Source organism: Pristis pectinata, chromosome 11, assembly GCF_009764475.1.
Source record: "Pristis pectinata isolate sPriPec2 chromosome 11, sPriPec2.1.pri, whole genome shotgun sequence".
Taxonomy (NCBI): Eukaryota; Metazoa; Chordata; class Chondrichthyes; order Rhinopristiformes; family Pristidae; genus Pristis; species Pristis pectinata.
The window spans coordinates 16,982,126-17,126,304 of NC_067415.1; the positions used below are offsets into that span (position 1 = coordinate 16,982,126).

The 144,179-nt window shown below is 41.9% G+C and overlaps 2 protein-coding genes across 2 annotated transcripts in view; both read right to left on the reverse strand.

Moving 5' to 3' along the window:
• Positions 1 to 13,331, reverse strand: part of LOC127576266 (capping protein-inhibiting regulator of actin dynamics-like) — a 13,472-nt gene extending 141 nt beyond the window's left edge. Inside the window, exons 1-3 of the mRNA XM_052026754.1 lie at positions 13,149 to 13,331; positions 5,729 to 5,876; positions 1 to 4,167 (exon numbers count right to left, since the gene is read on the reverse strand). The exon at positions 1 to 4,167 is cut by the window's left edge and continues 141 nt beyond it. Coding sequence (XP_051882714.1) covers positions 4,004 to 4,167; positions 5,729 to 5,876; positions 13,149 to 13,256 — 420 coding nt within the window. The 5' untranslated portion in view covers positions 13,257 to 13,331 and the 3' untranslated portion in view covers positions 1 to 4,003. The remainder of the gene's footprint in view (positions 4,168 to 5,728; positions 5,877 to 13,148) is intronic.
• A 16,674-nt stretch (positions 13,332 to 30,005) lies between these two features.
• LOC127576265 (uncharacterized) lies at positions 30,006 to 88,940 on the reverse strand. Its single transcript, XM_052026753.1, has 8 exons — positions 88,921 to 88,940; positions 61,369 to 61,445; positions 56,815 to 56,983; positions 50,432 to 50,570; positions 45,009 to 45,170; positions 41,393 to 41,461; positions 36,872 to 37,120; positions 30,006 to 31,545 (listed from the first exon to the last, which is right to left on the reverse strand). Exons 2-8 carry the CDS (start codon positions 61,430 to 61,432, stop codon positions 30,010 to 30,012), a joined length of 2,388 nt encoding a protein of 795 aa, XP_051882713.1. The 5' UTR covers positions 61,433 to 61,445; positions 88,921 to 88,940; the 3' UTR covers positions 30,006 to 30,009.
• Between the last annotated feature and the right edge of the window lie 55,239 nt (positions 88,941 to 144,179).

Below are 144,179 nucleotides of genomic sequence, written 5' to 3' on the forward strand. Positions count from 1 at the left end.
CACAGCACTAACTCCTATCAAGGCATTGATTCACAGATCTCACAGCATTTCCCAGGTTTGTTATTACAGGATTTTAGAACAAATACAGTGGGACACCACTGAATAAACCATAATTTCCAAATGGATTAACTCGTATAAAATGCACTGTACAACTAAGCACAAGTTGGAACTACATGCAGGAGTTCGTAACTAACAGCACCATTAGAATGCCTCAGAGTGAATGATTCATTTTGTTCTGAGTAACCTTTTCTCAGATATTTGGCGATCTAACAGGGAAATTGCTGTTTTTGAGCCTAAGTACATAGAGGGGGTACAACTGTCATACTGGAAATGTCAACCTCTGTTTTGAATGGGTTAAATCCTTTGTTAAGTTAGCAGGCAGGGAAACATCATGTGAGATCGAGGGTATTGTTAGATCTCTGACAAGGTCACAGCTTGTCCATAATTGTCCAATTCACCGTCTGCTATGTGTGTGTACTCCATTAAGGAAGAGTCTTTTCAAAGACATTCAGGTCTAGAAGCTCAGACTTGTTTTAACTGTGTGGGAATTGATTTCTTTCCACAGTGGAACACGATAACATCAATTCCAGGTCAACTCACCTCACTCTGGAAATTTGACCAAGCACCAGTCATGAATCACACTTGTGTGTGAATGTGTTTTTGTTATCAGAAGCACACCTAATAAAATCATTCCCCTTTTCAGCATTCCCCAGGAAACTCATGGATCCACATAGTTCAAAGCTAGACGCATCTTCAGGCCAAGTAGATTTAATAGGACAGCTTGATCTGCAGCAGCACCATTTAATGGGGAATTCCACCCCCCCCCCCCCAAGAAGATCCCCTGTGGTGCTGAGAACCTACCCAATGGAAATTCTCTTCAATTCCTTTCTACACTACTCTCACCCCTCCCAGTTCAGCACCCAAGCTTGACCCCACTCACCAATCTCCAACCTCTTCCCATTCACTCTTTTCTTAAACCCCATTGACCCCCAATCCATGCACCATAACTTCCCGATCACATGCTCAGGACCCAATCCACTGATCTGACCTTCTCCCCACTACCAGACTCTTCTTCCTAACTCCCCCCACTCCTCCCAACCCTCTAACCCAGACACACCTGTAAATACTAGTTATTTTCCACTATGTGCTCTACAATGGCACAGCATGCAAAGTCAAATGCATAAGGCCATTCACTAGTCATCCCTGGATCAATAGCACTGCTGAACTTTACATGGGAGGCCTGTAACCAAAATGGCTTTCAGCTACCTATGTAGTACACCTATGAATGCCAATTAATATGTAGGGCACTATTTTTAAATAGGAAAACCCTCCCTATTGTTTTCCCCAATATCACTTCCCTGGTCTCCCTCTGGGTCATGCAACAAATGCAGCTCAGGGTTCAGAGGACGCTTCTACACTGAGCCTCTCTGGATTGGTCACTTTAGATTATGGAAGACCAGTTTCAGGAGGAGTCCATTGTTTCCTGCTCTTTCAGGAGTATTTAGCTTCAACCCACCTCTAACCTATAGCAGTGGGAGAATCAAATCTCCATTCTAAACCAATGCAATGCAGTTCCACAACCGACCCACCACTTCTAAGCTAGCCAAGTCTCATGAGACAATGGTAAAGTGGGAGTATTGCAGGTAATTTTTTTTAAGCATTAGGACCAGTCAAATAGCCTTTATCAATTTTGTAACTTTTATCCAACATAAAAAGGCTATTGAAACTTTTAACATTGTCTCCTCTCCAGTAAAATAGTGAGGGAAAGGCTGGTATTTTTCACACTGTAACCTCTTTACTCGTATTATTCACTCTGGAAGAATCATGGTTCTTCATTTAAAAGTGAGTAAGCAGTAGGGAAACACATTCCTAGAGTGCAGTGAGTATTTACATTTCTCAACAGCAATTAATCATACAGATAGCTGACCAACACAACTCAAACGCTCATTGTGCTTGAAATACGAGTTACATGGCATGAAAATGAATTCACAAACTGTGCATGATGCTACACACAGTACTCTAAAAATATATATACACACACAGGTACATACATACAAATATGTATTCAGACATAAATAATTACATCACCAATAACATGCAGATGGCAAGAGCAAATGCAAGTTTGTAGAGATATTGAGAGAATGAAAGTTAGTACACTGAATAACCTATAATCATCAACAAAACAGAAGTTTCACTGCTTTTTGCATTGTTACCATGTAAACAATTTAACATTGTGTTTTAAGTGGTGGTGCATATTCAGTAAAGACTACTGTTAGTACATGCAAGGTCTGAATCTATTAACTAAAGATACAAGGTTTTAGCACTTTTTTTGAATTGCAAGTCCTCTATGATTTGTCCAAAAAATTTAAGTTGTTGTACCAAACATAATTGTATCACAGTGAGAGATAACTTCTGGCAATTTAGCAAAATAGTTTGGCAGGTATATATTTACATACCAAGGTTCTCACTCCCTATGTATATGGTAAGTAATTAGAAGGACAAGACTTATAGTGCAATTGCATTCCTACAAATATTTAAATACAGGCTGGGGCAATATAATTTCCATGCTATGAGACAAGATTCTTGAAAATATTTTAAACATTTTCCCCCATGTAAATGGATATACTTCTGTGCATCCATTGTGGTTAATATTTTTAGATATATGTGAACACTCTCTTTTAGCCAGGGAGTAACACTGTACTTCAGCTGCAGGTGCACATGATAAGAACTTCAGTAGACAGGTTAAATGGATGCTTTATCAGCAGCATGACACGTGGTAAATGCAGCATGAATGGGCGAATAGTCCTTTGGACCTAATGCTCTCAAAGCTTTCTACACCCAGGGCTTTATTCTCATGTCATGTCTGGGTCCATCATGGACCAAGTGGTTGCAATCCAGTCAATGACTCCAATATTAGTGAAAGGATGGGGTAGATGGTGACCTAGGTTGATCCTGGGTCTTGTATTGTTCACTAATTCTCCTGTTCCTAGCTATTGATATTCCAGCTGATTCATGCAGCCAAAATATTTGCCCCTTACCCACTTTGGCTGGGAGAGACATTAAAATCACCTGATTTGTCGGTTATAGAGAAAAGCAACACTTTCATTCCATGCCAATCAGAATCCTAGGCTTGGAGCACACCACAGGTTAATCTGTACATGCTGAAGTAAAAATGATAACAACTAGTAAAACAAAATATGTAATGCTAAGAAAACCCAAGTAACAAATACAGTTACAGCCACCACTAACCAGATAAAATAAAATATATACACACATTTCCCACATTTTGCGTCATTGGATAGTTTTGTTTTAAAGGAGTGGAACTATAATACAGAATGATAAATCATTACAAAAAAATTAGCAAAACTTAAAAAGCATAGAAATATATTTTGTTTTTACACACCCGATTCAAAACACTCATCCTTTTAAATGCTAGAGAACTCTTTAGAAGACATCAAAACATTTGTGGATCACGTGAATTTAGAATTAGTTTAAAAGTGTTTTTGATAAATGAGGCTGCTCTACATCTTTCTCTCCCATCCCATTTTGTTCATCATACAACAACTCTTGTACATCAAACAAATGCAGCAAGTAAATAACAAAAACAATGCTCTAAGTATAATGGCCAACCAGGAGGTACAAAGAAAACCCACACATGCTTCTTTCACAGTCACATCCAAAAGGATCCTACACAAGATAGGAGATCGGTATATGGTCTCAAGATCATCCCTTCAGGAATGTGTAGTGCACACTTAGTCAAATCCAACAGACCTCCATATCTCTACCCTTAAAAGAATCCAGTGTTGTAGTACGCTAGATGTAGAAGACTAATGAAAACTTAGTTTTGTTCTTAAAAAGAAGTCAGAACGTTAAGTACCACCTACAGTTTGTCAACATGGGATTCTACCTTTTCATCAATTAACATTGCAGACAAAATAATGCACATCCAATAGCTAGTAGCTAATAGGTTTCCAGGTATAACTCAGAGGTTCCACATGGGAGGCTACTTGATTATCTGTGGCATGTCACTCCAAGCTTTTGCTTTTTTCTTGGCCAGTTCCATCCACGATGGTTGATTAGAGGAAGGGGAAATTTTATCTTTGCTGTGTTGATCTTTTCCATCCTTGTCACTAGTGTTCTGTGTCATTGCTGATGAATGCTTATTTACTGTAGGAAAAAGAAGAACTTTTAAAAATACTTCCATGCATGTAGGGAAAGATAGAATTCATATATTACACTTATTAAACCAGACTTGCAATTTTACAGTGCCTTGTCTCATCAGTTGGAAAAATTTCAAAACACCTCACAAAAAGTAAATTGCTTTGACATGCAGGGATGTTTGTCATGTGGGGTATAAATATGAACAGAAAATTATGTAAATAATGTTATTTAAAATATCATTCAAAATAATTAATAACCAAAAATAAATTCCCTTGCTGTGTATAAATTGTTATATTTAGGCTATTAAAGAAATTTTATAATTAGCAATTAATAATCATAATGAAAATATGCATTGAACTATGATTTCCATTATCAAAACATTGCTCAATTGAATTTTTTTCTACTCTGAATACAGCATCCCTTTAATTAAGCTGTCACAGTCCCTCTTAATTAGTTCTGCATTTACGTTCCAGTGCTACTGGCTACAGACTCAAGTGGGTCTGTTTATTGCAAAGTCGATCTCTATTCATCTACTCAATAAATTGTGCTGAAGTTGGGGAGAGAATCTGAAAATTAATGCTAGAAGCCCCAAGCTATTTTTGGGGCAGGGCATTTGAATGCTGGCCACTTCAAACTGCTGCACTACCACATAATGTCAGTTGTACAAAGTAACAGATTAACTGGTCCTTATCTTGAACCAGTAGGTAATTCAGGCTCGAGAGTAGGGAGGGGACTATGCACTTGCCAGTAGTGGGTTGCAGTTTTCACAGGGGAGTCAGTAAGTTATAAAATTTCTACAATTTGGTGCCCTAACCATTGGATCGGCACAAGTCCCACGTCTGCCTACTAGTGAGGTAGAGCGGTCTGCAATTGGTGTGTGGGCTGCAGGAGGTGAAAACTAAGATATCTGAGCTAGTCCCATTTGCCTACAACAAACAAAATCCCTGATCCACAACAGATAAGATTTAACCTTTGATAGGGTAGACAGCCGGTATCTTTTTCCAAGGTCAACCTGTCTAATACTAGAGAGCATGCATTTAAGGTGGGGTGGGGAGTTCAAAGGAGTTGTGCTGGGCAAGCTCACTCCCCCCCCGCCCCCCCCACACACAGAGTGGTGAGTGCCTGGAGTGCAGAGGTAGATGATGAGAGTGGAGGCAAAAGCAATAGAGGAGCTTAAAAGGCTCCCAGATGGGCACAAGTGTGCAAAGAATGGAGGGATATGGCCATTGTGTAGGCAGATGTCATTAGTTTAGTCAGGGGTTTAATAACTAGTTTAATTAGTTTGGCACAACATTTTAGGCCAAAGAGCCTGCTCCTGTGCTGTACTCTAGGTTCTATGTTCTAGTCCTCACTTTGTTGGGGCAGAATTTTCTGCTGTTTGGGTCCTATTCCTTCCCTAATGTCCCTCCTCTAAAAACCCAAAGGACAATCTCTTTAATCAAACTTTTGTTTATCCTTCCTTCTCATTTCCTATCTCATCTACCTCTGCATGTTGAAGAAGTTCCTTGATGGAAATTTCTATATTTAATGTATTAAAAAAAATGAAAGTTGTTGTCTTCAGTCTTACCTGTCACAGGACTGGTTTTGGGAGAAGCTTTCTTCTGAGGTTCTGCCACAGATGGCTTTAGTTCCAGTCTATAGTCTTGGGTAGGTTTGCCAGAGGTCGATGTCTTAGGGTGAGTACTTTTAGATTCAATTGGTGCATTTGTGGCATCCTGAGAAGAAAAAGAATGAGTGTAACTTGCAAATGCAGTTTACAATTTTTGCAAGGCAACAGGGAAGGGTTAGATAGATCTTAGAGCAGGATAAAATGTCGCCACAATATTGTGGGCCGTAGGGCCTGTACTGTGTTGTAGTGTTCTATGTTCTAACATTACATGCTTAGCATAAAAGCAGAAATACATTCAGTATAAAGTCAACCAGAGCAAGACTACTAATGTATCATAATAAAAATCTCAAGATTAAAGCAAACAAACACCATGGAGTTAGCATTTATGATTTTTGCTGTAATATATTGTTGGAAATTACTAATTTTGTGGCTTAACACCATCTTCAAATCAAAGAAATGCTAAAGAAGGGAATCAAATGTTTGTTTGCCAATACGATTTTGATTCTTTGCATTGGATTACTGTGCAAAGATTTTTTTTCTCTTCATCATTTGTTGTAAAACTGGGAGAACATACCACACTTCTTTATGCACAGGATTTCAGTAACGGGAGATTTTACAACACAGGAAAATAAGAGCAGGAGTCGGCCTCCAGACCCCTCAAGCCTGCCCCGCCATTCAACGTGATCATGGCTGATCGATGCTGGCCTCAACTCCTCTTCTTAGGCACAAGGAAAGGCTGCTTATTGGAATACTAATTAATACCAATTGGCCATCTTCCCAATAGACCATTCCTGTGAACAACAAGGGCAGCAAAGACTCCTGGCATTACTTACAGATAATAGGAATGGTTTGGAAATAAACTGCAAAGACTTGGAGATAAGAGGAGAGCCTACACAATCCAAAGAACAACTACAAGACTGTGTGACAATGGTGGATGTGGAGGAAATTAAGACACTGCATAACCACTGCATTTGGAGTTGCTAGCATACTGACAGCTTGGTGGGCCAGTTAATATCTAGATGATAAAGGTCAGAGCTTCATACGTGCAGCCCATGAGTATAAAGAATAAGAAATCCCCTTTCCAAAAGTAAATTGGTTTATTATTGCCACATGTACTGAGGTACACTGAAAAACTGTTTTGCATGCCATCCATAAAGATCATTTCACACAGCAGTACATCGAGGTAGTACGAGGGAAAAGCAATAACAGAATGCAGAATATAGTGTTACAGTTACAGAGAAAATGCAGTGCAGGCAGATAATAAGGTCCAAGGCCAAGATGAGGTAGATTGTGAGGTCAAGAGTCCATCTTGACCTCACAAGGTTATAAGTTCAATAGTCTTATAACAGCGGGATAGAAGCTGTCCATGAGCCTGGTGGTACGTGCTTTCAGGCTTTTGTATCTTCTGTCTGATGGAAGGGGGGAAGAAGAGAGAATGTCCTGGGCAAGAGAGGTCTTTGATGTTGGCTGCTTTACCGAGATAGCAAGAAGTGTAGACAGAGTCCATGGAGGGGAGGCTGGCTTTCGTGATGTGCTGAGCTGTGTCCACAACTCTTTTTCTTGCGGTCTTGGACAGAGTAGTTGCAATACTAAGCTGTGATGCATCCGGATAGGATGCTTTCTATGGTACATCCACAAAAATTGGTGAGGGTCAACAGGGACATGCCGAATTTCTTTAGCCTCCTGAGGAACACCATAGCACACCAGAAGCTTAATTATGAAGATTAAGCGTAAACAATTTCAAGACCTGGTTGAACCTATTGAATACAGTATTATAGAACAATCGTATAAGAAAAATACTCTTAATAATCGATATCTGAAAGTATTGTTTAAAGCTATTGTCATTAGCAAGAACTAACAACCTTGCATTGAGATAGCAAGCATGTGAAAGAATCTGCTTATCCCTTGATCTTGGATAAGCTTAGTCTCTTCTTCAATCACTCCCTCCCTCCCTGGACTTCACGGCAGGTGAATGGTAATCTGAATCCATAATTTACAATTTTCCCAATTATAAATTCTGTTTGTCGTGCATACCTTGTTGAAGCAATCTAAAGTAGACCTGTATATTTCAATTAGCTACAAACATGGGGCCACATTCGATGAGGCGAATGGCCAACTTCTGCTCCTTTGTCTTATGGTCAAATTCCAATGAAGGCAATGCTCAGGAAGGAAACTTACCTTAAAATGTTGAAACATTTGAGAACCAATCTTACTCTCCTCATTGTAATATACTGTAGCACTTAGAGATTGATGTGTGCTCCTGGAAATCAGGAGCATTTACACCTTCTCAGGCTGTCACTTACAAGAAGCTTCTGTCATTCAGGAGTGAAAATCAAATCACAAAATTGTACTGCTTATAAAATCAGCATGTCGGACACTGTCATACATTAATAATTCTTCTTGTATTTGAAAGGAACTCCTGCATGTAGAGGGGTCCAATTTGCTCCTTTTTGACAGCAGTGTTTGTTTTACTCTCTTTCTCACTAAAGCATATCTTTGCTGCAAAACTGCAGAAATCAACAGTCATTATAGAAGAGGCATCACCTCCAATTTACAGCAACGGCAAAAGTGAAATCAATGCAGTCAAATCAAATTAACAGAAAGCAACGTTCTGGTCAAATTGTCTCTCGTTCCTACAGTCAGGGTTTGTGTGTTTAGTTCAGGTTTAATCGTCACTGGCAGATGTCAGAAAAGCAACTAACATCTGAGGGCCAACTCCAAGTGGTACAGCTGTAAATGATGTACAGGTGTAGCTAATCAGGTGTGGAACTGCACCAACAACAACTTCCATTTACATAGCAAAATACCACAAGGTGCTTTGCTGGAATGCTACTGCAGAGAGAATAAAGCGATCCCAACACATGCAGGTGATACATCACGGGCACATCCATCCCCACGATCAAAAGTACTTTATTTGAGGTACTGCCTGAAGACGACACCATCTATCATCAAAGACCTACCGGGCAGGAGATACAGAAGATGAAGTCCCACACTGCCAGGGCTGCAACAGAACCATGCTGGGACCAGGGTCCTGGCAAATTGCATAACTAGGGCTGTAGCTAAGGCTTTAAACTAAATAGTAGGGGGGTGGGTTCAACATATTGGAAAAGTACGGACAAAGTAAAAGGAGAGTGCAGGAGAGGTTACTGAAGTCTCCAGAATAAAGAATAAAACAAAGTTTAGAAAGGGATAAGAATTTAACTTCAGGCAACATGGAGACAAATTTGAGAAGGGAGGTGAATACAGGACTGAAGGTGTTATATTTGAATGCACACAGTATATGAAGTAAGGTGGATGAGCTCATAGCACAGCTAGAAGTTGGCAGGTATGATATTGTGGGCATCACAGAGTCATGGTTGAAAGAAGATCACAGCTGGGAGCTAAACATCCAAGGATACACATCCTATTGAAAATTCAGGCAGGTAGGCAGAGGGGGTGGGGTGGCTCTGTTGGTTAAAAAAAATGAAATCAAATCCTTAGAAAGTGATAAAAGATCAGAAGATGCAGAATCCTTGTGGGTGGAGTTAAGAAAGTGCAAGGGTAAAAAGATGCCGTTGGGAGTTATATACAGGCCTCTGAAAAGTAGGCAGGATGTGGGGTACAAATTGCAACAGGAGATAGAAAAGGCATGTAAAAAAGGCAATGTTACTGTGGTCATGGGGATTTCAAGATTGGGAAAATCGGGTTGGTACTGGATCCAAAGAGAAGGAATTTGTAGAATGCCTATGAGATGGCTTTTTAAGAGCAGCTTGTGGTTGAGTCCACTAGGGAAAAAGCAATTCTGGATTTGATGTTGTGCAATGAATCATATTTCATTGCACAACATCAACTTTGGTAGAAGGAATAAAAGCACAGATTATTTTCTAAACAGAGAATGATTTCAGAAATCGGAGGTGCAAAGGGACTTGGGAGCCCTAGTTCAGGATTCCCTCACTTGCAGGTTGAGTCAGTAATAAGGAAAGCAATTGCAATGTTAGCATTCATTTCGAGAGGACTAGAATATAAAAGCAAGTATGTAATCTTAAGGCTTTATAAGGTGTTGGTCAGACCACATTTAGAGTATTGTGGGCAGTTTTGGGCCCTATATCTCAGGGAGGATGTGCTGGTGTTGGAGAGGGTCCACAGGAGGTTTACTAGAATGATCCCGAGAATGAAAGAGTTAATGTATGAGGAGTGTTTAATTGCTCTGGCTCGTACTCGCTGCCGTTTAGAAGGATGGGGGGGGGGGGGGGGCGGAATATCATTGAAACCTCCCAAATATTGAAAGGCCTGGATAGAGTGGATGTGGAGAGGATGTTTCCAGGAGTGGGAGAGTCTAGGACCAGAGGACACAGCCTCAGAATAAAAAGTCATTCCTTTAGAACAGAGATGAGGAGGAATTTCTTTAGCCAGGAGGATGGTGAATCTGTGAATTCATTGTCACAGATGGCTGTGGAGGCCAAGTCATTGGGTATATTTAAAGCGGAGGTTGATAGGTTCTTGTTTAATAAGGGCATCAGAGGTTACAGGGAGAAGGCAGAAGAATGGTGTTGAGAGGGAAGAATAAATCAACTATGTTCGAATGGCGGAGCAGAATTAATGGGCTGAATGGCCTAATTCTGCTCCTATGTCTTATGGTCTAGGTTCAAGAACAGCTACTTCCCTTCAACCATTTGGTTCTTGAACCAACCTGCACAATCCCAATCACTACCTCAGTAAAGAAACACCATGACCACTTTGCACTATAATGGACTGGTTTTTTTGGTTCTAATTGTGTTCTTTCTTGTCTAATTTTGTATAATGTATGTTTAATTTATGTTTTTCTTGTGAATGTTGCACCTCTAATACTACGTGCCTGTGATGCTGCTTTTTGCATATACTTATGCACATGACAATAAACTCGATTTTGACATTAAAAAGGTGACCGAAAGTTTAAGCAGAGAGGTTTTATGGAGCTTTTTTAGTGGGTGGAGAGTAGGAGATGCTTAGGGAAGGAATTCTAGACCTTAGGACCTTGTTAGCAGAATGTAGGGACACCAATGGTGGAGCAATTAAACTGAATTGGAGGAAAGGGGAAAGATTTTTTTTTTGCTTATATTGTTTGGTTTCTGCATTCAATTGTTCGGCTTCAGCAATCAATGTAGAAAATGGATGGAACCATTCCAAATCTGCTGCAACGGTGTCTACCTCTTGCAAAAGACAAACCAATTTACCATTTCCTCCAGCAGTTTATTATTGTCACGTACCAAGGTACAGTGAAAACCTTGTCTTGCACACCATTCATACAGATCGATTTATCACAACAGTGCATTGAGGTAAAACAATAACAGAGCAGAATAAGGTGTTACAGTTACAGAGAAAGTGCAGTGCAGGTGGACAATAAGATGCAAGGCCATAACAAGGTAGATCGTGAGGTCAGGAGTCCATTTTATCGTACTAGGGAACATTTCAACCGTCTTATAACAGCAAGGTAGAAGCTGTCCTTGAGCCCAGTGGTACATGCTTTCAGGCTTTTGTATTTTCTGCCCAATGGGAGAGGGGGAGAAGAGAGAATGTCATGGATGGGTGGGGTCTTTGACTATGTTGGCTGCTTTATCGAGGCAGCAAGAAGTATAGACAGAGTCCATGGAGGGGAGGCTGGTTTCCATGATGTACTGTGCTGCGCCCACAACGCTCTGAAGTTTCTTGCGGGAGGTATTGAATCCCAGGTCTAGGAGTTTGGAGATGAATTACAGTACTAAAGGCAGAGCTGTAGTCAATAAACAATAGCCTAACATAGATGTTTTTACTGTCCAGATGCTCCAGAGATGAGTGTAGGGCCAGGGAGATGGCGTCTGCCGTAGACCTGTTTCAGCAGTAGGCGAATTGCAGCGGGTCGAGGTTGTCTGGGAAGCTGGAGTTAATGCGTGCCATGACCAGCCTCTCGAAGCACTGCACGATGTAGATGCCACCAGGCAGTAGTCATTAAGACCTATTTTTCTTAGGTACCGGGATGGTGGTGGTCTTCTTAAAGTAGGTGGGAATCTCAGATTGAAGCAGGGAGAGGTTAAGAATGTCTGTAAATACCCCCGCCAGCTGATCTGTGCAGGATCCAAGGACACGGCCAGGGTCACTATCCAGGCCAGATGTTTTCTGCGGGTTCACTCTCCGGAAGACTGATCTTATGTCTGCAACGGTGACTGTGGGTTAACTTAGTGTTATTTTGTTTGTTGCTCCAGATTCCAGCATCTGCAGTCTCTTGTGTCTCCATATCTACCCCTTCCCCAGTCTCTGCCATTCTAGGATTGTTATGATGACAACTGTTGTTTAGCCATAGGAATTGCCTTCCAAGTAAGTGCTGGGGTTGAGAAATCTCACTTGCTTTTTAACATGGATGAAAATTCCTTTCCTTTAGCTGGGTGACTAATCACACGAACATATAAAGGAGAATCAGAAGCAGGCCACGTGGCTCCTTGTAAATGTAGGATATCATTCTGAAATTTTTTTGGGTGCAAAGAGATCATAAACACCAGGGTCCATAATGTGCCCAAAAACAGATTCTACATTAACTGTGGTTCATACAGCCATTGGCTAAAGACCATACTTTGGAGTTATGCTTCACTGGGATAGTTCATACAAAACCTTTTCTGAGTGATAGATTCAAATAGAGTCAACTGTTGGCCACCAATGATCTCCAAATTAATCACTTTAAACATTTAAAATGTTTTTTGTATTTAAGCTACAATTACAATGAATGATTCATTATTCACATTGGAATGGAAATCTATTGAAGACGCTATTGTAACATTCAAGCAGACCATAGCTTTACACTTATAAAATCATCATTTTTAAATCCCCTGAACTTCTGCTATCAAATTCTGGGATCTCGCACAATCTTGATTTGCATCCATCCACCACTTTGGCTGTATATACAACTGCAACAGCCCTAAGGTGCGAAACTCCCGCCCTAAGGTGCGAAACTCCCTCCCTAAACCTCTGTCTCTCCATCTCCTTCTTTACAATGTCCTTAGAACCCAGCTTCTTTAACCAAGTTTTTGATCATCTTTCCTAATAGTTCTTCTGTAGCTCAGGCTCATTTTTTTTAAGCACAACATTCTTTTAACAACCTTGGGATATTTAGTTGCATTAAAAGGTGCAATCTAAACCCAAGCTGCTGTTGATTTTTTTTTTAAAAATGTGAAAGGTATTTTTCCCAAAACCCAAACTCTCAATATCTTACAGATATATCATAAATTCAATGTTAAGATTACAGGTCACTTATTCAATGAGTACCAGGTATATTGAAGGAAAGAGAGGACAATTTGGAAAACAGTGGCATTTTCAAAATGTACTTATGGTCAACATGTAACACAGCATATAAAAGAGGACTGAGCAAGAAGACAGCATGGTACAATGTTACCTTGTCAATCTCTTGCCTCTCAGTAATAGCTTTGACTTCCTTGGCTGGTGTTTTAGCTTCTTTGCCAATATATTGTTCTTGGTAACCCTTCTGCTTCTGTCTTGCCATAGTCACCCAAGCTGGCAAAGTGGAGTCCTCAACAGATGATCCATTATCTTGGGTACTTTTGGTGAAAGGTTGCCCTTTGTCTGGTGAAAGAAGATGATAAAATCAATATTTTCAACCCTCAACTTGCATAGATTCCCAATGCATTATTCTCTCCTGAACCAAAGGAAATGCTGCTGACAACATCACATTAGATAAAGAGAAGATTAATTATAAAGATTTTTGGGATATTAATTTCAAAATGAGTTTGATTGTTTAATTAATTTATTTCAATGCTTCTTTGTTCACTAGGTTGATTCCTGGGAAAAAGACTTCCATGCAACTTTTGAGCAGGTTGGATCCAAACACACTGGAGCTTAGCAAAGTGAGAGGTAACCTTATTGAAACAGACCAGACCCTGTCAGATATTGACAGGACCAGATGCTGAGAGGATGTTTCTCATCGTCTAGAACTAGATATCATTAACTTCAGAATACAAAACCATTCACTTAAGGTGAGTAGTTGTTCCTACCCTAAGTGTCATTTTGAATTCTCTAGCCCAGAGTGTGTAGAGACTAAATCACTGAGTGAGTACAAGGCTGGGATAAACAGAACAAGAGTTAAGGGGAACAGATAGGAAAGTAGAGATCAAGGTCAGATCAGCCACGAGCTTATTGAATGACTTGAAAATATAATCTGCTAAGCTTTATATTGCACATCTTAGATAATGGGAATTTCCTTGGACTTTAGATATAATGTAGATTAAAATTTGTATTGCCTTAGAGAAGCACCAGAAGTATATGTTGCTGTCTCCTCTGCAGAGGGTTTGAAAAATGGGCCCAAAATTTTGATAGGAACCTCAAAACATAAGATTCAGGAGCAGGAGTAGCTATTCAATATCATGGCATGTGCTAAGCTTGAAGGATATTTCATTGATAATTCAATATATCCTCTCATATTTCCTTATGACAAAGAAAGGGGCCATTTTCAGCTCACCATGTCCACACTGGCTCACAGAGCAATCTCAATCCCCCACTAATTTTCCCCGTAACCTACTCTCCCTGCATTCCTACATGCACACCACTGGCAATTTACAGCAGCCAATTAACCTATCAATCCACGCATCGTTGGGATGTGGGAAGAAACCAGAGAATCCAGAGAAAACTCACACAGTCATAAAGAGAACATGCAAACTCCACATAGACGGGACCAGGGGTCAGGAATGAACCCAGGTCGCTGGAGCTGAGAGGCTGCAGCTCTGCTACCTGTGCCACTCTACTGCCCAAGAGATGTACCCAGGTTTTGAAGATGCCTACCAGCTTTTAAAATATTTGAGGGCTAGGTAATAGTTTCCAAATTCTGGAGCAAAGTTAGAGCTAGGATATTTGAGTTTAAACTGGCATTTCAGCAGAAGCAATTTTAAACGGTAATCAGGTAATCTGCATAATGTTTTAGTCTTGAGTCACACCACCTTGTGGTAATTAACAGAAAGGTTATGCAACAAGTTCATTTGAAACACCAAACAGTGGCAAATTTCACTTCCAGCTCTTAGCTGCATTAATATGCATCATTTTAGGACAATATTGTATGCCTCATCAGGATTGCCACTGAGGTCTCATACAATGGGCCAAATGGCCCTCTTCAATGCCATAATGATTCTGTGATTCTATTCATTATATCTTGTGGATTCTAATAAGTTGAGTGTGGCTACTATAGTTGGTACTTCAGAGAGAGCCAGCTGGCTCCACTTGTTTGTCTCCCCCAAATACACCCGTCCCTCTCCCCTTCCTTAACCGCGCTCCATCTGCCCGTCATCCTTCACCCCTATTTGGCCCATCAAGTGTTTTTCTTCCCTAACCTCAGCCACCTAGTCTTAACCCACAATTTCACGCATTCCACATATCCTTTAATAAACCACTTTCCCCAGAAACAACCCAGTTCCTTCCAAGAATATTTTAACAGTGGTTTACTGCAGAGAATCCCACTTCCTAATCGCGCTCTGTATCACAGAATCAGCTTTTGTCATGGACTAAACTCAGTTCCCTGAATGATTTGTTCAATTTTTGTGCAATAATCATTATTACTTATGCTAAAGTTATCTGCCTCTAAAGCAATTTATGTTATTTTTTTTTCCACATGGCTTCTCAAAAATAACAAACTTAAATGTGGTAGAAGACGACCAGAATTGAGGAAATCAGGCTCCTTGTGGAATGGTGTGCTTTGACAGGAATTCACACATGCGGAAACATGAATCACTATAAGAATTGGTTCATGAAAAAGAATGATTAAACAGTGATTTATTCTGAAGTGTTGATTATACCAGCTGATTATGTAGATTTTCATTAGTGATCTTAGATTCCAATTTTTGTTTCAACATCCCCAAAAATAAATTAATTGCAAATCTGACCAGAAATTAACCAGAAAGTTAACATTCCCAAATTACTACCTTCTTCACAATATCCAGCTTGCAAAACTTCAACAGATTTCTCTGGAAGAAAGGAAATCAGTTTACCTCCTGAATAATTAAAATAATGGCATTGTTAAAATTTGTACTCATTCAATGAACCTTATCAATTGAACCACAGGTGCACATGTCATTTTCACTGTCTAGTGGGCAAGGAGTCCACTGTGGATATTCCACTCAATAAAACCTGAAAGAAGGAAACCAGTACAAGTGTAGAGAACTTACAGATCTGGGACAGGCCATTCAGTCCAACTGCTCCAAACTGCATTTCCACAAACCTCCCCCTACCATTTTTTCATTGGAAAATATCACCATTTCCTTCTATTCCTTTCTCCCTCATCTGGCTTCCCCTTCAATGCATCCGGATCACTCATCTTAACCACTTTGCAAGCAATGAAATCCACTCCTCCATTCCTCCCCACCCCCAATGCCAAAGCTGCATGATCACAACCCCCTCCCCACACCCCCAATCCCAGAGACAGTGAGCTGTACCAGGAGGATCAATTCTCACCCCAGGGATACATGTACCTGAAATGGACTGGGCTTCCTGTTAGTTCTCCTGGACAGGGTATTGCTTCACTCAACTAGTCAGCCATCCAATAGTTAAAAACTAGCCCTTCACATCTATAGTAATGCAATACTATTTTTGTCGATTGACACATGGGTGGCAAGAACTAATCAGATCCAAGAAAGCAGTTCACAGTAAGCACATAATGGGGTAGATCTTCAATTCAATCACCACACCCTTAACCCCAAGTTAAACCAGATCAAGCTCTCATGGGTTATGGCAACTGCCTGATTTTCCATTTCCATTGAAAACTCACAGCATATTGCCAACACATTGGTATAAAGGACAGCTAAAACCCTCCAACTTGTGGAAGAGAGAGGAAAACAAACCCCAAGGATCATTCAGACCCTCACAAAAACTTGCAAGATCCACATCTGCAATTTTGAACCTCTTCAATGAATTAGCTGGCGGTTCAGTGAAGAAAATAAAAATTGCTTTATTTTCTTCTTAGGCAGCCTCCCAGGATTGAGATCACTTGTTTGCAGTCAGGTTTTGGAATTGGAATCGGCTTATTATTGTCACACGCACCGAGATACAGTGAAAAACTTAGTTTTGCGTGCCATCCATACAGATCATTTCAAAACATAAGTACATTGAGGTACTACATGGGATAACCAATAATAAAATGCAGAAGAGTGTTACAGTTACAGAGAAAGTGCAATTCAAGTAGTCAATAAGGTGCAAGGGCCATAACGAGATACATTGCGAGGTCAAGAGTTCATCATTAACTACAAGAGGTCCGTTCAAGAATCTTATAACAGTGGGATAGAAGCTGTCCTTGAACCTGGTGGTGCATTTTCTCAAGATATGTATCTTCTGCCCAATGGAATTGGTGGTGTGGGGGAGGGGGGGAGTGGTAGAGAAAGAAGGGAGAATGTCTGAGGTGGGAGAGGTCTTTGATTTTGTGTGCTCTAAGGTGATTGATTAGGCCAATGTAGGGACTGCAGAATGATGGGGTAGGCAAGTGGGTACTTTGTGAGATGTTGTATTCCTTCTGCTATTTACACTGGGCTTCTGTGTGTTGCTGATGCACAGACTCAAGGTTCTCAATACCATCCAAATGCTGCTTCTCCACTTCAAGCGGTCATGGCCTAGGCATTCCCAGAAGTCAGTAAGATTGTTTTTCCAGACAGGACTTGAACATAAGCTTGAATCTTTTTCTCTGTCTACTTGGTAATCTCTTCCCATGACAGAGTTCAGAATAGAGAGTCTGATTTGGGAGTCTGGAGCTGAACATGCGAACGACATTGGCCTGCCCAACGTCAGACTCAATGTTGGCCACGGAAAGGAAATTAATATTGCTTCACTTATCCTTCCAGTGGGGTTTAAGGATTTTGCGCATTGTATTTCCAGCTGAACCAACAACTTTACATTTTGAAATGTTGGTTACGGAAGAATAAATGGAAAATATCTGTGTCCAGCAATCAAGCCACAAGAAATGCAGAAATATAGGAATCAGCTGGAGGGAGGAAATGGAAAAGTCTTGGATGTCTCTGGAATAAACCAGTAGGCAGTAGGAATAAAATAGGAGGCAGCAGGAATAGGCTTCCAATAACAGCAGAATATCGATCAGATGGAAAGTTAGGCAGGGAACTAGCAGATGGGACTCAATCCCGACAAGTTTGAGGTGATGCATTTTGGAAAGTCAAATGGGAGTAGGACATATACAGTAAATAGTAGGGCACTAAGGAATGTAGGTGAACAGAGAGACCTGAGGGTCCAAGCCCATAGTTCCCTGAAAGTGGCAACACAGGTTGATAGGGTAATGAGAAAAAGCAAAAAGCATGCTTGCCTTCATAGGTCAGGGCATAGAATATAAGAGCTGGGATTTTACGTTGCAACTTTACAAAACACTGGTTAGGCTGCACTTGGAGGATTGTGTGTAGTTCTGGTTGGCACACTATAGAAAGGATGTGATTGTGCTGGGGAGTATCAGCGGAGATTCACCAGGATGATGCCTGGATTGGAGAACTTTAGTTATGGGGACAGATTGGAATAGGTTGGGCCTGTTTTCCCTGGAGTGAAGGAGGCTGAGGAGTGACCCGATAGAAGTATACAAGATTTAGAGGCATAGACAGTGTAGAGAGTTAATTTTTTCTCCCCGTGGTTGGGGTATCAAAAATAAGAGGGCACAGGTTTAAACAGAGAGAAAGGAGTTTTGAAGGGGTTCTGAGGAGTAAGATTTTTATTTTATTTTGGTTGAATGCGCTGTCAGAGGAGGTGATGGAATCACATACAATTACTATTTTTAAGGGGCATTTAAATAGACTCTTAACTAGGATCTAATCCCATTGGCAGCATTAAGACTAGTGTAGACGGGCAAAAAGGTTGGCAAGGACATGACGGGCTGAAGGGCCCATTTCTGTGCTGTACAACTCTAGGACTCCATGAGTAACATTTAGTAATGTCCACCAACAGTAGCAGGAACAACTAAAATCAAAATCCGACAGCAACCTCCCAGGAGATCAACAAATATAGATTATTTCCACTCTCATTGATCAAAATGTCAATAAACTGAATGAAATGATTTTGAAAGTCAGAATCAGTAATCTGTTTGGGAAGTCAGGAGGTGTCTGCTTAGCTCCACCATGTAGAACTGAAAAACATGTTTGTTGCAATGTAGCCAAGTGGGAGATCCTCGCATATGATGGTATAAAGAGAAATAGTTCTTTGTTCATTCACTGCTGGCACTAACTCTCTGTAAGAAAGATATCCTATGTTCAAATATATATTCCTTTCTACAGTACCAATAGGTTTAAAAAGCTCCAGAGCTGCTCAAGGTTTGGGTCTTAGTTCTTCCCAGTGCTGGAGGTGAACACTCTTCAATGGAAGCTATTTATTCTCTCCTCAGTACAAAATGACAAGGCAAAAGACATTCTAAATATTACCATTATTGGTAATCAATATACTTGTAGGTTGACCACAGACAGAAAATTAACATGGCCATCCATGTAAATACTGTGACCACAAGAGATAATCAGAAGATAATCCTGTGGCAGTTACCCACCTCCTTATAAATCCAAAGCCTTTCACCCATCCACAAGTCAGGAATGTGGTGGAATACATCTCACTTGATGAGTGCAGTTCCAACCACATAAGCAACTTAGCACCATCCAGGACAAAACAAATTGCTTAATTGGTACCCCATCCTTCACCCTAAATATTTCTTCCTTTCACCATTGGTGCATTGTGTTCCCTCTCCAAATAACACTGCAATTGCTTGCTTAAGCTGCTTTGAGGGGACATTCCAAATATGATCTCTCCTGCCAAAAAGGACAAAGGCAGAGGCACATGGGAACACCACTACTTGCATGCTACCTTTCCAAGTCGCACATCATTCCAAACTGATAGTATATTGCAGCTCCTTCACTGTTGCTGGGACTTGGAACTCCTTACAAAAATCCCTGAGGGCATCTTCACCAGAAAGGCCACAGCAGTTCAGAAAGATGGCGCTAAAGCATTTTTGTATGGGAAGTCATGTAGGTCTTCAGGATTCTCTAACGAATGGAGACATTTTCCTAGGTTGCTCAAACATAAATACTAATGACAACCAGGTTTTCAAGTTACGGAGTTCTCTACTTCTATATTCCTATTTTCAGGAGAACCATACAGTATAGGTGAGGCACTTTTCTTGAGGATTAGATGGGCAAGGCAGCAGCAGTGCATCTAGTGGAGCAGCTCCCTCACTATGCCACAGACACAGATTCAATACTGACCTCTGGTGCCATCTGCATAGAGTTTGCACATTCTCCTTATGAATGCAAGGGTTTTCTCTGGCTGCTCCAGATTCCTCCCACATCTCAAAGATGTGTGGGCTGGTGGTTAACTGGCCACTATAAGTTGACCCAAGTGGTCAGTGGTAGAATCTAGAGAACGTGGAGAGAATTTTTAAAAGTGGGATTAATATAGGATTGTTGTAAATGGGTGGTTGATGATTGACATGGACTTAACGGGCTGAAGGGCCTGTTGCTGTGCTGTATGACTCTGTGGGATTAAACAATGAGTCAATCCAGGTTATTTGTTGACATTCCCCAATGATCAGTTAACTGTGACCCTTTCTATGGGCAGCTCATCATGCAGCATACTTATGACAGAAGGGATAAAAAAAAAATCACATAACAGGTCATGCAGGGAACTAAAGCTTGTTTAAAAAAATCTCATTAATTTTGTTAATCTATATTTCTATAACAACTTCCCAAACCCCTCGATCTATAATGGGGTGGAGGAGTATGGGGAGAGAGCAGGGAAGAGATGTTGAGGCCAACATTGGATCACCCATGATCTCATTGAATAAGGTCATGAGCAGCTCAAAGGGGGCTAATTCTTGTTCTTAATTAAAAGCTTTATAAGTGTCATCAACTTTGCTACCAGAGTAGCAAATGTGAGTAATCAAGAAAGGCCAACAGAAAGTAATAATGTTCTTTTTACAACTGATGTCTGCAACGTTTACAAATAAAAAAGCAATTTTTTTTTTAGATAATTGAAGGCCTTGCTTGGAATACCATTGCAGAATTTCACAGGATAGGATTAAACACAGAAGTTGAGTTCAATATTCCTTTATATGTAGGAGTTAGTTGTAGAATCATTGAATCTTAACGTGCCAGGAGGAGGCTACTTGCCCCATTGTGCCCGTGACATCTCTGTGAAAGAGCTATTCAATTAATTCCAGTCCTTTGCTCCTTCTGCATAGTCCTGCTAATTTTTCTTTTCTTTGTTTATATCCAGTTCCCTTTGTAAACTTGTATAAATCTTCTTTCCAATTCCATTTCAAGCATAGATGCAAGATCAGAGCACACAGCCTAATAAAAGGTCCTCTTCTCACTCTCTAGCTCTTAAATCCATCTTCTTTAGTTGTTGATCCTGGTATCAGCTGAAACCATTTTTCTTTATTTATTTAATCAAGACCCTTCAATTTTGAACATGCCTTTTAAATCTCCTGTTGATCGATCCTGTTTTCAGAATGCTATCAAATTCTCCGATCTCTCAAGCAAACTGAAGTTCTTCATCCTTTGTATTTTTCTAATAAATCTACATCCCCTGGAAGTTCTTGCACAAAGGTGGAGTGAATGTTTTAATTTTTAATACAGGGCTGAGCATATCTATCATGGATTGCTGGAGAAACAGTGTACAAGTAAAGCCAGTTTCTCCACAAAGGTGTTGCTATCTGGTCAATGATGACCTGCAGGGACAGTAAACAGTTCAGAATACATAGCCTATCACAATGTAAATCAGTATGGACCTCGGCTGCTAAGCCAATGGGTTCTTCCAGGTACCCAGAGCAGACACGATCTGTGTTAGCTGCTATGCTGTCCACATAACAAACAAGAAGCTGGGGGATCTCAGCAGATCAGGCAGCATCTGTGGAAGGAAAGGGGCAGTGGACGTTTCAGAAGTGTGGTCAACCTAAAACGTCAACATTTTCCTCCACAGATGCTACCTGACCCACTGAGCTCCTCTAACATCTTGTTTGTTGCTCTGGATTCCAGCAACTGCAGTCTTTTGTCTCTCCATTTTGCTATGCTGTCCATCACTGCTTTAAGTAGATAACTGAAGCTCTGTTTTCCCACAGGCACAGCTACAGTCAATTTAGTAGAGGCTAAATGCCCCAAGACAGGTAATTTTAATCCAACCCATGCTACATACACTACAAGGTATGACTGACTGCATGTAGCCATTCCTATATCGATAATTATGTTCAATAACCAACTCTCTATTCATGCTCCTACATCTCCTCTTATACCACATGCCCAAACTTTGAAAATTCCAGAAGTAGAAATTTGTATTTGGTTCTCAGCACCAAACCTGGAAGTGTTTCAGCGGTCTGAGAATAATGGTGCAGATTGACCAATGCAACTTTAAAAAGCTGGGTGCCATTCAGAAAAACCTTTTTTTTACATTTCTGACCAAACCACGCATATTGAGGTGCTAGAAGTGTCCTATGCTCTGTTGCTGGGGCCTCAGTGATTTCTAAACTGGTGGCTGGGTGACTGTAGCCACTTGTACAGGGTGGTACTTTCTCCTCATCATGAAGGCAAAGTGCTCTTATCAACTCTACCAAGTAATGTCTCTGTGCCCAAAGATGCAATAGACTCTCCATTCTTTGTCAGAATCTCAATGCTGACATTATTTGTGCTTGTGCTGTGCCTCAGTTGGTAGCACACTCGCCTGAGTCACAAGCTTTGGGTTCAAGTCCCACCCCAGAGGCACCAGCACCAAAATTGAGAAAGAGAACTGCATTAGTGGAGGTAATAAAAACATTAAACTAAGCCTTGTCTGCTTCCTCACAAAGGATCTCATCGTACTATTTTCACAGATGAGCAGGGATTGATGTCCCAGATAATATTATTTCTTGACCAATGCCTAAAGACACATAATGTGTGCTGTATTGGTCTGTAGGAGCTTGTTGTGTGAAAATTTGCTGTCACAGAATGTCTAAACTTTAAAATATCATTATGCCATTACGCTGTTTGTTAACTGATGCAAAAACCAATGAACGAGTACAACAGAAAATAAAACTGAAGTAAAAACAGCCATCTATTTTGGGAAATTAAATTGGTCATATCAGGACAACTTCAAAAATCTCTCACATGCCAATTTCATGAGAGGTGCTCTATAATTTCATCTCTCTCCATTAAAGCACACACACATTATATGAGTAGTGTGCTTTTATTGCATGAACTGATAAGTACTTAAGTCTGCAAGCATTTAGGTTACACATGATGAAAACAGGCAGATTATAGCAAATGCATTAGTTACCAGGTGGTGCATGTTCCTCCTAAAAACAGCCTCACTCTCTACCCTTTCAATGCTCTGTCTTTTTTTGTTCAGGTAGTTAAAAGCTGCCACTTCAAGTCCCAACTGAATTGTAGTCACTGTGGTTACAAAGGAAATGCAGTAGACAATTTTGTGTTCAGCAAGGTTCCACAAAATAGCAACACGAGAATGAGCAAGTAGTCTGTTACACTGACATTATTTGAGGGACAAATGTTGGTCAACAAATCAGGGAGAGCCCACATGCTCTTTCAGAATAACATACGTCCAGCTTTTATGTCCACAGAAAGGACAAAAGGGCGCCTGATTCAAAGCCCCTTCTGAAAGACACCAGCAAATTCAGCACTCGCTCATTACTGCACTAAAATTCCAACCATGGGGTGACGTCTTGAAGTGAAATTCAGATTGGACGGAGCATAGTTTAGATGGGGTAACTCATTAATGGGGGGCTGGAACTCAAATTTAAAGTGTTGGGTAAAAGATACAAGTGGAATATCAGAAAAACTTATTTAAAAAAGACAGAGGAACTGTACTTTCTCTTTAAACATCGTTGACATTCTTCTTGTTTCTGCTCCATTTTATTTAATGTCTGATTTGTTCATTGGTACCTGCATGAATTATATTTATTAACAAACAGTAGGATAAGCTTAATGCCCTTTTGTAAATTGAGACTACTGCAATGACTCAGTAGCAGAACTGAAGCAAAAAACTGCAGACACTGAAAATCTGAAATAAAACAGAGCGATGGAAATACTCAGCGGGTCAGGCAGCACCTGTGGAGAGAGAAACAGAACTGATGTTTCAAGTTGAAGACTTGAGTATTCGCTGCATGTCAGACTGGTAGAAATACAGTCAATAGGTTTTCCAAAAGGAAACTGGATATGCACTTGAGCAAAAGTAAATTGCAGAGCTAAGGCGAGAAAGCCAGGGCAAAGGGACGAACGGGGTTGCTCTTGAAGTAGTTAGCGCTGACTCAATGGGCCAAAAGGCCTCCTACTATGCCATGTTGATTCAATAATTCTATCATTCATCTGGCTCCAAGGCAAACAAAAGCTATTGAAATTGAAAACAGAAATTACCAGAAATGCTCAGCAGATCAGGTCTGCAGAAAGAGAAGCAGAGTTTATGTATCAGGTCGATGTCCTTCCAAATAAAAAGTTCATCAACCCGAGACACTTCTCTCTCCATAGATGCTGCCCAAGCCACTGATTATTTCCAATATTTTCTGATTTTATTTCAGATTTCTAGCATCTACAGAATTTTGCTTTCGATCTGTTCCTCTGAACCCACAAATATCACTTTGCTGCCATACCATTTGTTAATAAATCCAAATGATACAAACATTAATGAGCAAGTAAAACACAAAATAGCATGGAGACAAATAATCTCAGGAAAAAAAAGGCAATCATCTAGTCTAGTAAATTAAATCAGGAAGAATGTCAACAATTGTTTAAAGAGAAAATGCAATTACATCCATACTGACATTAGTGTAGGCTTTATGATCACTGATTGACTCTATAATATAACTGAAATCCCCTCACATAAAGCAATTCTAATTCTAATTTGGAAAACACCATTCAGAGGAAATTATAATGCTGTGCTCTTGCAGTATGAGGTACTCTGTCGCTGATGTGTGTTAAATTCAGTTCATGCTATTGTTCCAGTTTCTATGGTGAAGATCATTTTCACTCAGCATGAAAAAGTATTGCCAATTGTTGGCAAATGGCCAGTGTGGACTCAAGCCACACAGGCCGGGAAGCTGCCAGTTTCAATTGCTCATCTCTGTTGAGTAGATTAATTTCAACAGATCACAAATGACATTGTCATGTGCAATATAATGTCGTGCATCTTTCATTATCACTGCTCTCTCCATTCCTCTCATTTCTTCCAATTTTTCTTTTAGTTTTTCATTTCTTCATTTCCATTCCATCCCATTCTGCTCATGGTCAGAAGTAAACATTATAAATTCTGTCAATTTACCATTGGTAACAAAAATTGTGTACCTTTGGGGAATGAGGTCAAGGATGCTTAGTGTTGACTATGATGGCAAGAGGAATTAGCTTTAAAGAGAAAGGCAAACAAATATCCCAGCCTATTTAGATAAGGAAAGTGCATAATTAACTTGTATTTTCTTATAGCTAATTACAGGTGAATCATTACAAGGAAGTCAAAATTAGTTCAAAGTATCCTTCCAAGTAACTCTCAGCATAATCATTTAGATTATGAATGATTTTTGAACTCTCATCAAATTGCATGATTTGCTGATCTAGTTCTCAGAAGGGATCATACAGTACACTTGTGGAGTGCCTCCAATCATTTACTCCAGCTGGTCTGGGCTTTGGACTAGAGTGATTATCACAGCAAACAATGTTGGATGGCAATTTGCATGTGTGCAGTCTCCTGTCTGTTTTTACAAAGATACAACACGCAGCCAATTATAAAGCAGAGCTAAACTTGCATCATAAGGATTTTGTCCCCCAAAGGGACAGCAGAGCTGCAGCGCCCCATCCCAACCAACACTGCGCCTGAACCCCTCTGATTTTCAATGCTAATCAACAGTTTAGAGGTGAGAAATGGGTTGAAAATCAATCCTCCTAAGATATGAAAGTAATTAAACTTGCTGCCAAATATTAGCATGTTTTTTGTTCTACGAATCATTTTGTCCATCTGTTGATGATATTTACTTTCATTTGAACTTGCAGGATTTACAAACCATGATTATGTTTAATCAGTGAATGCTTAGCACTTGAAACTGCCAAAAGCAAAAAGAGAGCTCGATCCAACATGGTGCAATTTTATCAGTGCACTGCAAGGGTTCCAATATCATTAAGGGCTTAAATCCAAATACATTTCCCTCCTCATCTCTGCAATATTGGTCACATTGTTTGATAAAACTTTGTTAAACACAAGTATTATTGATTAAGATATGTGTAACAAAAATGTTACTCTTATTTTACATAACGTTGAAGCTGCCATTCTGCCCATTAAGTCAATACTGGCTATCCAAAGCATTCCATTAATCCCATCCCCCCACTTATTTCCCTGCAACCTGTTCTCTCTCACGTGCCTAAGAACTCCCCTCCAAGTCTCATAACACTTAGGGTGATTTACAGTAATCAATTAACCAAGCAGTTTATCTTCGGAATATGGGAGGAATCCAGAGCACCTAGGGAAACCCACAAAGTTATAGGGAGAACATGCAAGCTCCACACAGAGAGCATCGGAGGTCAGGTCTGAACCTGGGTTACTGGAGCTGTGAGACTGCAGCTATACTAGCTTTACCACTGTGCCACCATCAAGGATGCAAGTAATAAGTAATTTTTGAGTAAACAATGCAATCACTTCATCACATTCTTTAACCTTTTGAATAATCACATATTATGGTACAAGGCAAGTGTATTCAACCCATCAAGTCTATACCAGAGCAATCTACTTAGTGCGATTCCTCCGATTTTCTCCCTTGACCCTACAAATTATCTTCTCACAAGTGCATATCCCATTCCCTCTTGAAAGCCTTGATTGATTCCATTTCCAATTACCTTACTGGCAGCAAGCTCCTGAACATGAACATTTTTTTTTGTTATAAAGCTTTTTCTTCCGTTCTCCTTGTACTTTTTGCCCCAAATTTTAAATCTGTGCTCATCAATCCTCGAGTTATCTGCCTAGGGGAACAACTTCCCTTTATTTAGTATATGTAAACCAGTCATGATCTCCAGTCAAGTTCCTCTGAACCTTCTTTGCTGCATTTAATAGTCTTTGAGTATTAGTCAGGAAACCAAGGGATTCCAAATTAGGCACCATATATATTGTCCTTAATCAGTTCATTCTACACATAAAACGAATAATGGTATTGTCTGTGCATCATGGTATTAACTAGTCCTGAGATAGATTGCTTAATCTTATTTTATTCTCTTAAAGAGGAATCAGAGCTAATAGAGCCATAGGCTAGAAATCCATTGTTGAACTGCGATTTACTTTTAAGGTCGATATACAGTGGTGTCAATCAACGTGCAACACATGTTTAGTAAGCTGCTGCAACACAAGACCAGAGACACGTGATTCGGAAACAGCATAGATCATGGTCTGAAATGAAGGCTCCAACAGAAGGGAACAGTCCCAGTGTAAAGGAAATGCTCCTTGAAAGGACAAACCTAGCCACCATCGCTGCTGGGGATCCTTTTGTAGAAGACAATGGATTTGGTTCTGACACAATAATTGACCAATTTCTGAGGCCTAATCTTTTGGTGCAGGACACCCTTGCCCCATGCCAACACCCTCCCCAGATGTCCACTCCTGCCACCACCACACAATCCAGCATGATAGAAGCGTTCTGGCACTTGTCAGGCCCCTCCAAGCCATCCTTCAACAGCTGAGAACCAGTGCTCTCAGAGCTGAAAGGACATCCCACAGGTTACAAACAAAATTACCTTGTGCAAATGTAAACATAAAAGGCCTGTGAATCATACCAAGTATGCTCACAATATCTTTTACATTGTGCTGCTCCAAATGAAAATTCTGGAGGTATTTTAGTTCACATTTTCATGCAACGTACAATTTCTATCACATGAAGTTTAGAACATAGAATGCTGAATAGTAGAGCCCAGGATAAGACCCTTCAGCCCATCACGTCTGTGCCAACAATGATGCCAAATTAAACTAAACCTATCTGCCTGCACATGATCCATATCCCTCCATTTTCTGTTCAAGTAGCTGTCTAAATGCCTCTTAAATGCCACCATCATGTCTGCTTCCCCCACTATCCCTGGCAGTGCATTCCAGGCACCTGCTGTGTAAAAAGAACTTGTCCCACACATCTCCTTTAAACTTTCCCCCTTTCACCTTAAAGTTCTAGTATTTAATATTTCTACCCTGGTTAGACGCCATGGCTGTCAGATGACAGTGACAACACTACTGACTCCCATGGTCAGATGATAGCATTGCCCATCGGGTCGGAAGCTACACCACTGTCAATCAAGGGTTCGACTCCACCCCACCCATTAAGAGCACACTTAAGGATTGGCTTGGTAACACACCTTTGTTCTTGACCGAGTCACTGGCTTGTTTGAACTACCTGAGCGGGCTCCACCCAGTTCCAGCCCTATAAAAGATGGTACACGTGGGCAGCTCTTCCTCTTTTCCAATTACTGCCGGGGTAGAGACCACAGGTGAGAGGGTGCACTTCCACAGGGGTCTAGGAGCATCCTAAGTAGATTCCCAGTAGTGTAGAGCCGTTGTTTGTCCAGATTCAGAGGGTTCAGATAACGTATTTGTTCATTCCCTGACCATTTGTGCTAGTTCGTTGCGTGTGTGTGTGTGTGTGTGTGTGTGTGTGTGTGGGGGCATGAGTGAACTTCACTCCTGTTGCGACTCCCCCCACGTTTCGCGATCACCCGAGTGCGAGTGTGCATTTGTTCCTTCTCATTCTGTTCCCGCATCTGTCTTTGTAAATACAATTCTCCTTTTTAAAGTACAAAGACTGTGTGTATAGATACCTCTATCTTTGAGATCCAAAAGAACCTTTCTCATAACACCTGGAAAAAAGACCCTGATTAAGTACCCTATCTATGCCTCTCATACTTTTATAAGCCCCTATCAGGTCTCCCCTCAGCCTCCAATGATCCTAAGAAAACAACCCAAGTTTGTCCAACCTCTCCTTGTAGCTAATACTCTCCAGTCTACGCAGCATTCTTGAGAACCTCTTCTGCACCCTCTCCAAAGCCTCCACATTCTTCCTGTAATGGGGCGACCAGAACTTCACACAATACTCCAAATGCTGCTGGATCGAAGTTTTATACAGCTGCAGCATGACTTCTTGATTCTTATACTCAATGCCCCAACCAATGAAGGCAAACATGCCATATGCCTTCTTTACCACCCTATCTACTTGTGTTGCCACTTTCAAGGAGCTATGGACTTGGACCCCAAGATCCCTTGTACATCAATGCAGGTAAGGGGTCCTGATGTTTACTGAATACTTTCCTCTTACATTTGACCTTCCAATATGCAACACCTCATCCTTGCCTGGATTAAACGCCATCCATCATTCCTCCACCCCTATCTGCAACTGATCTACATTCTGCTGTGTCCTTTGACAACTTTCTTCACTATCCACAACTAGACCAATTTTTGTATCATCTGCAAATTTACCAATCAGCCCATCGACATTTTCATCCAAGTCATTTACATACATCACAAACAAACAAGTTTGACTAAAACCCTATTCGACCTCACTGAGGTAATAAACAGATTCCAAAATGATGACAATTAATAAATGACACTAATTCAAAAACAAATTTCAATCCTAACTATTTGTAGGTATTGGGGGAAAAACAGCAGTGTTTGAAATATTCTAGTTAAAGGAAAAAAAAACCAAGGGCATAAATTGTCTTGGGCAGCGTGACTGCAAATCACCATCTGATTTGACTCTCAATTTAAACTTCTTTATCAGTGGTTGCAATGGAAGTCTAAATCAACAGGGCGGCCTTTGCCCAGACTCGGTGGATGTATTTTAGGTGATTAAAAAGAACAACAGAAACATAAATTACGTACAACAGAAGGCAAATCAAAGGTTGTAATCTCACAATAAGTGCCACAATAGAAAATGTTTCTTCATGCAGGTGGTATGGGAGTGAAGAATGCTTTACAACAGCTCGTAATCAACTCTAAATCATCAGAGCATTGACGAAAAATGTACAGAAGACTATGGGAGTTAGAGAGAGAAAATTAGGATTAGATCAAGGAGAAAATTGGAAAATTGGGCTGTGGTAAATAAACATTCTAAAATTCTAAATTCCATACAGATAAAGACCACATGGACTCTTTGTTAATCTTTTAATTAATTATTGCATATATTAGCCCCCAATACATTTTCTTACCAGAGTTTTTACAGACATTCATTTTCTTCTCTGCGTCTTTCAATCTTTCCTGTGTGGATTTGACCGTCTTGGGTTTGTCCACGGCTGTTGAGGGAGTGTTTAAGTTTTGCGGAACAGGTTTTTCGGTAAGGGTGGCCTTGCAGCAAGATTCTCTGAAGATCTAGTTTTCAGTTTCTCATCATCGATTGATCCTCCTGGTGGCTTTTTGACTTCTGTCTTGTCAGTAGTAGGTTGTGATGGACACCCACTCGAATCCAAAGAGGCCTCAGCATTGTGAAATTTGGCTGTCTCTTTGTGCTCAGTGTGAGAAACATCTTTGTATTTTAAGCAATAAGTAGTACTGCGAAGTTTAACACCAAATGCACCTCTTCCCTCTTCATCCTCATCAGTCTTCTCCCGTCCACGTGCATCAATTTTAGTTGCAGAAGGTTCAGGGAGGGACATTCCTTCATCCTTATTCTCTTTTCCAGGTAACGAGCTGGGTTTCTGGGGGGCTGTTTTATATGAAACATCTGGATCTGCAGCTGGATCACCATTCTGTTTCATACCGTTGTGCCTGGACCAATTCCAAGCTGAGGAAATTTTGAACTTAAAGGAGCCCTGGTTATTTTTCTTAAATGAACCCTGTTGGCTTATTGTTTTTTCTTCTGATATTTTAATGTTGGCTTTCTTAAATACTGCAATATCCCTATTTTCCAAGCTGTTACCATCAGCAGTTTCTGAAACAGATGATTCCTTCGATGTTTCAGAAGAATCAGCAGATTGGGAATACATGTCAGACATCTGAGTCAATGCAATACTGCTGAAGTTTTCAGGCACTTTATCAATGGCGTCTTCATGATTTGGGAGTTCTTTTGCCACTTGCTTGTTTGAACAAGCAAAAAGCTCCTCTGATGTTAGTTCCATTTTTGCTTCTTTACAGTACGCACATGGATCTTCTTGCAGAGATTCTCCTTCACTGTTTTCTGTTCCCTCAGGGGCACTTGAAGACGGTTTGTCATAGTCTATCAATAATATGTCTGTGTGAATCAGAGTCTGTGTTGGACATGCAGTCTCTTCGCCTAAGGATGTATTGACAGGAATTGCATGCGTGTCAATTGCTGTGGAATTCACAGCAGCTTCCCAAAGATTTACATTTTTCTCTTGCGTTAATGGATCAATGATATCAAGTGAAGTGGAATCATCAGAAATTACAACTGTAGATCCCATCTGCCTGGTGCCTGGTAACACAGAAATATGGGCAGCACTCACTCCCAGTGTATCCAACTCCATTGGTGTGACATCTCCTGCAATTTCTGATGGAACCACAGGTACAGGGCACATTGTTAGACGTTCAGTGTCATCCAATATACTATGTGGTGCAGCAGTGCCTTGCTGACCAGTGACATCCACAAGGGGAAGCTCGTCAGATCTTTGTTCTATAGTGTTCACAGCTTCTGACATTACTACAGAAGGCTCAGTCTGTGCCAGAGATTGTCCCTGAGGGAGAACCGTTGTTGGATATTCTGCTTGTTGTTCCAAATTCATTTCAGAGTTGGCAAATTCTGCATTGTTCTTGACGATATCTTGTTCATTTTCCTCCTTTAGCTCAGGCACATTGTACATCGACTCACTCAGTCCATCAGCAAGTAACCGCTGTAACAATAGTAACAAGGATTCACAATCAACTGCCAGCTTGTTTTTTTAGTTAGCAGCCCTTACTTTAACTTAATGATTGGACCGGAAAAAGTAACAGCTGTCACATTATTTCAATGGCATGTTTGAGAATGAGCAAAATGGAAAAAGGCAAGTGACTCAGCTCCAGCAGCCCACTCGATTGGCACCCCATCAACCACCCTAAACACGCAAAACACAAGCAGCTGCAGAGAGTAGTGGGCTCAGCCCAATGCATCACTAATACATCTCTCCCCACCGTCGAATGTTACCTATGAGGCGCTGCGTCAAGGAGGCAGCATCAATCATCAAAGATCCCCACCATCCGGGCCACACCATCTTCTCACAGCTACCACTGGGCAGGAGGTACAGAAACCTGAAGTCCCACACCACCAGGTTCAAGAACAGCTACTTCCCTTCAACCATTCTGTTCGTAAACCAATCTGCACAACCCTCATCACTACCTCAGTAAAGCAACACCATGACTACTTTGCACTACAATGGACTGTTTTTTTGTTCTTTGTATTATTTTTGTATAATTTATGTTTATCTTGTGAATGTTGTATATGTGATGTGATTTATCTGTGATGCTGCTGCTGCAAGTTTTTCATTGCAACTGTTCATACATGTACTCGTGCATATGACAATAAACTTGACTTTGATATGCATTCCCCCCACCAGTGGTACACAGTGGTTGCAGTGTGCACTATCAACAAATAGCACTGTATTTACTCTGAAGCCACCTCCCAAACCCTCAATCTCCACCAGTGGGTCTATGGGAACACCATCATCTGCTGATTCCCTTCGATAAGAACACCATCCTGACCTGGAAATTCATCACTGTTCCTTCTAGTCACTGAGCCTAAATCCAGGACCTTCCTACCCAACAGTACTGTGAGAATACCTTCACTACACATGGAATGTGTAGATACCTTCACTTCACTAAACACACATGGAAAGCAGTGTTTGACAAATATTTGAGAGGTTTTTGTTTGAAGAGTAACCAAAAGGGTAGATGAGGGGAGGGTGGTGGTTGTTGTCTATTTGGACTTTAGCAAGGCCTTCGACAAGGTCCCGCATGGTTGGCTGGTCTGGAAAATTACGTCCCTCAAGGGACAGCTAGTTAGGTGGATTCAAAATTGGCTCAGAGGTAGAAAGAAGAGGGTGGTGGTTGAAGGTTGGTTCTCGGAATGGAGGCCAGTGACTAGTGGTGTGCTGCAGGGGTTGGTGTTGGGACCCTTGTTATTTATATAAATGATTTGGATGCCAAAGCACAAGGCTTGATCAGTAAATTTGCAGATGTCACAAAATTAGGTGTTGCTGATAGTGAAGAAGGTTATCATAGATTACAGGGAATCTTGATCAGTTCAGGAAGTGGGCTGAGGAGTGGCAAATGGATTTCAATACAGGTAAGTGTGAGGTAATGCATTTTGGAAAGTCAAACCAGCATGGGACTTATACTGTGAATGGTAGGGCACTAGGGAGTGTAATGGAACAGAGGGACCTATGAATACAAGTGCATAGTTCGTTGGAAGCAGTGTCACAGGTAGACAGGGTGGCGGAAAAGGTGTTTAGCACGCTGGCCTTCATCAGTCAGGGCATTGAGTATAGGAGTTGAGACGTTATGTTGCAGTTGTACAAGTGCAACATAAGTGGTGAGGCCACACTTGGAGTACTGTGTATAGTTTTGGTTACCCTGTTATAGAAAAGACATGGTTAAACTGGAAAGAGTGGTGCAGAAACTATTTACGAGGATGTTGCCAGGACTAGAGGGCCTGGGTCATAGGGAGAGGTTGGCCCGACTAGGCTTTTATAGGCCTGCAGCAGTTCAAGGAAACTCATAAGCATTTTCTCAAGGGTAATTCAGATTGGGCAATCCAGTGATACCCAGATCCTGAAAAATGATTAATTAAAAAAAAGGCTTGGTTTAGAGTTCTTGTTTCCTTGGTGAAAAGGTCACGAGAGCATAGAACAGTACAGCACAGGAATAGGCCCCAAGGCCCACTGACACCTAATCCCTTCTGCCTGCACATGGTCCATATCCCTGTATATTCATGTGCTTATCTAAGACCCTCTTAAACACCTTTATCATATCTGCCTCCACCACCAGTCCTGGCAGCACATTCTAGGCACCCGCCACTCTCTGTGTACAAAGAAAACTTGCCTCGCACATCTCCTTTGAACTTTTCTCCCTCTCACCTTAAAAGCATACCCTCTAGTATTAGGCATTTAGACCCTGGAAAAACATACCAGCTGTCTATCTATGCCTCTCATAGTTTTATAAACTTCTATCAGGTCTCCGCCCAGCAACAGAAATATTTTCTCCTTCAAATTTCCTCTCAAGGACAACTGTAAGCTAGTAGTATCAAAGTACTGCAATATGGAGAAGTCAACTGCAGTGCACCACAAATTAGTAGTTTTCTGAGTGTCCTATTATGGAAGGGGTGTTGCAAGGCTGAGAAAAGATGCATTGAAAATCAAGTAAAATAAAATCTGGGATTTCAGGTTATAGTAACAAAGACACAAAACATTGAAAGGAAGGTCTCGGTACAATAGAAGCTTGTGTTTTCTTTGAAAGGGCAAGGACGTAGAAGAATCACATGAACAAGTGGAGCAATTAAAAGCAAGTTTTCCCACATAGAGCATTATTAAAAGTTCATGGCCTAGAAATCTGTTTGTACCATTCTTCCTGCCTTAAAACTGTCTTAGCAATCCCCTTTGTGGGTGAAATTTGATCGTTCCAGTTCCAAATCAGTCCCAGTGGGCTTTCAGGAATAGCAAGTGTTAGAAGTTGAACTTCCCACGTCAGTAGGTTCTTTGCTTGCAGATCTGACCTCAGGATATAAATCCTAAAGGGCCATGCCACAATGTGGCCAGTACACTTAGCTGACGAGTACATGCCACCCTATTCATCATGGCGGCAAAGTCCTTCTGGGGTGGTGGGAGGGAGGGGCAGTGAAACCTGCACACATTTCTGAAGAACAGTGCATGCAGGAGGGATCTTCCTTGTGCACAATTGCCACTGTAAGGATTTAAAGCACTGAATACCTGCACTGTGGGAGCCCTGGATACAATCTAATCACCTTCTCAGGTGCGAATGAAAAAGTTGTATTTATATAAAAAAAACAAGAGTTCTCACTGCTGGTAAAGCACTTCTGGACTCAAGTAAAGCAGCAGTGAGCAGTGCCCTCTTGTCAGATGCCTTTCCCCAGTTTTTGTTATTCAATTTTGAACTGGTGGACACAGAGCTACTCCTCTCTCAGCAGGATTTCTTCAGCCATGTCTGGGCACTTAATTTTGAGGGGGAGCCTGGTGAAAACCACCCAGAGATGTGGTAACTGGGATCCCAGTTTGGGTTGGTCTGCTTGTAGGTTATTTATACAGCACTCTTCCTACAACTGCAGGAGAGATGTGCCTGGCCTTTAAATAACATTTGAGCCTTCAATGCTACTAAAAGCTGGTTCTTCCGTGAGTGAACAGCACAGTTGTTATTCAGAACTCTGAAATTCAAAAAAACAAACTACAGCTAGCTGGAAATTTGAAACAAAAAGAAAAAGAGTTCCGAAAACATTCAGCAGGTCAGGCAGCAACTGTGGAAAAATAGCATTAATATTTCAGTTCAGTTCTGACGGAAACACAAGAGACTGCAGATGCTGGAACATGGAGCAACACACAAAGCGCTGGAGGAACTCAACAGGTCAGGCAGCATCCGTGGAGGGAAGTGGACAGTCGACGTTTTGGGTTGAGACCCTTCATCTGAATCCGGCTAGTCCAGATGAAGGGTCTCGACCTGAAATGTCAACTGTCCACTTCCCTCCATAGCTGCTGCCTGACCCACTGAGTTCTTCCCGCGCTTTGTGTGTTAGATCAGTTCTGATGAAGAGTCTTCAACCCGAAATGTTAACTCTGTTTCTCATTCCACAGATGCTTCCTGACCTGCTGAGTTTTTCATCATTTTCTTTCATTCCGCTTGAGAAGGTAGTGGTGAGCTGCCTTCTTGAGTTGCTGCAGCCCTTGAGGTGTGCGTCTACCCACAATGCTGTTGAGGACAGAGAGTTCCAGGATTTTCACCCAGTGATGGTGAAGGACCAGCGATATATTTCCAAGTCAGAATGGGGTGGGCTTGGAGGGCAACTTACTCAAAAACTTAAAAATTGAATCAACACCAATTTTCGTCAGTTTTGTCATCCACATTATATTACTGTGTAGCAACTGTACTGGAGACTGTAACTTTATTTAAGAAAGAAATGAGTAAGAACTTGAAAAAGGGATAGTTCCAAGGAAATAGGATTAATTAGTTCCAGTTAAGGAACCAACATTGGTGCAGGTCAATAGTCAAAGGGCTTCCTGTGCTGCCATTTCTATGATGTATAAGACAGAGAAAGTTAGAGGCTGTCATAAGCGCTATTATTCAAAACTTAAAAGAGGTGTTGAAGCCCTTTTACATATTTAATTAAGAGACCCATATTAGCCATCATGATTCTGGGCAAAGGAAGTGAGAAGCCAGCTTCCTACATCATTATGGCTGGTTCCAACTGGTAGCTGGAGGTGGGTTTATCTATGGGAACTGCCCACTCTACCTCTGCACCAATACCCTGCTGGCATTCTCTCAATTCACACTCATCAGCAAGCCAGTAGGAGGCTTGTAATTGAAATCCAGAGGGAGCTACCACCTTTTAGTAGAGACGAAAATTTGAAAATTTAGACCACACTTATATTGTGTTCAGTTCTGGTCACTTCATTATAGGGAGGATGTGGAAACTTTAGAAAGGGTGCAGAGGAGATTTGCCAGGATGCTGCCTGGATTGGAGAGCATGTCTTATGAGGATAGGTTGAGTGAGCTAGGGCTTTTCTCTTTGGAGAGGAGGATAAGAAGTGACTTGATAGAGGTGTACAAGATGATAAGAGGCATAGATTGAGTGGACAGTCAGAGATTTTTCCCCCAGGGCAAAAACAGCTAACATAAGGGGGCATAATTTTAAGGTGATTGGAGGAAGGTACAAGGGGGAGGTCAGAGGTAAACTTTTTTTCTCCCCCCCCCCCCCCCCAACATAGAGTGGTGGGTGCGTAGAAAGCACTGCTTACAGAGGTTGTGGGGGCAGATACATTAGGGACACTTAAGAGATTCTTAGATAGCCACATGAATGATAGAAAGATGGAGAGCTATGTGGGAGGGAAGGGTTAGATAGATCTTAGAGCAGGATAAAATGTTGGCACAACATCATGGGCGAAGGGCCTGAACTGTGCTATAATGTTCAGTGTTCTATGAAAACCAAGAAAGCTTTCTGCATAAAGTCATAATACTCACTGAAGAGGACCTCCGTTTGGTGTGGGACCGCTGGTTCCGTGGTTTCACTGAGAGTCTGTGTCTCGCTGCTGAATTATCCAAGCAGATGGATAACACAGGTGGAGAGTTAAAATCAACAACAGATGAAGCAGGGCTGTCGGAAGAGATATGAACCAGCGGTGATGTGGGACTTCGTGACCTCGCCGTTGACCTTGTCTGAATGACTGCAGAGAGGGGACTGTTGGGCCTGGAGGAAGATCCTGGAGAAATCTGTAAAATAATAACCCAAATGTAAGTCCCATGTTAAACATTAACTACCACCCCCAACATCTATTCCACTTAATGCAGCGGCCATGAACTTTGCTGCACTGTGTGTGGATTTTGCGGTCAACAGTCCAGCCATACACCAAACCTAACATGAGCACACAACTAGCATGTTGCCCTAGTACATCACTACAGCAGTGCAGTGGGGGTGGTGGGGGGAGGAGGGGGGTGGTGAGGAGGAGGAAGGGAAAAAGAAAGGAAAGTAATTGGATTTTCTTGGTCTCAGGATATCTTAACCAAAAGAAACAAGTCCCTGTCATAGTACAAGCCATGTTGCTTAAGTAATGGGATGAAATGTTAAAACAAAGGCTTCATTACCTGTCCACTTGTTCAGCCCATGTTATAGGTTCTGTGCACAATTCAATGAGTGTGAAATTGTTTAGGTCAACATTCCACCCTCACTCAGAACCACCAAAAAAAAGATGAACTGATACTGTTCATTTAATTGTTCCGTAATTGCTTGGGTGGTAGAAAATGCATACCATGGCCACGTGGACCAAAACACACTTGTACTCAAATAAGAAATATATATTATGAAAGAACTGAAAGTGTTTTTCTCTACACTCTTAGGTTTTAAATATTTATATTAAATAAATAGATATCTTTATCAGTCACATGTACATCGAAACACACAGTTAAGTGTAATCTGATGCCAAACCTGGTTTACATAGTTGTTCCTGGTTACTATGAATTTTTGGCAAAGCTTGTTTTAAACCAACAGAATAGCTAAACTCATTGGCTATTAAAGCACACTGACATAGAACTTGGAAGAAGCTCAGTTCAATCTGAAGTTCAGCAGCATTAATAGGTTTGACTAGACAACACTCAGGTCTGTAACAAATCAAAAAGCAAAATTATTGTAGATGTTGGAATTGTTATTTTTAAAAAAAAAAGGCTGGAAATACTCACCAGAATGGTCTGTTCTCACCTGAAATACCAGCTATGTTTCTCTTGCCACCGATGCTGGCTGACCTGCTGAGTATTTCCAACATTTTCTGGTTTTAGTTCTGTGGCAACTAGTCTTGGACTAGTGACTACCATAGTAACACAGTCTTGGACTGCCAGCAGGAGCACACACACAAACACACACAAAATGCTGGAAGAACTCAGCAGGTCAGGCGGCATCTATGGAGAGAAATAAACAGTCTATGTTTCGGGTCGAGACCCTTCATCAGGGCTGGAAAAGAAGAAGGCAGAAGCCAGAATAACAAATTCGGAGGAGGAGGAGGAGCACACACAGGCAGGTGAGAGGTGAGTCCAGGTGATAGGGGGAAGGTAGGAGGGTGGGGGGGGGGGGGCGGAGTAAGAAGCTGACAGGTGATAGGTAGAAGAGGCAAAGGGCTGGAGGAGGAGGAATCTGGTAGGAGAGGGCAGTGGACCATGGAATAAAAATGGAAGGAAGTGGGGAATAGATAGGCAGGTCACAACACCTCATACTTCACTTTGGTAGTCTCCAACCTGCCAGCGCCAACATTTCTCTAACTTCCAGTAAGACCTCCCCTCTTCTCCCCCTGCCCCCTTTTTTTTTTACACTTTGTCTTCCCTCATTCCTGTAGCCCCCTTCCCCCTTCTTTTTCCCCTTCCCCTGCCCTCATGACCTACTTATTTATTTCCCCAACTCCTTCCCTTTATTCCATGGATCACTGCCCTCTCCTGCTGGATTCCTTTTTCTTTAGCCCTTCGCCTCTTCTACCCATCACCTCTCAGCTTCTTACATGTCCCCCCTCCCCCACCCTCCTACCTTCCCCCCTCACCTGAACTCACCCATCACTGGCCTGCATGTACACCTCCTCCTCCCTTCTTATTCTGGCTTCTGCCCTCTTCCTTTCCAATCCTGATGAAGGGTCTCGACCCAAAACGTCAACTGTTTATTTCCCTCCATAGATGCTGCCTGACCTGCTGAGTTCCTCCAGCATGTTGTGTGTGATGCTCCAAATTCCAGCATCTGCAGAATCTCAGCAGGAGCACAGTCTATTTGTTCTGCTCAGCTCATTTTTTTCCCCCCTCCAAATTGGCCTGGATTTTTAAATCAGTTTTGTGTCTGTTCTGGGAGCGTACATGGCTTTTGTGTCGGGGGCCGAGTGGGAACACTGTACATGTGCAAAAGCCTTGTAAGTTGTTGTGTGAACTATAGGCTCTTTCCATGTCCATTATATTCCAGTTAAATTAGTAAATCACATCCAAGGATATTCAAAGGAAAGTATCATCCATTCAGACACATGATTAATGGATAGTGCACCTGACTAACACTTTATGAGGTGATTCAATTCCATGTTCAGAGACTGAACACATTCACAGGGGGTTAGGGTGGGAGCTCCCCGAATGAATAGGAACAATAGACAAGGAAGGAAAATGATCTTGTTGACAAGGTGCTGATGGCAATGTCAAGCTTTATTCAAACCTGGAATGTAATCCACTGAAGCAGAAAATAATTAAACAAATAAATTTATAGTAGCTCATTATCTGGGCTATTAATGATTAACAAAGATTTTCAAAATCTTGCAAAAGGTCTTATAATGGCCTCCCTGTCAGTTCCTGCCATGCATGGTTACATATTCTCACATCTATTCTCATGAAACAACATAAATGTTAACATATCAACTATTTAGGAAAGATGGAAGAGATAAGAAGGCAGGTGGCAAACAATGAATGGGTACAATCAGCATGCTTAGAACTTTAAAAAGTTATATATTAATGGATGGCTTGCTTCTAAATTATGGGCAGAAAACTGAAATAAAGGCCATTACTTCAAAGTTACTTCTCAACCCACAGCGTAATGAATATTTGGAATTTTCTGCTTAAAAAGAGTTGTGGATGTTCAGTCACTGTGTATATTCAAGACAAAAATGGATAGATCTTTTGAATATTAAGGCAGCCAAGGCTTTACAGTACTAGGTCAAGAAAGTGGTGTTAAGATTTTTTTTAAAAAATCAACCACAATCTCATTGAACCACGGAGCAGACACAAGGGACCAAGTGGAAGTGAGAATCTGTATGCTGTTCCGGGGAATTTAATTATAGATTGGGAGCAAAAAGGAACACTGAAAACGTGTACAAGACTCCTTTACGAGGCAGTAGGTTAACAGACCGATAGGATTGCTACTTGGGATTTCGAGTCATAAAGCCAAACAGAAAAATGTGAGGGTACAGCTGAGAGCAGAGGGACAGTTCTGCACTGGGATGTGGAGCAGCCAAATGTTGGTACTGAGGCAGGTTCTAGGACAACAGGGAGGGGCTCTTGGTGAGGATCTGATGGAATCAAGGCAGGGAAGACTATAAGCATTCCTTCTGGGATCCTGAGCAGTAGTCCCCTTGTTCAGGCCTCCATTCAGGATGGAATTTTTTTTACAACCGTAAAACAAGCCCCTATAAATACTGGTGGGGAAAATTTTAGAATCTATAATTGTAGGAATCCATCTTTCATTATTGGTGCAAATTATGTGCAAGGTATTTATGCATCTCTGTATATTTATTTCCTTTGTTGTCAATGGACCAGAATGTGGAAGAGCTGAGTGTGCTCTCGTTCACACTTAGCAATTGCAATGAAAGGCAAATCCCCCGCACCCTCTTTGTGTGTGGATAAAGTTGAGATTTTGGACCAATAGTTGAAACAAGCACATTCAATGAAGAGATGATTGTGGGAAAAAGTTTGCAGAGGTCATAAACAAATTGGGGAGAAATTCATCTGGCATCAATAACCAAAAACAAACTTCTTCCTTAGAACAACAAAATGCTCAAGGATCTGGACAAAGAGTTGCCAGCAACAATTTTAAGAGAAATGACAAAGGTTAAAATAATTATATCCTTTAAGTATAACAATGCTTAAATTCAGAATAATCTCTGAACATACTTCTCAGTTCCTACCTTCCAGCAGATCATTAATCAGCTAACATCTCAGAACTTCATCCGATGTTGAAGCCGTTTTTACCTTGTACCACATTCTAAGTGAACTCTCACAACCATACCTCTCAACCAGCAAGCTGCAATGTACTAAAAGGGTGGAATTTGATTCAGCATGTGAGATGAATGATCTGTTTTCTGTAGGCCAAGCTACTAGGCTAATTTTACCTGCTTTGGAGTCTTCCATACCGCTTTCAGGAGAAAACTACTTGGGACTTCTGATTCATGTGGGATAGTTGAGAGGTATGCTCGCAGGTAACTATTTCCCAAGTTATCTTTTGAGGGATCGCCCAAAATTGGGAGTTGTGCGAATTATTACCTGCTCTTCTTCTTCGCTGCCTGTCCCACCTAAAGTCAAAGAGCTATGATTCTTGTAATGGTCAGAGTACTGTGGGATGGAATTAGGAAAAGGTTCAGTCAAAGATGGCAAATGAAAATGGACAAAATGTTACAGAATAAAATTAAGAATCTGCTACTTTTAACAACATGATCTCACCGAGAAAGAATACGAGACAGAAATTAGTTCCAAACTGGTTTTTCTTTAAAAAAAAGTTGTACACAATGAGGTTATTTTAACTACCAAGATGGATGAGAAAGGATGTGATTCCGAACTTTAGAAATGCAGGAGGTGTGGAGATGGTTTAAAATCAAGATGGTATACAATGATGGAAGAGACTAGATTGTGTTTGTGTGGACAGTTTGTTAGGGTGACCCAAGGTCACAATCACAGGCTTTAAGATCAGAACATGGTGAGATGTTATGTGGTCCTTCTTTACCAAAGGAAAAGTGGATCTGTGGGACAGGCTGGAAGTTCATGCAGTGACAAGTTGATGCATCCTTTCTAGTGATAGCTGGAACAGTTTCTAGTTGAAGCGAACATCAGCTCGCATAATAGGTAGGTGTAGTGGAACATCAATCAGATCTACAGCAGTCTTTTCTTTAAAAAAAATGTTGTACACAATGAGGTTACTTTAACTACCAAGATGGATGAAAAAGGCTGTGATTCTGAACTTTAGAGATGCAGGAGGTGTGGAGATGTATTTAAGTTCTCTTCAGATTTAAAGTTAAATAGTTTTCAAATGCAAAACCACTTTGTACAATCTAAATAGTCCTGGAATTGCCCAAGAAATTAGAACTTAGAATGTGTAGAAATGTTCAAATTGTTCCTGTTGGTTCACAAAGTGATTAGGCTCAAGCACATCGTGCTTTTGGTGATGAAAATATACCACGTGAAGTACATGTATTAACATCTAGAAAGTGTGGAACAATTATCTTTTTGCCCTCCTTACAGAATTTATTCAGGCATTGTTACACCACATTCTCAGTGCAGTAAATCTGTAAATACAAGGTGTGTACTATTTTGTTTTACTAATTCGAGTCATGTCATTTTATTTTCATGCAAATTGTCAGAAAATCTTTTACTGCCATGCCAAAATATGAATTGTTTCAAAATAAATCAGTTTACTTTCTCAGTGAAAATTAGAATATCTTTGCTCTCATTGCTATTACAGCTCTCAAAAGGCTTATAGCAAGTCATTTCACTTAAAAGGTAATGCTTTACATGATACTGGAATTTGAACCAATGTGGAAGCAAGATTCTCCCTGCACAATGCTTGCAGAATATGGAGCAAATATTTTTATTTAGTGTTTTATAATTTTCCTACTGTGTGGAATTCTATCACCAGTTTAGTCTCCAAGCCAAACTAAGAAAACCACAAATGGCAGAGTTTGTGTTATTTAATAGGCAGTGCCTATACTATGTTCTTAGTGAGGGTTATTTTGCTGTACAGCTCAGCTGTTCAGGAGACAGGAAAAATCAACCAAGGAGATACCTGATGCAACCGTCAGGACTGGGACTTAGTGCTGACTTGGAATAGGATTGCCATTAGTGGGAAAAGGTGCTCACTACAAAATGGGAAGACGCTGTCCCGGTAGTTCTGTTATGGTGTGATTGATGGATTAGGGAACACTACTTGCATTGGTTCTAGTGTGATTGCGATTGGGAAAACCTGTTTAAATCTGTGCTTTGAAGCCTGTTCCGCTAATAACGCGACTTGCTAATAACACAAGGTTTCTTAGGAACTTTACTATTGCATTATAGCAGATCTACCTGCGCTTTATTATGTCTGTGTTATTGAATTACCTCTACTTCAATATGTAAATAGCCTGCATGCTCACTACGATAATATATTCTATTGTATACTCCATGCAAAATATCTATGGGAATGTTGAATTCTAATATAGGTCACTCAGATGATTTTGAATTTAGTTTGACATTTTTCATCCAAAACTTGTGCTGCACTGCTTACTCCTATTTCATGGTATTCAGTGATTGAAGTTTATTTTTAATTTCCCAAAATACACAGGCAGAGTTGCTTGCTGGTATCATGTGTTTGTAACTTACTAATGTATGCAAATCACTGCAACAATATTATAGCTCAATAGCCAAGAATGATTGTTTGACATGATATTGGAAAGCAACTGTTCACACTAAATAAGTCAGTAAGCAGTAAGACAATTTTTGGGCAAATATTAGTTGAAAATGAAATGGAATTAAATAAAAGATGGGACATAGAGATACATGACCTGCTGGGTGGTTTGGAACCTGAACGAATGAGGAGCTGGAATTTTTGTCACACGAAAATTTACAAATATATGAACAAGCATAAAAATTAGCAGGAGAAGGCCATTCAGCCCCTCATGTCTGCTCTACTATTCAATAAGATTGTGGTTGATCTAACTGTAATATCAACTTCACATCCCTGCCTACTCCTGGTGATCTTCCACACTCCTGCACACCAAGAATCTATACCTATTCTCTATTTCTAATGCTCTTTTAGGAAGGGAGTTTCAATGACTAATGACTCTCAGAGTGAAAGAAATCCCTTAAATGGGTGACTCCAAGTTCCAGATTGTCCCACAAGGGGAAACATCCACCCTGTTGAGATCTCTCAAGATCTTGCACAGTTCAATCAAGTCCCCGCTCACTCTTCTAAACTCCAGCAAATACACAAGTCTAGACTGTCCAACTTTCCCCTCATACGACAACCCACCAATTCTAGGTATCAGTCTGGAAAATCACCTCTGAACTGCTCCAATGCATTTACACCCTTCCTTAAATAAGGAGACCAATAACCTACGACAGTACTCCAGATGTGGCCTCACATATGCTGCTGAATAACTGAAGCAAACCCTACTGTTATATTTAATTCCCTTTTGTATAACACTGACAGCTTTCAGAAAATGTCTACCTAAGATATTATGATGTGCAGCAACTGTTCCAAGATGTCAACTATATCCTAAAATGCCAGATACATGGAGAACATTGGTGGCTGATGAGAGGAAGATGAGTAACTAGAGTCCTTCTGCTCTTATAAAAGGTTCCTAAGAAAATAACGTCTGTTCTCTTTGTGTCATAGACTGGTCATGTCTTTCTCTTTTCTGTTTCAAATTTTGAATCATCAGGCACCTATCAAAGCATTGATCCATTCTGTAGCATTCTCTGGCATTGTGCGTCAGTTGTCCAATAGCCATCTTTGTGTAGGCTGGAAGACCAACACACTCACCATCCCCTCTCTATCCCTGAAGGCGTGGGATAATTCTGATTTGCATGATGGAATGAACTGGGCATTAACACATCAGCCACCTGCTATCTACTTCTATTACTCATTTTATGCCATTGCCTAAAGTGGAAATAAGCACCAAATCTCCGGACTGGGATGCACTTCTAATCTCTCTTGGTAAGACATTGTAATGCGAGGGATGATTCTATGACCAGGACTTCAGAGTAGGAATACAGCCTCTGATATTGTGAGATGTGTTCCTTGAAAGCCTCGTTTTCCAACTGGGTGTTCTAGATTGTATCATCACTGCTGCAGGTGACCCACTATTGCAATAGCTGGCTTTACTGTGATTTGACTTTGAGAGCGCAGTACCTTGGCTAATTGGCTACGTGCTAAAGCTTCATGGATAGGGGAGCTTTCCGGAGGGCTCCTGGGCAATCCATCATCTTCAGAACTAGCACCAGTATCCTCCATCCTCTTTGCTGGTATTGACATTGGCGGTGGTCCCAGTTTAATATTTTGTTGTACTTTTAACTGTATGAAACAAAAAAAATATAGAAATTACATGATACAATCACCAAGGACACTGTCTAGCTAATTGTTACGACTTCAGCATTCTTAAATGCATCTTTTAACTGTTTGCATCCATTTGTAAATTAAGTAAAACTGCTCACAGTAAATAGTTTCCACTAACACCACTGCTGTTGATCCACAAACTAATGGTAACTATGGCACAGTCAGAATCAGAGCAGGTTGACCATAAAGGAAAGTTAATGGGTATTAAATTAAGGAATTTAGAGCCTTGGTTTGACAGTTCTCGTTGGTTACCATACCCAGATTTAAGCAAGTGGGGAGATTTGATCAAACATTAACAATCACACACACATGACTACAGGGCAGTCATGAAGATTGATTAGAAAGAACTTTAACCTCTCTGCAGCACTCAAGCTTGTAGCCCTCCTGATACACATGTTTTATTATCCTAGCTGTTCTTAATGACAATGCACAAACAACATTTTGCTTTTGCAACCAAATGTTTGGGTGCATTCTGTGAATTCTAAGGGATCTTGCATAACGTAACTTCAGGTCTCTACCCGATTGTTCATGTCAATCAAAAGATATTTAGATAGCAACACTATCTGTTTAGCAGGTCAGCAAGATGAAAGACAGTGAGCATAATCAGCAATTCCCTCCAGTTAGTCAGCAGCCACCTTACCCAAGAGGAGCATCAACAGTTTAAAGATCTTGGGGCTCAAAAGGGAAGACAGGTTGGCTACAGATAGTCTAAGCTGTATTGACTACACCCTGGAAAGATATTAAAATGCACATGAATGATCATACTATTATCTTGAGCTAAGAGTAAAGCAAAGGTAGGAGCAGAATGAGATGAGGCAGCAGACAGAGTGGAGGAAAGGCAGGTAAAGAGCAGGGAGAAGTGGTGCTGGGAAGAGAAGTGGGTGGGGATGCGAGGACACAGTGTTCCTTTAGCAAATGAGATCCAAATTTTGCCTTCAGCAACCCACTTTCTGTAAGTTGGGGATAACATAATTTATTGAGAGCTTGTCTCAGAAGATAATTCAGTTCACTCCTCTGCACAAACTGCTGCCAGAACTTCTCGCTAAGCCTCCTACACTATTAATTCTCCCAGGCATTTACTGACTGCAGCATACAAGTGCTCTGTCAACATGGAAGTTCATTCAATTTTCCTTCAAATATTGTGACTTCCATGTATGGGTTTACACAGAGCTATACACAGTCATTTTGACAAGTGTAAACGTATGGCTGTGTACTTCGAGACATTGCAGAACAGGCTGCCCTGAAAAAAGGTAGATTTAGGTTTGTTTTTGGTGATCTAATTCTTCCAAGGAGTCTGTTAACTTCTGTTTGATGAATTATTATTAACAGAATGTTAGTACAGTGAAAGATGTCTGGCATACCACTATATATTGGAGATATCTATGTCCAATGGATCCAGAATGCTCTCAGAACAACAGGGTGACTAATAATTCTCACCACCATTTCTGGGCTATCAGGCAAAAGGATTCTGTGGCTAACTGTGAATACACAAAAGATGGCATTCAAGGTGACATTCCTCCAAATGCTTCAGGAAAAAGGCTTCTCCCTATTTCCCTCCCCATCAACATGCATTGGCTGACGTGAAGTGCGCACTTTACTCATTATGTACAAAATAGACTTGCCAAAGAAGGTCAAGCCTTGTCATCTCAAGCCTAAGCAATTTCTTACTGATGTGATGTTCATTAATGTCAGGCAAGTTCTCTATTACTGAAAATTAACCACTGCAATTACAAAGTCTCATTCCTTCAGGCATTAATTGTTGGAGACTTTTAAAATGTTCCATTTTGAATAATACTTTTTAAAAAAATTTATGGACACTTTTCTATCTAAAAACTTAATTCTTTCTCTGACTTCGTTCCTGATTTGATGTTTTTGACAATGTGATAAAGACCAGATAATTTGTCTTTGCAAAATGCTGTTCTTCAAAACACTTCTGCGAATTTTTTTTTCTTCTGCCTTATAGGCCAAACAGGGACTGGATGAAACATTTCACCTGAAAGGTGGCACTGCTAACAGTGCAGCAGTCACTCAATGTTGCAGTGTAGCATCATCCTAAACTCTTTTGCTCAAGTCTCCAAAAAGGGGCTGGTGCACAGAACCTCCCAACTGAAAAGGCAGGGGTGCTACCAACTGAGTCAGAGCTGACACTGGCAAACATTGAGGTCATAGAGCCAGTTGTGCCGTTGTTGTGGTCATTTTCAGACTGCGACTAAATACTTACACTATTACATTATTAAAAGTTTCTGGGTTTCTGGGATTAATTCGGAAGACACAGGATCAGTTCATCCCAAAGAAGCAGCAGCATTCTAAAGGGAGGATGAGGCAACTGTGGCTGACAAGGGAAGTCAAAGACAGCACAAAAGCAAAAGAGAGGGCATACAACGTTGCAAAAATTAGTGGGAAGCTGGAGGATTAGGAACCTTTTAAAAACTAGCAGAAGGCAACTAAAAAAGCAATAAGGGGAGAAAAAAGATGAAATATGAAGATAGGCTAGCCAATAATATAAAAAAGGATATCAAGGGTTTTTTCAGATATATAAAGAGTAAAAGAGAGGCAAGAGTGGACATTGGACCACAGGAAAATGACGCTGGAGAGATAGTAATAGGGAACAAAGAAATAGCGGATGAACTGAATAAGCATTTTGCGTCAGTCTTCACTGTGGAAGACACCAGCAACATGCCAGAAATTCAAGAGAGTCAGGGGCAGGAGTGAGCATAGTTGCTATTACTAAGGAGACGGTGCTCGGGAGACTGAAAGGTCTGAAGGTAGATGTTACCTGGACCGAATGGATTACACCCCAGGTAGAGAGAGGTAGCTGAAGAGATTGTGGAGGTATTAGTAGCGATCTTTTAAGAATCACTAGATTCAGGAATGGTTCCGGAGGACTGGAAAATCGCAAATATGACTCCACTCTTTAAGAAGGGAGGGAGACAAAAGACAGGAAATTGTAGGCCAGTTAGCCTGACTTCATTGGTTGGTAAGATGTTAGAGTCCATTATTAAGCATGAGGTTTCAGGGTACGTGGAAGCACATGATAAAATAGGCCAAAGTCAGCATGGTTTCCTTAAGGGGAAATCTTGCCTTACAAATCTGTTGGAATTCTTTGAGGAAGTAAGTACAGGCAGGATAAACAAAGGAGAATCAGTGGATGTCGTTTACTTGGATTTTCAGAAGGCCTTTCAAAAGGTGCCGCACATGAGGTTGCTAAACAAGATAGGAGCCCATGGTATTACAGGAAAGGTACTTAGCACAGATAGAAGATTGGCTGACTGGCAGAAGGCAAAGAGTGGAAATAAAAGGGGACCTTTTCTGTTTGGCTGATAGTGGTGTTCCGCAGGGGTCGGTGTTGGGTCCGCTACTTTTCCCTTCATATGTTAATGATCTGGATGACTGAATTGATGGCTTTATGGCCAAGTTTGCAGATGATACAAAGATAGGTGGAGGGACAGGTAGTGTTGAGGAAGCAGGGAGTCTGCAGAAGGAGTTGGACAGGTTGGGAGAACGGGAAAAGAAGTGGCAGTTGGAACACAGCGTAGGGAAATGTATGGTCATGCACTTTGGTAGAAGAAATAAAGGCCATTTTCTAAACGGAGAGCGAATTCAGAAATCGGAGGTGCAAAGGACTTGGGAGTCCTAATGGAGGATTCCCCAAAAGGTTAACTTGCAGGTTGAGTCAGTATTAAGGAAGGCAAATGCAATGTTAGCATTCATTTCACCAGAGGACTAGAATGTAAAAGGATACATAAAGCTGAGGCTTTATGGTCAGACCACATTTAAAATATTGTGAGATGTTTTGGGCCCGATATCTAAGGAAGAATGTGCTGGCATTGGAGAGGTTCCAGAGGAGGCTTACAAGAATGATCTCGGGAATGAATGGGTTAATGCATGAGGAGCGTTTGATGGCTCTTGGTCTGTACTCGCTGGACTTCAGAAGGATGAGGGGAATCTCATTGAAACATACTGAATATTGAAAGGCCTGGATAGAGTGGACATGGAGAGGATGTTTGCTATAGTGGGAGCATCTAGGACCAGAGGGCACAGCCTCAGAACAGAAGGGCATCCCTTTAAAAAAGAGATGAGGAGGAATTTCTTTAGCCAGAGGGTGGTGAATTTGTGGAATTCATCGCCACAGACGGCTGTGGAGGCCAAGTCATTGGGTATATTTAAAGCGGAGGTTGATAGGCTCTTGATTAGTTAAGGACATCAAAGGTTATGGGGAGAAGGCAGGACAATGGTGTTGAGAGGGATGAATAAATCAGCCATGATTGGATGGTGTAGCAGACTCGATGGACCAAATGGCGTAATTCTGCTCCTGCGTCTTATGGTAAAAATGCAACTTTTGTTTTATTACTCGAAATAAATTTTAAACCTTCATTCTAAATAATTAACCTTACTCTAATGCTTCAGTCCCTTTATCCACAGGAGAGATGTGGAGAGAGCACCTGCCTGTGTCAATAACACATTCCCAGGAGAACTATCAGGAGGCAAGCATTTCGTAAGTTAACTTATTAGGAAATGATATCAAAAGAAAAACTGTCAATAAGGACAATGGCAAGTAATAATTGTGGCAATATTCTTGTTGTTCTTAAGTAGGGCAAGGGATTGTGTTTTCCTTTCTCCTGGCCTGAATACTGGCTTTGCTTCAATGTTCGTTCTTTGTTTTTAGCTGAACATAATGCAGGAACAGAAGGATGATATTACTGGAAAATAGGTCTAGTGTGATAAGGATTAATATTGACATAATAATCCCAGTATTGTATACCCAGTGTGACCAGCCTTACTCCACTGCCGGCCAATCACTTGGCACATGCAGAATCCTGATTGCGGTGGAATGTAAAATAATATTGCATTTTTGCCAAAAGTGCTGGGTACAAGGCTATACCTTCACACAGTGGTAGCTTTATAACAGTTCACTGCGATCAACAATACTACTTAAACCAGGCTAATGGCAACTGTTGCAATGTGGGCCATTATTGCAATTCATACAATAAACACATTCCTCCAAATAATCACCATCCAATGACATTTGATGGAAAAGACATCTGTAAGGGCATTAGGCAAGGACAGAACTGGTTGCCTTTTGAAAAGCAGCAACCCTTACTGTTCCAACTGGAATATGGATTATGCTCATTGGGAGAGTTAAGAAAAAACATTAAATGGCATTTAACAACCAGATGACAATAATGCACATTAGCACATAGATATTACATGTTCATTACCTGTAAAGCTCTGATAGGTGCAGATACACTCTCCTGAGAAAACACTCGCACGGGCTGAACAGGTTGTTGCCCAGATGTGTCTGGGATGAAGATGCTATCGTGTGACAGTGCTCGAGTTCCCATGACACTTCTATGAGCACTAGAAGAGGAAACAAACAAGATTACAGAACATATGTCATAGTACTAAAAGAGTCAACAATGTCATGTTGAGATAATTTGTTCCATTACCAACATATTGGGTTATCCCTTGAAGCTGTACAGTATTAAGGGTATGCAGCCTCAGATTCACCTGAAATAATCATGCCACTAAATATTTATATAACACAAAAAAACCCTTTACTTTGGATCGATCTGAAATCATGGGAAATTAAACTGAAACAAACAATGTTTCTGTGCTGGAAATATAAAAACCAGCAGAAATGAATAACATGGATGGCATGCTTTCCTGAATATATAGAAAGAGCAACATGCAAAGAAAGTTAAAAAAAAATATGAAAATGTTTCCGATTTGTTTGGTTATAATGGTTTCGAGGGTTTATTCAGACTCTTGACAAAACCCAGGACTGTACATTGCGACCTGAGAGGGAACATATTCAACCTGCAGCACTGCTGTAGGTTATCAGAGACTGCCTTGCAGGTGTTTAATTATTCTCACAAGGAAGCTCTGCCACTTCAGGAGATCTGAATAGGATAAGTCATGCAAGTTTTGCAACTAATAGAGTGCAAGAAAAATCCCCAAGGATCGCTGTTATCCAAGAAAAACAGCAGTTCAGTAATTGTTGTTTCCACCACTTAGCATCTTTCCCAATACATTAGGACAAATCATTCCCAAAAAGAGACTGATTTTGCACACTCAGCTTTTGTTAATTCCAATTACATTTTGTGGTGTTATTGTACAGTCTATATTTTGAAAGTTCCCAGTAAACTGAGCCTACATTGACCATATTAAACTTACCATAAAATAATATTGAACATGTTTGAAAATATTGATCATGCTTGAAAATAAATATCAGCACGTTCAGGAAGTGCTCATCCTCTGCCTTTTACGTTATACAGTTTGCAACATGATGAAACTAAATTACAAACTTTGATTTTCAGATGAGAGAAGATAGAAATTAGAAGCATATTATTTCCACTTGGGGATGTATTGGTAATTGGTTTATTATCGTCATATGTACTGAGCTACAGTTTTGCACGTCATCCATACAGATCATTTCAAAACACAAGTACATCAAGGTAGTACAAAAGGAAAAGTAAGAACAGAATACAGAGTATAGTGATACAGTTAGAGAAAGTGCACTGCAGGTAGACAATAAGGTACAAGGGCCACAACAAGGTAGGTTGTGTGATCAAGAGTTCATTTTTAATCATACAAGGAGGTCCATTCAGAGTCTTATACAGCGGGATAGAAGCTGTCCTTGAGCCTAGTGATATGTGTTTTCAAGCTTTTGCATCTTCTGCCCGGTGGAAGGGGGAAGAGAGAGTGACTGGGATGGGAGGGGTCTTTTGATTACATTGGCTGCCCTCCGAAGGCAGAAGGAAATGTAAACAGCATCCATGAAGGGGAGGCTGGTTTTCATGAAGGACTAAGCTGTATTCATGTTTAGCAATACATTCTGAACCTTTAAACAGCACATGCATCAAGCAATCTATCATTTTGCTCACTAAATTAAAGTGGAACAACCGTAAAAAAAAACATTGGTTGGTACCCTAATTTTTAAAAAAGTGGTAAGAATAACCTGATTAGATGGATGTTCCATGTTGTGCATCCCTGTCTCTCTAATACACTAGAATGTTTGGATTGAATTATAGAGCAATTCTGGGGCATTATGCTCGAGGTTGTAAAGTGGAACTATATAGAATTGGAGGAAAGTAAAAGCCAAACTATTTTTTAGGTAAATAGGTTGATTTGTGCATTAAAACCTAAGTGAATATATACTCTGCAGCTGTGTATCATCACACAGCCCAATTCCCCAAGGAGTCCTACTGTCCTCTTTTCATCTTCCTACAAAGGAATGAGTCAGATTCAGAATAAAAACATTATGCAAATTGCCAGGAAGCACGACCATCTTATTTTCACATTAAAAGAAAAAAAATAGGTGTAATCCCATAGCCCTGAGATCTTTCCCAGGCTGCAGATGAGATGTGGAGATAAACCTCTGAAGACTGTCCCTCCAAAGGGTAATGCCTGCTCTCTTCCAGGTTGGCCTTGGTTCCTGCATCTGAGGAAAGTCCAGGAAAGTCTGTCTTTTGGGGTATATCTATAGCATATTATGCTGCTTCTTTCTGTTTGTGGTATCTGTGGTTCCAAGTAGGTCTACATCAGTGCATTAGGAAATCTATGTGAGAGTGGTAGTTAGCTATAGTGCAGAGAGTGCAATTCTACCGTTGATGGGATGAAAATTAATCCTGCTACCATTCCTTCATAGGATAGCATGCAGGTTTGCAACGTGCATTTGTCAATGTCTGGAAAGGGATGTAGTAACCTTGTCAAGGTTCATCCCAAACAGCTGCAAAACTCTCTGCTCTAGGTGAGGTTTCCAATGAATCACACCAAGACCAACATCAACTGCTGCTGAGAGGTTATAACTCTGAAGTACGTATTTTGGTCTGCCCAAGACTTGCCAGCTTTCTAGTGCAAGGAGTCGTCCACAACTGACTGCTGCAGACTGGCAGATTCCAAAATGCAGGAACATGTGCTTGAAGGATACACTAAAGCCAAGTGCAGCCACTGCAAGACTATATGGCAAAGGGCTCACCTACCATTGCATACTGAGGTGCCGGAACATGCGTAAAAACCTGCAGGGTAATGGTATGGCTAGGAGAGCTGCTGCCTCAGTGCCGATGATCCAGGTGCAACCCCAACCTCTGGTGCTGCCAGTGTGGGGTTCGCACATTTGCCCAGTGCCTGGATGCTTGTTGGGGTGCTCCAGTTTCCTCCCACATCAATAAGAGGTGCAGATCGGCAGGTTAATTAACTACTGTAGAACATCCCGAGTGTAGAACTGGTTCGGGATTGGGGGAGGGGGGCAGATTTGACAGGAACGTAGGGAGAATAGGTTACGGGGAAAAATTAATGCGGGAATGGATTGCTCAACAGGCATAGTCTTGATGGGCCAGATGGCCTCCTGCTATATCAATAGTAAATACTTGGAAATATTGACACTCTTGGACTTTTCTCTCAGAATGCATGTGAAAGAAAAACAGAATTTACGATAATATAATCCAAATTTTTAAGCAAGTGGAACCATATGTGCTAAGCAGTGAATGGTGACATATGAATATCCTGCATTATATCTTTGCAATTATTATTATTAGTAATGTGTATTTTTGGGTAAAGAATGTGTCCATGAGACTCTGCTTTATTTCAACCTGCACAGTTCTGCAGGCATCTCTCTGGATTGGCTCTTAGCCAAGTATTGGTGGTACATGCCAAACAATCTCTCACAAGGAAATGTTGCCAGGATTCAAGAGCCTCAGTTATAGGGAGGTTGGGCAGTCTAGGACTTTATTCCTTGCAGCATAGGAGACTGAAAGGTGACCTTATAGTGGTGTACAAAATACATGAGGGGCATAGACAGGGTGAATGCACACAGTCATTTTCCCAGGGAAAGGGAATCAAAACCAGAGAACCAAAACGGTTTGTGATACAGAACGACTTGGATGAAAACCTGGATAGGTGGGTTAGTAAGTCTGCAGATGATACAAAGATTTCTGGTGTTATGGATAGTGTAGAAGATTGCCAAAGATGCAGCAGGATATAGATCAGTTACATATGGGCGGAGAAATGGCAGATGGAGCTTAATCCTGCCAAGTTTGAGGTGCTGCACTTTGGGAGGTCAAATGTAAAGGGAAAGTACACAGTTCATGGCAGGACACTTAACAGCATTGGGATCTTGGGGTCCAAGTTCACAGGTCCCTGAAAGTAACCGCACAAATTGATAGGGTGGCAAAGGTGGCATACAGCATGCTTGCCTTTATTAGTCGAGGCACTGAGTTCAAGAGTCAGGAAGCTATGCTGCAGTTTATAAAACTCCAGTTAGGCTGCATCTAGAATACTGCATTCAGTTCTGGTCACCCCATCATAGGAAGGATGTGGAGACTCTGGAGAGGGTGCAGAAGAGGTTTACCAGGATGCTGCCCGGATTAGAGGGTATGCGCTACAAGGAGGATGTTGGACAGACTTGGGTCATTTTCTCTGGAGCGGCAGAGGCTGAGGGGAGAGCTGATAGAAGATCATGAGAGGCATAGATTGACAGCGGTATCTTTTGACCAGGGTTGTAATGCCTAATACTAGAGGGCTTGAATCTAAGGTGAGAGGGGAAAAGGTCGAAGGAGGTGTGCGGGGCAAGTTTTTTTTGTTTTTATACAGAGAGTGATGGGTGCCTGGAAATGCACTGCCAGGGGTGGTGGTGGAGACAGGAAGACAGAGGCATTCAAGAGGCTCTTAATTAAGCACATGAATATGCAGAGATGGAGGGATATGGACCACATGCAGGCAGAAGGGATTAGTTTAATTAGGTGTCATTAGCTTAATTAGATCGGTACAACATTGTGTGCCGAAGGGTCCTTTCCTCTGCTGTACTGTTCTATATAGAGGGCATAGATTTAAGGTGAGAGGGAAATGTGTCAGTTAAGGGACAGTCACCATTAACAACACATTACACAGGCAAAAGAAGCTTAAATTGATCTTAACTTCCCCTAGGTTATTAGGTCATCCGGTCTCAACTATCAGAAACATTTCCTTTGTTGTACCTATTTCCTTCCCCACCGTCGCTGCTACCTAAAACTAACTTCTCTCATGTGACTAATAAAGAAATCTTAAAGGGTCCCAGAACTGAAACTTTAATCATTTTCCTTTCTACAGATGCTGCCTGACCTGCTGAATGTGCCCAGAATTTTCTGCTTTTATTTCAGGTTTCCAACATCTGAAGTTTATTTGATTTTCATTTGGCTAAAATTAATTTGCAAATTTATGACAGTGAAGCCAGTACTTAATTTTGTGGTGTATTTAGCTTTACACAGTCTTAGTTCAGGGTCAGCTTTTCAAGACAGCCTTGAACAAATCATTTTTCTCCAGAATTTGGAATCTATGCTCCCTCATTCACACTGCACTACATCCACCAAAGTTTATATTCTCAGGTTTAAATCATTGACCTAATCCAGAGATGAGACCCATCCCTTGACCCTAGGATCATAGGAATTTAACAGTATGGGTCGTTCAGCTCACAATGTCCCTGGAAGCCAAAGTAATTGGTAAATTGGTTTATTATTGTCACTTTTACCAAGATACAGTGAAAAACTTGTCTTGCATATCGTTCATACAGATCAATTCATTACAATAGTGCATTGAAGAGTACAAGGCAAAACAATGAGCTACTTGGGCTAATTTTGCTTCCCCAGCTCTTGACCTGCATCCCTGAAGGCTACAGCAAGTGATGTTCATCCTGGTGCTTTTTAAATGCCTCAAGTTTCTTTTTCCACCACTCTTTCAGGTAGCAAGTTCCAAAGCACCAGCACATAAGGTCAAAAACTTCTCAACTCCCCCTCTACTAATTACTTTAAGTCGGTGTCCCCTTCTTATTGACCCCTCTCAGGTCCTTGCTAATGAATTAAGTATTCCCACTGTTCCAAAGAGAACAATCCCAGCCAAGTCAACTCTCCTCTTAACTAATTTTCTCCAACCCTGGTAATATCTAGCAGTTTTAAGTTATATTTTATGATCAACATTCCTCATTGTAGCAAATCTGAGCAAAATTGCTGGGAGTCATTTAAATCTCATTAAGTTTTTCTGGAGCTGTTCTCTTGAGCAAGTAAGGAAGCCGTCTTTTAAAACTGATTGGTCTGACAATTTTTATTACTGCATCGTCATAATGTTCAAGCCAATGTCTGATCATTGACTGAGTGCCTTCTGATGCAATTTGTGTGGAAAGGATGGTGGACTATTTAACAATCAATTTGTAAAAAAAAGAGGTGTACGTTAGAGAAATTATATTGGTAATAGCTTGCGAAAGAAAATAAAAGATCCAAAATAATCAACAAACACCCAAACCACATTTTGTGAGATGTTACAAAATAATAATTTTCATACTTCGCTGTATCCAGCATTTCTATTCTGTAAAACGATAGATAGATAAAGCTAATTAGGGAGCCTATGGGCAGAATTTACTGCAAAAAAACCCGTTACACAGAATCCACTTAAAGTCTACCAGCTTAGTTGCCAAAACTAAGGCACGTAGAGCAGATGTTGTGGTGTCATTTTCTCAAATATTTAAATAAATTATTAACATATATTGTCAACACAAATGGAAATCAAATGACATGAAATATTAATATGATTTATGGTGAGATAAAATTCAGAAGTAGCTGTCGAGAAGTGATACCTTTGCTCGTCCTCAGAGTCGGGATCTGGAGTCCGGGATTCTGGACTGGTGACGTCACTCGTCGATTGACTTTGCTTCAGGTTGCTCTTTGTTGGGTGGGTTATCATTTCCTTTTTTTTCTTTTTGACAAACAGCTTCTTGAGTGATTTGAACTTTAGCCTCTTCTTTCCTAAAAAGTTACAAATCAATTTCAAGAAGAGGAAATCTACACCAACAGACCAGTCATCATCTGAAAAGGGAAAAGGAGGCTTGTATCTTGGCCATGATCCTTCACTTGAAGCTGGAAGCCAATTCTTATTTGGGGTTAATATATAGAAAAATATGCAGGAGGTGGGTATGTTCATTTAAAATTTGTCAACAAATGCATTTAACTGCCACCAAACAATTTCTTTGTACAGTACATTATTGAGTTCTTCATTGTGCATAATATTCACCTCCTTGAGTAAGAAAAAATGTTAATGTTTTGGAAGCAATTCAGAGAAGGATTACAAGGCTAGTATATGGAATGGGTGGGTTATGAGGAAAGGATGGACAAGTTAGGCTTGTATCTACTGGAGCTTAGGCCTTGATTGAAACATACAAGATCCTGAGGTGCCCTGACGGTGTAGATGCAGAGGATGTAAATAAACACGACAATTAAAATTGAGTGGCATGTTTAAAAAAAGTTATGATTAAAAAGTAGGTATCATGTACAAATTAAAGTTAGGTGCATCAATGTTGTAATTTTAATGTTTTTTTTAAAATCACAATTGTGTTCCTACATCAGTGCAGCTGGGAAAAGTAGCTTCTAATGGCTGCAAAAATCAAATGGCTCAAATTAGCAAATTAATTTAGAATCCTAAATGTAATCCAGTTCAGGAATCTTTAATTATATTGTAAATCAATAAGTACTGAGAGCACAAGCTTGGCCTGACTGCCACACCATTTTCATCCAGAAGTTGCTTGCAATCTAGAACACACTGCCCAAGGTGGCGGTGAAGGCAGGTGTCTCACACCATGCAAGCAGCATCTGGATAAACATCTGAATCGCCAAGGTGACGGACCAACTGCTGGTAAATGGGATTAGACCAGATAGGAGTCGATGGTCAGCATGGACATGATGGATCAAAGGGCCTGTTTCTGTGCTATATGATTCTATGACCATCTCAGAAGTGAAGGTACCGTTGAGCACAGTACACAGCCCAAAGTAAAAATATCTAAAATAATTGGGATTTCCATGTTGCGGTGTCATTATATTTTTTGATTCACCCTCGGGATCAACAATGACTCGCTTCTCCTTCACCTCTCTATATTCCAAGATGGCTGTAAAGTCCTCTATGAGATCCGCAAACCGCCACTGGTGGGGCACATTGTGTGCTCCTTCTGCTGCTGGCACGTGGCCTCCGCCCACTCCCGTCATAGAGACTCAGAATGCCTCGTGCTGCTCTAGTTGCTCCTTCTTTTGAGCATGCCCAGTATCTTGGGTGTAGTGATAAAGAAAGCAGCCATTGTTCCATATCATGCTGCAGAGGCTTTAATCAAAGCTTGCCAATTAATCAAAGCTTGCCAGTCGCAGTTAAGCTGGCCTGGAGGATGAACCGGATGGATAGCATTCCAAAAACTCAAACATCTGAGAAAAAATATTTTGTCTCATCTCTCTTCTTTTGAAACAGTGATGCCAAGTTCTAGATCCTCTCCACATCCACCCTTAGGATCTTATAGCTTTCAGTGAAGTCCCCTCTCATTCTTCTAAACCCCAGCAGATACAAGTCTGTCCAACCTTTCCTCACAAGTCAACCAACAAGTTCCAGGCACCAGTCTAATAAAGCTTCTCTGAACTACATCCAAAGCATTAGTATCCTTCCATAAATGAGGAGACCAACACCGTACAGAGTATTCTGAATATGGCTTCACCAATACTATAACTGAAGCAAGACAGCTAACTCATCATTAACCCCTGTGGAGTAGCATTGTTCACAGACAGTGAGAAGGAGATGTTTTACCTGTACGGTAACAGCTCTCAAGTTGTGATTGACCATAAGAAGCTATTCAGTTTGTTTAACAACACACCACCCACTGGCATCAAGGATATGATTCAAGCTCCAAGGGTATGATTACCACATCACGCATCAGCCAGGGCACTTAAACCGTGCTGATTACCTTGCCTACATCCTCCCCACTTGTCGAGTGGATGCTGAACAGGACATTGTGTTGGGTATTATGTGAGTGCTCTTATAATCAAGGAAATTGAAGCTGCGATGAAGCAAGATATCATTCTGTCCAGATGTACGACAGTAATTCAGTCACAAAAAGGAAAAAAGATCAAAGAACATCACAGATTTTGTACTTTAACTCATGATTACACCTCTCATAGCTTGTGCTGCCAATTAATCCATGACATCCCATAGTCACGACCAAAATGTGCTGTGGTTGTAACTCAAAAGGTCATGAAAATTAAATAATTGTTTAGGAAGGTACGGCTTCCAGGAATAGATTGTTTGATTGAATGTAAAATCAATTTACCAACTAACCACAATGTCAAGTCTACAAGAACCTATACAAATGTCAGAGTTATCCCAAGGAGTGTGGTTTAACGTTAGTGCTGGTTTTGCACATCTACACTTAGGTGATCATTTACTTGCAATTGTTGCTAACTATAGTACATTCCCCAGAGCAGAATTGTCAGTTCCATTTCCGCAAAAGCCGCCATCTCAAAGCCATGCACCGAGTGGTGTTCTGTCAATGAAGATGGATGCAACAATGGATCAACAGTTATTACTGCAAGAAACTACCACATTGCAAGATCACACCGTCCAGGACTGAGCAGCCTGCTTGACTGGTGCCCCACCCATCACTTAAACAACCAACCATCCCTTCCATCACAGGGCCCATTGGCTCCAGTGTGCATCAAAGTACACTGCAGTTACTCGCCTAGACTACACAGACAACATCTCCTAAACTTGTGATATTTGCCACCAAGGAAGACAAGGACTTGAGCACAACACCATCTGTAGTTTACCAACCCAGTCCCACACTGTCCCAACTTGGAACCAAATCACTGGTCCTTCACTGTTGCTATGTCTAACTCCACATGACATACACAATCACTAGAAGTTACCACCACAGAAAGGTCCACATTCACATATCTGATAAAGCTAAACACTTCATTCATCAAAACGCTCAAAACACAATTCAATGTCAGTGAACCTGAAGTGGATAATCTTTAAATGAGCCACCTCAATTAACACAACAGCCAACACCCAAACATGTGAAAGATCGCTAAGCGCTATGCATTGCATGAGTGGAAACCTCCTTCATACAGGGGAGGCACTGCAATAAAGTCTTAGAAAGACTAAGGGATTTGAATAGTTCATTTAATTAACAAAGGGAAGGACCTAATTTTATCATTGATATGCAAGTACATGTCCTAACCAGTGTGCGCATATAGTTCTGCGGAGGTCGGAGCATGCCTGATATGTTGGGTGTGGCAATGAAGAAAGCAGCCCTTCTTTTATACCACGCAGCGGTGAGTTTATACAATTAATCACACAAAGCTCACCTGTCACAGTTTACAATTCCCAAGGTTTAGTGAGGGTGATACAGGTTTTCAAGGAGACTGAGAACAAGTTGAACTATTTTCCTGTTCTCCTGGACATCTCCTGTGGGATGGAGCCTGGATCATGATGTTTGGTTCAGTGTCAGTTGCCTGGTGTGACCCATGCACTGTAACTGGTTGATTGTGATCAAAGCCTGGCTGCTGGCCACATTAAGGCATTGGTTTGCCTACCCTGTCACTGGATTTGGAGGATTTTGCAGAGACAGCATTGGTGGTACCTCTCCATCACTTGAGATGTCCACTATTAGTTCCCTTTGCCTTTGAAGCGTAAGAGCATAGGTGTCAATGCTGCTCAACAGACCATGAGCTTGATGCAGAGGTTGAAGTTTTGATCTTCAAACACTTTTCCTTAAATGGCTATAGGCCATGCTGGTACACTGTAAGCTGTCACAAATTTTATCATTGATGCTCCACTGAGGTGTGGCTCCTCCTACATGGAAAATGATGCATGGGGGCAGCGGATTGTTGGCTATATGGTGGCAGTGGGTTGGTTGAAGCCCTTTTGTCATCTGATGAATGTGTTGTGTTATCATATCTGCTTCATTGAAGGATGACTTGGATCCAAGCACCAAATGTGTACCGTAATTCAATGACTGACTTTGGGTGATACAGGTTCTGGGGTGGAGATAACAAATTTGACCAGTTTCCCCTTTTTCCTGTAGACTCCAAACCAGGGGGAAGCTCAGTAAGATGGGGGCAGCCTTGCAGCCAGGAAGATTGAGAAGGGCGTTGGTGTGAGCTTTGCTTGACCCCAGTCTGCACTCTATTAAATCAGGATTTCTATGCTGTGGTGCCACCGTGCTAGTCATGTACAACGAACAGTATCCATTTGCCACCAACTTAGTCTGTGACTCCTACCAGAATTGCTTCAACCCTCCCAGCACTTAAAGTGTCTTCTACAAAAACCAAAGCAAAAACCTATACATTTCTAAATACACACAGCTGATAAATCTTTTCACCTGAACCATCTTCAGTGGGCCCTTCAGCTTCCTGCATCTTGGGGTCTGTCAAACCAGTAGCCATTAGGATGTTCTCACTGGGAAAGAAACACATTAGGGGATTGTTAATTTTTCTGAATCATATTCTTTCAAAAATCTTGTGAAACATACAACAATAATTGTGTCAATTTAATCTTCATGATACAATCTAGTCTTATAAAAACACTTTCTCCAATAACTCGCCACATTTCCCCCATTTTTCCTGAAGGCATCGACAAATTGTGACATCTCTCACATAGAATGAAGGCCTCATCCACTCACTATTCTTTGAGTTGCTCTGGTCAAAGTATGGAGCAGTATGTTTCTCAGCATTCTTGTTTCTAATCACACTATAAATGCATAGCTTTTGATTGAACAGCAAGTTTCCAAGAATTCCAACACACCATCCAAACAGAGAAAGGTATCCTAGGAGATGGTCTCACCTAGGAACCAGTTCCTTCTGTAAACCATAAATCCTTCCATTCCATGAAGCTCACTCCTCACAGCAACATAGGAGGCTTCAATACTTACCTGTGTATTTCCACATTTACTTATGGCATAGGAGGTGGCCATTCAACCCATCAAATCTATGTTGGCTCACAGAGCAATTCCATTACCCTGCTCATTTACCCTGTAACACGTTCTTCCTACTTCCCATCAATTCTACCACTCACCTGCACTAGGGGCAATTTACAGTGGATAATTAACTTACTAACCCATACAACTTTGGGACGTGGAAAGAAACCAGAGCACACGGAGGAAGCCCATGTGGTCACACAGAGAATGTACAAGCCCCATACAAGCAGCACCACAGGTCAGGACTGAACCTGGATTACCGGAGCTGTGAGGCAGCAGCTCTATCAGCAGTGCCATGGTGCTGCCCACCTCACTGTATATTACTTAACATACTAAATTCACAGTAGAAAGCAAGAGTGGATATTACAGCACATTTTCTGATCTAAAGCATTTCACAGGCGAATTACTTTTCAAATCTAGTAGTTGATATAACATAGGAAATGAAACGTTCACATTATAAGCAACAAGTTCCCACAAAGTGAAAATGATAATTAACAGTTAATGCTCCAGTTCTTTTTATGTCACTTTGGAAATTCCACTAGGGCCTCCTAGCACAAGTTGTGTTTGTACATCAAAGTTTATCCTCACTGAATGGCCTTCCCCTACTTGTTACGTTATGTTGTTTGTGCAAAGCTCCTTTTGGGAGCATTGTGGAAGAAATTAAGCCAAATTATACTGGGAGCAATCATGATGTAGGGAACTCCCAGAAAGCACCTTCAAATTAGAGCACTGGCTGAGATCTCAGAGGTACGTCCCACATTTTTCTTTCATCCTTTTGTTTTTCTTTCCTCTTCACTCCCAATAATACTGAATATGCCCCACCTACTCTTCTCCCATCTGACCCTCCAATCCCCAACCCATCCTTCAATCTCCACCAACCCCCTCCCGCCCCACCTCACTGCCTCTAGTCCCAATCGTCAACACCCTCAGCTTCTCCCATCGGCCCAGACACCACACCCCCATCCACTGATCCTCGCATCCTTCCTCATCCAAACCAAGGCCCCTAAATCATAGACTTGATCTCCCTGCCAACATCCCTCTGGCCACTTACCCAATTGCTGCTACCCCACTCCCCTCACAATACTTGTCAAATTCCTGATTACCAACCCAGAGCCAGGCCTCAGCTGGGCCTATGCAAGATCTTAACTGGCCTAGAGTCATGGAAAAAGCCCTTCAGCTTGAGTCCATACCAACCATCAGGCACCCATTTACACTGGTCCTTTATTAATCCCATTTTATTCTTGCCACATCCCCATCAAATGGAAAGGCAGAGTTTCTGGAACAAACTGTATGCCTTTTAATTAAGCCAAACATAAATTGCATTGTCGTTACACTGTTGCTATGTTCTGCTCGCAAAATATACAACTACGTGCATGAAGTCCAAAATGAATGACAAATTACTCTGCTTTGGTCTATTTTCTCATGACATAATCCATAAGCAATGAGAAAACTTAATTTCTGGGATGTGGCTTCCAATACAGCCCAGTATTCAAAGGAGCCTCAAAAACTCATCAAAATTTGTCCGCTAGTCTTATAACCCACCCAGCCTGGAATATAATAAACACTCAATAAAACATAGCCTTTAAATAGCTAAAGCAGCTATCAGAAAGTTCTTGCAGAAAAAGGTCTATTTTGTGACTATGATTTAGTGCTATGATACATATTTGCCTGTGCAAAATTAACATAAATCATTTACTTAGAATAAAAGACATCAAGACCTCATTTTGTTCACATGCTCCTGTTTACATCAATAGTGCTGAGGTTGAGAGGGTTGAGAGCTTCAAGTTCCTAGGAGTGAACATCACCAATAGCCTGTCCAGGTCCAACCACGTGGACGCCATGGCCAAGAAAGTTCACCAGTGCCTCTACTTCCTCAGGAAATTAAAGAAATTTGACATGTTCCCATTGACCCTCACCAATTTTTATAGGATGCTTTCTGTGGTACACCTATCTGGATGCATAATGGCTTGGTATGGCAACTGCTCTGTCTGAGACCACAAAAAACTGCAGAGTTGTGGACACAGTTCAGCTCATCACAGAAACCAGTCTCCCCTCCATGGACTCTCTGTCTATAATTCTCTCTGATTTGGTAAAGCAGCCAACATAATCAAAGACCCCACCTACCCCGGACATTCTCTCTTCTCCCCCCTCCCATAGGACAGAAGATATTAAAGTATGCACGACCAAGCTCAAGGACAGCTTCTATCCTGCTGTTATAAGACTATTGAACAGTCCCCTTGTATGTTAAGATGGACTCTTGACCTCACAATCTACTTCGTCATGGACTTGCACCTTATTGTCTGCCTGCACTGCACTTTCTCTGTAACTGCAACACTTAATTCTATATTCTGTTATTGCTTTTCCCTTGTACTACCTCGACGTACTGATGTGATGAAATGATCTGTACGAATGGCATGCAACAGTTTTTCTCACTGTACCTCAGTATATGTGACAATAATAAATCAATTTACCAATTTAAGATCTCTGAAAAGATCAAATAGTCAATCTACAGTAAGTTATAATAAACTATTTTGCTTTTCAGACTTGGTCTCTTAACTACTATCAGTTTCATAAATTATCTTCAAAATTATGTTGGAATAAATAAGTCTTCACAGTTCCCATCGATTCGCTAGCCTCCACTGGACTTTCAAAGTATCACTTGTTCCAGATATTGGCTGACAAATTCTGAATTTCTAGCACTTTTCATTTCTTATTTCCAAAGATTTTCCTTTTAATTTTACCCTCAGTCTCCTTCATTTTTTTTACCCAAGATTAAAGCCTTGAACTGTCCTATTAGGTGCACATAATCATTATCACAACTGCCTTCACTGCATGGCTCAAGGACCAGCCAATACACTCATAATTGTGCTGTCCTACAGAGTTCTAGCCAACACATTTTCTTCCTTCAGTGCATTAGGAATAATTGAGAAGTACCAAGTTAATCTGCTGACAATAATTTTGCAATATTACATCCCAGTGCAAGCCCTTCTTCTGGTTCTACAGAACAGGTTTAATGAAGAAATAGAAACCTTTTGCTATTGAGCTGGGGAAGGAGTTTAGGGTTAACAGCTGCAGTGAGCTGATAAAGTACAAATAGATTTTGCTTTGCTTTTTTTTAAATTCAGTCTACATGTGCTGCAAATCAGAGATAACGAGAAAGAAAGAAAATCCCAACAAGCTGAAAATATGTTCCTAACATGAACCAAACTGAATTGGAAAAGGATCTGAGTACAAGAGTAGAGACATCTTGCTCTAATTATATAGGGCCCTGGTGAGACAGCACTTGGAATATTTTGTACTGGTCTTATCTCTGCCTGAGGAAGCATATGCTTGCAATAGAGGATTTGCAATGGACTTTTATCAGATTGATTCCTACGATGGCAGTTTTTGTGTACAAGTAGTTTAATATGTTAGGCCCATACTCTTTAGAGTTTAGAAGAGGGGCAATCTCATTAAAATGTACAAAGTTTTTGTGGGCTTGACAGGGTGGATGCAGGATGTTTCCCCTAACTGGGGTGTTTAGGTTCAGTGTAAGAAATCTTAAAAAGGGGTCAGGCATTCTGGAAAGAGGCAAGATGGAATTTCTTCACCCCATGTGGAGCAAATCTTTGAAACCCTCTTCACAGGGGGAAGTCAAGGCTCAGTGTATTCATTCAGGTCAGGAGATTAATCGATTTCTCAATATTAAGGGAATCAAAGGGTATGGGAATGGCACAGGAAATAGTGAGGCAAAAGATAAGCCATGATGGAGCAGGTGGAAAGGGCCAAATTACTTATTCCTGCTTCACTTTCTTATACAATTATGCTCTTATGTAGAAGTACATTAGTCGCACTGGGTTGTGTGTTAAATAATCAAGGAAATTATCAAACATTGCTGTTATCCTTTTAGTTATGCTGTGGACTAAACTGGAAAGGGGAAAATGGCACTGCTGTTACTGCAGGTCCATCACTATCAGAAATCGGTACTGTGACCTTGAGCTCACAATAGTCACAAGTGGAAACATATCTTGGCTTTTCCTTCTCGGTCTGGTGTGCATTTCAAAGATTTTCTCTAACGGGCATTGAAATAGATAGATTTTCCAAATTTGAAATAATCCACTCCACAAATAGGAAGGCTTGCTCTTCGTAAGGTCAGCAGGCCACAGCGCTGGAATAGTAGCCAGAGAGTAATGGAGAGTCAATCCCCTTCATGACAGCAAACTTTCACAGCTTTTCCCTTCCCTAAAGAGACAGGTAACCACATCATAATAAAGGAAGGAAGCGTAATGCAGGGTCTTGACTGAAATGTCGACATATCTTTTGCCTTCATGGAGGCTGCATGACCCAATGAGTTCTTCCAGTGTTCTGTTTTTTGCTCCAGATTCCATCAACTGCAGTCTCTCTCGTCTTCATCCTGAAGCCTTGTACTTATAGTCACAACATTGGAACATCCCAGTACACTCCAGCCAATGAGGTATTTTTGAAGTCACTGTTGTAAGGTAAAGAGATGCAGCAGGAGGCCATGAATTAATGACCTTGCTTTGGGTGATGTTGGGCAAGAAACGAGCTTTGTCTAGGGCAGTGGGGTGAGCACCTCTGACCTTCTCCAAAATTGTGCAATGAATTCTGACAAAAACGTCAGAGGGCAAACCTGAGTTTAGGTTAACATTGTATCTCACAGAGAAAATGTCCAGATAAAACACTCTTTCTGTACTACAGTGAAGTGTCAGCCCAGACCGTCCACCCATCTCTCTAGTGTGCCCATGAAATCACAGCCTTCTGACTCAGAAGCAAGAGTGTTACCATGTGACGAGTTACTTCATATGATAGCACATTGGAGAAATGATTATTGTTGAGGGAGAAATGTCTATAAAATAGGCAAGACTTGAGGATCTTCCAAAATTTTAATAATAAAGTATTAGGATTGCAGATTGCTTGATGAATAATGTAATCAAAATCAAATATATTGGTAAATTGATTAATAATACATTGTGTAAATGCCTTTCTATGTTTCACAACATATTTTACTTTTATAATGGAATATTCAGATTTTAACTCTAATTTTAATGTAATTTACTCAAACAGTTAATTACTAAATGGCCAAAACATTAATTATGGAAGCGTGCAACTATGATAACTCAAGAAGTAATTTTGCACATAAGCATAATTTTTCATCTTGTTAAGGGAAATAATTATGTTATAAAAGTTTGGGGGAAGTAAAAAGTACTTGTTGGGGGGGGGGGGGGGGGGGGGGGGGGGGGGGGGAGGAAGGAAGGAGAACACTAGAATAGCAAGTCTAGAGGTAGCAAAAGTAGCACCTGCATAGGACTCCCCCTTACTTTCTATGGCTCAGTAGAAATTACTGAGTCTCTTGACCTTCTCCTCTACATTTAACTTCTTCAGAAACTGAGGGCTGTATAATAAATAGATCCACTTAAATGTTGCTGGATACTACAGCTTAAAGCTAACTTCATGAGTTATGCCCAAAGCACTCTAGTGTTTACAGTACAAATTATATTTATTCAGCGCTATGATTAGGCCAGCAATAACTATATATTGAAAACTCAAATCCATTTCAGCAAAAAACCTAATCTTAAGAGTTTAATTTCTGTGCAAACATTGGTTCCCAAAACTATATTTTTTGGGGGTCTGGGTGAGCAGAAATTAATGTTGTACTTTACTTCCCCTGCCACAGCACAAACTTCCCGAACAAAATGTGTGTAGGTCGTTTATTTTGAGACCTCTGGCATTTTGTCATTGGGCTTTCTGATTGTAAAGCCACTATCTCAATTTTTTTTAAAAATGTGTTTGTGATGTAAACAACACTTGTTAAGCCACATTTACAAAGATGCTGCCAGGACTTGAGGGACTGAGTTACAGGGAGAGGTTGGGCAGGCTGGGACTTTATCCCTTGGAGCATAGGAGATTGAAGGGTGACCTTATAGAGGTGTATAAAATCATGAGGGGTATAGATAGGGTGAACACACACACACAGTCTTTTTCCCCAGGGAAGGGGAATTAAAAACTAGAGGGCATAGGCTTAAGGCGAAGGATGAAAAATTTAAAAAGGGACCCGAGGGGCAACTTCTTCATGCAGAGGGTGGTGTGTAAGTGGAACGAGCTGCCAGAGAAATTGGTTGAGGCAGGTACAATGATAACATTTAAAAGACATTTGGATAAGTACATGGATAAGGAGAGGTTTAGAGGGATATGGGCCAAATGGGGGCAAATGGGACTAACTTGATGGGCACCATGGTCGGCATGTACAAGTTGGGCCAAAGGGCTCGTTTCCATGCTGTATTACTCTATGACTCTATTATCTATACCCATTTGCGCTCAGGTGCTGGGCTGAGGGAAATCATGGGAGGGGGTGTAGCAAGGAATGATAAGGGTGGAACCTTTTAAATTACCACAGTGTACGATTTAACATATAACAACAGGCAAGGAATTTTAGGATATTGACCCACAACCATGAATACAAATCCAGGAAGTGGCTTTATGTTTTATAGAATCGTAAGCTTAAAAACAAAAGCTGAGACGTATTCCCCTTTTCTCCCTCAGTCTGTGTAAGGAGAACCTAGTGAGAGTAGGAAAGCACTACAGAAATTATTGATTTGATGCCCTGTCCTACCACTTCTTGCTGAGGTACACCAAAGGACAAATATTAAACCCAGCATTTTAGTAGAAAATTAAACAATAGCCAGCCCAAAATTAATATCAAATCAAATTACAGCTAACTGTCAGAACTGTAAAGAGTTATGTAGATGAGAAATTTTACAACAGTTAATCAGTCAGGCTGCTTCACACTCCATCTAATTTTCTCTTCCATCAAAATCGATTGGAATGGAAATTGTACAGGATAAAGAAAACAGGTCATCAATTCACTGTGGTACCTAGGGGCAATAAATTAGGGCTTCTACTCCCCAGGCCTCAAGTGGAGGCTACAGAAACACAAAACATTGTTCCAACTGGGTCTTTAATAATCAGCCTTCTATCTGGTGAAAATAGTAATTGGCAAAATGTTAACTCGTTTACTTTTGCAAATATTGAAAAGGACCTTCAGTTCTCTCAAAGCAGTAGAGTGACTGTCTGGATCACAAGTATAGATGTGTGTATGTAATATATACAATTAGAGACAGAACTCATTAAACAGTAACAGATGAAATAAGGAAAACAAATCTCCCAAGTTCAGAGGTCATCCAAGTGTGATTAGGTGCTAAAACAAACCACCTTCTCATTAGCCAAATTTACTTAGATGCAATTCAATTAGTTTAAGCTTCCACAAGGAGCACAATCATTATCAAATGTATTAATTTACTGTTAATCAGCTTCTGCAAGCCCCAAGGGACTTTAAAAAGATGGTGCTTTTTGTCTAAATGGTACACCTGTTAATTGTGGTACTTAAAATTAACTTGGGCATTAATTATCCAGCCTTCTCCCAATATATATGGAAGGATCCTATTATCGCTCCTCTTGGAATTGTAGGCAAATCCTATAGTGTTACGGACTCAGTGAAAGTCCCTTTAAGATAGAGAGTGTGTGTATGTGTGTGTGTGTGGGGCGTGCTTACGTCAATAGAAGATAAAGGACATAATGACGTAGAAGAAGAAGAAGAAGAGAGAGAGAAGGGAGAGAGACACCAGCCTGCTTGTTTTCTCTATCGATGGATGAGAAACAATAACTGTGTTTGCCACTGAAATCCATGTATGGAAGTTGGAAGTAATCCGGTGGAGTTCACTTTGTTGCTGACCTGTAGAAGGAAACAGGTATTTGTGTGTGGACGACCACGATTCGGATGCTTTTCGGGGTGAGGGAGTCACTACCGAGTAAACACTGAAGTGTCGTCTGGGTTCCATCGTGGAACATTGGGATTTCGTATTTACTCTCTATGTTTCTCTACATCTATGTCTTATCTTAAGACAACGGTGGTTGTTGAAGAAGCCCTTGCTCATGTTTCACCTTATGGCTTGCGGAACTGAACTGGGAGTTTTGGACTTTGTCACACACACACACACACACACACACACAAAGAGTTTAGTTTTGGGGTTAACGTTCAAGGTTTAACATTTTTGAATTCTAACATACTAACATTTTTACTTTTATTTTTCATATTATCATAAGTAGTGATTAATAAAATAGTTTTTAACACTGAATCATACTCAGTGTGTTTCTTTTGTTGCTGGTTCGTGACAATAGCTATACTGCACCCTGACCTGAGGCTTATAAGTTGTTGGGTTGGACTGGCAAGGATCCTCCCTGGAGACACGAAAGCTGTAATGGCTGTTTTCTGAAGCTTTGAAAGCATCAGATGGCAGAGTTGGGCTTTAATCTGAAAATACATGTTGCCAGGTAGGCAGGAGCTCCAAAGATACCAATGACTGACTGCAATATGTGCAACAACGTGTTCAGAACTTCGCCAGTGCTGCAGTGTGGAAGTACAGAACACACCAAGTTCAGATGCAGGCACAGGTGCATCTGACCTCTCAATACACCTAAACTCAACACCAAATCCAGGAGCACTCCATAACACACTAAGCTGAGGGGCTAATAGTTGGTGTATCTGGGGCAACCCTGTCCATCTGATCTTCACCAAAAATTCAGAAAAGTTTTCTGCTTATTTTTGTATCCAAGTAGAATTGCATTTTAATCAAATTACAGTATAATGCATTTTAAATAAATTTGTTACATTTCCCCACCCCCAATAATTTTTGTTTTGTTTTACTTAAATCAGTTTTGTCCATTTTCAGATGCCTCTTACAAAATTACCAGAGCCATTCAAAAAAAGTGAACCAGGCCTGTGGCACACCAGTTGTCAAAGGCCAGCAGGATAATGCTGGGGACAGGGCCGCAGGATGTGACATGGAGAGCCATGGTCACCATCCTTTCATTGAACAGAGACTTCAGGTCACTGGGAGCAGCTTGACCATCAAAGAAAAAATGCAGCTGCAGGGCTTGAACAAGAAAGATCAAGTGTGACCCAAATCACCAAAGCATAGAAGGTTACAGACTAAATGTGGGTAAATGGAATGAGTATAGTTAAGTACTACGGTAGGCATGGACATGGTGGGCTGAAGGGCCTGTTTCTGTACTGTACGACTCAAATGATTTTATGATACATATTTTAGGAGTTGTTGGTATGGCAGTCTTCTCATTACATTAAAGTAACTGGTGTCTACACTACCATCTCACCTTCACCTCAGGCGTTGGACATAGGAGGTATCAGCATGCCAGGACTAGAAAGAAAAGAAAGAAAGACAAAGGAGAGGGGTGGGGATTGTTGTTGTGTTGGAAAGTTGGTGGTATGATGCCACTAGTGCAGGCTGAGTGATTAGACACCAGGGATGATGGCAGAGTAGGGGTAGGTGGGGAAGTGGTTTTAAGTTCTGATGAAGGGCCTCAGATCCAAAATGTTAACTCTGCTTCTCTTTCCACAGATGCTGCTTGACCTCCTGACTATTCCCAGTGCTTTATTTTTATTTGACATTTCCAACCTCTGCAGATTTATTTTTTGTTTGATTGGGTTCAATTGAGTGATTGAAAAATTGGCAATTGGGGATGGAGGGGAAAAATGGGCTTTGGGTTGGCAGATCATTGGAAGCAGTAGTTGGAGAGGATATCAGGTGAAGGTCACACCTAGGGCAGGATAGGAATCTCTACTGGTGGTGGTAGGGGGCAAGCAAATCCTGAGGTGGGATTGGGGAAGAAGTCTCCTACACTAAGACCTGCTTACACGATTTCTCTTCAAGTGACACGGAAGCAGGCTTCACTAGTTTGTACATACGTGGTCTGCACAAACCACAAGCCACATGTGCATGAAAGTAAGTCACTGTGCTCTGTGTGGCATTGGATGTCACTGTGCCTATCTGGGCTTCTCCATGCATTCGCATGTCAGATGCACAGAGGATCAAGGAGGAAAACAGAAGAAGTTGTACAACTCACAATGTCCCTGATTCTCATTTCCAATTGAGTTTGAATTTTCACTGAAATTCAACGATGAACTCACAAATACATAGTACTGTCCAATCTCTGGACATGCCATCTCATTTGGCCAGTGTTCCAAACATTTGCTTCCTGTAATGTGCCAGTGGACATTGGAGCATCAACACACTGCCTTAAAGCACAAGTGTCTAGATATTAGATTAGGTGAACAAAACGTGGTTGCATTTAGTGCTAATGCCAAATTGAGAGCCTCACAAAAAAAACTATGCGTATCACCATATCCTAAAACAGCATTAAGGTAATTTCTTCTTCTTAGACAGTACCTTAAGGTCAAGGAAGATTTACTTCCGCCCAGTTTCGTGGGTTTTGAGGTGGCTAATGAGGCCATTGCAAGCACCATAGACCCTTCCACAGATGGGGCGGGCTGCAGTGGACAAGGCAGGAAGGTGGGTAGTTTGTGAGGTCCTTCTGCTGTTTACGGTGGGCATCTGTGTTCCTGGTGCATGGCCTTCATGTTTTCAGTGCCAACTAACTACTCCTTCTCCATCTTGAATAGTCATGTGCCAGAGATTCCCAGGACAACAGGAATGTTGCATTGCTTCAAGGAAACTCAGCACATTCATGAATTTTTTCTTATGTCTATGAAGGTGAAGTATGAAAATGTGAATGGTCTCGGACTTGAAATGTCCATCTATGTCTACAGGTGGTTCCCGACCAGCTGAGTGTTTCCAACATTTGCTGCTTTTATTTCAGATTTCTAGCATCTACAGTTTTTTTTGTTTTAAATTCCTTTTTCCTCAGCCTGGCTGGTAATCTTTTCCCATGACAGAGCTTGGAATAGCTTGTCTGATTTGGGAGTCTGGTGTCAGGCATGCAAACAATGTCATTTACACCCAGAAACCAGAACATGTGTCGCTTCCAATGGGATCTCACCTAATTTCAAGCATCCCTTAACATCTTGCTGGGCAGCAGCCAGAAAAAAACGGCAGCCCTCAAAAGACACCCTCTACATAGCAGCAGTACACATTTTAGCACCCACAGAAGATACTGAACGTGAAAGGGAAAGGCAGGCAGCTCTACATCCATTCAAGGAGAAATGCATTCCTGGTCCCCATAACTATTGATAGATATCGTAGTATTGGAGGCAATCCAAAAATGATTAACTCAGCTAACTCCTAGGACGACAGAATCATCCTATCAACAGAGGCTAAAAAAGTTTGGGTATGTACTTTTTGGGGTTTAAGAATAAAGAGGGGTGACCTTATTGAGACATTAGGGATCCTGACAGGACACAACAGGGTAGATGTTGAGACTTTTTCCACAAGTGGGAAAGTTTCAAACAAGGGAACATAGTCACAAGATAAGGGGCTGATCATTTGAAACCAAGGTATATAGAAATCCCTGGATTTCTCCACCTTAGAGTTGTGGAGGCTAGATCTATTTAAGATAGAATTAGATTTTTGAAAGATGGGGGAATTGAGGGTTATGAGGAACTGGCACAGAAGAGGTGTTGATGCCAGTATAGGTCAGCCATGATTACATTGAATGGCAGGGTAATTGGTTTATTATTGTCACATGTACTGAGGCACAGTGAAAAACTTTCTTTTGCCTGCCATCCATACAGATAATTAAACAATAGTACACTGAGGTAGTACAAAGGAAAAGCAAAAACAGAATGCAGAATATAGTGTTACAGTTACAGAGAAAGTACAGTGCAGGCAGACCACAAGGTGCAAGGCCATGACGAGATAGATGGCAAGGTCAAGAATCCATCTTATTGTACAAGAGGTCCTTTCAATAGTTTTATAACAGCGGGAAAGAAGCTGTCCTTGAGCCTGGTGGTCAGGCTTGAGAGGCCAATGACCACCAGGTCCCATCTTGCTCCCATTTTCTGTTCTTGTGATCAGTGAGACACTTGCAAGAAGAAAGATCCTGTGCATCAGATGGGTAAGGAGACCAACCAGGCCCTTCCCGAGAAGAAATGGTCTCCTGGAGTGAGGCTCCTCACATAATGGAGTGACACTGAAAGAAGTTTAAATTTTCCTCACAAGGTGATCTGCTTATACCCGCAGAGTGGAGATCCTCACATGAAATATTTTAAATCTGTTGGCCTGACTTCTTTCAAGGTGCATTAAAAAGAAAGAGATGTTGTAGAAAGTAATTGATGCAAATGGAGCTGTGATCGATTCATTCATGTTTTACAATCAATGCAGGTGAACCCATACAGCAGGATACAAGGGAATTTTATACATTATCCAACCTCTCTTGGCTAATTATTGGTGCATTACACGAGTTGCAAGGATTACTTGGTTTGCATTGGAAAATGTTATTTTGCAGGCCTCTGAGGTAAACAGTCTCCTTATTGGGGACTCCTTTATACCTCATGCGGCCAACGATCGCATCTGCCACAGACAAGATCACAAGACAAGGTAGCAGAAGCAGGCCATTCGGCCCATCGAGTCTGCTCCAAGGAAAGGGAAATAGAAATGAGAAATGGGGAATGGGGGAAGAAGAAAAAAAAACTATTCTAATCCCAATTACCGGCCTTATCCCCATATCCCTTGATATCCTGACTATTTAGATATCTATCTATCTCCTCCTTGAACGCCCCCACTGATCTGGCTTCCACTGCTGTACGTGGCAAGGAGTTCCACAAATTCACCACCCTCTGGCTAAAGAAATTTTTCCTCATCTCTGTTTTGAAACTGTACCCTCTAATTCTAAGATTGTGCCCTCTGGTCCTGGACTCACCCACCAAGGGAAACAGCCGAGCCACATGTACTCTGTCCTTTCCTCTCAATATTTGACTGTGGATGCTGAGCAGGGACGTCCCCCTTGTATTCATTTCCCTCCTGCGCTTTTGCTGCTGTTGCTCTCCAGACTCCACCCATGGCCCTCAGGCTCTGGGTCCCCTTGCTGCTCTTCCCCTGGCACCAGCTGCCGTCATCTCCTTGCAAGATCGTGCAGCATCTGCAGTGAAGTCTCCACATCTGCTTGGTGTGTACCGCAGACTAACTACAAACTGATGCAGACAAAGAAAAAACCCTCATCTTGGTGAGACCAACAGCCTTTCCTGCTCATATCCTGGTACCTGCTTGGTTCTCATTGTATCTACACTTAGCTACTGTATAGAGAATTAAGACGTAGAACACAGGAGCAGCTCTTTGGCACACTGTGCCAACCATCAAACACCCACTTACACTCAGAGACTGCAGATGCAGGAATGTGGAGCAACAAACAATCTGCTTGTTTGTTACTCCACATCCCAGCATCTGCTGTCTCTTGTGTCTCCATTATACTATTCCACTGTGAAGTCTCTTCAAGGCGTGCTGACTTTGAAGAAGTTTTCCTCCAACTGGCAGGATTTTGACCCAAATGTCAGCATTTCCTTCCCACCCACCCACCCCCACCAAGATGTTGCTCGACCCACTGAGTTCTCCCGCAGTTTTTTTTTTGCTACCCATTTACACTACCCCTGTTTTAGTTCTCCCCAGATTCCACCACTCACTTACAAGCTATGGGCAAATTACAGTGGCTAATTAACCTACCAATCTGTATTTTTTTTTGAAACATGGGAGAAAATTGAGCACCCAGAGGAAACCCACACAGTCACAGGGAGAAGATGAAAACTCCACACAGACAGTGGCAGAGGTCAGGATTGAACCCTGGTCGCTGGAGCTCCGAGGCAGCATCTCTATAAACTGCGCCCCTGTTGCCCCAAGTTGAAGAGCCCACTGATGTGAACAACCAGGGAAGTAGAACTGGTGAAAGAAACAAGGTCAGGCAAGGAGCCTTTATTTATGCAGCACTTTGGTTGAAATAATAATATTGAAATACCAGAGGAAAAACAAATTGCAGTTTTTTGGCCAGCGGGTGGGATTAAATCAATAGTTGGGCAGGCACAGTAGTGCTGTGGTTAACATAATGCTTTACAGCACCAGTGACCCGGGTTCAATTCCGGCCGCTATCTGTAAGGAGTTTGTACGTTCTCCCCGTGTCTGCATGGGTTTCCTCCGGGTGCTCTGGTTTCCTCCCACATTCCAAAGACATACAGGTTAGGAAGTTGTGGGCATGCTATGTTGGCACCAGAAGCGTGGCGACACTTGCGGACTGCCCCCAGAACACTATGCAAAAGGTGCATTTCACTGTGTGTTTCAATGTACATGTGACTAATAAAGATAGTTATAAATACCCTATGATTCAATAAAGTCCTCCAAGGAAAAAACCTGCAAGCCTTATCTGGTCTGGTCTGGTCTGGTCTATATGCATCTCCAAACCCACCAATCTGGTTGACTCTTAACTAGCTTTGAAATGACCCAGCAAGTTCAGGGAGCCCGTCCCTTGGCTGTGCCCTTTCAAGGTGCTGCCACAGGCAGGATGGGAGGAATATATGACAGGAAGAGCTTCAACCACTCTCTCAAGCCAGGACTGCTCTCCAGCTTACATCAACTCTTTGTCATTGGATTTTGTAAGCAGCTACAGCACCTGAAAAGCCAGAAAAGCCACTGCTTCCTCATTCAAGTCAGGTGGATGAGATCATTTCTGCACAAATAGGATGCTTGGGTGCCCTCCCTGAGGCAACAGTGGGCAGCTAATTAGGAGGTAGGGCAGAGATCTGCTGCAGTGGTTGGAAAGATTCCATGACAAAGAAATTGTGTTAATGGGAGTTCCAAGCAAGTGGGAGTGGCTGAAGGTCTTCCTGCAGAATGACACACGTTCAACTCTTCTTGCCTATGCCAGTGCCTTGAAAGGTTTAATCCCACTCCCTTGCAATTTCTTCCTTCAATGTTCTCACATTGAACATTGAGACTATGCCAACCACCCTGCAGAGAGTGCACAGCAATGTGGCATTAAAAGAGAAGGCTCCTCATTTTACCTCTGGTTCTTCTGCCAATTACTATAAATTCATGTCTTCTTGTTACTGACCGTTCTGCCCTTATTCATGTTTTGGACATTGCTATTAAACCTCCTTAGCTGCATCTTCAAGCTGCATTACATTATCAATGCTACTGCAAGCTATTGCTATTATAACTGTCTAGCAGTCTTCCAAAGTTGACGTTAATAGTTTGGGTCTACTATTAGATTGATGTTAAATATTAGTAGTTGCTTGCTGCCAATCACTGGAGTTCAATCCCTGAAAGCATTAAGCTGTTGCATAGATCCACAAATTTGGGGAATTCTCTCTGCACAATGTCTGGCAAGTACATATGAGAAAAACCGTCAACTAAAAATCTTTAATTAAACACTTTAAATTAGTCTTTTAGAAAGAATTATTACACTTGGCTCTCCTTTATAATGTAAATTATTGCTTGGGTTTTGGAGTTCTCATGTTTGAAACTAACCTGATGTGGATGGTAAGTGATGACGGTATCAACTATAGTAGGCACCTACTAATGCAATGACTTGTGCTTTTTGTACTCTTTAAGGTGAACGAATTGAGTCAAAAAAGAAGAAACATCGTAAGAATCAAATTTTTGTAACTGCCTGAAGACTAGTTTCTTTCTCCCAACTAATATTTTGTTCCATCAAGTGTGTTTGCTTTTGGGAATTTGAAAAGAAATGGCTGGAAGATGGTGATGGGGACATCTTTAAATATAAATTTCAATTTCTGCCCAGGGCAAGTCTACCAGTGCAACAAGAAGCACAATATTTCATCGTGCCTCAACCTATCTGCAGCCTTTCCAAAGGCTGCATCTTATGGTTAGGCTAGCATAGTGGTAGAGTAATGGGGGCAGCACGGTAGTGTAGCGGTTAGCGTAACACTATTACAGCGCCAGCGACCCCGCTTCAATTTCCACTGCTGTCTGTAAGGAGTTTGCACGTTCTCACTGTGTCTGAGAGAGTTTCCTCCGGGTGCTCCAGTTTCCTCCCACATTCCAAAGACATACAGGTTAGGAGTTGTGGGCTATGTTGGCGCCAGATGAGCGGCGACACTTGCGGGCTGCCCCCAGCACATTTTCAGTAACGCAAAAAGACGCATTTCAATGTACATGTGACAAATAAAATAAATATCTTATCATTTTCCAGAGGACTGAACTACTGGCCCAGAGACACAAGTGTGCAACTTCACCATGGCAGCCAGGGAACTTAAACAAGTTAGCAAAAGTAATACCAGATATTTGCAAATACCCACCTAGTTCAATTATAGTTCAAAATACTATAGTTCAGTATAGTATTTTGTAATTATTAGTAGTTATTATTATTGTATTATTATAGTATTTTGTACTCAGTAAAAAACCTAGTTCAAAATACCCACCAAGTCTCCTTTCCTTCACCTGTCAACTTTATCTGGTCTGGTCTATATGTATATCCAGGCCCATCAATGCGGCTAACTCTCAACTACCCTTTGAAATGGTCCAGCAAGCTATTCAGTTCAGGGGAAATAAGGGCCATTGCCTGTGACAACCATAATATGTGATCAATAGATAAATAAGATCGCATCATCTTTTAAAGTGGCTTTGTTTTTCCAAAAGGACAACCAAACTTGTCAACCTAGCAAAGGGGCTCCCCACACTCGAGTTTCATTAGAATCTCCCCTTCAACATCTAGTCCTTGGTAACAACATTCACTGATGTACATTTCATGATGAAACTCAGTCAACTTCTCTGCACCTTTCTCGGTTTTATCAAACTACTTCAAATCCAATTTTGGATGAATTACCATTTCTTCTAAGTGAACCTCAGGACAGCCATCAGCTTTGGTTACATCAGAGAGGTTCACTCCATCTCCAGCCTTCCAACAGCTTAGGAGCATTCTCACCCGAGTCAGATAATTGTGGTTTCTAGTCCCACTTCAGAGACTTGAGCACGAAAGTCTAGGTTGACACAGTACTAAGTACAGCACTTCTGGAGTGAGTGTCACATGAGATGTTGACAGAAGGCCAGAATCTCACCACCCTGATCAATAATTATCTCTCACTTAATACTAATAAAACTGGTTCAGATCCTCATCAAGTCATTGTGTGCAGGATCTTGCTGTGCACAAATTAACAGCTGCACTTTCTATCTGTTGCACTTCAAGAGAACTTAATTTGTTGGAAAAGGGATTGGAATAATCGGAAGGCACACTCCCCACCTCCCTCCCTTGATTCCATGTTCCACTTTCCTCTCCTATCAGATTCCATCATCTTCAGCCCTTTGTCACTTCTGCCTATCACCTCCCAGCTTCTGAAGCCATTCCCAATCTCCCATCCCCCATCTGCCCATCACCACCTTCCCCTCCTCACCTGGATCCACCTATCACCCGCCAGCTCTTGCTCCACCCCGTCCCTCCATTTTATACTGGCTATCTCCCCTCTTTCTTTCAGTCCAGATGAAGGGTCTTGACCTAAAACGTCGAATATCCATTCTCCTCCATAGATGCTGCCTGACCCACTGATTTCCTCCAGCATTTTGTGAGTTGGCATATCTGAGGTCTGGAAGTAATTTTCTTTCTATTGCTCACAACTCTATCCTATTAAACTTTAATCTGAAGTACCAAGTACGCTTTCTAGCCCATGTCTACCTCTATAACACTATCCATTGGAGCTCTGAACTCAATGCATCCATTGCTGGAACCTACTCGTATTGTTGTTACCTCCATACTCAAGTACTTGTGTAGCAGTCCCTATTACAGCGCCAGCAACCCGGGTTCAATTCCCGCCGCTGTCTGTAAGGAGTTTGTACGTTCTCCCAGTGTCTGCGTGCGTTTCCTCCGGGTGCTCCGGTTTCCTCCCACATTCCAAAGACGTACAGGTTAGGAAGATATGGGCATGCCATGTTGGCACCAGAAGCGTGGCAACACTTGCGGGCTGCCCCCAGAACACTCTACACAAAAGATGCATTTCACTGTGTGTTTCGATGTACGTGTGACTATAAAGATATCTTATCTTCTATTTTACTCTCCATAAATCCCAATGCATCCACTGCACCGTCACTGCCATGTTAGCCATTGTTCTGTTCACCTATCAGCCCCAGCCTCAGGATCCTATAGTTGTGCCTTCTGGATACTGGGACCATCAGCGTGTTTCAGTCCCCCCACAGCACATCACTTCCCCATCTCTGTGACCACCCCCGGCCACGCATCCCTCCATCGGTCACTTCCTTTGACCTTGCTTCACACCCCCTTCCTCATTCACACAAATGGAAACTTTTCAGAAATTTGGATGCTACATTTTTCAATTGCCTCTCTAAATCACTCCAGTCCTTCACCTCCTTAAACTTCTCTGGTCAATATTTTGCTGAACCGTCTTAAAATTATTTTAGCCTAAATGTTCAAATTCCCTTGCACATCAGTGAAGTGCCTTTCTTTGGTAAAGCTATCCTTGTAGATAGCTCAATCTTCAACTAGTCCATCCAGAGTCATTTAGCACATGCAACAGCCCAGCATCAGATAATGCTGAGTGGATCTCCTGTGCCACTAACTTTGCCTCTGTTAATGCAAGTCATGTGCTTCAGCTACAAATGAATAATACAGTGCCATCATATGGATTCCCAGAGCAGCATGGAAGCATGATGGCAGATTCTAACATTAGGAATGCAGATATACAAAAACCTAGCATGGCCTATCCTACAACATTATAACAGCAGTTTTGTTGCACCATTCAATAAGGCGACCCACCTTTATCATCTCAAGGGCCATTAAGACTGACCCATTAAATGTTAGCTTTGAAAAAAGTAAAGTTTTATCATAATGTTGTCGGCACCAAGACCACTAGACTTGAATGGCACAATTTGTGAGGGTGATTTCCAGTGCTAGAGTGTAAAGATTATTTAGAACACAAAAGATCAAAAGCATATATATCTGTCCATTTAGTCTGCAGAAACCAGCAGGAAGGCATCTCATTTACTGAGGTCATCAATTTTTGTAATCGTGTTAACAACTTACTAGATTTTACTAAGTTTTCTTTCAAGGTAAATGACATTGCTTTACATAGTTAACTACTGCCAGTCCACGGTTCAACAAATTGGTGCCGTTTCATTCCTGATAAACAACTAGGAACTTGCAAACAAGTCACTGGAATTAATGCACATCACTTCAAAGATTCCCCTCATCAATTAAACAATTCCTTTCCTACATCATCGGCACTTGCCCAAGCCCAATGGGACCAAACTATGTGTGTCATGTTCCGGTTGACTCAGCTTTGATAAAGATTACAAGTCCTCTGGTTAAGGTTGGATCAGCCATTCATAAAAAATTTAGAACAGAATTACTGCCGTTTGACTTTGTCACTAGGAACTGCGTCCAGGGCAGGATTCTTCATACACTGGTGAACTGAGAGGGAACACAAAAAAGGAACCAAGACAGGAAGGCAGCCCTGAATCAGTTAAACATGTGGTGAAATTGGCCCAGGAACGGGAACCCTCAAGGGCAGTGCCCACAGTGACAACCCCTGAACCAGAACAGCAGGCTTTCAGTCGACCCAACCGAAACTGTTGGGACACAACCACGTTGGTAGAGCCATAGAGTCTGGAATGGATCAGCCTGGATCTTCCAGATATCTCCAGCTGCTCATGCCATGCCTGCTGATACTTACTAACAGCTGTGTTACAAAGGACTGAAAACAATAAACATTAGAACTGCTGGATAACAAATCATATGAAACTATTCCCAGGATACCCACAGAGTACAGCTAATCAGCAGTTTTTATTGCATCCTCTTATCATCAGCCTTGTATGTTGAGAGACATTTTTTTTTAAAAATCAGTGTTTATAAATATGCAGTTATGGCAACCCATGTTGTTTTACCTGAATATTCCCAAGATGACTCAAGGGAGGTGTGGACCCATACGCCCACTGGTTTGCTTCAATAATGCAATACCAAATGTCTGAAATTCCCCAGCAGTGAATTTACAGCACAGAAGGAGGTCATTTAACCCACTGCATCCATGCCAGCCAAAAAATAAACCATATTAATCCAACTTTCCAGCTCTTAGTACCTAGCTCTGCAAATTACCCGAGGTCAATGAGTTCTCCACCTTCACCAATACATCCAAGAAGATCACTGGCCTTTTTTCCTAACCAGTTTACATTAACCAGAATACTGATTGCCATTTCATTCAAGCTTAGAATGTTACCATACACCACACTGCCTTTCGGCCCAACAAGTCAATGCCAGCTCCCAAAGCAAGCCCATTTCCCACTATTCTCTCCACATTGCCATCAATTCCACCCAAATTCTACCACTCACCTGCACACTATGGGCAATTTACAGGGGTTAGTTAACCTAGCAACCTGCATAGCTTTAGGACATGGGAGGAAACTGGTGCACCCCAGAGGTAACCATTGCAGTCACAGGGAGAATATGCAAACCCATACAGACAGCACCAGAGGTGAATACAAGAATGTTTAAAAGAATCTTGTGCACGGTCATGGTTAAACCTGCACATCAACCAAAACAATATAAATGATTGAAAATACCACCATACTCAAAAATGTAACATTTACCCACAATCAACTTCACTTGTGCAAAAACAAAATTCACAGAAGAACAAGAAAGTTATTATGTCCTGTTAAGTCAGCACAAATCCATCCCAGTTTGCTTCTGGCCATAGGATTAATAAACCATGTCTCATAGCTTCTGACAGCTCTTCTTTACACAGACAGCAGTGATTCAAGTTTGCAGACTGTGTTCACAACTAGAATACACAGACATTGTCAATTTGTTCTTACCAGGGAAAGTATCGCTCTTCTGTTCAGATTATTCTAGACTAAATACAAACAAAAGATTTTCAGAAAGAATATCTGAGTAATTTTTAAACGTGTACTGAGCAGTCGATTGAGTTTATTGTGCAGCTCTGACGAACCACAATTCTGATGATATTGCATAATTCACGTTTTACACCCTCTGAACACCATACAAGGGGGAAAACAAAAAGGCTGTTAGAGGGAAACTTCATGCACTACAAATGATTTACACACCCAAGTTCTGACGTTTTATTCCAGTCACATTTCACTTACCTACAATCAGCTTGCAGATAGTGGTAGAATCTAGCCACGTTATCGCCTGACACAAGCTCTCGTAAAGATCCACACAAAAAGCTGGCAGCAGTGACTGCAATGTGGCTCAGCAAGGGTTTGCAAAGCAAGGACTCCTGCCTGCTTTCTGTAATTAGTAGCCAGATTAGGTTACTGCTTCCTTCAAATGAGGGAGGAAAAGCTCCAACCTTCCAGTCCAAGATGAGCTTTACAATCTTACTTTTATCTCTTCCTATAACAACCCTCCTACATTTTAAACGGGAGTAATTTTGTTGATGAATAGACCCATTAAATGCCAATCATTTGCTGAGTAAATTGCGTTCCCCTTCAACCATCGACAGAACAATTTTCTGTTGGCTCCTTTTGTTTGGGTGATGCGATGTGACTTTTGCTATCTCTATTTCCTGTTTATTTGGAAATAGTACTTGCAAGCAAATCTAATCTCCTTCTATCAGTGCTAAGGGCAACACTGTTCCCTTTCTAAAACCAAACAAGGTTGGCTTAACAGTAAGAACACAGCTTTCAAATAAATCTGCTTTCCCTATATTTTTCTGTTTTGCTGGATACACATTACAACTTGCAGTGTGCTGGGGAAAAAAAAATGAAAATCTATCGGCACCATTTATGTTTACAGCTGTAATCCTTACCACTGCACTGCTAATGGCAGCTTTTCCCGAGCTGAAACAGTGCATTTTTCACTTTATGTTATTGGAAGTGCAAAATAAAAATCAGAGGCAGGTGCAGTTCAGTCCTGAGGCACAAAAACAGAAAATGCTGAAATCATTCAAAAGGTTGGGCAGAATCTTGTGGAAAGAGAAACAGAGTTAACATTTCAGTCCTGAGACCCTTCCAACTTCCTGTTTTCAGGTGACTGAGGATGCCAATGCGGGACCTGCGTCTCTCCACAGATGGGACAGGAGGTGATTAATGACAGTTTGGGAGGTGATGCACCCATTCCTCCATTTACACTGGGCATCAGAATCAGGTTTATTATTATTGACATACTGTATGTCCTGAAATTTGTCGTTTTGCAGCAGCAGTACAGTGCAAGACATAAAAATTACTATAAGTTACAAAAATAATTAAATAGTGCAAAAGAGGGATAACATAGGGGTAGTGTTCATGGACCATTCAGAAATCTGATGGCAGAGGAGAAGAAGCTGTTCCTAAAACATTGAGTGTGGGTCTTCAGGCTCCTGTACCTCCTCCCTGATGGTAGTAACGTGATGAGGGCATGTCCCAGGTGGTGAGGGTCCTTAGTGATGGATTCCACCTCCTTGAGGCACCACCTCTTGAAGATGTCCTCTATAGCAGGGAGGGTTGTGTCTGTCCACGATGGAGCTGGCTAAGTCTACAACCCTCTGCAGCCTCTTTCAACCCTGCACATTGGAGCCTCCATACCAGGCAGTGCTGCCTCCAGTCAGAATGCTCTCCACCGTACATCTGTTCAAATTTGCAAGAGTCCTTGGTGACATGCTAAATCTCCTAAAACCCCTAATGAAGTAGAGCCACTGTTGTGCCTTCTTTGTGATTGCGTCAATGTGTTGGGTCCAAGGTATATCCCCTGAGATGTTGACGCCCAGGAACTTGAAGCTGCTCGCCCTTTCCATCACTGACCCCCCAAAGGAGGACTGGTGTGTGTTCTCCAGACTTCCCCTTCCTGAAGTCCACAATCAATTTCTTGGTCTTGCTGATGTTGAGTGCGAGGTTGTCGTTGCAACACCACTCACCCAGCTGATCTATCTCACTCCTGTACACCTCCTCATCGCCATCTGAGATTCTGCCAACAACAGTGGTGTCATTGGTGAATTTATAGATGGCATTTGAGCTGTGCCCAGCCACACAGTCACGAGTGTAGAGTAGAGTAGAGTAGAGCAGAGCAGTGGGCTAAGCACGCATCCTTGAGGTGCGCCTGCGTTGATTGTCAGTGAGGAGGAGATGTTACTACCGATCCACACTGACTGTGGTCTCCCGATAAGGAAGTTAAGCATCCAGTTGCAGAGGGAGGTACAGAGGCCCAGGTTTTGAAGCTTGTTGATTAGTACTGAGGGGATGATGGTGTTGAACGCCGAGCTGTAATCGATAAACAGCAGCCTGACGTATGTTTTGCTTTTGTCTAGGTGCTCCATCTCACTGCTCCTGACAGAGGGACTCAAGGTTCTCAATGGCAACCTAAGTGCTCCTCCTCCACTTCAAGAAGTCTTGGGGCAGGGATTCCAATGAGCCGTTGGTAATGCTAGACTTTAAAAGAGCTTTGTGAACAACTTAATTCTTTTCTACTGTCCACCTGGTCATCTCTTGCTGTGACAGACCTCAGAAGAGGTCTTCAGCTTTGGGAGTCTGGCTTGACAACGATGTAGCCTACCCGACACTTCCAAGTAAATTATGCTTCTTGGCACCTCACTAAGTTTCCACAATAGAGCTTGCCTTTCCAGAGTAGAGTCTTTTCCGACCCTGGCCTAGGATGTCAGGGTATCTCCCTCCAGGATACGAGGCAGTGTTTTATCAATGCCAGAGAAGTCCTCTGTAAGCTCACTCATTCCTTCCAGGCTTGGAGCAGGTGCACAGATGACGATGACATGCTGGTTCATTGTTAGAGTGAACCAGAAGGTCATGAGAAGTTCACTTGTCTCATGGGTCGGAGTCATGAGCTCATTCACAACAACAAAGCTCACGACGTGATTTCGGCATTCCTCTTCCAGTTTTCCCTTCCAGAGGGAGATCACATACCTGCTGCTTTGTTCTCCGAGATGGCCATCTCTTGCTCATTGGGTCTCACTCAAGGTGGTGATATCAGTGTCCAGGTTCATGGGAAAATGGGAGTGGAATGATGTTCAAGGTTGTTACTGCTAGGACTTCTCATGACACAGTCTTGATGCTCCAGGTCCTCAGCTTCATATCAAGGTGGGCTCACGCACAGATACCCTTGGCCTCTGCCCCCTCCTTGTTACCTCCCTGCTACCCACCATCCTCATGATCCCTCTCCATCCCCAAATCTCCTCTCCTTCAGTGTCCCCCATCACCGAACTACCTACAACCCTTTCCCTCTACCCTCACACCCCTTCCTGATGTGGGTTTCCTTTCTCTGGTAGTTCCCCTCCTTCCTACCATGGACTAGCAGCCCAGATCAATGGCCCAGTTAGATATTTACTTTGCCAAAGTCAGAACTGGCCAGAACCTGTGGATGTGGAGACTCTTCAAATTGGAAGGGTGAAGGTGGAAAGGGGAGAAAATTTGTCCAATTGAGTGATCAGCCACAGTGGTGAAACCCAGGACCCGCTCAGCAAAATAGGTCCACGAAAAGTCAAGTCCAGGGAGTACCTGTAATAAACTGGAAAGAGGTAGATATCTTAAGGAGTATTTGAAGAAATATAGGAGTGGTGGAAAATTGGACACCGTTTCATTATTTTTTGGCTTACGAGGAGCATTCCCCAAAACAAGGATGCGCAAAGTTTTAGAGTTACATGCTGGATCCACACGTTCTGATGAGTGAGAAGACCTCCTGATTACACAGAAATGCAAACCCTGATGTTCATAGAGTAATATTCACCTTTACTGTCTGGGCAATAGTCTGAACAACTAGACTGCTTGCTCATCATAGAAACAACCCCTCGGTTTCAATGAAAATTGCCCATGTTCAAATTTGGATTGGTAGTCTGGATAAATGTTTAAAAAACCACAAGCAGATAACTTCCACTCCACAATACGAAGTTTGCAGCCTGAATTGTCAGACCCCACATGGACAATCACAAGAGACTGCAAACGCTGAAATCTATAGGGGAAAAACAAAACCAATTGGCTCGAGGAACTCAGCAGGTTGAGCAGCATCTGTGGGAGAATTACAGGGTCCCGACCCAAAACGTTGATGATTCCTTTCCTCCCACAGGTGGTTCTCAATGCACGGAGTCCCTCCACCAGATTGTTCATTGTTAAAGAACAAAGAGATAGGTACACATTCTTCTGAAGCGGCACACTAGAAGAGGAACAGCATATTAACCACAAGTCCATGCATCACATCGCGCACACTGAAGTCCTGTGCAAGCAAGAGTGGACCATGTTACAAACTACCCACCAGTCATTTATCTCCTGCCCCAGAAGAGTCTGCTCTTCCCACATTGGCCTCATTAGACACCTCAGAGCCCTCAAAACTGGCGTGGAAGTTATCCTTGATACCAAGAGTCCGCCTAAAAAAAAAGTGATCTAGGCCACTACACTACAACAGGAAAATTCACACTACTGTACACAAAAGCTGCAAGATCCATCAGAAACAAATAGACCAGGATAGCAATGCTAAGAAAAAAGCCAACACAACACCTATACAGTACATAAAATCTGAGATCACAACAGTCATAAAAATATGCATACAAAAGTTACAAAACACCACACAAAAATTCAATACCCTCCTGTACACAGAGAAAGCCTGATGTTCATAAATTAAAAACCTGGGATACTGCATGTAAATAGCTGTTCTCCTCCTTTTCCCATTTGTAGGTATCTCCCTTCCAACACCAAATCTTTTGCCATAATTCTGCTTCCTTAAGCATTAGACCCACCTCTTTAAATTGCATTACTGGGGAACTAACTACATTTGTACATTTAATGCAAGAGGCTAGGCTGAACCAATGGATCCCACAGCCCGGACACAAGGTACAAACCACAAGACAGATTATGGAAGGAATGACCAAGATGGATGGGATGCCCTTTTCCCTGCTCCACAGATCCAATTTGGAGACTGATATTGCTGCCATCGGAAAACAGGAGATCAGAATTGCTATAGTGAGTACAGGAATGGAAACAATTGATAAAGACCTCCAAACACCAGCTAACTTTGCAGGAAAAACAAACAATTCAGTTGTTACTAGCTTTGCTATAGTGAGAAACAAAGAAAGATCTTTAAGATTAAAATCAACTTCTAAAATAATTGGGCAAGTCATAGAATCACAGAGGTATATAGCATGGAAACAGGCCCTTTGGCCCAACTTGTCCATGCCGAACAAGTTGCCTAACTGAGCTCGTCCCATTTGCGTATGTTTGGCCCATATCCCTCGAAATCTTTCCTATCCATGCAACTGTCCAAATGTCTTTTAAATGTCATTATAATACCCACCTCTTTCATTTCCTCTGGCAGCTCACTCCATACACTCACCACCTTCTGTGTGGAAAAAGTTTCCCCTCCATTTCCTTTTAATCTTTCCCCTCTCACTTCAAACCCATGCCATCTAGCTTTGGACTCCCCTACCCTGAGGAAAAGACTTTGACCCTTCACCTTACCTACACCCCTCATGATTTTATAAACCTCTATAAAGATTACCCCTCAGCTCCTTGCGCTCTAGAGAAAAAAAGTCCTAGCCTATCCAGTTTCTCTTTATAATCCAAGCCCTGTAGTCCTAGTAACATCCTCGTAATTCCATTTTTTTTTGCACCCTCTCCAGTTTAATGACATCCTGCATTGGGAATAAAAATCTGCTTATTAAAAGCAGATATAGATTTACATGGCAACAATAAAACTTCCAACTGAAATGGACAATTAACCAAGCCAACTTTTTTTTTTAAATCCATGTGTTACGTTTCATTCTGCTTTAAAGAGCATAAACTGAGAACAAACCGAAATGGTTGCCTGACATAAATTATAACAGTGAGCACTATCACTGTTAAATACACAAATTTCCAACCCCAACAGCTCACCCTCCCACTACCCCAGACCTTTTTCCACTCCCTTCCCTTCAGAGTCTTACTTACCTTTTAAGATAAACGTCCAAAATCACACTGATCAGCTGTACAAAAATCACTTCAGCCCTTCCAAAAGCTTGAATGCAAATAGTCTGACAGACCCTCCCCTAATCAAAAACTCTTTGACGAGGGGAGCAGCAAATGAAATCTCCAGACAAACCACAATGCGACCAAGTCCTGGAAGGCATGTATATTGAGCACACACAGAATGAATCACCTGCTCCCAGTGTAAAAATTAATGGAATGTTTCTCCCATCAGCCGATTTGGACTGAACGAAATAATAAGCAGCAGTGTACAGTAGGAAGTCCACATGACTATAATGTACAAATTGTAATCCTCTAACAGAAAACTCACCAGCCTCGTCTGTTCTTCCAGCTTTTAGTTATAACCTCATCTGCTATGCAGCCAGAAACATTCCATCAGGCAGCACACTCTTAACACTAGTGTCAAATAAGCAACTGTTTAAATCAACATTCTGAGTTGCAGGAGGCCACTGATGCTGCCAAAGTATTGAGGAAGCAAATCAGGAATCAACTTGGCAGCATAAAGACTTGCTGTATTCCCTCCTCTTTCTGCTGCCCCTCACCCACCCAGATTCAAAACAACATTAAACAATATACTCATCGGGAATATGTTTCATGCTGGTGTGGGTTTGGAAACACAACTGTGTGGACCACTTGAGCGTAAAAATTGGTAGCAAGATAACATCCATCAGAAAGTGCAAGCTGCAACATTTTTATTTTAAATCATTTTGGGTTATAGACAATGCCTTTTCAAAATATGGAAATGTAGCACATGAATCAGATTTAATCTGAAACAATTGAGAAAATGGTATTTGAAATACAAGACCAGTGCTGTGGGCACTGATGTTTCACAGGGTTTACATAACGTGGATTACTAATTTGCAATGTGAGAATAACCTCCTTCATGCTTATCATTTCTAGAAATGCCTTTAGTAGTTAGCTAATTAAAAGAGATGCCACCACTATGTGTACTGTGCTCAACCCATAACTTGTTACTCAATGCCTTTTTATTCCCATGTATTCAAATGATCCTCAGCAGGCTAAAGACTCATTATGCAAATTACCTGTCATCGTCTCTCAGCTTTTTCTTCCACTGCCTCCGATTTCATTCTCCTGTTTCCCAATGCCTGTGTTAAACCTCCCACCTGCTCTACGCTGTCATATGCAATTGCCAGCCACCTTATTACAGCAAGAGTGACAGAAACACATCCAAGATGTGGAGTAATTTCTCCCTTACTACCGGTGGTCCCCTTTACCAATTACACAATGTCTAAATTCCATGAATGAATAGATTTGATGAGGAATTTCTGATCAATATTTACAACCTGGAAAATACACGCGTCACTGCATGCAAGTCTTTTCTCTGCATTTAGTTCTTGCAAAGAATTTAAGGCCAGAATTTAAACAAATGCAATTGTACAGTAGCAGATGTAGGCCAAGGTTAAATGGGGACAAACCACATCCAAAATGCTACAGGGTGAACACAGCAAGCTATAGCAATCTTTTGTGTCATGTTTGTAATATCAGAAGCATCAATACCACAGTCACAATGCACAATGTCTAAAATGCACATTACTGCAACCCCCTGCATTAAAGAAAGCCAAACATAAAACCTGCTAGGATTTCTGCTTCTATCACCTTCCCACTGACCCAAGGTGGGAATGCAAGTGCATAAAAGCCAGGATTGAGCTGGGACCCTCAAATAATACGAAAGCCTACTTAAACTGAGCATAAAGACTTTTGATTAAAGAATGAAAGAGTGAATTTGCATTTACATAGCACCTTTGGTGACTGCAGCTTGTTACTAAATAGGTAATGAAGTAATTCTGAGGTACAAGTACAGTCACTGTTGTAATGTTGAGCACCGATGTTTCACAGGGCTCGCAGAGTTTAACAGGTTATTTAAAAGACAGCTCTCACATCAGCAGAACTCTCCCTCAGCCTGAGCAAGTGCTGAAGTAATTGGTGGGGGCTTAAACCCACAAGTCAGATTCAGCAGTGTGTTCGTGTTGCCACTGAGGAGGATACTTCTGGGGATAGAAAAAATATGCAATGCTGGAAAAATTTTTCTGCAAATAAATTTACAAGCATTTTTTTTAAATATAGAAAATTATTTCCAGAGTGAAGCATAGTACAACTTCTTGCAGGATTTCTTACCTATTTACTACAACATAGGAGGCCATTCAGCCCATATAGTCCATGCTTTCTCCCTGCAGAATAATCCCATCAGTCCCATTCTTTGTCTCAATATTCCCCTGGTGCCCTTCAACTTACTCGCTCACACAACTTGCCTTGGTTTTTGATTGAGACTTGCCTACACCAGGGATAATTTAGGAGCAGCCAATTAACCTGTACATCTTTGGGACATGGGAGGAAACCAGGGCACCCAGAGGAAACCCCGAGCAGTCACAGGGAGAAAGTGCAAATTTCACACACACACTAACACCAGCGCCAGGACCGAACCCTGATTACTTCGCTGTGGAAATTTGACCATGCACAAATCATTCTTACTTCAGATGAGTTCCATGTTACCAGCACCCTCATTCCCTGGTCACTCCCCAAATGGCCTGAGAGTGACCACTGTCTTCACACCACAACACTGGATTGGGACCCGACCCACAACACATCCACCCCATCAATTCCCAGCTGTGATCCTCAACCCAAAGTGATCTCCCCCATTCCCCAACCTGACTTCAGCACAAGCATCGGTCATTCTTCCCCACCCCTGAACTCTGTACAAGGCCAGATAATTCCTTTCACTCCTGACTACAACAGAGTCCTCATCATGCCCACAGCCATCAGCCCTCCCTTCCTGCTGTCCACCCCCAACTCCAGCTCCATGGTTCTGGCAACACATTTTTATTCCCGAGGATATGGAGCTGAAACTGTATTGGGTGCACCAAAATTCCTGGACTACTTTTAGATGCGCCAGGATAGCAAAACTTGAAAGAAAAGCTTCATGGTTATGAAGAGCACATTTATGCCATGCATCAGGAAGTTATTTTTCTTCACACCAAAGCTTAGCAACAGCTGGAATAGATTCAAAGCAGGAAATTGGAAATACTTAAGGAACATGGCTATACAGGATTTAACAAGGCCAGGACTCTGGAAAGTGAAATCATTTTAGCTGAAGGGTTTTCCTCTTCCAAACGCATTCAGGGTTTGGATTAAATAAAACAAACTGTTTAAACAAAAAGTTTGCAGGTGACACTAAAATAGGTGATATAGTGGACAATGAACAAGGTTATCAAAAATTAGAGGGAACTTGATCAGCTAAGTAAGTGGGTCAAAGAATGGCAAAGGGAGTTTAATTCGAATAAATGCGTGTTGCATTTTGGAAAGTCAAATCCAGGCCGGACTTTCACAGTGAACGACAAAGCCCTGGGGAGTGTTGCAGAACAGAGGGACCTTGGAGAACAAGTACATGGTTCACTGAGAGTGGAGTCACAGGTAGACAGGATGGTGAAGGCGGCTTTTAGCACGCTGGCCTTCATCAGTCAGGGCATTGAGTACAAAAGTTGGGAGGTCACGGTGCGTCTGTACAGGACGCTGGTGAGGCCGCACTTGGAGTATCGGGTTCAGTTTCGGTTGCTATAGGAAAGATGTTATTTACACTGGTAAGAATGCAGAAGAGATTTACAAGGATGCTGCCAGGACTCGAGGGACTGAGTTATAGGGAAAGGGTGGACAGGCTGGGACTTTATTCCTTAGAGTGTAGGAGACTGAGAGGTGACCTTATAGAGGTGTACAAGGTCATGAGGGGCATAGATAGGGTGAATGCAATCAGCTTTTGTCCCCCCCACCCCCCAAAAGAGTTGGGGAATCAAGAAGTAGTGGGCATAGATTTAAAGTGAGACGGGAAAGATTTAAGAGGAACTTGAGGGGTTAATTTTTTTTTACATAAGTGGTGATATGTATGTGGAATGAGCTGCCAGAGGAAGTGGTTGAGGCAGGTACAATAACAACTTTTAAAAGACAGTTGGAAAGCTTTAGAAGATTATGGGCCAAATGCTGGCAAACAGGACTAGCTTGGATGGGGTATCTTGGTCAGCATGGACCAGTTGGGCTGAAGGGCCTGATCCCATGCTGTATAACTCTATGACTCCATGACAAAAAATATCAAAAGAAGACAGGAGGGACATCTTAGTCAATTTGCTGATTACAACTGGCTTCTTGGAAGAGGGATGGCTGCCCATGGATACAGACAGAATGGACCAAGGAGGATAAAATTGGCAGGAAAGCAAAATCATTTTTAAGAACTGGGTATTGCTGGTGAGGCCAACCTTTATTGCCCATCCCTAAATACCTTGTATAGGTGGTGCCAAGTCAACTTATTGAACTTCTGTAGTTTTTCAAATGAAGGCACTCCCACAGTACTGTTGGGAGTTCCAGGATTTGAACTCAGCATCAATACAGGAACAACATTATTTCACCCCACCCCCCCCCCCCCCCCCCCCACACACACACACAAATACAACAGATAAACAGAACTCTGGTGACCTGCTGTCACAATTGTGATTAAGCAAAAAAAAAACCCTTGGCTTTTTCAGCTATTCCTTTCTTGTGAAAGAGTGAGTCACAGACAATAGGAGACAAGTGGACAGTGTTAACAACACCACAAACAACGATCTTTCATTATTTATAGCTGTATGCAAAATCCCCATTCTTAAAGTTAAAAAGAAAAAAAAGAGGAAAGCTTCTGCCAGCATTGACAATTCTCATCATGGTTGCATTTTGCTCATCAAATCCACTTCACACTTTCAGAGGGCATTTTTAATTGCACAAAATTCACAGCACTAATCAACTTAGGCAGCCAATCAGGTCTATTCTCGTGCTTATACTCCATCCTCAGCATCCTGCATCCAAGATCCTCAGGCATCCTTACAATGTGTGGATAGGGAGTTTCTTCTTGTGGGAGAATCTAGAACTAGGAGTCACTGTTTTAGAATAGAGAGAGTCACCCCCCCCCCCCCGCCAATCTACCTTGTCATGACCCTTTCACCTCATCATCTACCTGCACTGTACTTTCTCTGTAACTGTAACACTATATTCTGCATTCTGTTATTGCTTTTCCCTTTGTACTACCTCAAAGTACTTGTGTTTTGAAATGATCTCTATGGATGGCTTGCAAAACTAAGTTTTTCACTGTATCTTGATAAATCAATACTTAAGGAAGAGATGAGGAGACATCTTGTTCTTCAAAGTTTTTGGAACTCTTCTTCACTGGATAATGGAAGCAGAATATTTGGACATCTTTAGAATAGGGATAGACAGATTCTTCATAAGCAAAGAGGTTAAAAGTTACAAGGAGCAAGTGGGTTGTGTTTACAATCTGATCAACTATTACCTTAATGAATGGTGGAGCAGGCTTGAGGGGCTTAGTTGCTTACTCCTGATCTATATAGAGTCAGAGACATGCAATACAGCAACAGGGACTTTGGCCAATCACGTTCTCTGCCTCCACTATCCCCTCAGGCAATGTGTTCCAGATTCCAAACACCCTATGGGTGAAAAATATTCTTCCTCAAATCCCCTCTAAAGCTCTTGCCCCTTATCTTAGAACTATGCCCTCTATAGACACCACTACCCAGGGGAACAGGTTTCCACCATCTACCCTATCAGTGCCCTTTACAATATTGTATACCTCAGCCTTCTCTGCTCTAAGGAAAACAAACCCAGCACATCCCGTCTCTCCTCACAGCTGAGAGGCATACAATAGCTTGGTATCCCAAGTTTATCCTCACACCTTTCTCCATCGTCTACTTATCCAGCTTTGCCATTTGAACAATTCACTTCCACGAAACCCAAGTTATTAATACCATACATGTTGAACAGGGATCAGGAAGAGGTTATTTTCTTCATGTTGAGAAAAGAGCTCCCCCGCTGTTATTCTGCAGGTTAACATCAGTGAAAAGAACTCTGAAGTCATGTGAAGCTAAGTACATAATCTATTTGTCGCCAGGAGGTTCCCAGGTACCAGTCAGCACAGCACCGGCTGATTGACAGAGCCCAGCAAGGGTACAGAAACCACCGTGATGTTTCAAAAATTCAGCAGGCTTCCCCTTTGAAGTTTGTCCAATAAAAAATGCTGCACATAGAATAAACACAGAAAAGTCAGAATAAGCAGAGAAAGCAAAAGTTTACATAAAGCATGCAATGCAACGGTTCTGTATGCTGCAGGATCAGCCCCATCTTAAGGGAAGATTGTCTGTCCCTGCAAGATTGGTATGGGATACCAATTCTCCCATAAAACCAACAGAGGCAGTGGGGATGGAGCTGGGAATTCCCGGAACAGCCATGGCTCTAGAACAGGGAGTGATCGATGACATCACCAACCTCAACACCCTATGGTGTCCGGCAGAAGTGTTGTGGAGGCTGCAGCTGAAGCCTTGACATGGGAACTCAACTCCAACGGTTTGCCAAGTCCTTGGGGCCCAGCCAACACCTGGGTCCTCTAGCAGACGAGACACCTGCAGCTCTCTCTCACATGCTGTTTCTCTCTTCCTTTTCCAAGGATGTCTGTAGAGAGTGATACTGCTGGCAGAGGGTAATTCTTAGAGATAGTCCAGGGAAGTTGTGGCCACCTATTCCACAAGTGGAACAGTCTAAATTGTGACTGTGGCCAACCTGGTCAGACCATCACCAACAGACTGAACTCCTGCTCTGGGAGATCCATTCCTGGCAGCATCACAAATCAGTCAGGCTGCTGTACCTGAAGCCCTTGAATCACCACTGCTTGCCTAACCATGTATTGTATACACAGGGGTACAGTACTGGTGAGCACAGGATTGATATCATAATACTAGGGTACCTTCGAATTTAACAGCATGTACTTTGAGGATTGCAGTGCCAGGGCTTGAGGGACTGAGTTATAGAGAGAGGTTAAGCAGGCTAGGACTTTGTCACTGCAGTGAAGGAGAATGAGGGATGATCTTATAGAGGTGTATAAAATCATGGGGGACATGGATAGGATAGGGTGAATGCACAGGTCTTTCTCCCCAAGGTTGGGAAATCAAGATCTAGAGGGCACAAGTTTTAAGGTGAGAGGGGAGAGATTTAATGGGAACCTGAGGGGCAACTTCTTCCACCCAGAGAGTGGTCAGTGTATGGAACGAGCTGCCAGAGGAAGCGGCTGAGGCAAGTACATCAACAACTTATAAAAGGCACTTGGAAGGTACATGGATAGGAAAGGTTTAGAGGGATATGGACCAAACGTGGGCAAATGGGACTAGCTTAGTTGGGCCAAAGGGTCCATTTCCATGCTGCATGACTCTATGCTGTACTTTATATATTAAAAAGATAAGAGATTTCAGAAACCGAAAACTAGCAGATTCTGTATTATAATACTCTTTATTCCCCGTTTCACTTATCATCTTATTTGCATGAAACACCCCGTAACAAAATGGAACAAGTAAAATGGAGCAGGAGTAGACCACCAGGCCCCTCAAGCCTGCCTCGCCATTCAATATAAGCATGGCTGATCTATAAAGGCCTCAACTCCACTTCTGTCAGTTCCCCATAAACCCTCAATTCCTCCATTTTTCAAAAATTTATCTACCTCCACCTAAAATATCAGGGGGAAGCGAATTCCAGAGATTCACCATCCTCTGAGAAGAAATTTCTATGCTGGCATGAACTATTTTACAGGTGCAATGACTGTGGGATCCTTTGAGTTACTGTCCCTGCCTTGCCTCACTCTCAGATGCTGCAATGGGCAGTGGTTATGGAGGGTAGACCAGGAGGAAGTGCAATTGGCCTCCAGAGTGTAAACATTTCCTTCGCCCCGGGATAAAGGCAAGAACAAGTAGCTTTTTGAGAAAAAACACACTAGTTTGATGTATTTCTTTTCTGAATGTCCTGGAGTATTGCCTCAAAAAACATTTCTGAATGTAATAGCAAACTGGGCAGCAGTGGTTTCAAAAAACAGTGAGATTTCAGAAGCAAACTGACAGATCCTGTCCCTTTTACTGTTGCACTCGTTCCATATCATTTGATAGGAAGTCCAGTTACAGGAGACAGTCTGGCACAATGAGCCTTTGCTGCTTCCAGGATCTTCTGTCACACTCTGGAGTATGCTGTGTCCCTGCCCCACAAAGCCCACCCACAACAGGCCCCACCCACTCCCCATCCTCCATTCTTGGAATACAATGTTGGCAACGAATTTACTTGCTTCTTAAATTTCCACAAATAAGTGACACTCCTGCAAAATGGATGGTACAACAGTCTAATTACACACTCCATGAACAAGCACATTACTTACCTCAACCAGTGTTTCTGCGTTAGTCTGTACACAAGATGATAATCCGCACATTTTAAATGAAATGGTATCAAGTTTAGATACAGTAACAGAACCAGTTATTCTGTAGTTGACACTGGGTGCTGCTTTTGAATGGGAAAGTGGCCAGGTATTAGTTTAGTCAAGCAGATCAAGCCAAATACTGAGATAAGAAAATATACTGCATGGGAAGATGCCTTTCAGCCCATCGAGTCTATACCAACTCTCAGAGCATTCCTCTTATTTCCATACTTCATTCCTTGTAACCTGTTCTGTCACATTCCCATCAACTCCCCCAAATTGTCCAACCACCCACCTACACCAGGGATAATTTACTTTGGCCAATTAACCTCCCCATCAGCACACTTTTGGGATGTGGGAAGAAAGGTGAGCACCCACTTCTCCTCTGGCAGGATCTAGTTTCTTCACTATTATTCTCTGGGTGACTATCCCCATGATGATGGAGGAGAAAATATTTCATAAGTAATTAATGACCTTCGTCCACAAGCATGAAACTAAACACTGCAGCAGTGAACGGTACAGCACAATAAGTACTTGATTCATTCAGTTTATTCACGGCAGCAGTTCTTTATCAACCAACACAACAGTACGGAAGAAGATGGTGGTCAAACTTTCCTCTGTTCAACTACGCCCATTAAACAAACCTCAAAGCCAAAAATGGTGGCTGTGCAAGTGGCCCGATAAACAGGAGAAAACGGGTTTTCTTTCCCGGTTATGAAGAAGGGTCTCACACCCGGAACATTAACTGTTTCTCTTTCTGCAGGTGCTGCCTGACCTGCTGAGTGTTTCCAGTGTTTTCTGTTTTTATTTCAGATTTCTGACACCTGCAATTCTTTTCATCCCTAATAAGGCTACCCAGTAACAAGGCTCCCACTGTCATATACAGACCCTTCAGCCCAACTGATCCATGCCAACCAAGATTCCCAACTATGCTAGACCCATATCCCTCTAAACCTTTCCTATCCATGTGCCTGTCCAAGTATCTTTTAAAATGTTGTTAATGGTACAGGAGCCTGAAGACCCAAACTCAACGATTCAGAAACAGCTTCTTCCCCTCCGCCATCAGATTTCTGAATGATTCATGAATGCGACCTCATTATTCCTTTGCACTATTTATTTATTTTTGTAATTTATAGATTTTTATGTCTTTGCACTGTACTGCTACTGCAAAACAACAAATTTCACTTCATATGTCAGTGACAATAAACCAGATTCTGAAGTACCTGCCTCAACCACTTCCTCTGGCAGCCCATTCCATATACACTCTTGGGTGTCATTACACCCTGGTGATTCCTTCAGCTACTCTCCAGCAATTGCCCCCAGCAAAGGGGCGTTAGGAGCAGAATGGTTTAATTTTATCCTGGCCAATGGAGAAAGTCAATTTAAGCTGCTGGATAATCCTTTTGACAGCTCTTAGCTGAAGCATTTCTAGATATAGCAAATATGATTCATAGAAATTTTTAATTGCCAAAAAGCATTTGAGATGCATTTCAAGAGCTGTGCCACAAGGGATGCTCGTTGCTGACTGTACCATCACATACTGACTGTTAACATTCTCCTCCCATTGAAGGGGTGCAAGTGTTAACTGAAGATCATTTGGTATATATTTTGAAGCGATTACGAGGAAAGAAAAAAATACTATTGTCATCTCTTAGCTACTGTGTCTTAGCACTCAAACACTGCTTATGTAAAATAATGACCATTGTTGGAAACTGGGGGGAGAAAAACAAGTTGGAAATTGCTGGCAATACTTTGCAGGTTAGACAGCTTTGATGAAGGGGACAATAGTTGATATTTTGGGTATAAGCCTTTGTTCAAATGTTTGTTTCTCAAGCTGCCTCAAAGCTGATTGCTGGTGAGAAATCTCATCTTTTTTTTGGATACAGAAACAGAAGATACTCTGCAGATCAGGCTGCATCTGTGGCAAGAAGAACAGAGTTGAAGTTTTGGGTTGAAGACCCCTCGTCAGAACAGGGGTATTTGACCTGAGACATTAACTTTGTATCTCTTTCTACACTTGCTGCATGACCTGTTGAGTGCTTCCATTATTTCCCATATTTATTTCAGATTTCCATTCATAATATGGATGCACAGATTGCACCTGACACTGTGTCCACAATTCATTTATTTGTAAAGATTATGCTACAAAAGCAGGCTCTACAAACAAGAGCAACAATGGAGAATTGTGAAATACATAATTAATTTGAATTGTGACATGTATCTTTATAACTTGCTGATGACTTCACGCCTCTTTGAGCAAGATAGCCTATTAAATCTAATTTAAAAAAAATCTTCCAGTTCCTGCACTAATGTCCACTGGAGACTCCACTCTGCTCCCATGACAGCCACTAGAGCAGAGACCTTCATGCCAGTGTGCCAAGATCAGATCCCAGTGCTGGTCAGTGGGGTGTCAGAATGGTGTCCTTAAATGATTAACCTGAGCCAGACACAAACTCTTTTAATTGATTTAGATTGGATTAATTTAGTTAATCCAATTTGGATTTGCACTGAGGTTTCTGCAATGATTACGTGTTTGACTTGCCTTAAAATAAAGTCAAGGGAAGCCACTATAGACACTGTCCTCTGTCCTTTTTGCCTTTTACTTCCCCTCTTCTGTGCTTCTCCCTTACACATTTGCACCCAATCAAAGAGTGTACCTTTACAGTACGAAAGGATTCTGCAGTTTACAGACATTTCCCAGAGTGAGGGCAAGTGAATTCAAGGCCACAGAGATGAGAGACCGGAGATCAGGGTTTCTATTCAAGCAAGAATTTAAAAAGGCAACTTTTACAGTTCCAATCAATCATGCTCCTTGCTTCTTTAAATTCCAGCCCCATCGAATGCTGTGCCTATCCTCCTCCATCCTGGAGGCATTCCTGCTTTCTTTCCAAAGCATGTCTGCTGTCCTGACAGGCTCCCCACCATGCCTCAGACTGCCCCAGAGTGCACTGGCTTAGAAACTAGATTGCATAGCTCGGGTTTATTTCAGTGCTACATGATTGAAGATGCATGTACCCCAGAGTGAAACAAGCTTATACCTGCATTGTCATTTCTGGGTTAGACTCAGTCATAGTCATACAGCACAGAAATAGGTCCTGACCATCAGGCATCCATTAACACCAGTCCTACACCAATCCCATTTGATTCACCCCACATTCTAAGCAACTTCCCCCAGTTCCTACCATGCATATTTACACAAGGGGCAATTAACAGAGGCCAATTAACCCATCAACCCACATCTTTGGGATGAGGGGGGAAAGTGGAACATCCAAAGGAAACCTACACAGTCACAGGAAGAACATGCAAACTCCACTCAGACAGCGCCCATTGAACCTGGGTCTCTGGCACTGCAAGGCAGCAGCTCCAGCAGTACAGGGCTGGCATGGTAGTGTAGCGGTTAACGTAATGCTTTAAGCGCCAGCGACTGGGGTTTAAATCCGGCCGCTGTCTGTAAGGAGTTTGTATGTTCTCCCCATGTCTGCGTGGGTTTCCTCCGAGTGCTCTGGTTTCCTCCCACATTCCAAAGATGTACAGGTTAGGAAGTTGTGGGCATGCTACATTGGCGCCGGAGGCATGGCGACACTTGTGGCCTGCCCCCCAGAACACTCTACACAAAAGATGCATTTCACTGTGTTTTGATGTACATGTGACTAATAAAGATATCTTACCAAACTGCCGGGTTGTTTGGAATCTGGCAGGTCTCTGATACAATTTTGCACTTCTGATATACATCAAATAAAAACATTCCACACAAGGGAGAAATTAAACCAAATTCTCCTGGGCATGACCACCGTGGGGGCCTCCCAGATTATGAAGCCTTCCCAGCGCAACAATGAATTGGGTCTCTACCAAGTGCCATATTTATCTTGTATGTTTGGTACCATCCACCCCAACATTATGGACAGGCAAATGGGCTTAGTGTAGATGGCCAAAAAGATGGCATGTCTGCTGTGCATCCACATTGTACACAGCTGCTGTGATATGCAATCATTGACCTCAGCAGCTTTTAACTCATTGTTCCTTGCAAGTTACATTTTTAGTTTTCATTTCTCTGGCTTCAAGGAAAGTTTGCTGGGCCAAAGAGCCCATTCAGTTCTCATGATTACTAATGTCCGTCCCAGCTCAGTGATACCCCCCTCCTCCCCAAGGCCTCTGATGGGGGGCAGATCCCCACCCAACCCCACCACAGCCAGCATGATTAAAAACAGATGGCCCGGTCATTAAAAAGAAAAGCCGAACTTGATTAAATCAGAAGAATGCCCTAGCAGGACAAATAAAGCCCTGGCTGCTGTCTCATTCTTATTGTCCAACCTCTACCATAAACTCTTGCACAATTCCCCTCTGGCTTGTCTGCTGCACATCCACATTGTTCGTAGCTGCTGTGGCATGCCATCATTGACCTCAGCAGAATTTAACTCGTTGTTCCTTGCAAATTATATCTTTACTTTTCATTTCTCTGGCCGCAAGGAAAGCAAAACAAAAACTATAAGCGCGTCTCTTTTCATTTAGCACTACAAACTTTGCCGTTCACCCTTTGACCTTTAAACAGAGGATAACAGATTTGGCCAATTTAGGAGTAATCCCTTTCCAATCCCATTGGAAAAATAATCCCCTTTACTGTTGATGTGGAATGAGGTGGATTAATAAAAGGGATGGGGGTAGGGAAGAGAGTTCCTTCGGTTTTTATGTTTTTGTAACATTGTAAACACGGCAGCGACATTTCCTTTGATTGCAATTTCTGGTCAAACAATAATTACACTCATTAAGGATTGTTTATTAGAAATAAGCATCAAGGGAAATCTCCTGACTAAATCTATGTTAATAATTAGAGGAAATTATCCCTATGGAGGAAGAGGAGACCATGTTAGAGTTCCTGTATATGTAAAAGCAGAATGAGCAGTGGCTCAGACATTGTTGTCAGATCAGTGAAGCTATCAGTTATCTCTTAATAAAGGCACAAGTCAGATTGTAGTTTCTGGTGTCTCCATTTAGACATAGACTCCAGGAAATTGCAGCCCAAAATGCTATGCTCCTTTAGAAGCTCTGATCTAACAATATTTCTCTGACAGATTCAATCTGGCTGTGATATTGACTCAGAGTATATTCACAAAACACATCTGAAAATTTTGGGACTGATCCATCTAGGTCTTAGAGAATTTTTAAATACTGTGACAAGTCTTAATTATAGTTAATTGTCTTAACACTGAAAATCAACTTTTACCAAGTACAGTCTCATTCTTTCAGAATTTAATGATTGCTGCATTTTTTAAAATAAAAAGTTACAAATATTCATATGCTCTTCCTTTATCATTACTTAATGTTGTCTTCATTTTCCCCCCATTTTTCTGTCCACAAGTTTTTGATTAAATAGTCGAACTTCTACTTCCCATTTCAGAATCTGCACACCTTGGTAAGGATTCTTTAGTCTCATTGGGCATGTTATTGCTTCCTTTGTCCAGACGTCACAGATCTCTTTTCATGACTGCAAAATCAATCCGATAGGTACACACACACACACACACACACACACACACACACACACACCTTTGAATATTCAGGTCACAAAGCTGCTGCTGCTTAAGTTTAAAAAGCGTACACCCATGACCCCAGGATATACAAAATCTATTTACAATTAGTAAGTAACTCTGAAAGCTCGGATGTAGGAAATGCAGAAAAAAAACATGGAAAATCCCATTATTTTCCACAGATGCCAGAAGGTAGAGAGGAATAGAGACCAAAAACAGCAGCGAGTATGGATATAAAATGCAAATATAAAGTTTGAATGATTACTTTGCTTGGGTTTCATTGGAGGGAATGAACTGGACATTGACAATAAGGAGCAAGAATGTGAAACAATAATCAGAATAAGGGGACATGTTAATGGATCCAGCATCTTCGAAAGTGGAGAAATCACTGGGCCTGGAAAAAATGCATCCTAAGGTCCTAAAAGCAAAGCAGTAAGTGGTATAGTTTCTTACTAGTTTTTCAAGCTCCTTAACTGCAGGTATAGTGTTGAAGTTGATGTGGTTCTGTTGCTTACAAAGGAAAAGCAGTAAACTGATGACAACAAGCCCTCACCCACAAAAATAACCCAAGGTCCATTCTTGGCGAACATGTTGACCAAATGATCTCCTGTGCTGCAAATTTCTACGATTCCATAATGCAGCCGGTAATTTTCACACAGCAAGTTCCAATAAAGAGCATAGTGAATAGATACTCTATTTGTTCAGTGACAGACCATCGATTGAGGAATAAACACTGTCCAGGAAACCAGGGATGTCTGTTCTTTGAAGGAGGAGCTTTTAGTCCCATATGAAGAACATTGGTAACATTAGTTTATTATTGTCACATGTACCAAAACACAGTGTAAAAAAAAAACTTTTATTTGTGTGCCATCCAGGCAGATCACACCATACACAAGGACAGAGGTACTAAAAAGAAAACAGTATATAGTGTAGCACTATGGAGAAAGTGTTCTGCAGGTAAAAAAAATAAAGTGCAAGGGCCACCACAATGTAGACTGGGAGATCAAGAATAGGGAATGGGGCAGACAGAGAGACACATGTTAGAATATCACCCAAAAGAATGAAGCTCCAACAGGGCAGCATTCCCATTGTACCTCACTGAAGCACCAGCCCCAGATTTTGATGCTCAAGTCTCTGTACTGAGACTTGAAAGTAGTTATCAAGCACATTGTATTTATTGAAAGTATGACAAAAATATGCATGATTACTTACTTTATGAAGTCACAAACCTCCAAATTATATAAAGCACCATAAATGTTACTATGGGAATGTGTACATTTCCCCCCCCCCCCCAAGTACACATTAGCAATATTTTTGGCACAGGCCTGAAAGAGCATTTTTCTCTCTGTGCCCTAGTGACATTCAGTGATATTTATTTGCCCCCACTATGGGCATCTCACCTCGTTTTGCATCACCTAATTACGGGTTAGCAATAACTCCAAGATGACTTGAATGGATTGTCATTCATTCCACCTTGCATCCCTCCACACCCTGTCTAATAATCTTCACTGATGCAAAGGGTTCAAGCTGAGGTATGGGGTGGGGACACATTTGCTTTCAAATGGGCAAAGGGAGATTCTACAGCAGGCTCTCTGTTGATGCTTGAAGATCCACCTGCCTTCATCTGAAGTAATGGAGACAGACAGAATCCCTGAGAAATGTTGGCAACATCAAGATTACCTTTTGGTTTTTATTAGTTTAACTTTTATTTCCCTTTAACTACCAGTTTATTTATAACTGTTCTATTTTCCTCACAGAATTGCAATCTTTGAAACATTACTTTTGCTGTCTAGGAATATTTCTTGTGTACTTCTCCATGCCCTGGTCAGAGATACATACCCATTGTTGTCCTTGCCCTTTAAGGGACAACTCCCCTCACTTCCTCATTATCTGTGTGTTGACTGTGGTTTGCTTGGGAGCATTTTCACCACCCAAACCGAAAAGGTTCCATTTCAAGACCATCCAGTCCAGTTTTTAGACACCAGATTCTGGAATCTTTTATACTTTAAGTATCCTTCTGGAATCTTTTATGATTTAAACATGCTATGCGTTGATTATGCAAGTAAAATAAAATTTTGTTTCACTCATATGAAGTAAAGTTTAAAATGTTAAAATCACTTAACATATCCGATAATCTCACAACAATTTACTCATGTAAAAATAGTGGTGTATGCAAAGCAGAAGAATCATTTTGAGCTCCAGAGAGCAGGAATAAATTACCAATATGAAGCTGTATTCCACACGGCAAATTTATTAATACAAATCTGGAGTACAATGTATGGTGCTCCGTTGGTTAAATACTTCCAGGAGACAGACAAGTTTTAATTAAAGCTGGGAAGAGCCACTAGTTTATCCATTACAGCACGAAATGATGATAGAGTGTGATCATTGCTAGTTTCTTTGTTTCTCTAGACCTGTCAAACCTTCGCATTTTGGAAATGGGAAACATTGCAAGTTCGCTACCACAGTAAGCAAAAAAAAAGGAATTGCAATATTAATCCCACAACAGATTAGTTTTCAGACTACATTTCCGTTCAACAGCATCTGTTTCCAAACCCTTCCACGAAGGAAATCCATGCCACATAAATTAGCTCCGAGTGCATTATATAAATATTTATTTTGCCCCCTTACCAGATTCTAATGTTTTACGTTGATTAGGTCCAAGAGCCACACGAGGCGCGTTCTTTTGAACAAAAACCTCCTCATATGCTTTCCATCTGAAAGGAATAGAGTAAATGGATCAGCGTTCCGTCCTGGACAACGTTCCAAAGTAACAACTACTTCTCAAATGTGGAAGTGCCTGTACGCGGTTAAGCTGCTTACGATTCCTCAGCTGCAGAGCAGGACAAAGCTGCCCCCGACAGCGTGTGCAGTTTACATCGCCTGAAGCACCGCACCAAATGATCCCATTCCTGCCGCTGCATGATTCTGTCAGAAGGAAAACCATTACTATCCCAGTGTTGCTAGGAAACAGGGCGTTTCTGACCTGAATTCTTAGATAAGTTTGCTGTTACCCGGGACTGCTGAGCAGAGCCGTCTGTCTTGCATTGAAATGCAACGCAAGAGGTCTCAGCAGCAACAACTGTAAAGTTCTAACCAAACACAAGCATTTCTCTCTTTAAACTTACAGCACTGAGGTTTCGAAGAACTTGCAATAAAGGTTTTGGTTACCAAAGGCTAATTACTCTCTTTTCTGAAAATCCAAATTACACCAGCTGGTTCAAGGTCTCAAAGGACCTCTCGTACTGACAAGCTGTTTGCTTCCAGCCCGTAGCAGTGACAACCACATTAAGCATTTTCAATTAGTGTTTTCTATTGTCACTCCGTGGCAATGAAGTTCATTCAGGATCACGATTATTCTTCATTTCCACAGATGACGGCAAATTATTTCATTCACCAAAACCGCAAAAATAGGGAAAAGCAAGAGCTGCCTATCTCACAGAACCGCTCTCAGAACTACACAAAGAAGTGTTTTAAAATAAAGCAGGCTGCATATTGGTATACACGTGGGTGAGTGGACAGAGGATTGGATGGGTAAAAACAATTTTAGCATTGCTTACTGGAGTGAAAACCTACCAAACTCTGTAGTTTATCAGAATAAAAGGTGTCATTTAATTGAACAATTAGCCCTGGAAGAAGCTAGAAGACAGTCTAACTAAAAGATTCAAATCATGAATGTTTTGCCCATATTTAATTGCACATATGATGGAAGGCACTGTTACTGGCCACAAGTCTCTGGTGTTTTCTTTTTAATTGACTATATATATGTAAATTAGACATTTAGTAACTGTGGATGGTTTCCAGTGCTTTTGTTCAATTTAAAATGATGTAAACAATACGTGCTGTTGATGCAAGTAAATGCTTGATCCAGTTCTTGACATCATCCAAATTAAATGGTATTGAAAAATATTAAATGTGGAATTTGTTATTAATGCAAATGTAAAACAGTTTAACTAGATCAATTTACAATACTGTTTGGGTGCAAAAACTGAATCCAAATAAAGATTTTGTTTCTACTGTCCTTTAGCTCTTTGGTCAGTATGGAGAACTTTCCATTTTATATGCTCAGTATCCCCATCAAGCACAATTGGGTTAAAGAGAGCACAACTGAAGACAACAAAGCTCCCTCTACTGCACTCCAATAATAATATGCCTCTGCTAAGCAGCCCAGTGAGAACGGGTACAGAACCATCGCACGTGGCCAACAGCAGCCAGGGTGGGGGGGTAGGGAATTTGCCTTCATATTCAATTCACAGAACTGAAGTCTCTCTTTTCTCATACAGAACAGTTTCAGATCTGTTTCCGCTTTTGTTCGCTGTGTCTGCTACATATCGCAAACTGTCAATGAGTAAAATAAACAGGGTTAATAATTTTTTCCTCCCCAACAATGAAAATTAAATGGTGTGTTCCAGGCATATCAGTTAACACTGGCCTCTGCTCAATTTTAACCAAATCTCTTTTCAAAGAGGCATGCATATGATCTTTCACTTATCCATTCCAAGCTTCCTTTATTTTTAATTTATATGTTTAGACTTTGAGGTGCCAGACCAGAAGCAGTAAAATTTATTCAACCATATCCTAATTCATAATATAGCACAGACAGAATCACAAAATCACAATGGGATCTTTTGAGCAAAGTGATTAGTGTCAGCATTTCCACCTCTTTCTTTTCAACATCTGCCTGGTTACCTAACAAATAAAAATCCCTTAAAAATTGACTGAGCCATTCTGCTTCTTTATGCATGGAAGTAGATTTGATGAGATTATTTAATATATTGTTCTAAATTACTTGGACATTACTTTGATTTACTTGGACTGGAAGTTGTACAGTACCTAGAAAAAGATAAAAGAAGGTGGTAACGTTGCAGCTCTATAAAACTCACCTAGAGTGTAGTGTTCAGTTCTGGTCACCTCATTATAGGATGTGAAAGCTTTAGAGAGGGTGCAGAGGAGATTTACCAGGATGCTGCCTGGTTTATGAGGAAAGGTTGAGCGAGCTTGGCTTTTTCTCTTTGGAGCGACGCAGGACGAGAGGCGACTTGATAGAGGTGTATACGATTATGAGGGGCATAGATAGAGTGGACAGCCAGCACCTTCTCTCCAGGGCGGAAATAGCCAATACCAGAGAGCATCAGTTTAAAGTCAGAGAAGGAAAGTTTATGGGCGATGTCAGAGGCAGGTTATTTTTAAATTTACACACAGAGATTGGTGGGTGCCTGGAACGCACTGCCAGGGGGGATGGTAGAGGCTGATACAACTGGGAAATTTAAAAGACTCTTAGATAGGCACATGGATAGAAGAAAAATGGTTATGGGCTGTGTAGGAGGGAAGGGTTAGATTGGTCAGGGAGTAGGTGTTTATATGGGTCAGCACAACATTGTGGACCAAAGACCCTGTACTGTGCTGTATTGCTCTATGCATCAGAAGCAGTCCAAAGGAGACTCATGAGGCTAATACCTGGAATGAGAGAACTGCACTGACAAAAGAGGGTAAACAGTTTGAGTTTGTATTCCTTGGAGTTTAGAAGATTGAGGGGTGACCTTATTCAAACACAAGATCCTGAGGGGGATTAATGTTTTCAACAGTGGGGGAAAAATCACAGACAAAGGGACATAACTACAAGGGGCCATTCATTTAAAACCAAAGGTGTGTAGCAATTTACTTTCTCAGAGGGTAGTGAGTCTTTGGAATTCTCTACCCGAGGGTGGTGGAGGCCAGATCATTAAGGCAGAGATGGATAAATATTTGAAAGAATCAGGAATTGAGGCTTATGGGGAACTGGCACAGAAGAGGAGTTGAGGCCAGCATACATCAGTCATGATCATATTGAATGGCGGGGCAGGCTTGAGAGGCCGAGTGGCCTCCTCCCGCTCCCACTTACTTGTGTCCTTGTGTTAAAGCAGTTTTGTGCAAGTCCCCTACCAGCAGTGTTCTATCATGGGTGAGGCATGAAACAGTGCGCAGGGTAGAACAGGCCTCACACCACTTGCACATAGCAACCATACCAGTGGGTCAGGATGTCAGCAGTCAGGCGAGAAGAAAAGGAATAGGGAAGGGTTCAGACTGGAATTTAGACACAATAAATACCCAATCATATTTGCCATTAGAGTTTTTGGTAAAATTCAAATCACTTACTACACCAAGCTGCTGAACTTAACCAGTTCTCCAAGCCTCAAACCCGTATGTCCCTTTATGCACGTAGTAGTTCTACTTTTTTTGTAATACTGGTCTTGAATTTTCAGTGAAGTTCCTTCCAGGTTTTGCACTATTCCTTCCCTACTGGCACTGTTGTTTCTTCCTCCATCACCATTATCAATGGAGTCCCAGGAGACTGCAGATGCTGGAATATGGAACAAACAATCTGTTGGAGCAGCATCTGTGGTCTTTTGCAGGATTTTGACCCGAAACATTGACAATTCCTTCCCCACTGCCCCCCGCCCCCATAGAGTCTGCTTGACCCGGTGAGCTCCTCGAGCAGATTGTTTGTTGTTATATATTATCAATGTCTGATATTGCTGGTCTTCCTCTACTGGTGCACCAGCAGAAACCAACTCTTGTTCCTATCGCTTTAGACTCTTGTGTTCAATCACTTGCACTTTACCCCTTATAGCTGACTTATAAGTAGTCTTTAAATTTTGCACTGCAGGTGATATGCCACTTCTGGCTACCATGAATTGTTCTGATTTAGGCATTTTAATCATTACATTTGATTTATGATTGAAGCAAAAAAAAAGTTTCCATTTAAAGTTGATTTCCTCTTGATCAAAACCTCCTCTTTTACACACAAGTGCGAAAGCAAACCATGACTGTTATCCAAATAAAGTGATGTTGGAAATCATGTTAGGCATCAAACACATTTGTTTTCAACAGCTTGTGACATTAAGAAAAAACTATCATCAAACCAGATTAAATTCATTCAAGCTAAAGAAAGCTTCATTCACAAAAGGCACAAAAAGAAATTAGTAGCACCATATTAAGATAGGAACTGTAAATAACATCTCTTCAGTTCCTAACAGTTTTACAATCTGACAATTAGCTTGATTACACAATTCATTGTAAAATGTGCAAAAACAATGTCCTAAGTGAGGGAAGTCACGCGTACATCAATGCCACAAAGTTCAGCCATAGTCATACTGGGCAGTACCATCTCTTCCAAAGTTTGATGCAGAAGATTTGTTCTTTTTATAGATATTCCCTAATCTTGTCCACTCTGTGTTCTGTTGTCCAAATACAGAGGATCCATTTAAGTGAAGTGCTCGTGCATTGATGCTACATATTCCAGTAATGTCAATTCCACAGGGCCATAGAAAAAGGAACCCAGGTGAAAAACACAATGATGCTGGAGGAACTCAGCAGGTCAGGCAGCATCCGTGGAGAAAAGCAGGCGGTCAACGTTTCAGGTCAGGACCCGTCCTCAGGTCTGCCTGACCTGCTGAGTTCCTCCAGCATCATCGTGTTTTTCATCTAGATTCCAGCATCTGCAGTCCTTTGTTTCTCTAAAAGGAACCCAGGGTTGCATTAGCACCTTCTCTAAAAGCCACTTTCTTTACGTTAAATAGTTTGTCTACATTTAAAACAAGGTTTTGGCTTTGTTTGAATGTTAATTTTTTTTCCATTTTATTTTCACAATGCCTCTTTGGAGCACTGCTAGATGAGAAGTTCCCTCCGATAAAGGCTCTGGTCTTCCCAGTACTTAATGTTTGGCACCCCCCACCCCATCCATGAGCTCACTTGCTTAGTCAACCCTCAGTTTTATTTCAGATCTGCAGGTGAACTTCTGACCTCACATCCTATCCAACACAAAGACCACTCATTTCTTCCTTTGTGTACTGCCCCTGACTCAGTCCATCTTTTGCTGGAACCCTTCAACCCTTGTGCATACTTTTGTTACCTTGAGATTCAACCATTTCAATACTCCCCTGACCAGCTAAGCATCTTCCAACCTCCATAAACTGGAGCTTAACCTTATATAATCACTTGCCCCGAATCCCATTCGTTCACATCCTTGCTCCCATGCCACCTACATCTCAAATTTCAAATGTTCACTCTCTTAGTTGATGGTCGTTCGTGGCCTCATCCCTCCCTGCCTCCAACCTCCTCCAGTCCTAGAACCCAAGAACACACTGAGCCTCCAATTCTGACCTCAAGCATCCCTAAGTCCTTCTGGCCCACCATTGGCAGCCAAGTCTTTAGCTGTCAAGGGCCTTTATCCTGAAGTTCCCTTAGTCCTCTCCACTTTCCTGCCTTCTCTTATGAACATCATTCATTGATCAAGCTTTGATCACCTGTCATCATATCTACTCTGCTGATTCTATGATGATTTTTTTCATCTGATTAGTGTGAAGTTATTGGGGACATTTTACACACTTAAGGCAGTAAATGCAAATTGTTTTGTAATTCATCTTCTTTATAATAAAACCAGTAAGTGCTGGGCATGCTCGCTAGGTAGGGTTGGAGAGAAACCATTGAAAGAACAAAGGCACCATCTGAGAAAAGGTAGAGACTTCCTCATAGCCCCCACTGACCATAACCCCACCACAAACATCAGGCCATTATCTTCTAGACAATCTCAGACCTCGTCTTCTCTGGAGATCTTCCCTCCAGAGCTCCTAGTCTCAGAATCCCCCAACTCTGCACAGCCCGAAGATCCTCAAGCAAGACTGTTCAGGTAGATCCATTATTTCAGCATCTCTATCATAGACATTCCCATTGTTCTGTCCACTCTCTCCCAGTCTTTGCAACTTAAAACATATTGCTAGAGACTGCAGATGCTGGAACCCAGAGCAACAAACAAACCACTGGAGGAACCCTGGATCAAGCAGTATCTGTGGAGGGAAATGGACCCAGTCAGCGTTTCAGGTCATGATCCTTCACCTGGACTGAATGAGTGGATGGTCCAGATGAAGGGCATCAACCCGAAACAATGACTATCTATTTCCCTGCGCAGATGCTGCCTGATTCACTGAGCTCCTCCAGCAGTATGATGTTTGATTTCTACCTTTTCTCGCTTCTGATGATAGATCAGCCACTTAGAACATTGACTCTGTCTTTCTTTCCACAGATAATGCCCAACTTGCTGAGTATTTCAGGTGCTTTTATGTCAGTTTTCCAGTATTTGCAACAAACAATTTGCTGAAGAAAACTGAGCAGGTCAACGTTTCAGGTCAAAACCCTACATCAGGACCTTTCACTCCCACGGATTCTACTCGACCCGCTGAGTTCCTCCAGCGCATTGTTTGCTGCTCCAGATTCCAGCATCTGCAGTCTCATGTTTCCAGTTTTTTTTTGTTCTCAGTAAGAGTTTCTCTAGTGTCAAATGTGTGCCCATTTTAATATTTTCTCTTCAAGTTCAGTAGTGGTTTTAGAGCAAAGTTGGGCTTTGTTTTTTTAGTGCATTGGACAATGAAAATTTGAACTAAATTTATGTTTTTCATTATCATTTGCAGTCAGGTGATCTCAAACAACACTTGTATTTGATCTTTGGTTCTAGAATCATAATACTGGAGTACTGTAGCAAAACTAATCATTACATGGAGTAATATTACTAAGGTACAATCTTTAATTCTTTTTGGAATGAATGATGGCTGCAATATTTTCTTATTTTAATTGATGGATGTAGTAGAACACATAATGAAGAATGGTACCAGACAATGTAACTTGGTTTAATTGGAATCCCGATTGTGGCAGAAATGAAGAATAAAAATTGGGGATATAATAATCATTAAACTTCAGATGGAAGTAAAAAAAAATTGTCAAGAAATGCATCTGCACCACACCCAAAAAAAAATGCATTGTGCAGACAAAAATGCATTAACACAGTAATCATTTTGCAGACTTTTCTGAGTGAGTTAATGCAGGTTGTTCATAAAGGTGTGGATATCATGGTGTGAGAATTGTTGTGCCCCAGCACTGTTCTATTGGCACCCAGCTACCTCTAATTTTGCTTCTGGCAAGAATTTCATGATTGTCACTGTTCTCGTTCAGATTTTGATAACATCAAAGGCTCAAATTAAGCATCATTTTTAGGGCGAAGGAGAGCTCTCCTTCAGTCATAGGCAGAGTAGTGGACAACTCTTTGCAAAATAAATTTCAAGTGGGCTGAACCAAACTGGGGTTCCAGTCACCAGGATCCCCCTCAAAATTAAGTGGCCAGAAATGGCAGAAGAAGTGTTTCCATTTTCACCAGACCCAACAATGAGTGAGAAACCAGGAGAAGAACATCTAGCAAAGGGAGTAGCAACAAACACCTTCTCCACCCACATTCACAAGGAGGAACCCTCCAATCAACACCTTCTGCTGCAGCAATGTCTACTCTTCCACAAGGTAGCTCTCTCAGATCCAAAGTCCCCAAAAACCTCTGCTCACAAGTGCCAAGGCTTCTCTCATAGGGGTGGCCCTCACTCTCAGAAGCCTTTCCTCCGCATCATCACAAGTTGACCCTGCTGATACATGCCTCATTAAAGAAGGTACTCAAAGCTTTCCTGGAGAAGACCAACATCCCCTCTAACCACTGGGAACCTTTGGGCCATTACCAATCAAAGTGGAGAAGGAGCTGATATCCAGAACCTTAAAGCCATAAATTGGGAGCCTAGAAGCCCTGCGTAAGCAACAAACGGAGTGCATCACCACATCAGTTAGCCACCTGCCTGCCCATCCCATCAGCCACCTCCTGTCCATCTGTGGAAGAGTCTGCAATTCCCATCTCAAGACCCACAAAACCAGAGTGGAAGCAAGTCATCCTTGACTGCCTAAGAAAGAGGAATACCACGTATGTCAGGCACTTTGCTCCTCCCTGCTGCACAGCAGAAGTACAAAAGGGTTTATGGGCAAAGTGAGGAGCCTTCTATGTTTGATAAATGGGACTCTTGCATTCACACTTGGAAGGGGGATTTTGTTGCAGTGAGGGTCCCGAAGTGCAGGACTTCATAGGAAGTCCCCATATCCTTCCAGACATCTGCCTTGCCATTTCCTGCCACATGGACAAGTAGCCCTTTCAAAAAGTGGCCTCCTGCATGTGCTGTTCAAAACTTGTACAAGACCTTCTTCCCCCCCCCCCCCCCCCCTTAAATGACTCTGCACCATCATACCATCATTGTTGCACACACCCACTTCTTGCCAATGTTCTCTGGTACCTTAAAGACAACTATGGTGTGGTACTTTTAATCCTTTGTAGCAACTTTCCTTTTGGCTCTGATCTTTTCCAGAGATCAGAGCCAAAAAAAGGAATGTTTGCAACAAGGGAAATTCTACCTCCAACACCTCTGAAATAGTGTGGTGTTACACCAGAGCCTGTTACCATGTTTCTTTGGAATGCTGCATTTTCTTTTTAAAAACAGCTTTCTGAAACAGTAGTAGCAAAATTGTTAACACGGGTTTAATGCTGGAAGTACTATGCAGATGAATTTCAAGGCTAATGTCCTAGGAATTCTTAAGCTGGAACTTGGAAGAGTTCCAGTCCAAGTAGCACACATCCTTACAAGGATTAAGGTAAATTCCCAATAGTCCACTGTAGACAAAAGAATGCCCTATAATTTTTTAATTTCAATATGTTAAACACCTCAGGGATAATGATTTTTCCCTCGGATACTTAAGGCCATGAGGTGGTGAAACTGGGGTTCTTAAAAAAAATGAAACATCAGATTAGCCTGTGTTTTTAGTGCAAGTTCATAGAACAGTGCAGCAGAGGAACTGGCCCCTCAGCCCATGATGTCTGTGCTGACCACGATGCCAAATTAAACTAATCCCATTTGCCTGCCCCTGGTCTATATCCCTCTATTCCCTGCCTGTTCATGTGCCTGTCTAAATATTTAAACATTGCTATCGGATCTGCTTTCATCACCTCCCCAGTAGCACACTCCAAGCATTGATGTACAGAGGAATTTTGAGGTACAAGTCCATAGTCCCCTGAAGGTGGCCATACAAGTGGATAGGGTGGTAAAGAAGGTGTACAGCATGCTTGGGGCATTGAGTATACAAGTCAGGAAATCACATTGCAATTGTATAAAACTTTGCTTCAGCCACATTTGGAGTATTGTGTGCACTTCTGGTTGCTGCACTACAGGAAGGATGTGGAAGCTTTGGAAAGGGTGCAGAAGAGGTTTACCAAGATCTTGCCTGGATTGGAGTGTATAAGCTATAAAGGAGAGGCTGGACAAACTTAGATTGCTTTTGCTGGAGCATCAGAGGCCGAGGGGTGCCCTGATAGATGTAAAGATACGAGAGGCACAGATAGGGTAGATAGTCAGAGTCTTTATCCCAGAGTGGAAATGTCAAATACTACAGAGCATAACTGTAAGGTGAGAGGGGAAAAAGCTTAAAGGGCACGTGGCAAGTTTCCACTGCCTTCCCCACACACAGAGGGGTAGGTGCCTGCAATATGCTGCCTGGGGTGGTAGTAGAAGCAGACATGATAGTAACATTGGTATTGGTTTATTATTGTCACTTGTACTGAGGTACAGTGGAAAAACTTCTCTTGCATATTGTTCATACAGATCAATTCATTATACAGTGCATTGAGGTAGTACAGGGTAAAATCAATAACAGAAGACAGAGTAAAGTGTCACAGCTACAGGGAAGTGCATTGCAGGTAGACAATAAGGTGCGAGGTCATAACAAGGTAGATTGTGAGGTCAAGAGTCCATCTCATTGTGTAAGGGAACTGTTCAATAGTCTTAACAGTGGGATAGAAGGTGTCCTTGAGCCTGGTGGTATGTGCCCTCAGGCTCCTGTATCTTCTGCCTGATGGGAGAGGGGAGAAGCGAGAATGACTTGGGGGTGGGGTCTTTGTCTATACTTTTCACTGTCTTGGTGAAGCAGCCAGCATAATCAAAGTTCATGGTAAGGGACATTTAAACACACACACATGGCAGGTAGGGGATAGAGGGATACAGACCACATGCAGGATAATGGGATTAGTTTAGATTGGCATCATGGTCGGCACAGACAGCGTGGGCTGGAAGGCCTGTTCCTGTGCTGTGCTGGTCTATGTTTTATCTCTCCTCTCAGATCCTCCTTCACCAGGGACCCTGGTGTTCCCTCTATCACCCTCCTTTCTCACGTCAGCCATCATAGTGAGTGCTCTGTAAAGTGTAGACAACCAGAATGTAGGAAACAAGGCACCCAATCTGACCGTAGCAAATTCCAGTCACTGTAATGTACAATGTTTTTTCTGGAAGATTGCAGTGTTTTTCCAGAACATTAATCAATGGCCTCTTGTCTGCCAGTATGTGTAATATTGTCTCAAATACATCCAAACGGGGAAAAAAAACAAATCGCTGCGATTCTACTCACTATGTAGCACATCCCATCATCTGAATTATGACCTGGCTGGCACAAAAGCCATTTGGAATCAATGACATGGAAATGGTTGATGGGATATGCATGGGTAGCCAGCACTTGAATCTATTCATCTCCCTGTAGACTAGGATAATACATGCCCCCCAACCTTTCACTTAGTACATTTTCAAATATATTTGTTGGCTGGACTGAAACTGTCTGTTTTCAGGCATTTTTTCTTTTCACCAGTCCCTTTGAATTCTGGATTTTACATTTCTTAGTTGATCAGTTGTGTGAGGTCATAATTGAAAGGCTAGTTACAATCCAGCCTTGTACACATTCCAGGTAAGAATGGTGATCAAAGTATGTATTAAATGACAAATGTAACTGATCGAAGTGTTAGTATATTTGAAATTAGATTTAAGAACAAATAACTAGATTAGTATGCAAGAGGCATTAATTTTTGTGATATATTTGTACTGACATTCAGTATTGAGGTCTAATATCAACTCTGAAGTTGTGCACATGCCTGAGCCGGAATCTCATAAGATACGCTGTAAGCTGGGAGTGTTTGTGTAACTGAATATCTTGCAACCTTCAATTAATATGCAGCATTCCCCCAGTTTGTTACAAGCTCAAAGGCCTGTTTTGCTAAGCTTGGGTTTAGAAATGCTTGTAACCCAGATGTAATTCACTGGTGGAGAGCCCACTTGAAGCAAAGCCTCCCAACTAGACCAGAGTGTAATGTAGATTTAATGATAGAATCCTGCAGCGTAGTAACACTGCTTTAGGCCTACCAAGCCTGTCTCCGTCTTTAACTCTATGTGAGCTATCCAGATTAAGTCCATTGTCTATTCACTCACTGTGCCCTTCTACGTTTCTCTCTTGCAGTAATTTCCCTACGAAGAGACTCTGGGCTCTGATTTCCCAGTACGCTGCAGGAGGATTCCACATTCTAACCAACCTTGGTCAGGAAATTATCTTCTAACCTCTTCAATTATTTTAACGACTGGTGTCAAAGACCAGTCTGTGCGCATGGTTCATACGCACATATACTTACTGCACATTTGCCAACTTAATATTCATCTGAGTAGCCTCCATAGCTCGAAGGAGACTTTCACAGAAAACAAGCAAGAACAAAGACTATTACTTAGAAACAAATCAGTGTCAGATGATTAAATATTGGAGAAGGGCCTTCATTTGTACCCCAAATTGTAAACTAGGCAACCGTTCAATAGTAAAGGACAGCTTCTATCCTGCTGTTATAAGCCTATTGAACAGTTCCCTAGTACGATAAGATGGACTCTACCTCGCCATGGCCGTGCACCTTATTGTCTACCTGCAATGCACTTTCTGTAACTGTAACACTTTATTCTGCTCTGTTATTCTTTTACCTTGTACTACCTCAATGCGCTGTGTAATGAATTGATCTGTATGAAAGATATGCAAGACAAGCTTTTCACTGTACCTCGGTACATGTGACAATAATAAGCAAATTCCAAACTGCAGTTACTCATTTGTAACATTGGGTTGGCTGGGGTGGGAGGGTGACCTTCTACCTTATCACTACTTTCCGATATTATCCCCATATCCCTTAATTCATTTAATGTCTAAAAATGCTTCTTTCTTTTGGCTTCTCAACAGAAAATGGCCTTCCCTAGTTAATCAAAGCTGTACACAGTTATAGTAAAGCCTTTTTTGCTCCAGTCAAATTAGGTCCAGTCTTACTAAATTAATTTATTACTGTCACGGGTATTGAGCTAGTGAAAAACTTGTCTTGCATACCATTCATACAGATCATTTTGTTACAACAGTGCATTGAGGTAATACAACTGTTTGAATTTAAGAGCAGGGAGGTTATTGCTGCAACTGTACAGGGTACTGGTGAGCCACACCTGGATTACCGCATGCAGTTCTGGTCTCCTTACTTGAGAAAGGATATATTGGCTTTGGAGGCGGTGCAGAGGAGGTTCACCAGGTTGATTCTGGAGATAAGGGGGTTAGCCTATGAGGAGAGATTGAGTTGCCTGGGACTATACGCTGGAATTCAGAAGAATGAAAGGGGATCTTATAGAAACATACAAAATCATGAAAGGGCATGAAGGTTGTTTCCACTGGTAGGTGAGACTAGAACTAGGTGACATTGCCTCAAGATTCGGGGGAATAGAGTTAGGACAGAGGAGAAATTGCTTCCCCCAACCGCGCCCCCCCCCCCCCGCCCCCAGCGAGTAGCAAATCTGTAGAATTCTCGACAGAGGAAAGTAGTAGAGGCTACCTCATTAAATATATTTAATACACAGTTAGATAGATTTTTGCATAGTAAGGAAACTATGGGGAAAAGGCAGGTAGGTGGATCTGAGTCCATAGCCAGATCAGCCATGATCTGATTGAATGGCAGAGCAGGCTCAACAGGCCAGATGGCCTACTCCTGCTCCTATTTATGCACAAGGTAAAACAATAACAGAATGCAGAATAAAATGTTACAGTTACAGAGAAAGTGCAGTGCAGGTAGACAATAAGGTGCAAGGTCATAGTGAGGTAGATTGCGAGGTCATGAGTCCATCTCAATGTACTAGGGAACCATTCAATAGTCTCATAACAGCGGGCTAGAAGCTGTCCTTGAGCCTGGTGGTACATGTTTTCAGGCTTTTGTATTTTCTGCCCGATGGAGAGGTTGAGAAGAGAGAATGTTCAGGGTGGGTGGGGTGTTTGATTATGCTGGCTGCTTTACAGAGTCAGCATGAAGTGTAGACAGTCCATGGAAGGGAGGCTGGTTTCCACAATGTCCACACGTCTCTGCAGTTTCTCGTGGTCACAGGCTGAGCAGTTGCCAAACATCATCGACAATAAGCATTCCAGTGCTTCAGTGTACATTGCACATCACACCAGTGCATTTATATAATCAGACTCAACATTTCAAATAATAATTGTTATCAAACCAATGTTTTAGATAAGTTTATCATTGTCTTCTTTCCCTTGTGCTGCACACCTCTATTCATGAAACCTTTTATCTGCCTTTGTTTGCATTTCTCAAGAATCCTGTGTACGTACACATCCCGATCTCTCTGTTCCTGCACACCCAACAGTGTTTCGCTCATTAAGGAGATACACCTGAAGATTAAAAAACACTGCAGATGCCGAAATTCTGAAAAAACAGAAAAATGCTGGAAAATTCTGGCCAGGTAGCATCTGAGGAAAGAGAAGCAGTTAGCAATTCAGGGCGAAGACCCTTCATCAGAACTAAGAAAGAAAGAAAACAAAATAATCGAAAACAACAGAAAATAGGGGCGGGGGGGAGAAACAGTGGGTGGAACAAAGGGGTTTTTGTGATAAGGTGAAATAATGTAGGAGATCTTATAGAGGTATACAAAATGATGAGGGATCTAGATGAGGTGAATGCATGCAGGCTCCACCCGCTCCCCCCCACCCCCCCCCCCCCCCCCCCCCCCCGCCCCCAAAGGTTGGATGAGACTAGAACTAGAGGACATATGTTTAGGGTGAAAGGTGAAATATTTAAGGAGAATCTGAGGGGAAACTTCTTCACTCAGAGGGTGGTGCGAGTGTGGAACGAGCTGCCAGCTGAAGTGGTAGATGTGGGTGCAATTGTATTATTTAAGAGAAATTTGGATAGGTACATGGATTTGGGGGGGGGGGAGGGGTGTGGTTTGGAGTGATATGGTCTGGGTGCAGGTAGATGGGACTAGGTAGAAGATCAGGTCAGCATGGACTAGTTGGGCCGAAGGGACTGTTTCTGTGCTGTAGTACTCTATGACTCTATAACGCAGCCATTAAGGTACTGATAAGCTCCTTTGTCTGTGTAATGGATTGCTAATGTTGTAAAGTCTAGATAATCATGCAGAGTCTGACCTACTGTGGTATGCCCAGCAGGCTAGAATATACAAGTGAAAGAAAAAAGGAAGAAAGGAGTGGCAGGAAAAAAAGGCTGGCCAGTCCTGATTAAAAAAACAAGTTACCTGAAGATGGAGAATTCAGTAGAGTCCCCAAGTTGCAGTATGTCCAGACAAAAAATAAGGGGATGTTCCTCCAGCTTGCATTGGATCTGGTTGTAATAGTGGAAGAGGCCAAAGACAGGGAGGTCAGAGTGAGACACAAGAGACTACAGATGCTGGAATCTGGAGTAAAAAAACAAACAGCTGGAGGAACTCAGTGGGTCGAGCAGCATCTGTGGGGGCAGAAGGACGGTTGCTCAGAGGTCAGAATGAGAGTGGGAGGGGAATTAAAGTGCAGGCAAGTGGAAACTCAGGATGATCCCTGTTGACTATGACCAGATAAGAAAATATAACTGTTTTGCTAGTGCACATCAATCCACAATGTCTTCTGTCGGTCACCTATCTGCTGAGCTATACATATCCACTTTTACACTCCTCGTTTGCCAAAACTCACATTTATGATCATGTTTCCAATTCTAAATCATTTAACAAGCACTAACCTTTTGGATATTAACCCAACTCCAATTCCTGTCCATCAACAGGCTTCCTCGCAACACTAACATTTCCTCATTCACTTGTTCTAAAAAACGGAACTGTAAAATCATCTTTTAAACAACCATATAGTAAACCTGGCATTTGCACTATTTACTTAGTAAATTGATCAAAGTTTTTCAGATAAAATAAGTAAGCACTTGGTAATCAAGGAAAGCCTGTTTGAGTTTGTTAAAGGCAAGTGACTTGCAATCGGTTTAAGATTTTGTACATAACTAATGGCAGCCAAATTGGTTTATCCTTTTTGTCTTGAACAGGGGTGCATCTCAATTGGTTTACTTAAAGAAGTAGGAAGTTCTGTCTCTCCTCTCACGCCATATACCATCGAAGGTGGATTCTAGAAGAGAGCAAATCATTTATCCAGTTCTGCTAATTTCCTAAAAAAAAATTCCTTTTCTACAGTTTAGACAGAAATTAGCTATTTCTCAGTACTCAATAAGTCAGACAGCACCTGGAGGGTATCATGGGTCATTCCAACCTGAATTTCCAGAGCTGAATATCACTGTCACTTATTCATGTGCCCTGGTGAAGGGTCTCGACCTGAAACGTTGACTGTTTATTTCCCTCCATAGATGCTGCCTGACCAGCTGAGTTCCTCCAGCATTTTGTGTGTTGCTCCCGTTACGAACCAGCAACAAAAGAAACACACCGAGTCATGTATAAGTGTTAAAAACTACTTTATTATTAATAAGAAAAATAAAAGTAAAGATGTTATAATGTTAGAAATGTTAGATCTTAAACATTAACCCCAAAAACTAAACTCGTAGTGTGTGTGTGGCAAACTCCAAGTCCAGGAATGGTTCTTAAAGTTCAGTTCAGCAAGCCGTAAGGTGAAACGTGATCAAGGGCTTCTTCAACAACCACCGTTGACTGAAGACAAAACTTAAATGTAGAGAGAAAATAGAGAGTAATTATGAAATCCAGATGTTCCACTTTGGAACCCAAACGACACCTCAGTGTTTACTCAGCAGTGACCACTCCACCGCATCTTCCTCACCCCGAAAGGCCCTCGAATCGTGGCCGTCCACACAAATACCTGTTTCCTTCTCCAGGTCAACAACAAAGTGAACTCCACTGCTTTGTTCCGAAGTATCTGCCACCCCGAAAAGCATCCGAGACGTGGCCGTCCACACAAATACCTGTTTCCCTCCACAGGTTAACGACAAAGTGGACTCCACCGGATTACTCCAAAAATCCATACGTGGATTGTAGTGACAGACACAGTTATCGTTTCTCATCCATTGATAGAGAAACTAGCAGGCTGGTGTCTCTCTCTCTCTCTCCTGACTGACTGCTTCAAAAACATCATTACGTCCTTTACTTCTGTTGTCGTAACCACGCCACACACACACACACCACTATGCTCTATCTTAAAGGGACATTCACCAATAGTAACCCAGTTCATAACACTCCAGATTCCAGCATCTGCAGAGTCTCTCGTGTTTCTGTCACTTACTCACCTACTTTGACACAGAGTTTCAAGTATACACAACCATTTATTGCAGCAGCTTTGAATTAATGATTCAACCCCCAAACATCTAAGACACAGAAATTCCTAGGATTCACAACATACAGAAATTCCTCATCTGTCTTAAACTCCTTTTCCATATTTCCTTATGATGTAGAAGGCAGCCATTTGGTCCATTAAGTCCATACTGTCTCGCACAGCAATCCTATTCCCCAAGTCTCCCTGTATCCTATTTCCCCTACATTCCTATTACCTCCTCCCCACCCCACAGATTTTAACCTCTAAACTAGGGGCAATTTAGAATGGCCAATTAAACCTACCAAACCACGTCTTTTGGATGTGGAAGGAAACTAAAGCACCCAGGAGGAAACCCACAGTTAGAGGAAGAATGTGCAAACTCCACACAGAGAACAACCGGGGGACAGGATTGAACCAGGACCACTAGCAATGTGAGGCAGCAGCTCTACTAGCTGCACCACTGTGCTGCCCAGGGATAAGGGTCCACTCATAGAAGCAGACAGGGCATTGGGTTAACAGCTTTCCCAACAGACAATGCAGCACTCATTCAGTATTACAATAGGATTGTCAGCCTAGATTTTTTATGAACAAGCTTCTGAAGCAGGATTTAAATGCACAAATTTCAGAGACGGAGGCAACAGCATTAACAACCGAGTCAGAGATGACAGCCTGAAAAATGAATACTTCGAGTTAATGACCATTAACCCAGAGAAGAACTGTACTTAGGTATTTTGCATTCTTTAATTGTTGTAAATCTACAGTGCTACAAATCATCCAGGAACAATGGTTTCCACAGAACAATACCTTGCATAAAACTAGGTTTTTATCCTGTCACTAGAAGTATCATTGGCTTAGTCCCGTTGATAAACAGAAGGATTTAGTTTCAGCTGAATGGTACGTTTAGTGCAGTGTAACCAGTTCACCAAAGTATGTTGAAGCACCAGCAAACATTACATGGGAGCAAATTCCTGAAGTGCATCGCATGATCTTGCCTCCAACTTTGTTCAATGATCAGAGGAAATGCAAAAGAAATGTATTTTTCTCTGCATTACTACATGTTAGTTAAATTAAAAACCCGTTCTTTATTAACTGGTGAGGCTAATGCCACTTTGTGCTTGTGACAGAATGAAAACCCTTTTTTTTACTAGATGCCACAAGTCCTTGTTGCCAGGTGATTTTTAGTCAATACGTTCATTGCAGGAAGAAATTAAACCTAGTGTTTTGTTTAGTTTCTTTCAACCCAAATGATGTTAGGCCCTTGATGAAAAGACATTTACTCCTTTCACTCTGCTCCAGCAGATTACTTTGCGATGTCCCTCTTCACACATTTCTATACAAGAATCGAGGCTGGTACACCAGTGCAGTACTGAGGGAATGCTGCACCTCCGAGGGTGCCATTGTTCACGGGAAACATTAATCTGAGACTCCATATGCTCTCTCAAATGGGTGCAAAAGATTTTAAGAGCACCTGAGTTACTGTCAATGCCACAGAGTCATACAGCACGCAAACAGGCCCTTTGGCCCAACTTGTCTGTGCCGATCAATTTACCCAACTCAGCTAGTCCCATTTGCCTGTGTTTGGCCATATCCTTCTAAATCTTTCCTATCCATGTAACTGTAACATACAGGTCATTCCATACATGCACCACCCTCTGTGTGAAAATGTTGCCCCTCAGGTCCCTTATAAATCCTTCCCCTCTCTTTAGGAGGTGTTGTTGATAGTGAAGAAGATTATGGTAGATTACAGGGGGGATCTTGATCAGTTAGGGAAGTGGGCCGAGGAGTGGCAAATGGATTTCCATAGAACAATACAGCACAATACAGGCCCTTCGGCCCACCACGTTGTGCCACCCTTCAAACCACTCCTAAGACTATCTAACCCCTTCCTCCCACATATCCCTCTAACTTAAATTCCTCCATATGCTTATCTAACAATCTCCTGAACTTGTCCAATGTATCAGCCTCCACCACCATCCCAGTCAGCGCATTCCATGCACCCACCACTCTCTGGGTGAAAAACTTCCCTCTGACATCTCCCTTGAACTTCCCACCCAATACCTTAAAGCCATGTCCTCTTGTTTTGAGCATTGGCGCCATGGGAAAGAGGCGCTGGCTGTCCACTCTATCTATTCCTCTCAATATCTTGTATACCTCTATCATGTCTCCCCTCATCTTCCTTCTCTCCAATGAGTAAAGCCCTAGCTCCTTTAGTCTCTCCTCATAATCCATACTCTCTAATCCAGGCAGCATCCCGGTAAATCTCCTCTGCACCCTTTCCAACACCTCCACATCCTTCCTATAATGAGGCGACCAGAACTGGACACAGTACTCCAAGTATGGCCTAACCAGAGTTTTGTAAAGCTGCATCATCACTCGATCCCCGACTTATGAAAGCTAACGTCCCATAAGCTTTCTAACTACCCTATCCACCTGCGAGGCAACTTTCAGTGATCTGTCGATATGAACCCCCAGATCCCTCTGCTCCTCTACACTGCCCAGAATCCTGCCATTTACCTTGTATTCCACCTTGGAGTTTGTCCTTCCAAAGTGTACCACCTCACACTTCTCCGGATTGAATTCCATCTGCCACTTGTCAGCCCAGCTCTGCATCTTATCAATATCCCTCTGTAAGCTTCGACAGCCCTCCACACTACCCACAACACCACCAGTCTTTGTGTCAACTGCAAACTTGCTAACCCAGCCTTCCACCCCCTCATCTAAGTCGTTAATAAATATCACAAAAAGTAGAGGTCCAGAACTGATCCCTGCGGGACACCACTAGTCACAGCCCTCCAATCTGAATGTATTCCCTCCATTACAACCCTCTGCTTTCTACAGGCAAGCCAATTTTGAATTCACACAGCCAAGCTTCCCTGGATCCCTTGGCCTCTGACCTTCTGAAGAAGCCTACCATGCGGAACCTTGTCAAACGCCTTACTAAAATCCACGTAGACCACATCCACTGCACTACCCTCATCAATCTTCCTGGTCACCTCCTCAAAGAACCCTATCAGGCTTGTGAGGCAAGATCTTCCCTTCACAAAGCTGGCTGTCCCTAATCAGTCCATGTTTCTCCAAATGCTCATAGATCCTATCTCTAAGAATCCTTTCCAACAGCTTACCCAGCACGGACGCAAGGCTCACCGACCTGTAATTCCCTGGACTATCCCTACCACCTTTTATGAATAAGCGGACAACATTCGCCACCCTCCAATCCTCCACTACCATCCCCATTGACAACGAGGACTCAAAGATCCTAACCAACGGTTCAGCAATCTCCTCCCTCGCCTCACGAAGCAGCCTGGGGAATATGCTGTCAGGCCCCGGGGACTTACCTGTTCTAATATTTCCTAACAACTCCAACACATCCTCTCTTAATATCTACATACTCTAGAACATTACCCTCACCTACACTGTTCTCAGCATCATCAAGACCCCTCTCCTTGGTGAATACTGAAGAGAAGTATTCATTGAGAACCTCACCCAATTCCACAGCTTCCAGGCACATCCTCCCACCTTTGTCTTTAATCAGACCTACCTTTACCCTAGCCATCCTTCTTCTCTTTATGTACGAGAAAAAAGCCTTGGGATTCTCCTTAACCCTACTTGCCAAAGCCTTTTCATGTCCCCTTCTCGCTCTCCTCAGTCCCTTCTTAAGCTCCTTCCTTGCTACTCTATATTCCTCATGAGCCCCGTCCAATCCTTGCTGTTTACACCTTATGTATGCTGCCTTCTTCTTCCTAACTAGTTGTTCCACCTCTCTCGTCACCCATGGTTCCTTCACCCTACCATTCCTTCTCTGCTTCACTGGGACAAATTTATCCCTAACATCCTGCAAGAGATCCCTGAACATCAACCACATCTCCATAGTACATCTCCCTTCAAAAACGTCACCCCAATTTACACTCCCAAGTTCTTGCCTTATAGCCTCATAATTTGCCTTCCCCCAATTAAATATCTTCCCGTCCTCTTTGCTCCTGTCCCTGTCCAAGACAATTCTAAAGGTTATGGAGCAATGGTCACTGTCCCCCAAATGCTCACCCACCAATAGATCCGTCACCTGACCCGGTTCATTACCTAAGACTAGATCTAGTATGGCATCCCTTCTAGTCGGCCTGTCAACATACTGTGACAGGAATCCGTCCTGGACTCATTTAACAAACTGCGCCCCGTCTAAACCTTTGGCACCAAGTAGGTGCTAATCAATATTTGGAAAGTTGAAGTCTCCCATTATAATAACCCTGTTATTTTCGCATCTCTCCAAAAACTGCCTCCCAATCTGCTCCTCAGTATCCCTACTGCTACCAGGCAGCCTATAGAATACTCCCAGGAGGGTAACTGCCCCTTTCTTATTCCTAACTTCCACCCATATTGACTCTAGAGAGGATCCTTCAACATTATCTACCCTTTCTGCAGCTGTAACGGTGTCCCTGACTAACATCGCCACCCCTCCTCCTCTTCTCCCCCCCTTATCCCTTTTAAAACACTGAAAACCAGGAATATTCAATATCCATTCCTGCCCCGACGTCAGCCATGTCTCTAATAGCCACAATATCATAGTCCCATGTACTGATCCAAGCTCTCAGTTCATCTCCCTTATTCCTGATGCTTCTTGCATTCAAGTAAATGCCCTTTAGCCCATCCACTGTCCTACTTTTATAGTCTGTACTCTGCTTCTCCTTCCTCAAAGCCTCTCTACCTGTCAGATCTGATTTTTCCCCATCCCCTTCTTCCTCTGACCTACTCCTCTGGTTCCCATCCCCCTCGCAATCTAGTTTAAACTCTCCTGAACCACCAGAGCAAACCTGTATTTCAGTACAGATAAAGTGTGAGGTGATGCATTTTGGAAAGTCAAACCAGCGTAGGACTTGTACTGTGAATGGTAGGGCACTAGGGAGTGTAATGGAACAGAGGGACCTATGAGTACAAGTGCATAGTTTGTTGAAAGCAGTGTCACAGGTGGTCAGGGTGGTAAAAAAGTTGTTTAACACACTGGCCTTCATCAGTCAGAGCATAGAGTATGGGAGCTGGGACATAATGTTGCAGTTGTACACGTCATTGATGAGGCCACACTTGGAGTACTGTGTACTGTTATACGAAAGTCGTGGTTAAACTAGAAAGAGTGCAGAAAAGATTTACGAGGACATTGCCAAGACTAGAGGGCCTGAGTTATAGGGAGAGGTTGGCCAGGCTAGGTCTTTATTCCTTGGAACATAGGAGAATGAGGGGCGACCTTCTAGACATGTTTAAAATTGTGAGAGGCATGGATACAGTGGATGGTAACAGTCTTCTCCCCATGCTAGGGAAGTCCAAAACTAGGGGGCATAAATTTAGGGTGAGGGGAAAGGCTTAAGAGGGACCCAAGGGGCAACTCCCCCCCCCCCCTCCCCCATTATGTGGAACAAGCTGCCAGAGGAAGCAGTTGAGGCAGGTACAATGGTATCACTTGAGAAGCACTTGGATCGGTATATGGAGGGGCTGAGCTGAGACGGATATGGGCCGAACACAGGAAATTGGGACCAGCTGAGGGAACAATGTGGTTGGCATGGACTGGTTGGGCTGAAGATCCCGTATCGGTGCAGCATTGCTCTATGACCCACCTTAAACCTATGCCCTCTGGTTTTGACTCCCCTACTCTGAGGAAAAGACTTTGGCTATTCACCTTATCTACATTCCTCATGATTTTATAAATCTACCCATAATTGTGTCTCAATTACAATTCTAAGGCAGATTACCTGCTCTGCATCAAATTGGCACTTATGTATTGGCCTTTGTTCCCCATAATTATAGCAGAGACTACAATTTAAAAGTACATTATTGGTCGTAAAGAACTTTGAATAGTCTGAACGGGATGCAACAGGTGCCAAATTGTGGAAATCTTGTTGACTTGGAAACGTATCACTGCTCCTTCATTGTAACCAAGCTGATTTCTGATACATCCCACTCAACTGCACTGTACAAGTACCTACACCAGAAGGAAGGCAGAGATTCAAGAAAGTAGCTCCCCATCATTTCCAATAGGACTGGACATTTAGAGAGTCATGCAATGTGGGGATAGTGAAGAAAAATAACACAAAAGGTAGAAGATTAGTCAGGATCTTCCTGAACGGTGAAGCAAGCTTGATGTGTCAGGTGACCTCTTCCTGCTCCTACATTTTATGTTTGTGTTTCCAACGATAATCAGGGATGGGCAATAAATGTTGGCCTTGCCTGTGGCATCCTCATTCCATAAAACTAATGAACAAAACAGAAAAGTGCTTTGAATTCATTGGAACCATTTTCAGAAACATGAAAGTTCACAAAATTGATTTTGGGCTGTCATGCTCGGAGGTCACCTGCTTTGGCTGCCCAGAGTGTCAGCTTTAATCTCATTTCTATTCACACTGTGGACTTGGAACCCATGAAGCTGCTCATTGTTCCGAGTCAAGATTTAACTTACACAATTGTCTCGTCCGAAATTATCGGACTGAACAAACCTTTTGTGATAGCCTTATCCCTTAATGGTTCAGTAACAAGCCGTTTGTGTGCTATTGAGCTATATTGCACTCTGTTGTTATAACTGACAAAAGGGATTTTCACATGGCTCAGCGTATTCCTGCGATTGAAGTCCTACCGAAAATCACTAGTAACTTGCTACTTGTGGCAATTTAGTCATTTGTATCAAAATAAGTAAATGTGGATTGTCCAAATAAAGATGAATGTCTCAAAAAAAAATTTGTTTTTAAATGTATTGCTCTAAAGTTAATATTAAAATGTTATAATTAGAACAGAGCTTTAAAAACAAAAGCTAGTGAGAGAAAAAGAAATAGCTCTGGTAACCCAAGTTACTGAGCCTTTAACATGAGGGAATTTCACAATGCAGATTTCATAATTGCTAAACATTGCTCTCCCACAGCCAAAGGCCTCAAGTGCTAATGAGCATAATCTGTCTGTGAATATAATTAACCTTATTAATGCTGTCTTAATTGCTAATGGTGGGGAATGATTTCCACTGCAAAACTTCTGCATTGTCATCATGACATGTTCCTGCTGCCGACGTGCCAGGTATTGCAACAGTCATCATCTTGCTTGTAGGGATGGATCAGCTGGATTCAATGTCTTCAGGGATCGGAGTCAATCTTTCTCCAGCAATGAGCCACACTGGCAAGCAAGAGCCGGCAGAGCTGAAGGAAGTGCAGAGGCCACATCATAATCTGGCCCTCCACATTAACCAGCATCTGTTTTGGGTGGGCAACAGCCATAAAACAAAAAAAATTACTTAACAGAAGGAGAATCCGGAACACAAGACAAAGGAGGAGGGGATTGAGAAAGATTTCTTTATTAGTCACATGTACAGCGAAATACACAGTGAAATACATCTTTTTGCGTAGAGTGTTCTGGGGGCAGCCCGCAAGTGTCGCCACACTTCTGGCGCCAACACAGCAGGCCCACAACTTCCTAAACCGTACGTCTTTGGAATGTGGGAGGAAACCAGAGCACCCGGAGGAAACCCGCTCAGACACGGGGAGAACGTACAAACTCCTTACAGTCAGTGGCTGAATTTGAACCCAGGTCACTGGCGCTGTAAGGTGTTACGCTAACCACTACACTACTGTGCCTGCCCTTAGTTGAATGACATCGAGTTGCTGGCCAGGACTGGAGACTGAAGGAAGCTCTGTACTGTTCCTGGCTAAGTGTTTGGAAGCTCAGCCAGCAACAGGTAAGGGCCCCTGAAGAAATCAGTAACAAATTTCGGACAAGAATCCTTTGATGATGTGACAATGTGGGGAGAATAAAAAAAATGGCATTAGCGTAAATGGGCAGTAGATAGTCAGTGCAGACTTGGTGGGTCAATGGGCCTGTCTTCATGCCCTATCTCCTTGCGACTCTACGAACGTGGCTCGGGGAGGTCATTCTAATAGTATTATACTGGGCCTGTGAATCACAGGGGAAGTTATTAAGATGAGTCTTCATCACTGGGATGCCCAAACCCATGGGTCAGGCATCAACTGCGTAATTTCAACATCATAAATTATTGCACAGGTCAATGTAATAAAAGAATAAATGGTGATTCAGTGCACACAAATGTAGAAACCATTCTAGATCCCAGTTTCTGTGTGAAAGCCAAAATCTAGAGGAAGAGGAATATTTCTGTAGCTATACCACAGGATGTCCCCAGATAATGAACAGCTTTCTTTTCTTTTAAAAAGATGTCCATACAGATCACACCTCCATAGTATTGTAATGAATGGCAGAGAGAGAGAGAGAGCGAGAGCGAGAGAGAGAGAGAACACTAGTTCATAGGAACAAGCATATGTATGTACATCAGACTTTTGAATTTAATAATACGATGGGAGCTCCTTCATAATGCGGAGACAGCCCATACTACTTGACTTTAGGATGAATTCTCAAAAGAAAATCCTTCTGGCCAATACAGATTTAAAGAAGAGGCCAATTAATTTCCTAACTTAAACGTGGAAGATTATTGAGACAAAGTGCATGCCTCTCTGGACACTGGACAAGCAACGTCTTACACTGATGAATCCAGTCATAGCCCATGTTATCTATGAAGCCTTGGAGTTCAGAATGAACTTGGCTGGGAACTGGATTACACCAATAAATTGTAACCAAGCAACCATACCCTTGTCTATTCAACAGCCTTTTGTCAGAGTTGGAAAGATAAACTCCTCTCAGAACAACCACACAACGTTTTTGAACAGCAGCCAAATACTTAGAACCCTAATTAAACACTGTAGTGGGATGCTCCGCTTCTTTGAACTGAGGTGGAGTCTTAACCGTTGGATTTAAGTACATCTTGTTTGGGAACCAAAGGAAGCTCAAATTGCCTTAGGTAAAAGATTAAACCCATCACAGTGAAAGGCAGAAAACCTGCTGGAGGAACTGGGGGGTGGGGGGGGGGTGGGGGTGGTGTTTTGGGAGGGGAAGGAATAGTTGACGTTTTGGGTCAACACCCTGCATCAGGGCTGAGAGTGGAGAGGGAAGAGGGCTGCTATAAGGAGCGGTGGGGGGGGGGGGTGGGGGGAGGGAGGCAGGGGCAGAGCTAGTTGGACCAAGGAGGGGTGAGGGATGGTGGCAGCAGGAGCCAAGTGGGGTCAGGGGGAGGGGTGGAGTTGGGAGATGGAGGCAGGTGGCGGGGAAGTCTAGAACCAGGGAGCCATAGTTTTAAAGTAGAGCGTCAGCCATTCAAGGGCAGAGATAAGAAATTTCTTCATTCAAAGGATTGAGGATCTTTGGAATTCTCTGTTGAAGAGCACTGTGTAGGCTCAGTCACCGAGTACATTTAAGAAAGGGACTGATAGATATTTTAGATGTTAAGGGAATCAAGGGATAGAGAGTTAGTGCAGGAGGTGACACTGAAGTAAGAGATCAGCCATGATCTTATTGAATGGGGGAGCAGATACGAGTGGCCAAATGACGTTCTCCTGCTTCTATTGCTTATGTTCTTTGCTTTTATGCAGATTACTTTGGGACAAATTCCATTTGTACATGTACATTAAGATAGGGACCCACCACAAACACAGACCCTTAATTTACATCCCAAGGTAGATTTATGGGGAAATAAGTTGGGCTAGACATTAATTGATCTATTGCCTTATCCAAGAATTACATCAGGCCAGAGTTGGGCCAAAGCATCCCCAATTTTGAACTGACATTTACCTTCTGAAGGGTCTCCACCCAAAATGTCAACTGTTCACTTCCCTCCATAGATGCTGCCTGACCCAAGTTCCTCTTGCATCTTTTGTGAGTTACCCCAACTGTTATCGCAGCTTTCCCTAACTCCCCAAACAAACAACACCATGAGTCATCTCTACATTTCTCAATTCCCACACCTTTAGCAAAGAACATTTGCCGATGACACCTCACCAAATATTGACAGCACTAAGTATTTTGTTTTCTTTCTTTCGCAGAATCCCTGGATTTTACCTGACCTATTTGTTAATGCTTTCTTGGGATCAGGAATTTGTTACCAAGGCAAGCATTCATTGTTCATCCAGTTCTCTTTGCCCACTATTCTTCTGCTATTAAGAACTATTTATAAAGAGATAATTCATTGCTCAATATAGTATTGTATTTGCATTGTTCACCACTTCTGAAATTTAGTCCCATTACCTTCACTGAAAACAAATGTTCAAGCAAAGTCCAACACACTACTGAATCATGCACTTACCGCTAGAAACCAGAGGACAATTTTCTAGGTGATAATCTTTGTGCAACTTGATAAATTATTCCCTTGAAAATTATAGTCTAATGTTTCAAATTACTTGGCTGGCTTAATTGTATTTTTGTTAAAAGAACAAGTTCCATATACGTTACAAAAAGCACTACACACACACAGGAGATATGTGCCTCCTTCCAATGTGACTATACAGTTCAATTAAACTTGTTTGTACAGCTGGGACGATGCTTAGTTATTCAAATGATTTCTCAAAATTCATCACCACATTCTTTGTCTAGCTCATTCCCTGCACTGGAGACACAAGAGACCACGGACACCGGAATGTGGAGCTAAAAAAACCAAACCAGCGGAAGAACTCAGCAGGTCAAACAGCAATTGTGAAGGCAAAGGGATACTGATGTTTCGGGTCGAGACCCTGCATCAGGACTGAGAGTGTAGAGGAAACACAGCCAGTATTTCGAAATGAGAGGGAGAGGCGAGATAGAGGCTGGTAGGTGATAGGTGGAACCAGATAAAGAGGGGATGATAGGCAAATGGAATCAGTTGGGGAGGAAGGAAGGAGGAGGGTAGGGGAGTGTTGAGATGGAGCCTGGTGGGCAGGGGGAGGGGGAAGGATAGAAACAGAGGTCAGGGGGAAAGAGATGGGCAGAGTGAATAAAGGGAGAGAGACCGTTAGTGGTCTGGTGGGAGTGGGAAAAGAACACAAGAGGTGTGGGCTACCTGAAGTTGGAAAATTCAATGTTCATACCCTACACTGTTGCGCTCCTTCAGAACCTGTACATCTTTTGGCTTACATTTCAGAAAACAATAATGTCAGGAATATCAGACTAGTAGTACCTTTCACAAGTAGCCCCATCTTCAACCATTGGCTCCCCTGCCATGCCTAGTTAGGACATCTATCTTTATTTAGCTGCTCCTGTGTACTTTGCCCCATGTTCAGCTCATTGCTCTTATCCTCTTTTCTAGGGAGCAGCTTCATGACTAATTTTTGTTTCCTAACAGTTGTCATGCTTGTATCTTAGCAACCAGAATTATACACAATGTCTGACCAAAGTAATACATAATATGTTTGTGATTTGCTTGGATTTAATTTCTACGCTGTGCAATACAAATCAACATTTTCATGTTTTTATTTACTGCTGCTCTCAATGTTTAATGAGGACTCCAACATATTTCAGACACCTCCTTAAATAATGTCCACAGCTTTATTAGGCATGAGTGTCACAAGTTGGCAATACTTTTCTGCTGCCATCCTCTGCCCCCACACTTATGCGGAACTCACTCAGCAAGTGTGCTGTCTTCTTCATTTCCGCTTCCTTCAGCAGATTTAAACTGCTTAAGAATCTAAATAATTTATAAAAATTGACATTAGCAGCCCCTATATCAAACCCACTAATTGCATTCACAATCAGGCTAACTCCTTCGATGAGTGTTTCTCATTTTCTGTCAGCTAGTTTCTTGTTCATTCTCGAGAAGTTTACACTTCCTGAGAATGCAACTTTAAGATTGACTGGTAGCCTTTTGGAAACTTAGGCACACAATCTTGTAAAAACCTTCCACAGACCACTAGGGTTGTCACCTGCTCATTGAACTTGCTCAGAAAGAATTTTCTCTTCTAAATTATTGCTATTTGGTTTGTATTGCTTCCACAGAATGGAAGACTAATGAGTTTGTATGGTGGTCATTACCGTACATTTCGATATCCTTTCTGAATATGGACAGCATAATTTTCCGATTCCAATCCAACAGTAACTCGCCAATGTCGTGTGACTCATTCATAATTACAGTTAATATTTATGGATCTCCTTCCTAGTGTTTCTTAGCAGCAACTTGCATTTAACAAAAACTTTTTTAAAAAACTTTCTTTAAATAGCACATTAAATGTGGCGAAATGTCCCAAGGGACTTCAGACGAAGATTAGCAGAGAATATTTGACCCCGGGACACAGAATAAACGACACAGGGAAGGTGATAGGTTCTGATAACATGCCAGCAGAGGTGAAAATGGTCTGCTCCAGAACTAGCGCGGTTTCCTGTACACATATCCTCAATTAATGAACATATGATTTATGGGTTTTCACTATAACACAATTGACTCCATAGAAAAGATGTCCTTATATGAAGCTTTTTTCTCCCCTGTAATGAACAATCCTTAACATTAAGAAAGAGACAGAGAAATAGTCAGTAATTATGGTTAAAGATACAATTAATAATAACAAGCACCAGCCTTCAACCCATTTCTACTGTAGCCTTTATTGACATTTTAAGAGCCTCCAGCCACCTTTAGTGATATTATAAGTGGCAATTAAAATCTCAGAGGTGCAGCTGTGTCAACAAGATCATTACCCATTAGGTTGATAATGGCACTATGCTGACAAAGATGCCTTGAAACCACAGACTGTAACCATGGCAGATACTGTGGCGGCAAAAAATTTTCCCAATGAGCTGAAACAAAACATCAAAGAAGGTGGTTACTCTCCTAAAAATGGAAATGAGAAGGACTCATTTGGAAGAGGATGCCCTTACAGTTGTTCACCTTGAGGGATAAGAAAACTGCTCCAGGCTTCAAGACAACGTAAGGTAAGATAAGATCTCTTTATTAGTCACATGTACATCAAAACACACAGTGAAATGCATCTTTTTGCATAGAGTGTTCTGCGGGCAGCCCGCAAGAGTCACCACGCTTCCGGCACCAACATAGCATGCCCAAAACTTCCTAACCCATACGTCTTTGGAATGTGGGTGGAAACCGGAGTACCCAGAGGAAACCCACACAGACACGGGGAGAACATACAAACTCCTTACAGATAGTAGCCAGAATTGAACCCAGGTCGCTGACACTGTAAAGCATTATGCTAACTGCTACATTACCATGCCTGCCCTCTCAGAGGCAATGCTGAGGGTGACTGCAAATTTAAGTTTCTCTTAATCCAGCGGTCAATGAACCAGAGAGCTCAAAACGGATGTTAAAAAGGCCAGTCTTCCAGTGGAGGAGAGCTGTCCAGTAGCCCATCAACACCCTCTTTATCTCATTTATCAGCCATGTAGGAACAGAAGGAACTTTTGCCTTCAAGCTCCATCAGACTCAAATTCACCAGCACCACTGTCATCTGAACACCATTAATAACTCTGCCTTTCCCCACTTCCACCTTGACGTGCAAAGCCACCGCTACCACTTACATATAAAGATACACGAGAAGTGGAGTTGACCACATAGTTCCCCTTGAGGCTGCTTCCCCACACAACAAGATCATAGCTCATTGGACTACAACCTCAATTCCTCACCCCTGCCTACTCATGGTAACTTTTCACCTCCCTCACCTATCAAGTATCTACCTCAAAGAAGAAAATTCTGCTTCCACCACCCTTTTAGGAAGAGAGTTCCAAAGACTTGCGGCTCACTGCAAAATAAAATTTCACCTCATCTCTGCCTTTAATGGATAACCCCTTGTTTTTAAAAGAATGACCCCTAGTTTTAGATTTTCAAACCAGAGGACATGTCTACCCGATTAAGAACCTTCAGGATCCTTCATATTTCACTTGTTGAGTACCCTGTATGATTTTATTATCTTAGCTTAAGTCTTAATTGCCAATAAAATTAGGTTTCAGCAACTCGTGTTGATAAGTTTTGAAGCATTTAGGTTTTCTTGACTGAGATTCTTGAGCTCTGGATCACAGCTAGAGATTTTACATTGAAGATAGAAGGTAATGCCTTTATGATTTAGGATTTTTCACTTAACACAGCATTTTCCTAGAATGCAACCTCTTCATTAATCAAGGAACACTGAGTGGCAGCACCAGTAGCTGAGAAAGGTGGAAAATTGTCACAAACCACGAGATAAATTCAAACTGATCTATTATTACCCCTTTAGTCTACTCTCATTAATGAACAAAATCATTATTATAATATTTGCTCACTAATAATCTGCTCACCATACCCACTGATTCTAGATCCTGGAACTCTCAAGTTAAAAAGGACTGTAAGAGTACCTCACCTCAGGAAGACCAGGAAGGTTATTATGGGAAAACAAATCTGCTTTTTATAGTGTGGATAAAAATGTGAGTGGAAGTGTACTGTATCCTTGAACACAAACCCAAATAGCTGAAATTCACAGGTGGCTTGAATGGTTGGCACTGGTTACCTCAGATGCCTATTGATAGTAGCCACCTTGCCTGCAACTTCCTGCTGTGGAAATGGCAATACTTTCCTTTAAATATGACAGTTTACAGTGTTTGATTGATCCCATATACCACCAATCTAAATCAGTAAACACCACAGAAGATGTGTCACAGCTACAGTAATATCAATGGACAGAATCCCACTGGAAATACATTCATTCCATTACATTGTTATTGTGGAACCACTTACTTTAAAGACAGAGGTCACCCCTGCATTTTTCCTTTAATGTTTCACTTTCTACTGTGCAACTTAAACAGTAGATAAAAGAAAAAAAATCTATGTCCCCAATTGGTTGATATAATTCCAATGAAACTGCTTTAATACTTACCTGTGGTTCAATGCTCATGTCTACTTTTTTATCTTCCATTTTATTGGCAATTTTTCCACAATTATTTCAACTATCTGCTCCATTACAGTCAAATAACCTTTCAGTCCTGACTTCTTGTGCTGACTGTGTGGAGTCTACATATTCTCCCTGTATGAGTTTCCTCCGGGTGCTCCAATTTCCTTCCACATCTCGAAGGCATGCAAGTTGGTAAATTAACTCACTGCTATAACTTGTCCTCAACATGTAGTTGAGTGCTAGAATTCTGGGGGGTGGGGGAGGGGGGGTGGAGGAAGTTGATGGGAATGTGGGGAGAATAAAATGTGATTGGAATAAACGGGTCAACACAGACTCAGCGTCCAGAGGGCCTATTTCCACACTGTACATCTATGCAATGGTATTAAAAAAATTAACCTCTCATTATCCTAAACTCAATTCAGCTTATAAAAAGTCATTACTGTATACAACAATGTCAAAGAGCACTTTTCAATACTTTCCAATTCAATTATGGTCTTTTCAGTTAGATGATCAATCTTATTGCTCCAGTTTAAATTAGAAATGTTTAAACAACATTATAGGATAAGGAAGTTCCCATGTGAGGACTGCTGACTATGGGTGGGATGAGGAGCAGGGATGGGTTTGAGATGCGGTTTTCACCTCTGGGGCCTGGGTTTATATTCTGCTTTCAAATGGGAATTTTCAAATTAGAGGCAAATTCACTTCTGGGTAAACATTAGATCCATGTAACAACATCTCTTAGAGAAACACAACGTGATGAACTAAAGTGGAAAATGGAGTAAAACATCTTAAATGAATAGTACCAGCATACAGGAACTCTGATACCTATACACTGGTACTACCCATTTAAGATGTCAGGGTTAGAGTTTACTCTCCTTACCTGATCTGGCCTTTATATGACTCCAGGCACAATAATATGGTTGGCTTTCATTTATTCAACAAAATGGTCTGGCAAACCATTTAGTTCAAGAGGTAATTAGGGATAGACTCAAAATGCTGGTCTTGCAGTAACATCCACAACCTACAAATGAATAAGTTTGGGAAGAGAGAGGTGGCCATGATAGATTGGAATGGTTAATTAAAGGAAATTAAACGTTGCATCTGCACTTGTCTAGAAAGTGCTTGAGATTGATTTAGACTGAACCAGGCTGTCTCAGAAACCACATCCCCTCCTTAATTACACAAGAAAGCTAAAATATCTTCTTTTGCCAAAGTCAATTGGCTCAAAAGTTATGTAAATCATCACTACAGAGCTTCACCTTCTTCAGAAAGCTGATGTTGACTGAGCTGATAAAGCAGTCCAGATACCAATGACATCAATGAAAGGGTGTCACCAGGGATTTCGCACGTGCAAAGCACAACAAACCACCCTGGATTCCCAGGATGTGTCCTTCTGCTCTTCTCTATAAACAACAACAGAAAAACACAAACTATTGGCTGCTCTGAATGCCAGTTCCATGTTTAGTGACAGTAAGCCTCAGGTTTACTAAACTTAGAATATTGCCGTTATTCCACTATAGTTAAATATTTACTGTTTGGTTATTTAGTAATAAAGCTCACAGGCCGAGAACAAGCATCTACAGTATGTAGAGCAGTTTGCTCCTGCTGGATCTTTTCATGACTATGATGGATTCATTGTTGATGAATATCATCAATTAATAAGTACTAAGCTTATGTTTGTTTTGAGAGCTGAAAAAGAAAAAAAAATTCAGGTAAAAACTGTTTTTGCACTTTGGTGCCAAGAGTTGGAAGTACATTGAGTAAAATGTAACCTCATTTTTATATTACATCTCATTCAACCCATAGTTATGCCAGCTCTCAGAGTAATCCCACCAATCCTATTCTCCCACTCATTTCCCTGTAATCTATTCCCTCCCACATAACCATCAGTTCCACCCACCATCCACCGCCCTCCCCCACCCCCGCCGATTCTTCTACTACCATCTACACTAGGAATAATTCATGGTGATCAATTAACCCACCAACCAATATGACTTTGAGATGTGGGAGGAAACCAGAGCACCCAGGGGAGACTCATAAGGCCACAGAGAGAACGTACAAACTCCACACAAATGACACTGGAGATCAGGATTGAACCTGGACCACAGGAGCTGTGGCCATTAAAGCCTCAAGATTGTACACTCTCCAAGTCTGATTTTAATATCAGAGTATCAAAATATGAGGAAAGATTTTTAAAAAGTTAAGTTCTTCAATCTTGAAATGTGATGATCACCACATACTGGCATTAAATCATAATTGGCATATAGATGTTGAATTCAGAATCTCTCTTCAAGCTACTGTATATATAGAGTCATAGTTATACAACAAAGAAACAATCCCTTTGGCCCAACTCAGCCATGCGGACCAAGGTGCTACTGAGCTCATCCGATTTGCCTGCATTTGACCTATATCCCTCGAAACCTTTCCTCTCCACGAACCTATCTAAATGTCTATGTCATGAAAAGCAAGACACAGAGGCTAATTTAGGGATGACACAAAGTTATCTTTACTCCTGGACTGATCAACACTGGAAAAAGTAGTAGGGATACAATTTCAGAAGGACATTTTAACCATTTTTGCACTAAAGATTATTTATTGTGAATTAACCATGGCTTACATTGACAAATCATCTCCACACATCTAAGCTGTGAGAATTTTCTATTTCACCATGCCCAAGAAAATGGGTGCTTTTGGAAGAGGATTATCCAGCTGTACAAACCGTAAAACAATTTGAGAGCCAGGGCTCACTAAAATCATTCCCTGAAAGAATAACTTCTGTTCATGCCACATTATCAGAGACCACAGAGTAAATGATGAATATTGACATCAATCCTGTTATGTAAAAGCATGAACCGACTTATTCCAAATTAATGCAAGCAGGTTAATATTTTTTTTTAAAAATCACTTATAATGCTGCTGTCTACATGATGAAGTGAGAGGTCAACTTTTACATGGATCTGCCAGTGGACATGCCTTTTACTGTCCTATTCCTTAGTGGAGGCTGTAGCCCACCTCTCCATTCACAGGACAGTGCTGCACTGGATGTGTCCCCCTGGAGCCCCACAGTGCAGTGAAAACTCTTGCCAGTTTCACACATTGCATATTAGGAAATCTGTTCACTGAACTCAGGCCCGATACAGGTATAGGGGGAAAGAAATTTATTTGACTCAATTAGGTTAGTTTAACTTTTAGTTTTTTTAAAACTACAAACTTTAATAAAAAAATTTGGGTGGCACTGTGGTGTGCAGCCAGTGGAGCTGATGCCTCACAGATCCAGAGACCTAGGTTCATTCCAGACATCGGGGGCTGGTCTGTGTAGAGTTTGCACGTTCTCCCTGTGACAGTGAGGGCTTCCTCTGTGCACACCGTTGCCACCCACATGCCAATTTGTGCAGGTTGGGAGGTTAATTGGCTACCGTAAATTGCCCCTGGTGTGTAGGAGAGTGCCAGAATCTGAAGGGGTTGATGGGACTGTGGGAAGAATAAAAATGGGATTAGTGAAGGATTTTTGGGTGCTAGATGATCAGTGAGGAGTCCATGGGCCAAAGGGCCTGTTTCCGTGCTGAATGATTGTACAAGCTGTTTTTTAACTTCTTTCCCCCAAATAGGTTCCGAGTCATTTTGAATTTTGGTGGAGCCATTCACAAACATTCCACTTCAAAGCCAGGTTGACAGCAGTGAGCCTGGAGGCAGGGCCACACCAGATGCCAAGGCTGCTCTGTCAGTGCAGCCAGCCACTTGCCCTGGGAGAGACCCACCCTCTGCTGGGCTTTGATGAGCTGGGGACTCGTCTCCCAGCAGGAGACTACACCCGGGATCATACTGTCCATCCAACGCCCAGGCACATCTGCCTCTTTCTCTAGATACTATCTTTAGAAGTCAGCATCCCTAAAAGAGACTTTTTGCAATACATTGTAATTGACTACAAAAGCACTTCATTAACTGTAATGCATCTTGGAACGTCATGAGTCCACAACACAACCAACACCCTTTGATAAAATGTACCTGGGGTTTGCACAATAAAGTCAACATTGGGTGATTGAAACCCTTGGGTGATCCAGTCACCGAGACCCAGCGTACAGTGGCAACAACTTATGAATTACAGTGCATCTAGTGATCTTACCATACTGCAGGAATAATTCATCCTTACTTAACAACTGGGTGGTGATCTCAACAATGCGAAATTCAGCGAGGAAAAACACAACGTTAAAACGTCCCCACCATTGCAAACTACCAGAGGCTGAAAGACTGAGAGGATTCAAAAACTACATTCATCTCGTTAAATGCCAAGACAAACAAAGCGGGTCATATCGTGTTTTGCACCCGTAACTATTATTCAGCTAACTCAACTGAACAACAAGGTAGCCGGAAAGTGTAACTTGGAAAGGAATTACTCGCATTATGTTTAACTCCAGACCAGACCGAAACTTTTGAGGCTGGTGCACTGACTGACCTGCGCGGTTACCTCTCCTTGTAGACCCTTCCTTGTCTAGGAATGTCCATGGAACTCACAGGATCGCCGCTTTCCGTTCCTTCACTGCACGGGTTATCGCTGCACTTTACACTAATGAGGGCGGAGCCAGTGCTCCGAGACTGGCTCAGAGTCACCAGCAGTTCGTTCCACCTGCGTGGGGAGGTGAGCGGCTTGGAACATAATCGTCAACTCCCACCACAGTCAGTATTAGAGTTGTCCTGTTATTTTAGATCACCTATTTGTTAAACTATGGAATAACATTAAGAATTTCTCGACTTTAATTTGACCCAAAACATCTTAAAGGAGAAGCCCATTATGTATTGTCCATTAGGTGCTACCAATTAGAATGTCCGAGTAATTTGTAAGAAAATAAAGATTTTCATTATAAATATATGTGAGCTCCACTGGGTGTGCGGAATGGTATGTGGGTACAGCAATTAATTGGGCAGCTAACAGAATATTATTATCATTATTATTAAAGAAAACACTATAATGATGGAGGAACTCAGCAGGCCAGGCAGCATCAGTGGAGAAAAGCAGGTGGTCAAGGTTGCGGGTCAGGATCCTTCTTCAGGACTGAAGATAGGAAAAGGGGAAGCCCAATATTATAGGAGGGAAAAGCAGAGCAGTGATAGGTGGACAAAAGAGGGGAGGTGGGGTGGGCACAAGGTGGTGATAGGTAGATGCAGGTAAGAGATAGTGATAGGCAGGTGCGGGGGAGGAGGGGAGAGCTGATCCGTGGGGCTGGGGGGGAAGGGGGAAATGGGTCAAGATAAAATGGGTAGAAAAGAGAGAGAGAGAGGCTAGGAAAGGGAAGAAAAGAAGAGGCATGGTGGGGGGGGGGGGGGGGGGGGGGGGGGATGTTGAAGGGATTACTTAAGGTGGGAGAATTCAATATTCATGCCGTTAGGCTGCAAGGTTCCAAGAGGGAAAATGAGGTGCTGTTCCTCCACTTTGCGCTTGGAATTCTCCTGGCAGTGCAGGAGGCCGAGGACTGACATATCAGTGATAGTGTGGGAGGGGGAGTTGAAGGGACTGGCAACAGGAAGATGCAGGTCACGGTTACGGACAGAGCACAGGTGTTCTGCGAAACGGTCACCTAGTCTGTGTTTGGCCTCACCAATGTAGAGGAGGCCACTCTTGAAGCACCGAATGCTGCTCCACTCTATTCCTTCCTACTGTACCTTATAGCTAAAGTTCATAGCTGCTCTTGAAAAATACTCAAAGAGGTCTAGAATCACACACCAACACACTTTATTTATGCTATTATTAAGTCGCTTCTTTGCTAATTACGAATTTGTGGGGAGTGGCTCACCTCCTGATACCTCAAGGTCTTGCCACCATCCACAAGGTACAAGCCAGGAGCATGATGGAGTACTCTCCACTTGTCCAGATGAATGCAGCACCAACAGCTCTCAATAAGCTTGACACCATCTGGGACAAAGCAGTCCACTTGTTTGGCACCCCATATACTACCCTAAAAATTAATTCCCTGCATCACCAGTACACAGTGGCTTCAGTGTATCCATTCTACAAATTTCACTGCAGTTACTCACCTAGGCTATTCTGGTAGCACCTCCCAAACCTTCAAACTCTCCCATCAAGAAGAACAAGGGCAGCAAGAACACCACCACCTGCAGGATCCCCTCCAAGCCACAACCCAGGATTCCCAGAGTCAGATATGGTCCTGAGGTTTGAGAGGCATTATTCTGAGGCCAAAGACTAATTCGCTAGAGTTGCCTGCCTGACTTGGAAATATCTCACCTGTCCTTCATCATTGCTGGGTTCAAGTCCAGGAGCTCCCTGGCCAACAGCCCTGTGGGAGAACCTTCACCAAAAGGATTGCAGCAGTTCAGATGGCTCACCATCACCTTCTCAAGGGCAATAATTGCTGGCCTTGCCAATAATGCCCAATTCCCAAAATGAATATATTTTAAAAAAAGCCTTTTGGATTTGATGTTACTATAGGATTGAAATTAGTTAACGATATTGCATAAACAATTAACGTTCAGAGCACCGTCTCCCTAACAGGTTATATTTAAAACAAGCCAGTTCAATTGTTTAAAATAAACAGATTACTGCTTCTGTTAAGTAGTGGAAAGTCCTTAGATAACTCTAAGGTTATTTCTTACCCTATTGTTTTTCAAATTTCTGCCGTCAGAGCATAAGATGGAAAGAATAATAAGAGCAAGCCCAATGGAATATGCAATAGTAAAGTGGGACTTCCAATCTAACCTGTCATACGGTGTTAGCATCAGTGATTTCCCCACACGGAGAGTTCCCTTCTTGCCTATGGTGTTAGAGAGATATTTATTACCAGATATTTTTCAATAGGGGGCTAAGAAAAGAAAATAATCAGCTAACAAGTGCCATTCTCATAGGGTGAATCCATTCTCCTCCCAATGTGTTATGCACAATAGTGGCTGCAATATTAAGTGAAATATGTAAAAATGAAACAAAAAAGGATCTTACATGGAATATAGTATGAGTAATTGAATTCATTATGAAACAAAAACAGAAATGCTGGAAGAACTCAGCCAGTCAAGTAGCATCTGTGGAAAGAGAAACCAGTCAACATTACAGACTGTGGGTCGTTCCTCAGAACTGGGGGGGGGGGGGGGGGCGGGGGTGGGAGCGGTGGAGAATGGAGGGTTTACAGTCAAAGCAGAGCTGGGGGGAGGAGTGAGGTGTAACAAGAAAACTATATGGAGATAGGTTAGGAGAGATCAGGTGATAAGGAGCGTGAGTACTGACCATTAGCAAGATCTCCACACTGTGGACACACAAGGATCCTCTTGTCCCCTCATCTACAAGCTGGTCTTGGCAGCAACGTCTAGATACAAGCATTTCCTTGTAGCCAACTCAGCCTCTTCATGGAGTCTATGTTCCCAGACTTCACATACACAATCCAACCAATACAGATCTGTAATTAGCTCAGTCATATTTTGGAAAAATTGAACCCATTGTCTTCAAACCATGTCATCCTTCTTTGTACCTTGGCCAATACCTGGAAGATGATTGGCAGATAACTGGGCATTCTCATAGACTCTGAATCCAGCTGACAACTATTAATATAAACTACTTCTAATGGCTACTTCAGTGACATTGCCTGCTTGTGCCCTGATTTTGTTGTGGTTTACCAAGATTTGAGAATAACCAGGAGACACAGAAGATTTCTCAAGAAGTTAAACTTTTATTTGCAAACAAAAGTTGTGACAGTCAGACAGCCAGTTGCCAATCACCCTCTGGTTACCGCTCTCTCCGACTGCCCCCGAGCAAAGCTCGCAGGCCTTTTTTTATACCTTTTTTCATAGCTCAATTACATTGTTACAA

Excerpts from the sequence above, each read along its gene's own strand:
- LOC127576265 (XM_052026753.1), bottom strand. The coding sequence starts at position 61,432 with ATGGCTACTGGTTTGACAGACCCCAAGATGCAGGAAGCTGAAGGGCCC. Across the intron at positions 56,984-61,368 it reads GCCCACTGAAGATGGTTCAG|GAAAGAAGAGGCTAAAGTTC; the intron begins GTGAAAAGATTT and ends GTAACTTTTTAG. Across the intron at positions 31,546-36,871 it reads CCAAACGGAGGTCCTCTTCA|CGGTTACTTGCTGATGGACT; the intron begins GTGAGTATTATG and ends CTATTGTTACAG.